Below are 144,179 nucleotides of genomic sequence, written 5' to 3'. Positions count from 1 at the left end.
TACCAGATGACAGACTGTAGGCATATGCATCTAAGGTAAATGGGTTTTAATGGTCTTCAAAAGTACTGTGCTTCAGCAGCAACAACAACAAGACAAATAACCTGGTTAAATATAAGCACAGGACTCAAATAGACATTTCTCCAAAGAAGATACACAGTGGCCAATAACTACAGGGAAGTGTGCTCAACATCACGAATCATTAGAGAAACGCAACTAAAACCCACATCGAGAGGTCATTTCCTAGTCTTTAGGGTAATGACGATCAGAAGAATAGAAAAGAACAAGTGGTGGCAAAGATGTGGAGAAATCAGAACCATTTACACTGCTGGTGGGATTGTAAATTACCCCGGCCACTGTGGAAAACAGTACGCAGGTTCCTCAGGTCGTTAAAAAGAGAAACACCACACGACCCAGCATCCCCCTTCCAGGTTTATACCCAAAAGAACGCAAAGCAGGAGCCCCAAGACACTGAACTCCCATGCGTTCACTGCGGCCGAAGTCACAATAGCCAAGAGGCGAAAGCAAGTTCAAGGTCCACTGACAGAGGAATAGATAAAGAAGACGCAGTCTGAACATACAACGGACTATTGTTCAGCTTAAACACGAAGAAGGAAGTTCTGACACATGGTACAACGTTGATAAACTTCAAGGATGGTCTGCGAAGTAAAATAAGCCCGTCACAAAAGGACAAATGCTGGTGATCCCATTCAGATGAGGAGTGTCAGGGAGTCAAACGTCACAGAAACCCAGAGCAGAAAGGTGATTGCCCAGGGCTGGGGAGGAGAGGGCAGCTTAGTGTTTGGTGGACGCTGGGTTTCAGTTTTGTAAGACGAAACTCTAGGATGTGTTGCAGAACAGCGGAGGTGTACTTAGCACCCTCAACGGCACACTTATAAAAGTTTGAGGTGGTAAATTTCACATCGTGTGTTTCAATCACAATTCAAAATAAAATGTAAAGCTTTTAAAGAGTGCATGTGCTTACTTCATCATGGGGCATAATCTCCCAGACCAGCAGAACCTTCGCAATGGCAGGTCGAAGGCCAGCGGTGGGACCAAGGGTCCTCTGACATCCTCCCCACAACCTGGAGATTTGCTGTCACTTTCTGTATGGCCAGGTGGCAGCCAGTTTCTCTCCTCTATTCGCACCTGCTTCTATCTCCCTCCCCTCAAAACCCCATCCCTAACCGTCTGCAACAACCAGAACCAAGCTCCTTGAGCCGATACAGAGAGCACCCAGCCCTGTGAGCCTCTCTGGAAGCAGGGCCACAGGCTGGAAGGACCAGCTCCCTTATCCAGAGAATTAAGTTGGAGAGAATGTAACTGTTGCAGTCATTGGTAGGGAATAAACAAAGGAAACGTGGCACTGCTTTCTCAGCAAGAGAACTAAGAAGGAAAGCAGAGGTATTTATTGAGTATCAATTACATACCTACGTTTTTTGGGTACTTCATACAAAAGTACACAGGTACTTCACACACCTGTGAAGAAACCTGGTGTTCAAAACCATCAAGAGTCTTTCCCGAGGCCTCCTTGCTGCCTCGCTGCTTCTTGGCCAGCCTCTCTGAATCCTGTATCTGGGCTTGTCCCACACCAAGGGCCTCAGGCTATTTGAACACTGTTAGCAATGTTTCCATTCTAACCAAATTGTTACAGATCTGGTATTCAGACCAGGGAGGGTGTCCTGGTGGTAACATTCTCCCACACACCATCATTACCATCAGATGTATGTATGACACAGTGTGTCCATCCAAGACCCCCCCCCTCCCCGGGGTTGTTTCCAAATTGGGGCCAATGTGAACAAAGCTGAGATAAGTATTTTTGTGCTCGCAGGCATACCCTACCTAGTATCAGATGGCAGTCTTCCATCTTCCCAGGGAGATATCTAGGGGTCAACTGTTGGTCATTAGGTTGGTACGTTTCACTTTGAGAAATGGGGGTACAACTTCCTGAACTGGCTGCACTGTTCTCGCCAGCCCAGCCGTGCAGGAGAGTGGACAGCTCTGGTGTTCTCTGTGGACACCCGGTGGTCTTTCTGGAGAGAGAGCCCCCCGGGGTGGAGGGGGGTGCATGTCCTCAACTTCTAGGACCCCGGGGTCTTCATACTGTAGTCTGGCTCTCATGTAGCCTTCACCAACCGGCCTGAACACTCTGTTTCTCAGTAACAGGGACTGAGACTGCTCCTTGGGACTGGCTGCTCTTTGGCCCTGGAAAGCCACTGTGACCTTCACTTCCTTGACCATATCACAGGCAGATCTCTCTGCCCCTCACCCCCCAGACTGTGTTCCACGGCAACACATCGACACACCAGCGTTTTCTGCCTCTGCAAAACGTTTAAAGCCTTCACCATACCTCCCAAGGCCTGGAGGCTCACACCTTCCTGGCTGCCTCCAGAAGCCCCTTTCAGGACACCGTCCTCCACCCAGAGCTCAGAGTGACTATAAATAGGCCACAGAGGCTCAGCTCTGCTACTCGGAATTATAAACAGTGCTCCCAGGGACATTATTTCCCTTCAGAAAACATCTGACTCCTAAAATTTTCTAGCTTTGGGGGAGGCAAAGAAAGAGAGGACTATTTTAGAAAGTATTTTTAACCTTCCAATTTTACACAGTCTTGGCCCTTCTGTGGCCCATATAGACATTTTCCCATAACTAATAACATACCATGAGCCCGAGGAGAAGGTTGGTTTGAAAAAATCACCAAGACTTAAAATGTATTTTCACTTACTAGCTCATAACCTATGTTTAACGAATAACAGAATCAGTAGAAATTAGTTCTTCGCTGGGACCCTGTGGGTATTTTGATTGGCTCTGGGTGCACAGCAGGAATAAAAGACAGGGCAGCATAGACGGTGACTCTCTCTCTGTCGGTTCAGAGACTGAAGATGGACAGAAGAGCAGCTCCTCGAGGGTCAGGAGCCTGGCACTTGTGTCTCAATGGATTCACAACGATCGGTTTTCAAAGGGAGAAGCCCGTGCAGTGTAGACACAGACACACACATGCCTGTGTAGATATTCACGGGACAGCACGGCTGTGACACCCTGCTGATTATGTGCACCTTTAACCAACTAGAGACAACATCTAATGCCAAAACGATAATGTGAAAAAGAACCAAACTCAAAATTCCTCTTTTGGCCGACCTTCTCTCTGCCCCGAACATTTGGTTGTATCTCCATGCCCGATCCGGTCCTTGTTCATACGTATAGATCATGTTTACCTCACCTTAATCGTTACTTAGAGAAAATACTCTGACAGGGCAAGCCTTCACTCAATACACCGTATAGGTGGTATGATGTGTTCCCACAATGTTAGCGCTTTGTTGGGATGATTGCTCAACGTTGCAAAGAGTGACTTTGCGCATTTCTCTTACACTCACTGCCATCACTGGACGTAGGTCGTAGTGTGAGGATTCATACTGAAATGAGTACCTTTTATTACATTTCACTCTCCCTCTAGATTATTTCTCGGGGTTCACATCCCTATATTTAGCCAGGGGATATCGAGATGGTTATTAGCTTTTAGAAACTAATGCCCATTCAGGGCTTGAGGACTTGAACCACCCTTGTGCTGGGTGAGAGAAACGTGGGGCCTCTCTGTCTCTCTCAGCAGCTCTTCTCTAACCCCTTCCCTCCTCTCCCCTGAGCTTTGGAGGCTGGCTTGTCTCCAGCCCCACAGCAGGCCTGGCACCTCACCCACACTTGCTCTTTGCATACCTCTAAGGTTCTCTGAGCAGAAGCTGGCCCCAGCAGGGGGGCTGCAGGGGGGCTTAGCAAATAGCCACTCACCAAACTTCACCTCCTAACTGGATCAGGTCACATGACTACGCTGCACACCTCAGAGCTCCACATTAATCACCTAGATGCTTCCTGTTGGCTCAGGACTGGCGCTCCCGGATGCAGGGACCCCAGCCTCACTGCCCTGCCAGGCCCCTCACCCTGGGGGCCTCCCCCGCCACCCACTGGGGACTCAGTCTCAGACTGCCACTGGCAGCTGCGTCCACTTCCCTAAAACTGCCGTCCAGTCTCCACAGCCACCAACCACTGCCCTTCTTTCTCAGCCCCCACATCTCACCAGACATGGTGCTGATTCTTTTTTGAGAGAACAGAAGTCGGGTAGCGAGGACAGCCCCCGCCTCGCACACTCCACACCTGCGCATCTTGCCTCCCGGGGCAGCAGCCGGACTGTCCAGACGAGCCGCCCCCCAGGGCCCCCATCCCTCGATTGTGCCCCCCGCCCGGCAGTCTCGACCCCTGCAGAAAGGCCTCCCGCTTCCGTGTCCACTGCTTTTGACTTCCCTTTGTCACCTTCAGAGCTGGCTCTTCCCTGCTTCCCCTGTGGGATCCCTCACCCTGCCCTCAACTCACCCTTGGGACAGCAGTTGGCAAGACTCTCAACGACTTCCACGCCAGTGACCTCCCCTCTGTCTTTGCTTTATTTGACACCCCGGTGGCAGCTGGTCACACCACTGGTGCTCTCATTTTGACTATTTTTCTCTCCTAGATTTCATTTCACCAAATCTTCCTGGCTTTTCCCTCCTTGGCTGACCACTCACACCGCGGTCCTGTGCTCAGTCCAGCACAGAGCCTTCCCCAGGACCTGCCTCTCTCTCTTCTTCTGGACTTTACTTCGGGTCAGTGCAAGTGTCTTCCTGGCCTTTGATTTGCAGACCCAGCTCTCCCCTCGAGATCCCCTTGCTAATGGGCACCCGGCACTTCCCAGAGAGGGCTGCTCTCCAAGTCCCATATTTAAGCAAATGTGCCCCTTCTTCCTGCTGCTTGGGTCCTTCCCCCTCCCTCACCCTTGCCTTCAGGGATCCATCCACTGGGAGTTGGGGTTTCCACTGCAGCCTCTGCCCGGTCGCCCTTCCACGACCGCCACTCCCCAACCATTCTGCCAAGAATCATGTAAAGTCCTGAAGCTCTGGACCTTGGCCCAAGTGACACTAAACCCAGGCCATATTTACAGCCCTTTGTCCCAAAGAGGACATGTGTTTGCTGTGCTTGGTCCCAGGCTTGCCCTTTAGAACTGGGGCTTGGGGGCCACATAGGCGAGTGAACTAAAACCACAGGGTGAAGCATTGTGGGATTTCTTCTCTTTCAGCCTGCTTCCCTCCACCAGAGACAGGTGTGCACTTCAGCAAGGCTGGTCTCCTTTCCAAGTGCTACAGTCGTCACCTTTCGAGGGCCTGAATTTACAAAAACTATTTCCACCTCCTGCCTCTATAATGAAATCCATACTTCCGGGCACCAAGATTTAACACTCCCCTTTAGCCAGTTGAGACTTACCTGTTCTTGCAGATCAGACTTCCAAGGCTCACAGTATTTCCATATGCTAAGCCATAAAAAAAATTAATACTTATTTTTGAGAGAGAGAGAGGAACAGAGAGAGAGAGGGAGACACAGAATCGGAAGCAGGCTCCAGGCTCCGAGCTGTCAGCACAGAGCCCGATGCGGAGCTCAAACTCACAAACCACGAGATCATGACCTGAGCCAAAGTCGGACGCTCAGCCGACTGAGCCCCCAGGCGCCCTGATCATCCACACATTTTCAAATGATTTGTTGGCTTTATTTGTTTCCAGCGTCTTTGTGAGTTCTGTGCGGGAGGGTCCCCGGTCCACATACCTGCCGCCTTATAGACAGTGAGCCTCCATCATGCATTCATTCCTCATTGTGGTTAAGGAATTTGTGTGATTGTCAACCAATTTAGTCAAACAGAATGTCACAAATGTACAAAACAAAAATAAAACAAACCCCAACGCAGGTAAGGACGGGCTTTGAGAAGCTTACTTCACAAAGAAGAGACTTTACAGCAAGAGGGAAGGTCCTCTGGACCGGAGACTTTGAACATCTCAGGTCAGGCACAGGAGGGCTCCTCCGCCCTGAGGAGGAAGGAACAGGCTGGGAATAGCTGGGCGGGCCACGGATGATCCTTTGGGGGGGGGGGGGGGGAGCGTTGGTCAGAGGGTATTGTGTCTCGAGGTCACCATTCCCCAGGGAAGTGGCCGGGGCGTTGTTCCTCTTCCCACACTCAAAGGAGGGCGGAAGGTCAGGGCCTGGGGGAAGGGAGAATCTCAGGCAAAGTCTGGTTCAACAAGCACTGGGTCTGCAGGTCAGCGGAGAGAAAGCAGTTCAGCCTAATGTTCATGGGACAAAGAACCAGGACCTGGGGGATGTGCGTTTGTCCTTGTCGTGGGTGAACAAGGGCTGAGCCTCCCGTGAGAATGTGGGGAAGGAGTCCGACCAGGCAGCTCTTCCTTGGGATACGAGGCAGGTGCCTTATCTTTGCTCTTTTCCGGGAGCTTGGGCTGCAGCAAAGGCAACATGGTCAGCAGCAGAGAAATAACTTGTCCAGGGTAGATTTCTTTCTGGGCCCAAAGTCTGACTTTTGTGGACTTCTCTGTGCTACGGTTTTGTTGGTTCTTATTTCAAATCCCTTGTCACCAACCACAGTAGAATTGGCCCATGACCCGTCCGTAACCCACCTGGCAGGCGTGTGACCTCTGCGTAGTCAGCTGTGCTCACTGAGGAGGTGGGTGGAGAGGGCATCTTCTTCAGTGGCTGCTTCTCAGGGTCTAAACTGAAAATGTATTTCATTTAGCAGAACACAGGCACCTTAGTGAAACCATCATAATCTCCTAGGAAGCAGAAGTTAGGGATTTTAATCACTTTGTTCCTAGAATTATGTGGTTTGTGCCTGCAGGCATATATCATGAACTCAATCTTTTCCAACTAAACTTGTAAAAGTCCCGTATCTAAGAAACCCTTCAAGTATTGTTGAAAACGAAGAACCTGGTCCATTGGGCACCACCTAAGTGCTGCAGCCGCAGGTCTGGCCCGGGCAGTGGGCGTTGCTAGTTTCGGAAGAGGGTCCAGGCAAGAGTTCCTTTTTCAGTCCATCATACAAAACCAGGGAGAGGCAAACAACTCCCGTGACATTTGCTGTTACTTCTACGGGGTGAAAGACAACTGCTTTTAAAGATTTAAAATAAAAGGTTATCTGTTAACACGTGCTCCAGGAAAGTTATTCTCTTGGTGTGTGGACTGATGTGCGGACTTCTAAGTTAACTTTGTTGTAGGACTTACGTAACACTAACCCGTCCACACTGTAATGCACTGACCTTGTTTCTAAGGGGTCACCAGTACAATTTCATGAGAAGGTCTCTTTTTCAGGATTTACAGTATAATTATAATCTCCTTGGTGGTGCTAAGAGAGAAATTGCAGCTAGTTTGGCAAAGGTAAGCCAGAACAAAGCAAGAAGCAGCGATACCATGGTTAAGTTTATATTTACTCTTTGGGAAAAAATTAATTTGTACTTGAATTCTTATACTAGTTCTTAACGTTACTAAGAAAATAAGACGTGATATAAAATGTTAGACCAAAAAAAGTCTCGTTGCACAACCTCAGCACCCTAACATACGAAATATTTCCACCTCCACGTTCCTTCCAGTTTCTGAAGATGCACACAGCTTACTCAGCTTCGGCCGCAGTGCACATGGGGTGTGGGTCCTCGACTTCACCTGAACAGTGTATCACAGGCACCCTTGCGTGCTGTTATTTTGCTGCTATAATCAAAATTCTAATGGCTGAGGAATATCTCAGTTTCTCAATACTGAAAGGTAAAATGTTAGTATGGCTGTGAACAAAATAACACTATCAGAATGGAAGAAATACAACCCTGAACTTTAGGTTTTGCAAAAGTTAAATGTTATTACATGTACAGCCAACATAGCTCTATTTTTCTAAGTTCACATACTCTAAAATTCATTAACGGGGCTCCTGGTGGCTCAGTCAATTGAGCGTCCGACTTCAGCTCAGGTCATGACCTCGCGGTCTGTGAGCTCGAGCCCGGCGTCGGGCTCTGTGCTAACAGCTCAGAGCCTGGAGCCTGTTTTGGATTCTGTGTCTCCCTCTCTCTCTGCCCCTCCCCCACTTGTGCTCTGTCTCTCTGTTTCTCAAAAATAACCAAACATTAGGGAAAAATTTAAAAAATAAATAAAAAATAAAATTCATTAACTATGTTAGAATAAAATCAGTTTATCTCATTGCTTTGCTGCATCCTTAATTTCATGTCTGCAGCATAAACTCCCTGTTGCCTGGGCCCTACCAGGTTAGTACGTTAAAACGGAGATGTTACACTCACTCCCCCCACCATTCTCAGGGTCCCCTGCATTCCTACCGTTTAAAGTTTATTTTCAACGTTATCCTTTCCCACATTCTTTGCTTTTTTGTTTAGATTACTTGCATGTAATTAGGAAAATCAGTTCAGATGGAGGCTGTGTTTGCATGGACAGGTACATTGCAGAGCAGCTGAGTCTGTAGAGGAAGGGATTCTTTCTCTGCATGTGCTTATTCTGGGAATAAAGCAATATCAGTTTAGAATAGTTAGGGAAGTAAAAATCCAAAACACCAAGTAAAATTGAGCCTTGCCAGCCTGTTGGTTGTCTTTGAGGGGCTCAAAGATGCTCCATATGTTAATGTCTTTTTCAGCCTTCATTAAGTTGGTTGTTGACTTTTTTGCAAGGATGTGAGCAAGCTGCCCAGTCGGTTCAGTTCAGTTGGGCTGGTTGCTGACCTGACTTGTGCACTGAGGAGAGAGTGGAGAATGGGCATAGCCTTGGCACCAGGAGCCCAGTCCTGGGAGAGAGACAGACATAAGGAAGCCCGCCATCTAGCAGGTTTGCGCTTTGGCTGTGGGAAACGCCTGCCCTCCAGGTGTCCAGGGCAGCAAGGAGAGGGTCTTTCATGGAAGCTAAGACCTAAGTGATTAAAAAAAGATGAGTTTCACTTTTATTTCATGGTATGGCATCACCAAGAGGTAGTTCCACCAAATATTGCCCCTAACGCCTTCTTGTCTATTTTTCTAGGCCTTGGTAAATTACAGGAAAGCAAGCAACTTCTGTTTTGCACCAGAGATACGGCTTCCAGTCATTTCCTCAGTAACCCTCACACCAACACACACTGGCAGGAATGCTCGTCTCCTCTATTCTCTGCCTCGAATGCTGTCTGGAATACAGTAGACGTTCAATAAGCACATGTCGACTGAACGATGGATGATCGAATCTGCATTTCACATAACAGATTCCTGTATTAAATTCTCGGAGGAAGGGATCTTAATACATAATGTAGGTGTAAAATCTTCACATGGGAACTACAAAACTTACCCAACACCCAGTTACTAACTGGCATTCACTACTGCTCATCAGCTGGTACGTTGAGCTTAGAGAACAGCGCGACACAGCTTCCGTCCCCGCAGGGAGCAACTGCTGTCTGGTGGGAGACGCGAGGCGGAAGCCGGCACGGAAAATGCAGTGCGCATTAGAGGTTAGCTAAGTTAGAGTGAGGCCCTCCAAGGACTGAGCTCGTGGCCTGTCCTCATTAAACGTGTGACGGGAGCCGCAGTTAGAATGCTGGCTGCACGGTTTCCTGAAATGCCAACTCTGTGTGACGTTCCAGGGGGTCCCCCTCCCATGTTCCGGGATGCTGGAAGGCAGAAAAGCTGAATACAACACTCTGTGTCCCCTGGTGACTGGAGTTGAACAACCTGCTGTGTTGAAGCATGTTGGGCAAAGGTGATCACCAGCGCAAGCTGGACATTTTCTGTGACAAGGGCAATAGTAATAATACTTCAGCGATGCTTTTGAGCATTTCCTGTGTGCCCAGCACTCAGTGGGATTTTTTTATGTTCGTTATCTCATCTTGTACCTACTTTGCGGATGAGAAACCGGACTCAAAGATGGCCAGTCGTCTAGATGAATCTTGGAGCTGGCAGGTGGCGGGGCCGGCATGCAACCCAGCACTCACGCTCCAGATGTGGGATTTGTCTGATGACAGTATGTCATGTTGACTTACAGTGTACATGCATAGACTCCAGTCACTTGAAACGCGGGCCCCGGAAGGGATCCGGTAACCCGGCCCCTGGCGGGATATGGCTGATAATCCCTGCTGAGAAGAGCAGGTCCCGGGTGTCCCCGCTGACCCTTCTCTGCGCCCCCGCGTGGCTCTGGACAGCACAGCGGCCTGTCCTGCAGCTCTGGCTGTGCACTGGCTGGTGGCGTGAGGTCAGGCGGTGTGTGAACACGGCTTCCTCACCACCAGGAGTCGCACAACAGCACTGCACTCGTTCAGCTGTAAGCGCTAAGGAAGGGAACGGTTTTAAAAGTGCCTGGTAAGCCACGGAGCCCAAAACACGCGTCATACTTTTGACTTATGTGAAAGTGTAGACATTTTTGCATGTTAAGGTAAAACATTGCATTTTTAGCTAATATAATCACAGGAGTTTTAAACTTTCGTTTGTTGTTTCACTTGGGTTATTTAATCCACTTTCTTCATGACACAAGTCCATTGACTTACTCTGTGACCAACAGGAAGTTTTGAGGCCTCCGACGAAGAGATCAGCCTATCAGCATGTACACTGGCCCCACAGAACTTACATGAGTGTGGGCCTTGACCAGCGAGGAATGCCAGCTTCTCATATGTGACTTCTCGTATGTGACTCCAGATGAAGTCTGGAGATTCGGACGGGCAGGATCCCCTGAGCAAGGAACAGTGTGTTCACAGCATGGCTTGGACCAGGTCAAGAAAAGAAAAAAATCACTCAAGACCGACTTCCTTTTCCTTCAAACTTATGTCAAAATCTAGGTAGATTTCCCAGAAATATTGTCTAATATTTGATGAGCCAACAGCCTAAGGGCTGCATATAACCTTCAGGTGGCCCTTGCGAAACCCAGAGAGAAGGGCCCCTTGCCTCCAGCAAAGTCTGCTGTCTCCACCTTCCATCCTTGGCTTGACGTGCCCGCAGAATGTATACCTGAAGAGAGGCAGCTTTGTTTTCACTGTTATGATAATAAAAACACAATTATGAAGTAATGTAAATGTGCATATAAAACATACAGAAAAGCCAAACACAACAGCGACCCAGCCAAGTACAGCATTTAGCCATGACCCCTAAGAATGACAGAGACTCAGGCCCGAAAGGCATATTCAAGCAGCTCTTAAACATGCAAACCTTTAAAAAAAACTGTAGGAAAAAAATTCTAATGCAATTTTGTGTTTTTTACTTTGAAATAGTTTTAGGCTTCTAGGAAATTTACAAAAATAATACATAGATATCCCGTATATCCACGTTCCTCTCATGTTAGTATGTTATGTGACCGTAGTACACTTATCTAAACTAGTAAGTGAATTACAGACTTTATATGGATTTCATATTTTTTGTGGTTGTCATCACTGTTCCAAGACCCAGGTGCGGGTCCCACATGGCCTCTAGTTGCCGCACCGCCCTGGTCTCTCCCTGTTAACCATCCCTCAGTGTCTCCACATCTTTCATGAGAAGAGGGTGCCTATGGACACTGTCCCTCAATATCTTCTCATTGAGGGTGTTAGCTAATGTACCATGTGCTGGGTTTCTCTACACTAAGGTTATATTGTCCCCCTTGTAATCAGGTGTGTGGACTGACTAACCCATGGTACACACATTCCTGCATTTAACTGTCCCTATGCATATTTAAAAGCCATGAATTCATATTGATGCCTCTGATTTTAATCCAAGACTTGGGTTTACTCTTGTCGTACCCTGGCCTGTACTTGTAACTTCTTTTTCTAAGGATGAGAATCATGACTCTCATATTCGCAGTGTATTTTCCTGCTTGTTCAGCCTCCGTATGCACATAAAGTCGTTTCTTAATAGCTATCCGACACCACCAAACAGCAAATTTACCAACTAGAATGTGGTACTCGTGTTGTATTCTATTTTAAAAATTTCTCTGTTACCTTTGCACCCTCCGGCCAACTCCTTCTCTTCCCAACCCTTCGGCTCACATACACCATTCTCTCGTAAGACAGTGAATGCACTGTGTGGCTTTCTGCTCATTTTATGTCGCGTTCATGTTCTTTGGTACTGTTTAAAGTGAGGTTTTATTTGCATGGTGGCTTTCCAAAGACCTCTGGGGAATGTGCTGCAAACCGCTCTGGAGAAGTGAGTGTTGGCACCTCTGCTGGCCCTCTGGGGTCTTGTGTGATGCGGAGGCAGTTCTGAAAATACTCGAGCAGGGGCTAGACTCGGGCACAGAGTCTGACTCCAGACCGTCCCAAGTTGGACCCGTCCCCCCTTTCCCTGGTTGCACCCCAGAAATACCTAAGTCACCACAGACACTTTGATCCATGTGGTCTGTCTCTTTGGTCATGTAAACACCCTCGTTCCCAGCTCCTGCAGAGACAGAAGGGACGGGCTTGCACAAGAGGAGAGAAGTGCACTTTGTGGGGGTGGATACACGCAGACTTTCAGCTCTGCAGGAACGCGTGGGGCTTATCAAGTCCTGTGTCAGCCCAAAGACCTCCCTTTGGCGGGCGGGACTTTCTGTTGTTCCCACCATTGTCCTAGCCTCAGGCAGCTGGGGTGCAACCTTCTCAGACTGTTTTCAGTGTGGCTCTGGACTCCAGGTTTTTCTGTGGGCTCCAGCGGTGCAGGTCGGAGGGGAGAGGAGGGGGGGGAGGCTCGGGCTGGGGGGGAGGGGTGGCAAGGGCATCACTACATGCAAACACAGAAATCCTCTGCTTTTACCAAGGTTCAGTGGTTTTCCTTGAATAAATTCTCCTCAGCTTGTCTTATGCTTTTGGTTAATTTTCGGAGTTCAGAAATGGTCGCTTGTGATCATCCTGTCAAGCGTCTTCATTGCTTTTTGGAGAGAAAATTATGCTGAGCGTCTTACTCTGCCCTTTTGCTAATCCCCACCCAACACAAAACCATCTTCTTTCCTTTGCCTAAAATAGATATTTCACTGACGACTGACTGTGACCTGAGGGTTTGGAAATTCCTAAACCACCATGTTTGCTTTTTTAAACTATCCCTTTGCTGCTGCAATTTATTCAATCTGGGGAGTGGGCTGTGGGGAGGGGAGAAAATTCTGGCTTATTTTTCCCCTGGTTGAATTAAATCATAATAGGTTTGGCCTTGTCCTCTAGTTTGGAAAGACATTCGAAGACTGAAATGTCACTTTAAATATTTGTGATCCCTGCCACATTTGCTTAATCTAAGAATATGATAATCAAGACGTTTATAGTGAAACCCAACATGCTAATGAAAATTTTGAGTAGACATAGGCCTAGGAAGGCCAATTGTTATTCTAATTTTCCGTAGTATTTATATTACAGGGTAGCATTGCACTTCTCAGATTGTGTTTATTTTATAAGCCTCCCAAATTTAACTTAAGTGAAATTAAATCAACAATGTTTTACTGACTGTATGTAGCATTGTTTTGTGGCCTAGAGAAGATCCATCAAACACTGAACCTGACTTCCAGATTGATCTATGCAATCTATACAATCCATTTTTTGTGGAATCTCTGTAAACACTCTGTCACACTAACAGCATCTTTCTCCTGTAATGCTAGCTTTAAGAATCAATGAATCACAGATATTTGCCGTATTTTCTTAAAAGTGGGTGTCTAGATCTCCTAAGTACTATTTCTCAAACATCAATCATTTCAGAAGAGAATTTAATTTTTTTGGTTTTGATGTTAAGTCATTCTCCAAATACCAACTCATGTGTTTGAAAAATCACGATTATTTTACCTCTTCTCGTTATTAAATTCTCATTAGTTTATAATCAAAATCAAGAAAGTATTTTAAAAAAATACTTCTATCTCTAAAAGCCTTCTAGAGCAATGGATTGTTCTCTTGCTGTATTCATCTATTTCACAAAGTCCAGAAAGAGAGCAGGAAAGACCTATTTTTCACTCACTACTGCCACCTGGTTTGAGAAAATATTTATGAAGTCCAAATTTGAAACATTTTATGTGACTTTCTATAAAGCTGATAATGTAGTCCTCTGCTCTTACCATAATTGGTAAACTCTTACGTTTACTCTCATTGTAAATATCCAGCCTACTTCCAGTGGCAAGGACATCTCTGTGTATCCAAAAGTTAGTGGATTTTTATAATTGTGAAACAGTATCTGTGATGAAAACTACTCACATCCAGAATTTGTCCTTCACATCATGATACATATCTCAGGGTGTGCGTGGAAATGAAACTTAAATAATACAGTTTTTTATTTGGTTTTATTCCTACTACCCAAAATTTAGTTACTGAAGTTTTGAAATATTTATATTTGTAAGCGCTCATGTCTATATTTTGTAGAGTCTGCACAACATAGATTTTTACAAAAAGACTACCTTTTGCCTTATCCTAACTAATACAATTTATGAAACAATGTGTTTGATGCAACATTTGTATATTTGTTCTATTTCAAATGAAAATACTGCCACCTTAACATTTGAACATGTCAGTCCAGACTTCCAAATTGAAGGTAACTGAATAAGTGAGGATTCCCCCTCTCCCTGGGAGATCACTGAAAAGCCACAAGGGCAATGCATTTTTAAAACCTGATGAAAACTCCATTTTCAACAAACAAGGGGGCAGGTGTAATCTTCAGTCTCCATATGAATTCTAGGGAATGTCAGACAGAACTGAGGTCAGACACAGCTCTGTGGGGAGAAGCCACAGTGAGGAGAGAGAACTTGGAGGCAGGTGTGGAGGAACCACCAGACCCACTTCTTGATGGTGAGGAGTGAAAGTTAGACAGGGGCCACTGGGGAGGCTTGCTGAGCACCGAACCCTTTACCAGCTCATTTCACATGGCAGAAATGATGGGTGTGCACAAGGGGTCAGAGACCAACCACATATGCAGAAAGCAGTGTCTTTCTGTGACAGAAGAAAAGAGCGAGTCTCTGCAGAGTACAAACCACGTAAGGAACAGCTCCTTTCACCTCACAGGAAACTCTCGAGAACACTGGCCTATGCCATCCCACTCATTCAGTGATTAGGAACATAGAAGAAAATGGAAAACCATAACAAAGAAGGAAGGAAGGGAGGGATGAAGGAAGGAAGGAAGGAAGGAAGGAAGGAAGGAGAGAAGGAAGGAAGGAAGGAAGGAAGGAGAGAAGGAAGGAAGGAAGGAAGGAGAGAAGGAAGGAAGGAGAGAAGGAAGGAAGGAAGGAAGGAGAGAAGGAAGGAAGGAAGGAGAGAAGGAAGGAAGAAAGGAAGGAAGGAAGGAAGCAGAGAAGGAAGGAAGGAGAGAAGGAAGGAAGAAGAGAAGGAAGGAAGGAGAGAAGGAAGGAAGAAGAGAAGGAAGGAAGAGAGGAAGGAAGGAAGGAAAGAAGGAAGGAGGGAGGGAGGGAGGAAGGAAGGAGGAAGGAAAGAAGGCAGGAAGGAGGAAGGAAGAGAGGAAGGAGGAAGGAAGAGAGGAAGGAAGGAAGGGGGGACGGAGGGAGGAAACTGCAAAACTAAGTAATATCCAAAATTGTTTCTGATAGGTTGGTATTGCAACTAAACATTTTATCAATCACAAAAATCAAGGAAATAATTGCTATAGTAAAAGATAGTCATGAAGCAGAAAAGTGAAATCTTAAGTAAGAGATGGTGAGATGCCAGAGAAGATGAAGCATGAATGGGTACAGAAATCAGAAAATAAGCAGAGGAAAAATAAGTTCGCCTCCAAAATGGTAACAAACCCAGAGGCAGCATCACGGTGAGGCACCTCAGGAAACTTAAAGATGAAAACAAATGAAAAACATTTTAAAAGACTCCATTTCCAACAGTAAGTCAAGCTTCAAACTCTTGGTGACCTCGTCAACCAGAAAATAGAGGAGAAGCAGGAGTGCTGTGGAGGCAATGGTGACGGGGCACAAAGGAGGAGTACAGGGTGAGGGATCCTCCTGGGTGGGCCATGCGGGCCACCCAGGCCCAAGTCAGACTCCAGTGTGAGCGGTGAACAGTGAGCAAAACACGGGAGACAGAGCCAGGCCTGTGGGGCAGGAGGCTTGCAGGAGACCCCGAATTACTCGGAACTCCGTGAAGTTCTGCATTCCCGGTAAGGATAAATGGGAAATTAGGTCTGTACACAGAAGAGAAAGGGCACTTTGGTCACACAGACAGGCGTGGGGTGTAGGCTTGTGGTACCTGTGTGGTCCAAACTCCTCAATGGGGCCGATTAGTGGGAAGTACTTCTGGGCCATGAAAGCCCCCAGGCCATTAGCAGAAACAAATTCTCTCTGGAGGTCTGCCACTTGAAGCCAAGACATAAATACAATTGCCAGGAATTTGATCCATTTCCTATTGAAAAAAAAAAAAACAAAACACAAAAGCAGCACAGACACAAGGCATTACAAATAAGAAACAGCAAGGAATTGAACAAAGCAAAGACCCAGACTTGCAAGGACTTCGGGCATAGGAGTCATCAGACATTAAGATATACAATAATCATGGTCACGCAAATAAAGCAGAAGCAAGGATGAGATAAGAAAGAAAGGAAGCACATTTGGAAATCAAGCCAGTAAAACTTCAATAAATAAAAACTGTGAGAGTTAAAATTTAAAACTTGATAGTGCATTAAGCAGCAGATTGGCCACAACTGAAGATGAATCGGAAACAGAAGGATATGACTGAATAAATTATTCAAACTACAGTCTGATGAGACCAAGGATGGAAAAATGAAGAAGTGTAAGAAGTATGGTCAAGCAAGGAGGTGGCGTTTACTGCGAGCTCAAGGGGAAGAGACAGGGAGACAGGGAATGCACGCAGGGAGTTTGCTCAGAAGATCTTCAGAGCTGTTGGAAAGGCAAGCCCTTGGGTCTAGGGAGCCCAGTGAGTTCCTACTGTGACACAAGGAAAAGAATCAACACAGAAAACAAACAAGCAAACAAAAAAGCCACAAGAATTTTGCCCCTTCCATTCTCGCTATGCACAAAAATGTTCGCAAATGGATCATCGACCTAAATGTAAAATCCAAAACTATAAAATGCTGCAAGAAAGCATCAGAGAAACTCTCTGAGGCTGAGGTTAGGCAAAGACTTCTCAGATTCACAAAAGAAAAATTGATGAAGTGGACATATCATAAAAATTAAAACATCTGCTCTCTGAAATACACTGTGAAGAGAACGAAAGCGTAAGCCACAGACTGGGAGAAAATAATTGAAAATGTTATACCTGATTTTATCCAAAACATAGAAAGATGTCGCAGAACTCAATAACAATAGGCAAGCCAAAATAAAAATGGGGGAAACTGAGTTGGAAAATTCACTGAAGCAGATAAATGAACGGCAGACAAACACATGCAAGATGGTCAGCTTGATGGGTCACTAGGGAAACAATGGGAGCGGAAGCAATGAAGTTAAAAGTACGTGGCACCAAACCGCAAGCCTCTGGGTGGTGGAAACTGTGACCTGCGAGGTGCGGGGGCCTCACCAGCTGCCCTGTGGCCACCTCTGTCCCTGCCCACCGACTCAAGAGAAATAATGGACATGCCCATGCAAAGCACCTGTACAAAAATGTCTATGGCACCGTTTGTTTGGTTCTGTTACAGCCAAAAACTAGGAAAGCATGTTTATGGCAAAAGGGTAAGAGTTTCGGGGCAACCGCACAGCAGGGCACACGCAGCGCTCGCAGTGAAACAGCAGGAGCTACTGGTGGGTGAATCTGGAAAGAAATTATGCTGACTCTAGAGGCCAGATCCAACAGAGCTCATACTAATGAGTCTGTTTATTAAAATTATAGAAAATGTGAAAGTTTTCCGTGGTGACAGAGAGCAGATGAGCGGTTGCCGGGGAAGAGGGTCAGAAAGGGCAGAAGAGAGACGACAAAACCCAGGAGAAAACTTGGGAGAAACTTGCATTTATGTGAACAGTGTGTCCAGGGGCCAGACGCCCTCCACGGGCTGTGCCTCGTGGCCTCACCGCTGCTCCACAGCCCTTGTCAGAAATTGATATACTGTAGTTGTAGTTTTACATTTGTTTATTGTATGTATGTTTTATATTTGTTTATTTTATATTTGTATTTATTTATTTATATTATAGTTTCCATTTTAAACATTATTTGAATATTTTTATGTTCATTTATTGTATATCTTTCCTGGGAAGAGTGAAGCTCCATGAAGAAATTTCTTTGTCCACTTTGTAGCCCCAGGGACCCAAAACAGTGCTTGACACGTGGTGGTTACTAAGTGCATGTGTGTTGATGATGGAGGGATGAATGCGTGAATGCCCCGTGACAGTAAGCTCTGCGCGTGCAGCCAGAGAGAATGCTCCAGGGTTTCTGATGCCATCAGTGACATGCCCGCCCTCTCTGGATTTCCTACCCCCACTTCTTGTCATTCAAGAAAAAGAAATTCTGATACATTGAATCCAATATTCCCATGTCTTCTGTTATTTGCTGTTACTTGCAGTGGTAAAATTATTTTCGTTTATTTTTAATTTTTTAGTGTTTATTTTTGAGAGAGAGAGAGAGAGAGAGAGCATTGAGCAGGGGAGGGGCAGAGAGAGGGAGACAGAGAATTCGAAGCAGGCTCCAGGCTCTGAGCTGTCAGCACAGAGCCCGACTCAGGGCTGGAACCCATGAACCTCGAGATCACGGCCTGAGCCGAAGTCGGACACTCAACCGACTGAGCCACCAGGCGCCCCGCAAAATTATTTAAGCACGCATTTTCACCACTTCAGAAGGCGTTTCTTTGCAAGAGTGTGCTGGGTGTGCAATGACACGAGCGTCACAGGGCAGGCCTGTGCGGTCAGAAAGAGCACGGAGGCAAAGAAAATCTGCCAAAGAAGGACTGAGACAGGAGAAAACTCTGGAAGAGGAGGCGGGAGGTGGGTTCTGAAGGCGGACAGCGCCTTTCCCCCAAAACCCGGTGTGGGGCGTGGCCTCTGAGGCTTGACTGAGCTGCGCGTCCTGTCTGCGCCTCACACGGCATAGACCCTAGACCGCCGGGCAGAACGACAGTGCTTGAACCTCCTTCCTCACCAACGCGAGTTCGGAACCTTCTCTCTCACGGACCCCTGTTCGGAACCCGCCCCTGCCCACCCTGCAGCAGCTCTTCCCAGCCGCAAATTTGGAGCCTTTTCCAAGACGCTGGGCCCTTGGTCCTGAGACAGGACCGAGGAGAGCCCCCCACCCTCCACCCCCCACCCTGCAACGCCTGCGCATCTGGCCTCCTGCTCCTGCCAGGGACGGGCCGTGGTGCTCCCCGAGCCTGGGAAGCGGCTCTGCTGGGACGGGGCTCAGCGGCAGGTGCAGGACAGGTGCCACCCCGCACAGGTAGGGGTGCGGGGAGAGGGGCTGCTGGCTCTGGAGGGGACAGGTGCCGCCCTCAGGGACAGCCAGGCCCGGGCCCTCCGTCCTCCACGCCAGGGGTCGGGGCCTGGCGGAGGGGAGGGATCGGGACTGGGCCTGCGGCCTGGGGCCTGCTCTGGGGGCTAGGACCCCGGGCGCCCGCAGCTTTTCCAAGGGGCGTCCGTCTGAGTGGTCAGGGAGGCCGGAAGGGCGGCCGGTGGCTGCGTCCTTACCAACCCGAGACCTCGCAGACCCGGCCCCGCAGGTCACACACTGGGGACACCCCGCCGCCCCTGCAGCTCCGGGGCTGGTGAGGTCGCGTCCCCATCACCATGCCCGCTAGTAGGGACCGGAGGCCCGGCCCCACACGTGGTCGTGGGCAGCTGGTCAGATTTCTGTGTTTAAATAACTCCTCTGTTAATATAATATCGACTTCCAGCCGACACAGGGCAACGAACGGTCCGGGTCAAAGCCCTCAGCGGTTCTTTTTCTGTCACACGTGCTTTCTTCAAGGAAAGTGGAATCGTACTGTCACTGCTTCGTACTCTGATTTTTAAAATTCAGTATTGTGATGTTTTCCAAATTGTCGCTTATTCTCCCTCATTTTCACAGGTGAGGACTGCTCGGCCGCTCCTGCTGGTGGGCACCTGCCCACCTGGGTGGCCCCGACGCACAGCCGACGCCTGGCAGGGGCGGGGCTCAGGCTGGGGGCCTGATTCTGCGGTGTTTGTTCGCAGGCACCTGCCCCCTCAGGGCCCCTCCTCAGCAAACCCACCCACCCACCAGCACACCAGCCCCCTCACCCTGCTAAGGGCTTTGGAGCCTGCGCTTGGAACCTTTCTCCTCGTCTGAGAAACGCCTTCACCCCACTGAGCCATCCCCTCTGGTCCAGAAACACCCTTGTCCTCTGACCTCTCCCTCTTGGTCTCCACTCCCTGTCCTGTAAGCTCTCCTCCAGGGCGTATCAAGTGCTCTCCTGGCCTATTTTCTTGTCGGTGCTCACAACCTACACAGCAGTTATCCCCCAAATCTACCCCTAGCCTCCAGTTTTCCCCACCTCATTGGAGGCTCCTGTCCTCACATCCCAGATGTAAAGAGGAGGGGTGGGGGGGTGTCCTGGCTCTGCCCCTGTCCCTCACCAGGCCTTCCCATCTGGAAGGGTCAGGCAGCAGCCAGGGCCAAGCCCAGAGGACATCCCACCTCCTCCCTCCTCCCACCTCCCTGTGGGCTGTTCGGCCCACAGCCAGTGGGGCAGGATCTCCTCCTCCGAGCCCCTGGGAAACCAGCTCTCTCCTCCTTCTACCTTTCCAGCCTCTCGGCCACACATCTGCCCTCTTGCACTTTTTTTTCCACGTAATAGCCAAAATACTCTACTTGAACATTACGTTGGGTCATTTTACACCTTGCTTAAAACCCTCCCAGGCTTTCCTCTGATGAGAAGGCAGGAGGGTGGGACCAGCCCACACCCTGTGGTCAGCGCTCTTTCTGTAACACGCTCCCATCCCGAGCCGCCCTGTGTGACGGTCACACGGGGCAGTCTGCTCCCCGTCCTCATCCTGCTCGGGGGCTTGGTGTCCGCTGGTGCTTCAGCTCAGGAGACCTTTCGTGTGCACCTCTCCAGTACCAACCTCTCTTCCCTCTCTGTTTCTCACTTGAGTATCTTCACCTCACAGAGACCTCTGGACCCCCTGAATAGCACTCTTGCCCCATCCCAGAACTCAGTTTTTTCTTTGTAGCATTTATTACTATCTAAAATGGTTGTAGTTGTCCATCTTTTATCTCCTAGGAACTATGCTTCCGCTATCCGCTGGGATAACTCCATTCACTCCAGTATCCCCAGGACTCGAGATACCAAGTTACAGAAGTGCTCAGAAAAGTTTTTCCGCAAACAAAGCGAGTCCTCCTTGGGATTTGTTTCCATTTGACTCGTTGATGAGGGAAACTGCCAAAGAGCGGAGAAAACCCGACCACCCTGTTCACCATGAGAGCCCTCTCCTCTTGCAGCTGTAACCAACCAGAGTCTCTGGGCAGGTGCAGCTGCGGACACAGGTCCGGGGAGGAGCCTGCAGGAGAGAGCCTGGGAGGACTCAGGCTTGCAGAATTGTATCCTGAGGAGGTGTTGTGACCAGAGAGGAAACAGCCCTGCCTGCATCTGTGGAAGCTGAGCCACCTCCTGCATACATATGGCAACACGCTTCGGAACAGAGTAAAATTGCTTCTTCCCTGTTTGATATACTTTCTCTGAACGATCAGTACAAGTGAATGGTTGAAAAAGTTGGTTAAGCCAGTGCGTTGGGAATTCTTCTGGTGGCAAAGAAATAGACTAGTAATTGCTAATATTCTTTGAACTAATATCCATGAGCTCTTAACTTGCTGGGCACTGTTCTAAGTGTTTTATGTGATCATCAGTGATGAGGAAACTGAGTAAAATCTTCAAAGTCACACAGTCTTGGAGCCTGGGTCCAGAACTTGCTTTCTCTTTCTTTTTTTGGGGGGGTGGGGTGGGGGGAGGGAGCATGAGCACAGGAGAGAAGGGCAGAGGGAGAGAGACAGAAAAAGAGAGAAAATCTTAAACAGGCTCTGCACTGAGTGGGGAGCCCAACACGGGCTTGATCCCACAACCGACTGAGCCACCCAGGTGCCCCTAAAGCTTACAGTCGTAACTACCAGTCCCTCTCTTGTTCTAGAAGAATCTCCACAGGACAGGCACCCACTGTATCATTTAGGAAGAAGACTGGACCACCCATCTTCACAGAAATGACCAAAATCGCCACTCTGTTTGCTGAGTGCATTTCTCCCCAACCCGTGTAGTGATCAGTTGGCTAATAGATGGTTTCACTGGTAACCTCCAGTTGAAAATTCTTTATGCGTGTGACTAAAAACCAGACACTCATCACCATTTTCATCTTCTCTGTGCTTGTGGGAAATAGTCTTTCAAAGTGTTTCAAACACTTTTTCCCTACCTCGGACCCAACATTGCATTGGTTGTAAAGCTGTACAGGTTGGACCTTAGAAGTGGTGACCCAGGGAGACGCCATGTGCATGGGTTTGGATGGACAGAGGCCCAGGAGGAAGGAGCAGCACTTCCAATTCTTTCCTCCTTCCGCTCTTGTTGGAGGTGTCCAGACTGTTCATGTTTGTCAGCTCTTTTAGCCCTCCCCAAGCCTGGCGAGGTGGCTATGATAACAATTTACTGAGACTCAGAAGTTCCATGATCCAACCCCACATGGAATTGGACATCCTTCCAAAATATATGCTTTTGTTTGTGTGCCCTTTAGGAGCTCTTGCTCATGAAAAAGATGAGAAAGATCCTGGCTCTCTCCCGGAAGCGATTATAGGCACCTCTGGGAGGCACCGGAGAACGTCAGTCTGTAACTTGTGCTTTTCCTGAACAGTTTAAATTACATGACATAAATATGGTGATGCTTGATCTTGAACACATGGGCTAATACTGCCCTATAAAAATGGAAATTATGTTTTTCTTCAACTATTAAAATTTTATTTATAAGTAGTTTAAATAATAAGATCAAATGGCTTGATTTCATTTTATTTTTTTAACTAACACTTTATTTTTAAGCAGTTTTAGGCTTACAGAAAAATTTAAGCTAATAGTTTCCAAATCCCCCTTCATCTCTCCCACCAGCTTTTCTTACTTTTTAAAAAAAATTTTTAATGTTTATTTTTGAGAGAGAGAGACACAGAGCATGAGAAGAGGAGGGGCAGAGAGAGAGGGAGACACAGAGTTGTCAGCACAGAGCCTGACGCAGGGTTCGATCCCACGAACTGTGAGATCATGATCTGAGCTGAAGTCAGATGCTTAACCGACTGAGCCACGCAGTCGCCCCCCAACTTTCCCTGCTTTTAAAACCTTGCATCAGTGTGGTACATTTGTTACTATCTCATTTTATTTTAAGGAATGGGCTGGATTTTCTTTGTAGCCTGTAAAATTTGTTTATTTTTATTTTTTGGGGGGGGGCAGGAAATGAGTTGTTATATCCAAGTAAGAGATATTGCAGACTGCATTACATTTTTATCATTACATTAGGGCAAATCTGATTGCAGGGGAGGTTCTGGAAGGTACGAGTTGCTTTTATTAAGGCACTACCTTCTGTTGGTAAGTGCAAGGTTTTTTTTTTTTTTCTGTTTTTTTTTTTTAAGTTTATTTATTTATTTTGAGAGAGAGAGCAAGCAGGGTAGGGTCAGAGTGAGAAGGGAAAGAGAGAATCCCAAGCAGCCTCTGCACTGTCAGGACAGAGCCTGATGCGGGGCTCAAACTCACGAACTAGGAGAGCATCAAGAGTCAGATGCTGAACCAATTGAGGCACCCAAGGGCTGCAAGTGCAAGACTTTTCATTATACAACGTGAGGATTATGTAACTTTAAAAAATCTGTGTATTGCCTTTGCATGGAAAACAGTGTGCACCCATAGTAGCTGAGTGAAATGTCCAGTGTTCCAGGGAAGAATAGGAAATTAATACTCATTGAATACACACAAAGTGCCAGTCACTTGGCCTCTTTGCTCACGAGCAACGCCATACAATCCTGAAAAACAGGTATTTTCAGGAGAGGCAGAATGAATTTCCAAACTGTCGTAGTGAGTAATTTGCCAAACCCTATATGTGGTGGGCTAACTCTCCAGAGTCCACTATCTGCCCAAGGAACCATGTCAAAGGAAGTAAGGGACCTGAACTAAGGCCAATATTCACACTTCAAACTCTTGGGAAGGGTAGCCATCTAGTAAATTCCATGACAGTCAGATATAAAACGTGCCCGGTTTTAGGCAGAGTGATCTGACTTTTGGGTGGAAAACACGTCACTGACTGGAGCTCTCGTGCAGAGCAGAGGGTAGAACATCTGGGTCCTCATTTGAACCTGCCTGCTGTCTCTCTCCCACCCGATCGCTTATGTGAGTCCGTCGCTTTGTTGGAGATGTTTTCAGGAAATCCTATGGCCTCATTTTAACTTTCCTAGAAGCAGTGAGGCAAACCACATTTAAACAAAATTAAGTCGGTTCTACACAAAGAATTGGCCTGTTGATACTGGAAACATTTAGGAGGTAGTCGCCAAGATGTATTACAATCTTTGTAAATGTCTGCAGTTCTGACGGACAGCATGCAGTGCTGCCTCTCAAATGTCCTAACCAGCTGAATGGGAACTTAGATTGTTTTAGTGATCAAATAAGTAGGAAATTGGGAATGCTGAAATGTAAGAGTGAGCATGTGGGAAACGTATGTTTTGTACCACAGATGGCAAAGGAAAATTCGCAAGGTGTCTCTAGGTTGTTGTGGGTTGTCTTCGAAGTTTTTTTTAGTAGGTTCCACACCCTGTGTGGGGCTCAAACTCACAACCCTGAGATCAAGACCTGAGCTGAGATCAAGAGTCAGTTGCTTAACCGACTGAGCTGCCCAGGCACCCCAAGTATTTTTAATACTAACGGAAGCCCTTGGTAAAGTTTCCAAATTGTGGGTAAAATCTAAAAAATGCTCATGAGAATTTTGGATGAGAAAAATGTGTATCTTTTTACAAAAGTTGACTTTTAGTGAAGTCTAAAATGTAAAACATGTTCAGAGTTGGAGGATTTTGATTTAATTCTATTGAATGTAGACTATAGAATCAGAAGAATGTGTTTTAGATTCTAGGTCTTTGTAAGAGCATGGAAACCTTGGCACACTCCCATTCTCTCTGCTTTCTCTCTGTTTTCTACTCAGTGAGAAACAGAAGCTCATTCAACAACAGAGTGCTGTGCTGGGCACTGGAAGCAGACAGCTAGACAAGACTCGGTCTCCCCGTCAGGGCTCTTTGCAGGAGCAGTGCAGGTGCTGTAACTAAGGTAGGTAGGTGACAAATTTAAATATCCACAGTGATGATCGAGGCCAGGATGTAAAATTAACAAGAGATTTGCAAGTTACATATGAGAGCACTTTGAAACGTCCCTAAAATAACCACATTAGCCTGGAACGAATGGAGAGGCATCCTCTGCCCTCACTTCGGGCAACTGAGCATCATAAGGGTACCAATTTTCCCCATGTCGATGTAAGAATTTAACACAACGCCACTAAAACAATATGTCACGTCTTTTTTTTTTTTTCTGAAGACAGTCAAATTGACGGTAAAGCTTGCATGTGGAAATAAACAATGAACAACAAAAACCAGCTGTGAAAACCTGCAAAGAAAGCGGTGAGAAGTATCGCCAGTCCCGTCACATTTAAACCCTCAATTCTTGTCATCCAGTTGGTGTGCTGCGGGACATGAGCACACAGACAGGTCTCTCCTGTGCTTTTGACGAATATTTGTTTCTGACCTTCAGAAGAGTGATTCTCTTTTTGCTGTGTCAAAATTACTATTAATTCTACTATTGTCTTCTTGGTTTATTTTTCAATTCCAAGTTTTCCATTTAGTTTTCTCCTGTAGTGTCAAAGTGCTGAAATTCTGCACCTTATCTTTTTTTGTTGTTGTTGTAGTTTCAAGTTTTTATTTAAACTCTAGTTAGTTAACATATAGTATAATATTGGGGCACCTAGGTGGCTCAGTCAGTTAAGACATATGAGGGCTGCAAATTGTAAGGAACTTTCATTTTACTTACATTTCTTTTGCCTTTGTTTTCCTCAGCAAAGAATACAGTAATCAAACTGAGAAATTCAATAGAGGAGTTTCATAGCAGACTAGATAAAGCAGAAGTAAGAATCAGCAAATTCGAGAGCAGGGCGACAGAATTTCCAATCAGAAGAAGAAAAAGAAAAAGAATGAAAAAGAGTGAAGACAGATTAAGGATCTATGGGACACCATCAACTAGGCCAATGGATGAATTAGAGGGTTCCAGGAAGAAGAGAGAAGAAAAGGGACAGAATGCTTATTCAAACAATGGCGGCTGAAAACTTCCCTCACCTGAAGAAAGAAACACGTACACAGAGTTCCAAAGGTGGCGCATCTAGAGTCCCACACTGAGACACTTTCTGATTAAATTGCCAGAAATTAAATGCAAGGACAGAATCTTAAAAGTAGTAAGAGAAAAGCAAACTGTTAGATAGAAGGAAAACCCCTGATTATCAGTGAATTTTCTACCGGAAATGTTGTAGGCCAGAAGGGCATTTTCAGAGTGGAATATTCAAGGTGCTGACAGGAAAAAAAAAATCTGCTAACCTAGAATATAGCATCTGGCAAAGTTGTCCTTCAGAACTGAAGGAGAGAGAAAGAGCTTTCCAGAAAGACAAAAGCTGAAGGAATTAATCAGCATTTAAACAGCCTAATAGGAAATATTAAAGGGAGTTCTTCATGGGGCGCCTGGGTGGCTCAGTCGGTTGAGCGGCCGACTTCGGCTCGGGTCATGATCTCGCGGTCCGTGAGTTCGAGCCCCGCATCGGGCTCTGTGCTGACCACTCAGAGCCTGGAGCCTGTTTCAGATTCTGTGTCTCCCTCTCTCTGACCCTCCCCTGTTCATGCTCTGTCTCTCCCTGTCTCAAAATTAAATAAAAGGTTAAAAAAAAATTTTAAGGGAGTTCCTCAACGTGAAATTAAAGGGCACTAATTAATAACAGGAAAACATATGAAAGAATACAACTCACTGGTAAAGGTAAATATATAGTTAAATTCAGAATATTCTAATATTGTAATAGTGGTGGGGAAAGTCACAGAACTCTAGTATAAGCATTAAAGGACAAAAGTATTAATAACTATAAATACAATAATTTTTCATGGATATGCGATGTAAAAAGATGTAAATTGTGACATCAAAAACAAAACGGGGGGGTTGTAAAAAAGCTTCTATATGCATTCAGAGTTAATTTGTTATCAGCTTGCAATGGATGGTTGTGACGCTAAGAAGTTGTGTGTGAGCCTTGAGGTAAACCACAAGCAGAACCTATAGTAAATGCACAAAGACAAAGAGAAAGGACCCAAACATACTACCCATGAAGAAAACCATCATCTTTTTTTTTATAAGTTTATTTATTTATTTTGAGAGACAGAGACAGCACCAGGGGGGTAGGTGCAGAGAGAGGGAGAGAGAGAATCCCAAGAAAGCTCCACACTATCAGTGGTAGAGCCCAATATGGGGCTTGAACTCAAGAAACGTAAGATCATGACCTGAGCCGAAACCAAGAGTCAGACACTCAACCGACTGAGCCACCCAGGAGCCCCAAAGAAAACCATCATCTTAAAGGGGAAGGCAAAAGAAGAGAAAGAAACAAAAGAACTACAAAACAGTCCCAAAATGATGAACAAAATGGTAATAGTACATCCATAACATTAAAACATTATTTCAAATGTGAATAGACTAAATTCATCAATCAAAAGACATAAGGTGACTGAACGGACTTAAAAAACGCACATAAGTGGGGTGCCTGGGTGGCTCAGTCAGTTGAACGTCCGACTTCAGCTCAGGTCATGATCTCACTGTCTGTGAATTCGAGCCCCACGTTGGGCTCTGTGCTGACAACTCGGAGCCTGGAGCCTGCTTCAGATTCGTGTCTCCCTCTCTCTCTGCCCCTCCCCTGTTCACACTCTATCTCTCTCTGTCTCTCAAAAATGAATAAATGTAGGGGCGCCTGGGTGGCTCAGTCGGTTAAGTGGCCAACTTCAGCTCAGGTCATGATCTCGCAGTCTGTGGGTTCAAGCCCTGAGTGTGGCTCTGTGCTGATAGCTCAGAGCCTGGAACCTGCTTCAGATTCTGTGTCTCCCTCTCTCTCTCTCTCTGCCCCTCCGCTGCTCAAGCTTTGCCTCTCTCACTCTCTCAAAAATAAACAAAAAAATTTTTAAAAAGGTTTTATATAAAGCAGACATTGACAGACTTAAAGGGAGAAATAGACAGCAATATAGTCCGGATGGGTGGTGGTGGTGGAGACTTCAATCCCCCACTTCCAACAGTGGGTGGATTATCTAGACAGAAAATCGGTGAGGAAACCCTGGACCCAGGCTACACGTCAGACCGGGTGGACCCACAGACACATGCAGAACATTCCATCCTACGGCAGCAGGATACACATTGTGCTCACGTGGGCATGCAACATTCTGCAGGACAGATCACACGTCAGGCCACGAAGCAAATCCTAATTTCAAAAGACTGAAATTATATCAAGCAATCTTTTCTGAATACAGTCACAAGAAATCACAAGAAAAAAAAAACTTGGAAAATTCAAAACTATGTGGAGATTAGACAATATGCACACATATAACCAGCAACAGCTATCATCATACTCAACAGTGAAAATCCAAACGCTTTTCCTCTAGGATGAGGAACAAACAAGGATCCTCACTCTTGCCACTTCTGTTCAACATAGTATAGGAAGTCCTAGAAGTGTAATTAGGAAAGAAAAAGAAATAAAGGGACATGAAGGGGAGTGAGAAATACAGGCTTCCAGTTATGGAATGAATAAAAAGGCAGCCACATTAGAAAGGGCAAACACAATTGTCACTGTTTACAGATGACATGTTATTATATATAGAAAACCTTAAGTGTCTATTAATGGCTGAAAGGATAAAGAAAATGTGAGACACACATATAGAACAAAATCCTGGAATTTGCGAAATTATGGATGGACCTTGAGGGCACTATACTAAGTGAAATAAATCAGTCAGAAAAAGACAAATACCGCATGATCTCACTTGCATGGAAATCTAAAAAAGCCAAACTCATAGAAACAGAGAGTAGAGAGGTGGCTACCAGGGGCTGGGAGATGGGGAAAATTAGGAGATATTGGTAAAGCATACAAACTCCCAGCTATGGGAGGAATAAGTTCCAGGGATCTAACGTACAGCATGTCGACCATGCTTGATAATACAGTATAATACAGTATAATCGGGATTTACTAAGAGAGTACAACTTCAGTGTTCTCACCAAACCAAACAAAGAAGGAAACAAAACAACAACAGAAAAACTTGTGAAATGACGGGTGTGTCAATTAACTCATTGGTAACCCTTCCCTAGTGTATATGTATGTATACGTATCATCACATTGTAGCCTTTAAATATTTTATAATTGTGTTTGTTAAGTATATATTAGTAAAGCCAAAAAGAAAACAAGTTAGGCAGCCAATCACACTGGTGGGTTTTATTTAACCTTCAGGCAAACGTCAGGGCCTCTAACTTTACACAGAGAAAGTAAAGAAACCAAAATCAAGTCATTAACTTATCATTTAAAAAACATTTATTTAGGAACAACTGGGCCATGTCACCATAAGTTGATTCTTCTTCCAGAAATGCACAAACATAACCTCGCACAGAAGAAAAGTTAATGTCATCTTTGTGGAATGCAGAATGGCTGAACTTCTTTGCAATAGGAGGTTTCTGCTTTCAATACACATATATGCAATTTTTGAAGAGATAAAGATCATTTTTCAGGATTCATATATCTAGTTCATATCTACAACTAGAAGGATTACTTAATACCCTCGTTAAGCTAATTTCTTCTTCTCTGCTCACTTTGCAAATAGAAATAACATGAACTGGTATTCATGCTCCGACCTTTAAGATTCTCAAATTATAATGGCAATTACCGTATACATAGCCGCTCATATGTTTATTGATGTTTGATAATTAACACAAAAGGGCTGTGACCTTGATGAATGGATGATATTAACTATTAAATAGTGTATTATAAAATTAGTACAAAGTATTTAAAGATATGTAAGTTAACCACTTATTGATAGAAAAAATTTTTTATATACTGGATAAAAGTTTATGGAATAAAGAGAAGTATTTTTAAAGTATATATTAAACATTGCTTAACTGGATAGTAAATCCTATCAGTGTGGAAATAAATGTTTTGTAATTCTCAAAGAAGAAAACAATATAAACTTTAATTCATGGTAACATAGTTGGCTGGAAAAATGCCAGTTTGACCTCGAAGCTTCCCTTCCCACCAATCAAAATGAGAATCTGTTTTTGATATAACCGTGATTCTGTCTCCAGCTTGAAAATTCAAATCCCCTGGCTGTTGTCCTTCAAAAGAATATAGTGCTGTCACTTCTATGGGTTGATTCAAATTGCCTAAAACAAACAAACAAACAAAATTATTTAAATTATTCACATTTTTAATGGGAAACCCTGAGAAGAGTGTGTATCTAAGATATAAGTTAACTTTTTTTTAGGACTTGATGTTCTGGCAGAATTCACAGCATGTGGTCTGTATGATTTCCTTCTTTGAAAAGAGCAAATGTTTGGTGATAACATTTCCTAAATCCACACAAGTCAAACTGTATGTTATTATATAGTTAACTATGTATTTAGCAAATATCTGTGGTTATAATTGTTTGCATTTTGAATAACCTGTAAGGTAATACTACGAGCCGACTGTGGAATAACATGGGTTTGAACTGCACAGGTGCACAGACATGTGGATTTTTTGATAAACAGCATGGCCCTGTAAATGTATTTTCCTTGCTTTCTTAATAACATTTTCTTTTATCTAGCTTAGTTTATTATAAGAATACAACATATGATACTTATAACATACAAAATATGTGTTAATCTACTACTTATGCTTTTGGCAAGGCTTCTGGCCAATGATAGGCTATTAATAGTTAAGTTTTGGGGAAGTCAAAAGTTTTATGTGGATTTTCAACTATATGGGCTTTGGTGCGCCTAACCCCCGACCCTCCATTTTTCAAAGGTCAACTGTATTTACATTTTCCCCCTTTTATTTATTTATTTTTTTATTTTATGGGGGGGGGGTGCTGCTGCAGATAGGGACAGAGGGAGAGGGAGAGGAAGAAAGAGAGAGAGAATCTCAAGCAGGGTTCAATCCCACAACCCTGGGATCATGACCTGAGGCAAAATCAAGAGTCAGATACTCAAGCAAAAGAGCCACCCAGATGCCCCACATTTCCCCCTTTTTAACAGAGCAACCATTATGGCTTCCTTGAACTGTAGCTGTTAGACATCTATGCTCATGATTTGACTGGAAAACCATACTCCAGGACAGAGCTAGAGAGTATAATACTAAGCGAAATAAGTCAGAGAAAGACAAATACCATATGATCTCACTCATATGTGGAATTTAAGAAACAAAACAAATGTGCAAAGAAAGAAAAAAGAGAGAGAGAGAGGGAGGGAGAACCAAGAAATAGACTCTTAACTATACAGAACAAACTGACAGTCACCAGAGCAGATGTGGGTAGAGGGATGGGGGAAAAAAGGGGTCGAGATTAGACTTATCATGATGAAAATAAAATAAAATAAAATGTTAAAAAGAAAAATCATGCCGTGTAGCCTTGGTTTTGAGGGTTCCAGCTGACATGCAAATTTTGCCGATTCAGCACATTTCCCCATAGGCTTCACGGCTGTTTTCATTTCTGTGCTTACTATATCCTTTTTCTCAAAACAGAGATAAACTCAAATCAGCACAGCAAGAAGTGTGTCTGCACACGCACAAGAGCTTCGACACAATGTGTAGAATCTTTTGTATTAGGAAAAAATACCTTGAGAATTGAGGAGTTAATATGAGGAAAAGACATTAAATATTAGAAACTGTAGAGCGTCATAAGAAATAAAAAGAAACATACTTTCTGTGTAGTCATCTCCTTGGAATTGTTATATTTCTATTTCACGTATTTTGTGCACTTATTAGGCAATTAGATGCTTGTTAAGTGCATCTTAGTGCGGATACACTGAAAACATACATAACCGAATTCTACAAACCAGTTCCTTATTTCAACCTATACTATTACAATAAAAAATAAACCCAATTTGGCCTGTCAGTAAGAAATAAAAGTAATCAGCACTTTAATTAAGCCACATTGACTGAAACACTGAATTTGTAGCTCACACAAGATGGGGCCACACTTCTTCCTGTAAAGCATGTGGCATGCGGTTCTTCGAGTTCTCCCAGAGAAATAACCCTAATAACAACTAATATAATTACATTACAGATATTACTGGCATTAGTTCTCTCTATAATACAGACATGTTCTGCATATTTGTAGGTTCTTACTGTATTAACTTTTCGTCTGTCCACTTTAAGGAAGAAGTTAAAAGTATGTCACAGAAGAGTAAAATGGTGATGTTTTACCTGCATATCCTCAAAGCCAGTGCGTGCGGCAGCCAACACACATTGGTCATTACCGCCTACGTGACAAGTGACAAGTGACTGAGAGGCTGCATGGATGTGGGACACACAGCAAGTCCTTGTGTCAGGCCTCTTCATCATTAGATTAGTGGAATGTAGGTTAATGTTGGAGAAAAAAATCATTCTGAAAATCAGTTTCTTATCAATAATTACGTTTATCACCTCCATACATAAAGCTCAACCTCTATTAAGCAAACAATGAACGAAAACCCTCAAGTAATTCCTCCTTTCTCCTTGTTAGACACATCTGATAATACAAAGAAGCAAGCAAAAAGAGTGCTAGGAAACGTCAGGAATGTTCTGGAAGTCATAGCCATCTTAGCAGTCATACAGGTGTGTGTTTGTGGCACGAGGTACAAAAAGTAGAAATGCATTAAAAGAGGATCACAGTGGTAACAGGCAACAGCCCTGAGTATATCATACGAGCGGCCTCCTGTTCACAGAGTCGGGCACTGTAACAGCACAAGACACGTGCCCCTCTAGGCCTCATCTCCAGCGAGGCAGCCACCGTCATCCCCACCTTGCAGAACATGAAACTGAGGTGGAAGGTGTTAGGCAACTTGTCCAGGGAGCTGAGATCTGAATCCCAGAAGTCTGTCCCCAGCTACTCATAAGCACCATTGACATCATACTCCAAGGTACTCAGCAGCCATGAAAGTATTAAATTGTTTTCAACAGACTGAACTTGGATTTATCAGGGCATTTTACTTTTGTTAGGCAAATTTTCAGGGAGAATTGGCATATTTTTCTGCATCACTGAGTTATCAGGACTCTCCAAATGATAAGAATGTTGGATGATGGTCCTGGGTAATCACTGATAACAGAACTGGTTTTTACCAGTCTTAGGAAAATATTTCACGATGAATGCTTAGAGGAAGAAAGATATTATGAACTAAATGAAAAGAGGACGGCGGACTTAGTTCAGTCCCTGCCCTCTCACTCAGGTGTTGTCCACTTTCCTCTGGACTGCAGTTTCCAAATGAACTAAAGACAAAGTGGTGGTGGAACAGGTGGAGAAGGGCAAGGCAGGTGGTTCTGAGATGCAGCGGAGAACAAGGCAGGGCTGTGGGGTTTGAGGAGGTTGGTACATTGAGATTGCTGGCACATCTAGAGAAGAATGTGCCCCGGATAGGCAGACACGGTGTGCCCTAGGAGAGTCGGCAGTTCAAGCAGTTGCTGGGAAATTCCTCCACATGCAAACAGAGGCTGGGCCAAGATGGCGGGCGGGGGGGAGGCAGGCGCTCCCTGGAGGTGACTGTCCACAGGCCATTCAATGCTGTAACCTGTTAGTTTTTTCTTCAATCAACATGACTTAAAGTTCTTCTTTACTGATATATTAGGGATAATTTCCATGAGGAAAATTTTAATGCCCACAAAATAATTTATTTTAAAAATAGGCGAGCCTTTTCTCTGAAAGGAGGTATGTCCTTCCAGGAAGGGAGAGCCCTCTGGGGACCTTGGAAACAGACCCCACCAATTGCTAAAATATCTGGAATTCACGGATGCATTTTCTTCTGAGTTATATGCCTTCAAGTTTTATATTCCCGTGTTTAAAAAATATGGAGGCTCTTTGAAACAATTAGTCATTTTCATCATAATTCAAGTTTAATTCAAATACAGCTTATTTTTCTCTCCCAAATCAGGACTACCCTTAACAGGAAACAGATTACAATCAGCTTGAGTGATTGGCAGCTGCCCTGAGGCTCCTAATTAGCAAGACTGGGTCTACAGGACTTCACTAGTTACTCCCAGTGGCTTTCTGATGGAAGTCTGCATAATGTAACCCATATGCAGCCAATAAATACATCTGGCCCCAGACATAATTCAGGAGAGGAATCTCAGCCTTTGGAAGGTCCATTTCAAGGCAGGCAGAAGTAGGAGAACACATCTTTGGTTTTGTGACACATTTAATGTAGTGAGGAATTGCATGGCTGATTTGACTCTCACACCCACATCGCCTCAGGCCAGGTGTGGGGTCTGTCACTTTGGGGACCATGGTCTCTGGAGAAGAGTCAGAGTCAGTGGTGAGTGAGGCAGATGAGGCCACTAGGTGAGGTCACCAGACATGCAGTTCTCAAAAGGTAATGTCTGGGCATTTGTGGTTGTCACGACTCGGGGGGGTGCTACTGGCATCCAGAGACTTAGTTCCGGGGCGCTCCTGGCCATCCACGCAGCACAGGGTGGCCGCTGCAATGGGTGGGCCCAGATTGTCACTGCAAACTACTGGGCGGATAGGAGGCAGGCAATGGATACTGACGTCGAAGGACACAGCCTGTTGCAGAGACTGTGGACCTTCCCGGTTGTCTCCGTGTCAGGCCCAAGCGGCATGTAGCCGGAGCCTCCAAAGGGTGCGAAACAGAAGTACGTGCAGCTTGGAAACTACTGCTATGCCCGGCAGCCCATGCAGAACTACAGCTTGTCGGTGGGCATGGGACAGGCTAAGAGGGGGCCTGGGTGTCCTGGTGAATGGGCTTGAACCTCAGCTCAGGCCTGTGCATTGTGACTTTTCTCTCCAGGAATGCTCTGCCAGGATGTGAGAAGGTCCTTGGCAAGAGTTTAACTGGTTTCACGGCTGTTTTTTAAACACACAATAATGTGAAGTAAGTTTTATTTTAAAAATAGACTTTAAGCCTTCCCTTTCATTTTTTTTTTTCTTCAAAAACTTTTATTTGGAGAAAGGACAAAATAAATTAATACTAACCTAGTGCCCACTGTTTGTACACCTTAACTCATCCTACCCTCAAATATAAAAGCAAAATCCCACCAACCAACCAACCACGGGCCGGTGATGAAAGTATTGAATTCAAGTCTGAGTCTCCTTCCAGAGCCCACTCAGGGTTTTGTTTCTTATAACTTGACACTTCCCTCCGTGCCTTTTGGGGGGTATTTCTAACATTCTCTAGGCACCTGGGCTATGGGCGTGAGCTCTAGAGAAATCTAGGAAAGGGCTGCAGTCCCCACTGTCACCTTACTAAGCACCCCTTGCTAAGTCTACAGCGTCTGTCATCCCTTGTCCCTCAGCGTCCCTGCTGGCCCCCCCTCCCCAAGCAACTCAGCTTGTCTGTTGACCTCAAATGTAAGAACCCCTTTAATTGCACGATACCTAAGTATGGGTCAATTCTAACAGTCTTTAAAAGTAAAAGACCACAATATAAAGTCTTAGATGTTTATGCTACTTGGGCATAAACATTTATATGTTGACCCCTTTTGCTTCTGAAGGATGTGTCCAAAGGTCACATTTAACACTCTCAGTAATCTCTACCATGGCTGTAAATCACATTTTCAAGAACAAAATACATTTTTTAAAACCTGTCAGGGTTTTTTCACTATGCCTGAGACCACAGCACAGCACTCTCCCAAAGTCAAGCCCAGGCCATCAGACTGGCTCTGAACACAGGCCTCTGCATCCACTCCCTGAAGGGAATTACCTGGGAAAGGATGGCCAGAACTGGGCTCCAAACAACTGAAACCAGGCTGGAAGAAAGAGGAAAGTCAGAAAATCTAATCTAGCAGGAAAAGGTTGACTTCTGTTCAAAGAACTCTGCTTAAGAGACATTTTTGAAATATCTTTATAATTTTTTGTTAAATGGGTACTTAGTTACCTTGCCAATCTGTTTCCACCACACAGATAATGCCCAGGTAGTTTGCTTACCCAGGAGTATATGGTTCTGTGATTCCAGTGATACAAGATGATGTGAAAAATAGGCTATTTTACAGCTGGTTAACCTCTGCCTTCACTGTGTGTCCCGTTCACGTTTCTAAATAATTGCTTACTTCTTTCAAAGAACAGTTTCTAAAGATCAAAGTGAGACAGGTTGAGGGACTATTTTTATCACAGCAAATCCTAATGAGTTTTATGAAGTAGCTCCCAATAATGGCAAAATATCTGAACACGAAAAATGTTAAAAATCCTTAAAAACATAAAAATATTCATGGGGCTAAAACCCAGAGCAAATGTGATGATGACGAAGCTGTAACTCACAACGAGCAAACTTTGTCTTTCTTTCCTGACAAGGTTCTACAAGATCCTGTAGTTCAGCCTCCGACCAGCCCGTGGGCCCTGGAGCCAGCTCCCTCCTGAGCCAGGTGCGTCACACCAGGTGACTGTCCTCCTGGGTTCCCCACCACGCTGCTAATCTCAGATGACAAGCAAGTAAGCGAGCAAAGCCACAGCATTGTTTAAATGAGGGACTTTTCAGAATAACGTGCATATCCTGTAAGTCAAAGAAGTGATGTACGCCTCCCTAGAGATTTTTATAACCTGCCAGATTAATTAGAAAGTTTGTGATTATAAGATCAATATGAGTAATTTTTAACATGTAGATATTTTATTTACCAACTCTCTCCTGATAGCTGGAAAGTTCAGGGTACAGCTTATATTTGTTTCCATTACCTGCAAAAAAAAAAAAATTAGAAAACTTATTCACATATATTAAAAAAGATAAATAACATAAAATATTAGCATATATAAAATAGCCAAGAATGCCTAATCTTGCCCTTGCAAAGCAAATACTTTAGTATATGTGCTGCTGAAGCGAGCACAACAAAGCAAATACTTTAAATTGCTCAGTGATAGAACTCTCATTATTTTATCACCCTTTAAATCAAGAGGAGCCTGAATAAACCCAGGAAATACACTGAGCATAGGCAGGGAGTAAATACGTGATATGCACATGATCACAAGCACTACAACTCACGACCTTGGACATGTATGTTCATGGAAAATGCACACACATCTGTTTTCCAGAGCAATCATAAAATACCTGAATTCAAAAAAGTTTGTAATCCCCAAACCAGTGATTTTAAACATTCTTGTTTGCTTGACTCCTCAAATAATTTTTAAGCAGCATGTATTCACTTGTATATTTTTAAATTAACACCTAAAATTGCTCAATATAAGCCTAAAAGTTCTAAAGGGCATGCTTTGTAGCATATTTCAATATCAATTATTTAAATTAAATAATTACATCTCTCCTTTTTGGGATAACAGAATATAAATATCACAGTAAAAATACACATCATTAATACTGTATCTGTACTCACCATCGTGAGTTTAAAAAACAAAGTTTTTTTAAAAATTTGAGACAGAGAGAGAGCAAGCATGAGTGGGGGAGGGGCAGAGAGAGAGGGAGAGAGAGAGTCCTAAGCAGGCTCTGTACTGTCAGCACAGAGCCCAATGTGGGGCTCGATCTCACAAAGCGTGAGATCATGACCTGAGCCAAAATTAAGAATTCGGTGAAAAAAGCACCAAGCTTTTGCAGATAGTCAGAAATTATGTAATGCTCATTTTAACCTTTTAGTCATATTTCCATTCCCTTTGTCCCACAGATTTTAACTTTTTTTTTTTTTTTTAACATTTATTTACTATTGAGAGGCAAGAGAGAGACAGAGCATGAGCATGGGAGGGGCAGAGAGAGAGGGAGACACAGAATCGGAAGCAGGCTCCATGCTGTCAGCACAGAGCCCGACGCAGGGCTTGAACTCAAACTGCGAGACCATGACCTGAGCTGAAGTCGGATGCTTAACCGACTGAGACACCCAGGCACCCTGTCCCAAAGATTTTATACTAATATATTAATATTATATTTTATGTAACAGTTTCTACAACAAAAAATTTGTACAGAAATTTATTTTTTAATTTTATTTTAAGTAAGCACAAGACTGTTAAATAATTTCTTACAGATCGAGTTATTATTGTTACTGGTACACAATTGACCAAAATCTTAAATATATTATAAATTTGTTAACTTACTAAACAGGAAAGTGAATTTTTATTTGAAACACAGCTCGATAGATGGATGAGACTTTAGCTCATTAAGCAGGATGACTATTTCTTATTTCTAGAATGACAGAGGTTCAACGTCAAGTTGTATTTTAATATTCCTTTTTAAATGTATAGGTGCTATGAAGGCTGGTTCTTATAAAAACTAGAGAGGGCTAGAAGGATACTTTTTACAGCAATGTAACAGAATTATTTGATGTTCCTTCTGAGAGAGAGGTCAAAAAAATCACATGGTTATCTGTAATTAAAACATAATTGGGGCGCCTGGGTGGCGCAGTCGGTTAAGCGTCCGACTTCAGCCAGGTCACGATCTCGCGGTCCGTGAGTTCGAGCCCCGCATCAGGCTCTGGGCTGATGGCTCGGAGCCTGGAGCCTGTTTCCGATTCTGTGTCTCCCTCTCTCTCTGCCCCTCCCCCGTTCATGCTCTGTCTCTCTCTGTCCCAAAAATAAATAAAAAACGTTGAAAAAAAAAATTAAAAAAAAAAAAAAAATAATAATAATAATAAAATATTTATAAGATAATAAGATACTTCTATAACTTTCTGTTTTGGTGATAGATAGCTACGTGATTCTTAAAATAAGCAATATATAGTGATAATACTAATTACTGTTGTTACATAAGCTAACACGACAATCCCATCGTCCCTCTTCAGTTTTGTGGAAAGCAGAGAAACAAGAACCACTGTCCAAACGACTCGACTTGCTACTCCTCAGTCACTCACTAACTACGTCAGTATCTATATTTCAGATTACATCACCATTCTTACATTTTGGAGACAATGTAGCACGGTATGATTTGGATGACTTAGGGGTTACTTTTCTTACTCAGGTGTGGAACAAAAACCCTCAGGAAGGCCAGGGGAGGATGGCCTGTGCGTCCCGTTGTGAACGGAAATGGCTTTCGGAAGGAACATGTCTCGAGCCGGACAGTGTATCTCTCACACTGTTGCTCTCATACCCTAGGCAGTGTCGGGTACCCTGAGGATACAAGTACAATATGTAGGCTGCGGCCTAAGAAGCTTATGACATAAGAATATAGAAATAAACATCGGCAGCACGGGGAAGAGGGTATAAATATTCCAAAAGAATCTAATTTTGAAAACTGACTAGAAATAAGAGATTTTGGGTAGTGATCAGATATAGGACAAAATACATGCAAATTAGGACTTTCTCAACATAAAAATAAGCACTCCAAAATAGAAATGGGAAAGTACATTCCATTCACCCAGCAAACCAAAATTATAAAGTACTTAGGAATAAATTTAACAAGAAAGGCACAGACACTATGAAATCTTAGGAATGACAGAAAAATGCCTCAGCAAAAGGAAAGCATAAAATGGAAAGATTATCATAAACATGCCAAATTAGTTAATTTATATGTTATTGTGATTAATATCCCAAGTCATAGAATTACTCTAAGTTCATAGCATTATTTTTTGGAATTGCACATTGCATACTGCAGACCCCCTTATCCACAGTTTTCCTGTTTCACAATTGCCTGCGGTTAACCACAGCCCAGAAGTGGCTCATCCTCCTTCTGATTTACTGTCAGAAGGTCAGAAGAAGCCTAATGCCACCTCACAACTGTGTCAATCACCTCACTGCGTCTCATGTGGGCATCTCATCACCTCCCATCATCACGAGAAGGGGGAGAAAAGTACAAGATATTTTAAGAGACAGAGAAACCACATTCATAGGACCTTTATTATAGCACGTCATTGTAATTTTTCTATTTTACTATTGCTAATCTCTTACTGTGCCTAATTTATAAAGTAAACTTGATCACAGGTATGTATGTATAGGAAAAAAACATAGTTTATATGAGGTTCAGTACTATCCATGGTTGCAGGCATCCACGGGGATCATGGAACTTAGCCCTCATGGATAAGGGGGGACTAAGTCTGCATGAAAAACAAGACCAACAGACAAATGATTCATGTAGAAAAAAAAACTGTAGCCCAAATGACAAAGTCCTCAATGTACAAAGTGCTTCTACAAATGGAAAAGGCAACAAATACTCCAATAGAAAAAAATCGACCAATGAAATGAAGAAAGTTTTCAGAAAAGATAAAAGACAAAACTCCAGCAATTATATCAAGAAATCCTTAAGTCACTAACTGACAGGGGCAACACAATCCAAATAAAAAGGAGATATAACCAACCCTAACACATGCAAATACTCTAACACTAACAGTGGTGAGGAACATATATGATGCAGAGAGCTACAAGTGGGAGAGTGCTTATGGTGGGCAGTATATGCATATGTGGTGGGCACTGTATACAGTGGGGAGAGTGCATGCTGGGAAGTGTATACAGTGGGGAGAGTGCATGCTGGGAAGTGTATACAGTGGGGAGAGTGCACGCTGGGAAGTGTATACAGTGGGGAGAGTGCACGCTGGGAAGTGTATACAGTGGGGAGAGTGCACGCTGGGAAGTGTATACAGTGGGGAGTGTGCATGCTGGGAAGTGTATACAGTGGGCAATGGCCGATGAGACTCTGTAGTAGTAAAAACTTAAAAAACAATCTACCTAATCTGTTGAAATTTAAAAAATATGTCCTTTGACTTACTATATCCATTCCTGGTAATTATCTCCAAAAATAAATAAAGAAATAAATGAAAGTACCAATATGTAGACACACAAATTTACAAAGATGTAAATTGTGGAGATGGTTGGCATGGGGAAAAAACTGAAATAATGTTAATACCTATCAGTAGGAGAGCAGCTGAATAAATATGTTTTTTGCCCCGTGGAATATTAAAAGGCCATTAAAAAGAATTAATTAGAGCTGCACCAGTTGATTCAGATGTTTCCATGAGGTGTTTTTCAGCAAAATAAATAAAACCCACAAGCAAGATAGAGTAGAACATGTATAATATGGCAGCATTTTTACGAGACAAAATATTCTTTCCATGTGTATATATGTTCTTATACATGTGCCTGTGAGTAGGACTATCAAAGAAAGATACATGTGGAGAGAAATGCAGATGTCTATACCGCATGTTGTCAACATAGATTTCCTGAAATGAGTATGGGAGAGGGCACCATGTGAGTTAGGAGGTGAAATGAAGGAAAGGCAGCAACTCATAAAAGAAAAAGAAAATAATGCATCAAAAACCATCTGTTATGCATTTATATAAAATTATATATGTGAAGATGTGTAATTAAGAATTAAGATTCTGTTTTTTAATAAAAAACTTATTTTTTATAGGTCAGATTTAATTTTATTTAAAAAAATATTTATTTGTTTTTGAGTGAGAGGCAGCATGAGCGGGGGAGGGGCAGAGAGAAGGAGAGAGAATCCCAAGCAGGCTCCAACGCTGTCAGTGCAGAGCCCGACGCAGGGCTTGAACTCACCAACTGTGAGATCACGACCTGAGCCACAACCAAGAGTCAGATGTTTAACTGACTGAGCCACCCAGGTAGGTGCCCTGAGATTTAATTTTTTTAATGTTTAGTTATTTATTTTTGAGAGAGAGAGAGAGAGAGAGCAAGAGAGAACAGGGGAGGGGCAGAGACAGAGGAGACAGACAGAATCCCAAGCGGGCTCCACGCTGTCAGTGCAGAGCCTGACGCAGGGCTTGCGCCCAAGAACTGCAAGATGGCGACCTGGGCAGAAATCAAGTCAGAGGCTTAGCTGACGGAGCCACCTAGGTGCCCTCATAAGGTTTTTACACATGCACCTTACAGACATGTATTTTCCTAGTGAGGAAACTTCAGAAACATCATGTGTTTTAAGACATAACTACAGAGGTCAAATTTTATGCAATCACTCAGCTTTGAAATAAAAATAGATTCCAGTGCCCACGTCCTGTTACTCACTGGAAATGTGAGTGTACGCAAACTAATCACCTGAACATGAATCAGAAATAGACCATCCCTCTTGAAAGAAGAATACGGCATCCCAGGAGACAGAGGAACAGCCAGGTCACACAGTAAGAGTGGGTAATAAAGGACAGGTTTGGTTCCTGAGTGTCTTCCAGGGAGGGGACGTGTAGGCAAGCTAACGGCACAGCCAGGAGCCAGCATGAGGGCGGAGACTGCGTGTGGGTCCGCAGGTGAAGGGGCGGTGGATACAGAGCCTGAAGGAGGGGCCATCCTCCTGCCCTCTAGAGCCTTTGACACTTGTACTCCTCCTCCCAGACCTTATCACATGCTTCCTTCCGGTGATGGCAGTTACTTCTCCTCATGTGACACCTCCTGTACCAGACTGAAAGTTCTTCACGGACAGGATGTAAGGTAGATTCATCTTTGTACTCACAAAAGCCGCTGCACAATGCTCTTGAATAATAGTGGATCATTATATGAAACATCACCTCCTTTACCATATTGCTAGGTACTGTTACCCTCTGTGCCCATAGAGCAGAATTCCAAGAGTGACTGTCATACAAACGATGAATGGAAAGAGGGATGGAGGCCAGAGCCTGGTGCTTTAAACATTTAGTCTAGTTTAAAACCAGCCTTATGAAATCCTGAGCTCCTAAGAATATATGGCTTAGATCAATATTCAGAATATAAATCTATGAGTATACAAGAAAAATGGCTTGTTTTGTTCCTATTTCAAATCAGCAGGATAGCAGTCTTTGGAAGAAATGACAAAATAAATGAGAAAATTTTTAAAGATAAATCTTTGTAAATTAGAGAAAGCCTCTTCTGAATGAGAAGAAGCTTTCACAAGTTACAGTCATGAGAATACCTTTGTATTTAGAGGAGTCTGAGCATTTATTTTTCTCTTCAACACATTTTAGTTCTATTTGATACTAAAGTTTAACAACTGTTAATTATAATCATATTTGAATTACGACAAAAATATTTACTTTGGGAGCCAGAGTTCAGCGGGACTTGTGCAGATGACTGCTGTGGTCTTGACAATGGTTTCGGAGGTAATTCTTTAGCCTGGGAGGGACAAAAAAATGCACATAATTTTAAAATACTTTATTATCATGGAGCATGTGAGGCTTTTCTCTTCTGGAGAATGTATGTGGCCTATTTTCCCCCATGCACTTATTAACGAAGCACCCTACGCGAGCACAGGTAGTGTGCTTCGGGCCACGCTCAGTTGAAACGGACGCCACATGCAGGGGTTGACAGTGGGTGCCCTTCTGTACCTCGCCTCATCCAGGCACCGCTGACAACCTACGCGGGCACAGCCACCTGGTGACTGGCTCGGCAGCCCCTGGGAGGCCGTGACAACGTAGGCTTGCTGTGGCGGCTTTCGTGCCCTGTGATGGGGATCAAGCGACTCCGAAGGGTGTCATGGAACTTGGTGCGCACGATCGATGCTCGGAGGCCTGAGACCTGTGTGTCAGCAGCTACCGTTAGCACGGCTACTGGTACAAAGTCCTCTCCTCAGAGATGCAAGTATGGAAAACAACCTATGTTTCTCCTCGAGGTTTGTACAGGTGACACATCACAGGTGTATGCCATTTTCACAAGGACTTTACGCAAATGACAGTATAAGGGAAGTGGAGTCGGTTATCAGGAACCTGACTTCAAGGGCAGAATATGCTATTTCCTGCGACTGCTAAGAGACACACAAAAAAACCACGCATTACAGCAGGCTTCCTCTGTTGCTTTGCTGCTTTTCTTGCGTTGATTCGCTGTCCTTCATTTTCATACTTTTCAGTAAAGGAATCGAGAATCTCATAGAGATCTTCCGCTTGAGCAGGCCGCGGCATGTCTCCAAATAAAATGTCATAAGCTCGGATGTCTTGACAATAAAACCTAATAAGGAATATCAGATTAAGAACATTTATAGACATAGAGCTTTCCTAGAGCTAAAAGTAGGACACATACCTGTGTGTAGGGATAAACTCACATCTAATACTTCATATATACTATTTTTCCAACACTAACTATAAGCTATAACCCGTTAAGCCCCTAAATTCACTCCCCCAAGATCATCTGTAGAGCCAATCACCATAAATAGTCTGATACACATACTCTTTCTCCAATAATATAAAAATCAAATCACATATACAAACACATCTATATAAACACATGTATGCAAATACATCTACGCTTCTGCAAATATACCTACAAGCATATACATTTTTACAGGCTTTTATTTTTTAAGTTTCTTACAAAAATGGGGCCAACAAATACGGCTTTGTAATTCCTTTAAAACTGTTTATTTGCATCAAAACTATATAAAGATTTGCCTTACATGCTTGGAAGCCCTGCAATTAATTAAGAAGTATGTTTGTTTAGTTTATCCAGATTTACGTGAACTTTAGTGAGAAAGTCTTCTGAAGGCCTGAAATCAGAAGTTTCTAAAAGAATCCTTCAAAAACGAGAAGTAGAAACATCTCTCTTGACTTTATAAGACACAGAGCTCTGCAAATCTTTATTTTTCCCCACTCCTCCTATTTTCCAGTTTCTGTGGCTTACACTGAATATTGTCACATGTGCTTATTAACTCTTTAAAAATTTTGTTTAATGTTTATTTCTTGAGAGACAGAGAGAGACAGAGTGCAAGTGGGGAAGGGACAGAGAGAGAGAGGGAGACACAGAATCCAAAGCAGACTCCAGGCTCTGAGCTGTCAGCACAGAGCCCAGCGCGGGGCTCGAACCCACGGACCATGAGATCATGACCTGAGCCAAAGTTGGCTGTTCAACTGAGCCAGCCAGGTGCCCCAGGGTGCTAACAAACTCTTGAGTGAACAGTAAATTTTGTGCAGATTTTCCCTGGAAAGCAGGCAGATGAGGTTGGGGGGCAGGGGTTCCTCTGCTGTAACCACACAGCACTGTCGGCTCCTGCCAAGCTCCCAGCTAGTGGGATCTCTGCCTGCCATGTTCTGAAGGAAGTTTCTCTTGTCAGTCAACCTTTTATCTTCCTCTGAGAAGCCAGACATGTTTTAGTGGTGATGTAGAGAAGCAGTTTGGGGAAAACTTAGCCAGATGCCAGTTTAAAGTACAAGTTCTTCTCTACCTGTCAAAATACTTCTAAATCCGTTTTTTAAAAATCAAAATTGATCTCCGTTTTATGGAAAAACAACAAAGGCAGAGAATCATAATAGACAGCCTCTCACAATGAGGAATATTTTGATTGACCTACAAGTTGTAACTTAGGTACTTTTACAGATGTTTGAAAAATATACTGAATATGATACAGCCAACTAATACAATATTATGTAGCCATTAACTTACACTTATGATTCTTGCAATGCTGGATGGAAAAAAGGATTTACAATTCTATCTATTATGATTACAATCATATGTGGCAAAACAAGGGAAGTTATGCTTAGGAAAACATTGTCGGGCAATAAAGCAAACTGAGCAGTGTTAATCTCAAAGGGGTAGAATGGGATTTTTTTCCTTCCTTACAATTTTTTGTGTGTATTTTCTAGATTTTGTCTAAGTACATATTGCTTTATATTGAATCTTTAAATAAAGAAATAGTTAGAGTCAAATGTTGCATATTCTTAAAATATGTTCTTAAAAAAAGAATATACGAAATTACTCTGTAAACTCCAAAGAACTATGTGAATCTATGACGTACTATTTTTCTCATCACACTTTCCTCAAATTAAAATTATTTGGCTTGCACTTACTTTCGATTAGTTTCTTTCCTTTCAATCAAACAACTGCCTTCTAGAGATACGCCAGCAAAGAGTCCTCTAGATTTGCAGTACGTGAAGACGGCAGCGGAGCTCCGTAGGGCAACATTTCCTTCCAAATTCCTGTGAAACACAAGGTTTTGCAGGAGAGAACCAGACTCGCAAGAGGATAGATCCTAAAGACAACTATCTGAACAGCCCTGCACTTCTCCCTCCAAAGAGTGACATCGTTCTAATCTCAGGCCACTTGTTTTCATTCATTACTTCCTATTGGTCTGAGCTAGATGTGTTTAGAGTGGTCTAGAGCAAGGACAGGGCAGGGGAAGGACTTGTTATTTAAAACCATTAAAAAATGATGTGGTAATACAGAGGACCGCCTTGTACCCAATTCATGGAAAGCTGATAATTACCAACCTTGTCTTCCTTTCTTAAAACAGCAACGTACATTTCAAGAGTCCTAAAGACTGTGGGTTCTTTTTACACTGACTATTTTCATGGAATTTAGAAACGTTTTCAGAGGATTGTACTGTGTTAGCTTTTGTAAACAGTCTGAGCTTTCAGAATTTCTAAATTGCTCAGTTGACCCCAGAATAGTTGTTTGTTAACCGAGAGGGAAAATGCAGCATATATACTGTAAACACGCCAGTGAGACACTTTCATTTTAAGTTTTCACTAGTTTGAAGACAAGTTTTGTTTTCTTTCTTGATCGATACTGTCTTTTATCAGTTAATTCAATTTGACCTGGCTCCTTCAAAGCTGAAAGGTACATTTTATGTTCAATTCCAGTAGATACGATGGCCTTCATTTCTGAAATATTTAGTTTCCTTTTGTGTGTTCTAGTTTTAAATTTTCTCATTTTATCACACTGCCTATGTTTTCTATTTCTTACTTCTAAAGAGCCTCAAACCCTCTGGGACATATGTAAATCATGAATCAGTTTCATTTCAATTCAAAGTTCCTCCTAATGCAAAACTGTATAGTTTTTAAGCCATTACTCTCCAACAGCTGTTCAGAAACTATGTTGTAGTACTCACCTTCCCAGGGGCCCAACTGCCACAGTAAAATTCCCTCCAAGTGTCAGGTTACCACCTTTTGCAAAAGCTTCTACTGCTCTGTCATAATTCAAAATTATTACCAAATCTGATACCTGAAAATAAAAAAAGCCCATTCATTTAAGAATAATTGTCTAAATATCATTTAAAATACATGTTGATTAGAACTCAAATATACACCATATAATGCAGCAAGAATTTCAATGTAGACAATGAAAGCATATGAAGGAAGGGTCATTGTTGTTTTGAGCTGAGGATTCACACAAGGGACATTTGCACAGGTCAGTGTGGCAGACACCCCTAACCATGTGCTGTGGGGCTCCATACAAACCTCCCCGGTCCACCCGACAAGCTGGTAATGCAGGTGACGACAAAGGTCTAGTAAGGTTAAGAGGACTGTCACAGTGATAGCCAGAACACATCAAACATAGGTAGAACAGAAAGATCGAAAGTCCTCTTTTAAACTAAACACATCAAGAAAGCCAAACAAAGACCACACAGCTAACAGTGAGGGCAGAAGGTCAAGGGTTCTCAATGACGTTTGCACCCTGAAATCCCTGGCAAGGCCACATGCCTACCACCAGTAAACTGCACGTCCGCTTTCTTTTTGGCCTCAGAATTCGAAATGCCAGAAGGAAACTAGTTAACCATTAGTTAGTGCCTCCTACAGAGTTAGTTCTCTAAGGGCAAAAATTAGAACGTGAGACAGCTCAAGACATGCCTACAAGGACGGCATTTGGTTTTCAAGTTTGCCGGAGCTGTATGCAAGCCCCATGAGAGCCCAGAAATACAGAGAGCCCTCAGGGGACACAGCCCTTGGGGGACACAGCCTTCCAGGGACAAAGCCCTCTGGGAGAACAGCCCCCTGGGGGACAGAGCCCTCTGGGGGACACAGCCCTCTGGGGACACAGCCCTGGGGGGACACAGCCCTGGGGGGGACACAGCCCTCCAGGAACATAGCTCTGGGGGTGGGGGGGGGACACAGCCCTCAGGGGACACAGCTCTCTGGGGACACAGCCCTCAGGGGACAAAGCCCTCTGGGACACAGCCCTCAGCCTCAACATTCAAACCGAGTGTTGACATTCTGCATGCCAAGACACCTTCCACCCCTTACACCACTGGGCCCTTCTCTGCACATTGACTTTAGTGGGCTCAGAAGTTGAGCCTAGCCTCTAACAGTAATTTTTCCTTAGCTTACACCTGGACACCGTCCTCATTATTAAAGTAAAAGAGCTCATCCAAACTCTCTCTGGAAAAGCTAAATCATTTCTCTCAAATCACACTATTGGGTGAAAGCAAGACTGATCAGAGTTGGCCCATGGTGAACTCTGGCCTTTGCTATAACACACAGTTGAGTGATCCATATATGGGTGTTTTCAGAGCTTTGGGCTTTGTTACGACTGTCCTGAAAAGAAAATACTAATAGTCTTTAAACCAAGTCTTTGCATTATCTTTCCTTAGACCATTGACTTTCAGATCGTTTTTGTTTTTAATGAATTGTGTGTGAATTATAAAACATTGGAAATTCTCTGTAGTTTACATACTTGAATCAGTACTATAATCTTAGTGTTAACTAATGTCTGAGCTAAGGAAGGCCACCAGATCCTGTCAGAAGATGACCTAGTCCCTAACTTCATATACCTTCAGAACCTTAACCTGGTCTGGATTCCAAAACAGAGCATAAATCTAAAGTTCCTGCAGATCACATTCATATTTCACATGCACTAAAGATGTTATCACCTACAGGAGGCAGCGTGGTGGGCTGAGAGATCACAGAGTGTCCTGGATGCAAGAGATCTGCTCTGGCTCCCCCTGCTGTGGTTGGTGCCGTTGGCTCCCTCAGCCCTGTACCAGAGGCACACCACCTGCTGCCCGCGGACAGAAAGAGTGGTGGCGCCCAGACGCCACCCTGCTCGCCTCGAGGCTTAGCAAGGCTGTTATGTGGTTTGCCTTCTGCTGTTGTCAGACCAGGTTGAGTTTACCTGGGATCATCCCTTGCTCCAACTCTACCCTTTCTCTGTCCTGCTTCCTTAGTCCCTTATGGTTTCAGCCCTGAGAACATTTGCTCAAGAAATCACATGTACCCCAAGCCCTGTCTCAGGCTCTACATCTAGTGAACCCAACCAAGGACAACCATACCCTAGCTGTGTGATCTTAGGCAAGATGCTTAATGTCTCCGTATATTGAATATACTCACGTGTGCCCTGCCTACCTGGCCTAAAATCCATGGGAAATTATGTAGACAGAAGTCACAGTCAGGAACAGACAGGGTACTACAAGTGATGAGACCCAGGGCTGACTTCTCACCTGATTATCCATGGAACCAAGAACACATAGTCCTTCTACCTATGGACAGAGGCTTGAACACCAGGACCGCTAAGAAACACTGCACCCAATGCCACAAACAGCCTGCTGAGTGGTTTCAGGGCCAGAACCCTCCATTTGAATGGCCCGTCTGTCACTGTCTGGCTACCTCCTGCTGGGGAACTCACATCACCCAGTTCTTTCATGTGCGAAATGAGAGCAGTGATAACCGTTCTCCATGGCTATGGGATGGAACTGATTCCATAAGAATATATGCAAAAGTTTTACAAAAATCTTAACTGCTATTGTTCGTCCATTCTAAAATGGAATGGCAGATAATTACATTATTCAACAAGTATTTACTAGCATAAATTGATTATGTGAGTGCTCTCTGTGTCCTTGAAAACTTAAGATAAAGAAATTGAGACTCACTCTGGGTTTCTACTTTGTGCTCAATACTTGGCCAATCTGAGGACTAGGCATGAAGAGAGAACATCTATGCCCTCAAGGTACTCACAATCTACATTAAGGTCCAGATAAGAAAACCAACAGGGTAACACCTGTGTGGAACATTCTGTCAAGTTGGGAACCTGCTGCTGGAAAGAAGAATGCCAGAAGAGGAACCTGAATCAGCCCTAGGTGGTTGGGGACTAATTTCTCTCCGTAACTGAGGGTGTCTATCTGGCTCGCCATTGGCCACAGGTCTGCTGCCTTTTTACTGGAAGCCAGGGCCGCTGCTGACAAGAACGGTCCTGCTTCACAAGAGCTGCTGTATCAAGGGAACCTCTGCTTCCTCGCTCACTCGAAGTGGGCCGGAGAGCTCTGTGAGAGCAGCAGCAGAAAACTCCCGCTCATGATAAAGTCTGAGAATGCTCTGTGGAGAAGCACAAGACTTCTTGCCAACGTTGAAAAGGAACTGACTGCTTGCACATTATGATTACCCTCTGGGACACATCTGTGGGCCTCAGGGAGGCAAAGTCAGGTTGTGTTTAAGAAGTATAAAGCCAGTCTTTCTAACCCCTAGGCAATTCCTCTAATCTCTACTTGAAATAGGCATTTTAAAAAGCTAATGATTTTCCTCCATGTATGTTAGTTAAATGAAAGTCCAGGGTTAATTTCTTCTATATGCCATGAGGGTAAGATCAAAAGTTTCTATAAATCACAAGCACAAGTAAGTATTGCAAAGGTAAAGAGGACATTCACAATAAAAATTATAATAGTTTATGCCACTCTAAATGCACTCACTTAATAAGCCAAGAGGGAAGGCTACTGTTGCCTCTATTTTACAAGTAAAAAATCGCAGATCCTGGGAGAAGAGGGCCGCTCAGTGCACAGGGCTGCAGGTGCTCCCGGGTCTGGTACAGTCTCTGCTCTTACAGCCCAACCACTACCCCACACTGCCTTTGGAAGATAATCGAGTATATCTCTATAAAATGTTGACTTTGAATCTTTCTATTTCACGTGCTAATGATAGGATTACACGTTACTACACTTGTTTTCAAGGCTGTTAACATGCCTAAAACTGGATATTCCAAGGAGCCATCACGGGGAGTCCCATTTTCACATTTTCAGTTTTTCATATGCTAAACTTCCTGCAGTCACCCTTACTTCATCTCTCATCAGCTTGGAAACAAATGCTGTTTGAGGCCCAGAGCACCACCCAGCTTCCAATGGAGGGAGAGGGGTGATGAGGTGGGGGGGGGAGGGGGGGCACTCACACCACCAGCTGAGCATCATCCATGCAGAGAGCACCGCCTGTCGACAAGGAGGTGCAGGCAGGGATGAAAATGTACTGCCCACACAGGGCGATGCTTTGTATGGCTTTGGTCTGGTTGAATATCCAACAAAAAGGCAGTTATGATAGGGAAAGCTAAAATATATATCTCTTTTTATAATACAGATTAATGGAACAGGGAGTAAAGAAGGTCACATAAAGGTGAAATAAGAGTGGTGGAAAGGCCCGTGTCTAATGAGGCCAAGGGAATTTAAAACTGTGGCCACAGAGAAAATGCATAAAAAGATGGCTTAGGACAAAACTGACCAGAACTTGAGAAGAAAGTGATTTGAGAATATTAGGAGATTCAATTTGCCCATGACTTAGCAATACCGCAATGGATGAAAGATTAGCATCATGCAGAAGGTAATCTCTAAGTAACAGACCTCTGCAAACAGGTGTGCTCAGGGCCTGCCTGAGAGGCCATGGTCATCAGGAACCAAGTCACAACATGAAACCATGCAAAGGCAGTCTTTACTCCAAGCATCTGAAGCAATCTGAAGATATAACACAACTGGATTTTGCCACCCATGAAGATACACTGTATTAAGCCAGGTAAGCCCAGGATCTAAGCTCTGGCTTGTTCGACAACCCGCTGCAGAGGTTAGCAGCTTTGCAATGAGCAAGTCACAAGTGGCCAAGTACAGTTCATCCGCTTTGAGACATTCCTGCTCCCCAGACATGCTAAAGATGGACCCAGCAAAATGCCACTCTCGATGAAAGATACCGGTAAACATTAGAATGTTATCAGCGGGGATTCATCCAGAAAGGGAAATACATGGAATAAAATATATTCCATCGATGGTGAAATGAGAACAGTAGATACTCTCTCAAGCTTCACGTAGGAAGTCGCAGTTGTGTTTTCACACACTTACCTCAATTCCTATTTCAAACCCTCCACCAAGCCCAGCTATGCCGATGGCTGACGGTGCAGACCACTCTAACAAACACAAAGAAGCAAACGTTACTCTAACATTAAAACTGCTTGCACACACATATGGGAAGGAAAATGCTAAAATGTGAACAAATAGCATTTCTTTTAAAATAATGAGACTTTGGTATTTTCCCCTGTGTTTTAAAATGTTCTTTAATAAGCCTGTATAACTTTAAGTTAAAAATATTTGAAAGGTATTAGACATTGAGTCCCACAGACTCACAAATTCATGCCCCCTGATCTTTCTCTACAAACGTGCATAACACCAAACTACTGAATCCTCACCTACTAAACATATCTAATTTTAACTATCAACATTTGTATAACGTTTTACAAAATAATTGAGCTGTAATTCTAGTTTTTAGTTAGAGTTCTATCATAGATATAACAGAGCGAAAGGATTCAAAAAAGTTTATCATAATCACTTCTAAGGGTAACACAATAATAAACCGTTTCTATTGTAAATCTCTGAGGGCAAAAACTGGTCTTTTTTTGCATAGTAGCACAAGAAATAGGCTATCTGTTCAAGATTATTAAGATTTTAACAAGATAAATTTCCTTACATTTTAAAACTTAGTACAGTAATTCCATTTGAATTAGGGAGAAAATTAATCTGATGGGGGGAGGGTGGGAGAGCCTAGATAAAGTCCTTTCTGCAGATGCTTATTAGTTTCCTAACCTGATTTGTGTTCTAGGTAACAGGATATTGCTTGAATATATTTAGAACTAATCTACCCAGGCTTAGGGGAGTTTGTATTACAGAAATTAGCGTCATATAACCCCAAAGTTGTTTTCCATTTCCTATGTTAGGAGCTGTCGCTGTTTGAAGACTGCCCATCTGGCCAGGATCTGGGGAATTTGCTGCTTCTCTTTTGTTTTTGTTTTGTTTTTTAATGTTATTTATTTTTGAGAGAGAGGGAGAGAGAGCATGAGAAGGGGAGGGGCAGAGAGAGGGAGACACAGAATCGGAAGCAGGCTCCAGGCTCCGAGCTGACAGCACAGAGCCTGACATGGGGCTCGAACTCAAGAGCTGTGAGATCATGACCTGAGCTGAAGTCAGACACTCAGCTGACTGAGCCACCCAGGTGCCCCAGGGAATCTGCTATTTCATTTGGGCAGCTTTTAAATTACGATCTGTGAGGGGCACCTGGGTGGCTCAGTCGGTTAAGCGTCCGACTTCGGCTCAGGTCATGATCTCGCGGTTCGTGAGTTCAAGCCCCGTGTCGGGCTCTGTGCTGACAGCTCAGAGCCTGGAGCCTGTTTCGGATTCTGTGTCTCCCTCTCTCTCTCTCTGACCCTCCCCCGTTCATTCTCTGTCTCAAAAATAAACGTTAAGAAAAAAATTTAAATTACCCTCTGTGGACTGAGCATCTGGACTCAGAAGTGAGAAATACAGGGGAAATAAGAACAGCAGAAAAGCCCAGTAGAAAAGTCCTCCTGAGATTCTGAGACCCCAGAGGTTGACAGATCTCCACCTTCACAGAGAGCTACCTGTCACCGCTGTGGGAACATCTCACAGACTTTGAGCCCACAGAAGGGAAGTGCCTTTGAATGTGCTTCTACTTGGGCTGGTTGTACTGCTGGGAAGTCTACCCGTGAAAACGTGGGTAGTGCTTGAGAAGAGAACTTGGTTGTTTCTGATTCTTAGCCAAGGGCTGAACAAAGAAGGATGAAGAAACCTACCACGCTCCTGTGAGTTGTGTTCAAAGCGAAAACAGTCAACTTACTTCCATCGGGAAGACGCGCCAGCACGACCCCACTGCCTCCTCTAGCAGTTACTAGAAATCCAGCCTTTATCACAGACAATATCGCAAGGCCCTTGGCTTTAGCAATTACATGGGCTGCAAAATTAAAGATAACGAGCAGGTGAGCATTTTTAATGGACTTTCCTGGATAGATGTTCAGGGGTTGAGCAGATTCAGTACACACAGCAGTCTCCTTGGCAGGACCCAGGGCTCTCAGTATGAGCCTTAGTGGGACATGTGAGCTGAAAAACACTCGGTTACGCAGCACGTGCACCTGGGCCTCCCTGCCCCACCTCCTTCCTTGTATGTTTCCAATGTTACACCTAACGTCACAAGTGCTCAACCATCCTGCAACCGCTGTGATAAATGAGATATACAGATGAGATTTTTCAGTGACATCTACCAGCAGGACAAATAATTTGGAGATTTCAATTAGTTGAGAACATAACTCATAATATAAAGATCCATACTGTACTAAGTACTAAGGAGAAACTGCTGCAAACTGTGGAACTTTGATCTGAAATCCATACAGTTAGTTCACCTTTTACTAATATGAAAATCTGGATTCAAACACAGAAAAACCAAGTGATTTTGCCACTTTAAAAGACTTTTAACTTTGTAAAATGATCTATTTGAGTATTCGAGTAACACATAACTACTAGTGTACTGAGAATATAACTCAATTTAGAAACCACTGCTTTATTCACATTTCAGGGAAGTTCATCACATAAAATGAGTTATTAATATATGTGCCTAGTAAACACTGTGCCTCCCTTTTCTGTGGATTTATTCACAAAACAGCATATCCTTCAAATAACAAGGGAAGCCTCAACATTTGAAATTACCCTTGGACCCCAATGTCCCTTTTTTTTTTTTTTTAACAGAGCAATATTTGTTTCAGGAGGAGAATTTAGTTATTCATCAGTTACATACAACACCCAGTGCTCATCCCAGGCATCCAGTGCCTCCTTTTTGTATTTCAAAACGTTATAAGTATATTGTAATGCGGTTGAAAGCTGTATTGTATATCACATAGGTTTATTTTTACAACCCCACTTTGGTAGAACATCTTTGTCCACACCTCGACTCCACTCTCGATGTGTGTATGGTCAGGATTGCCTCTATTTAGATAGAGCAAAAGCAGATGAACATATTTTAAGTATCAGGTTTGTTTTTATAGATTTTCTACCCAAATTCAGGAACACTAAAATACCAGTAATGCCTAACTGATTTGCCAAGTAGCTTTTCATGGATGGCAGAGATGCACTGAGTACAGATTCACCCTCTAAATGTCCTTGTACGGATCTCAGGCCCCTCACACCCGAGTGTGACCTCGTACCGCTAAGGTCTACAGTCTAGATGCTTTGTTTTAAATTGTTTTTTGTAGATTTTATCCTCCACTATATAATAGATCACCCTAGTGTTAATTTAAACATAATGCCCCCCCCCCCATCCTAGGGAAGGCTATAGGAAAGGAGAGGCTTGGCTCTCTGGCAGCCCCTGGGGCCCTCTCCTCCCCACCACACACAGCCTGCACACCTGAGAGTCAGCTCTTACCCAGGCTGCCACGTAAACTGGTTTTCACTTTCCCAGCTAAACTCACTGAAAGGGAGTCAGGTGGTCTTTGCAGGCAGAAGAAAGTCATGATGGAATTTCACTGCACAAAATCCATGAGAGGTAATCCATACTCAGATGTTTCTGTGTTAGGAAATCCAGTTTTTCCATAAATCGGGCTAGCGGGCCACATAGGCAGATGCTGATATATATCAAGAAATGTCTTCTATCTCCTGCTTCAGAATACTGCTACTGAAAATTCAGTTTTTCTGATTGAATTTTCTTCAAGTCCTAAAGTAGTCCTTCTCAAACCTGTGTGTACATATAGATCACTGGAGATCTTGTAAAAAATGCAGATTCTGACTCACTAGGTCTAAGTGGGACCTTGAGGTCCTGCGGTTCTAACGCGCCCCCAGGTGATGTCCAGCGGCACTTTGAGTAGCCAGGCTCCAAGAAGCACTGTTTTCCTATGATGGAAGTGGTGGCTGGGCCAAAATAACAATAATAATAATAATAATAATTATTATTATTATTATTATTATTATAACAAATTTAAAAGTTTTTAATATTTAAAATTCTGCTAAATAACTTTAAACATCTGACTTAAGAAGTTAAAGTAGTTAAAAAAAATCAAGTAGTCTTTGTCATCCTGGATCAGAGTCGTGGTGGTTAAGAGGGAAATTAGTCTGCAGCACTGCCCAAGGTAGTCGGCATGTGGACCTTCTTTGCCTCGTGGCAAAGACGAGTAGTCCACGAAACACCCTGTAGAGATAAGTGCTAGTGGCAATGGACAGGTAGTGGCTCCCAAAAGGTCATCTCTAGACTCAGGTCTTATGTGGTCAGCCTCGCATTAGAATCACATGGGAAGCATTGTTAAAAATGCGCATTCCTGCCACACCGCTCCCAGGGTCTGATTCAGCAGGTTTGCAGGAACTTTAAGCACTGTATTTTAATGAGCCAAGGAATATGATATGTAGCTGTGTTGGGAATTATTGATTAATGTCTTGTTAAACCCCTATAAAATGTAAATATCTTATCTAGAAAGAGAAAACCCAAAATTAAAATTTATTTAAGAGATTAGCTAGTGAGTTTGCAGGATAAACTTACAAGGCCTCAGAAACTGAGGACAAGAACAGGAGAGCTGGGGGAAAACCAAAGTGGACACCATGAAGGGGAGGCAGGAGAGGCCGCCTCCACAAAGGCAGAAGGCAAAGGGAGGTGTGGGGGTCCCCCAGAGAAGGAGGGAAACACTACTCTGTGGGCTTGCTGCTCTTAGGGGGTCCACTGCCTGGGGTCAGGATGTGCACCAAGTAACTTAAACAACAAAACAACTTTAGAAATGAATGGTATATATTTTATTTACCAGGAATGATCTTATCAGGTCCATTTCTGGAAGTTATTTCTGTGAATTCTCTTAGAATTTTAGCCGCCTTTTTTGCTTCCGATTTCAGATTGGAAGGTATGGGATTATTCACTGAAAGATTAAAAAAAGAGATTTTAATGAAAAAATCTAGCACATACAAGTTAGAAAATTATTATAATTTCATTTTTTCTCATGCACAATTGAGCATTAATAAATTGTATCCTTCCAGACAAATAAAATGAATTGGAAATCCTGAAATTATTGTCTCATCTCTATTTTCCTGATAAATTAAATTCATTCTGAGATTGGGAAACCCTAAACTCTCAAAATCCCAGAAATTATAAAATCATGGGATTCTAAAGGATCTTAAACAAAATATGGTCCAATCTCTCAATTATATACCTTCTCTGTGTAATTCTTAATTTACCCCAATGTTAATTTAAAAATATTAAAATTTAAAGAATTAACAAAAGATGTAATTTATAACTGCGCATAATAAAAAATATATAATTTATTGCAACTGTCCAAAATAAAAAATATGAACTTTACTGTATCTGGATACTTTTGTCAAAAATGTTGAACTGTCTGTATAGATTGTCCTTATTAGGAAAATCCTAAGAGACTCAGGAACTGAGTGGTTACTCCAATGTGTTTGTACAGCATTCTACCTGTCAGGCTTGCCTGGGTGTTCATAAACTCATGCAAGCAAGCATGTACTTGTTCCAACAAGTGTGCAGATAATCCTCCCAGACCTGAAGTATGTGGGGATAGACCATCTCTTTATCACAGGGAAAGGAATCAGAAGAGCCAAAGAAGCCAAGAGGCTTCAATGTAAAGTCTGCTATTCAGGCCATCGGATGAAATTTTCATTTCAGAGATTGTTTTCAGCTCTGAAAGTTCCATTTGGTTGTTTTTATTCTTTCCATTTCTGTTCTCATTATGTTTATGTTGTTCTTTAAATACTTGAGCATATTTTAAAAGGTACTTTTTTTATTCTTATCTGATAATTGCATCATCTCTGGCCTTTCCAGATCTGTTTTTGACAGATTTTTCTCTTGCTATGGGTTAGATTTTCCTGTTTTCTATTTCTGGTAAAATTTGATGGTTGCTAGATATTGTGAATATCACCACATTGAATGTCTGGATTTTGTTGTCTTCCTTAAACAGAGTTGATGCCCTTAGCAGTAGGCCATGCAGGGACTGACCTGCATATCAATCTTTCCAAGGCCTGCTTCTGTGTTTTGCTTCGGTGCGTGTACAGTCGTTTTGATGTGAGCCCTCCAAGTGTGGTGTGATTCTTTGGGCTCGCTCCCCAGTGTGCTCAGGGCTTAATGAGCAGACGGTGAGAACTGTTATCCCACAACCCTCACTGAACTGAAAACAGTTCACCTCACAGCTTCCTGGTAGCTGTTCTTGGCGCCATCTTGAAAGTTTTACACGTAAACGTAGGGTTTGGGACTCGCCAAGGGTTCATGGGTCCTCCAGCAGATCTCTCGGGCCCACTCCCCTCTGTGAGGCTGCCTTGCCAGTTCAGATGCATGGCTTCCCCAAACTCCGTTGTCTCCTCCATTCAGCAAGAGAAGAGAAAGTACAGGAAAAGGGGCAATCGCGGGGTTCCCCTCCTCTCTGGGACCTTGGGCACACTCGCCCATCACCCAATATGTGAAAGCAGACACTCGGCGTGTTTGCCTAATTTCTAGGGTTTACAGTCAGTGGCAGTGCCAGCACCACTCTCTCTGGCATGAAGCTCTTAGTGTACTTATTTTGTTCTTTTGTGATGAGTGATGTTACACATCTTTCCATTTCCATCAAGTCTTCTCCATAGTGTCCTGTTGGGGGGTATTTCTCTGTTTCTTATTCATTTATAAAGTAAAGGAATTAACCTTTTTCTGGAACATGAGTTACAAATATTGATTCGCTGTTTGGCACTTGTCTTTGGAATTTTCTTATGTTTTTCTACTTTTTGTCTTAATGAAATCAAATTCATCTTCTCTTTTAAGTTTTACAAGTATCTTTAATTAAATGAAATGCTCGATTTCATATGGAAAAATAAGCAAGAAAGTATAGGGAAAGTATTTAAAAGAAGAATAATGAGGGGACAAGCTCTGCCAAAGCCACAACATATCATAAAGCTTTGGGGCGCCTGGTGGCTCAGTCGGTTGGGCGTCCGACTTTGGCTCAGGTCATGATTTCACAGTTCGTGAGTTCAATCCCCACATCGGGCTCTATGCGGACAGCTCAGAGCCTGGAACCTGCTTCGGATTCTGTGTCTCCCTCTCTCTCTCTGTCCCTCCCCCACTCGCACTCTGCCTCTCTCTCTCAAAAATAAACAAACGTTAAAAATAAATTAAAAATAGGGGCGCCTGGGTGGCTCAGTCGGTTAAGCGTCCGACTTCAGCTCAGGTCACAATCTCGCGGTCTGTGAGTTCGAGCCCGGCGTCAGGCTCTGGGCTGATGGCTCAGAGCCTGGAGCCTGCTTCCGATTCTGTGTCTCCCTCTTTCTCTGCCCCTTCCCCGTTCATGCTCTGTCTCTCTCTGTCTCAAAAATAAATAAACGTTAAAAAAAAAATTAAAAAAATAAATTAATTAATTAAAAATAAAATAAAGTGTCAATAATTTACTTGATAGTAGATGCAAATATAGGCAGAAAAATCAATTTTACAAAATAGAAAATTCAGAAATTGACCCAAATATATAAAATACCTTGATGATAAAGATAACATATTAAATCAATGTAGAAAAGCTGTGTTACACAATAAATAGTGATCTTTTGCCGGGGCGGGGGGGAGGGGAAGCAATGAAAATTCATCCACAGCTTCATGCTACATGGGGATAAACTCCAAATTCATCAACAGTTTGAAATGCCAGAAATCAAACCAGATAAGAGAACCAGAAATTATGGGAGACTTACTTTTCAAATTCATAGTACAAAAGGCCCAACCAAGTATGACAAAAAACTTCTATATTTTTATATGATCAGAAATCATGGCATAAACACATTGTAAACATAATGGAAAAAGTATACATATGCAAATGTTGGGGGAAAAGCCACCCCTGCTGTTAATATCCCCCAATACTACTGTCTGCATTTCAGTGTATGCTTCAATTGATTCCTATTGCCAAATATGTAGATTATTTCCATTTTTAGCTTTCAGAGATACTACTGTTGGATGACAGTTATCTTAGGGTAGAGTCTTAGGGGTTGGGAATCGATGAATAAAAACAACCCATAATTTGTTAGCTTATATTACTTTATAAATTGCCTCTGAAAAATACCACCCAGGTTTAGATCACTGGGTATTACCATAAAAAACGTCCACTGTCATGGGGGACACTGGTAAAGGCAAAGGCCATACGTCAGAAAAACAGGGTGACAAATTTCATTTGAATTCATCTGAATGCCAGTGAATTTTTCTTTAGTTTGTTTACATGTCCTGTTTTGCACATTTTCTGTTCATATTCTTTGCCTGTTTTTCTGGCATCATATTCTTTAGTCTATAATTGTGCTCACGCCGCAAATCTGTATCTCTGCTTGCTTTTTAAAACAATTATTATTTTTCAGCATTTGTTTTTATTTATATGGGAACATGTCTCTGGGCTTTCTACTGTTATCATCTTTTTAACTACTATTGTGACTAAAGGCTTTAATTTAAAAAAAAGAACTATACAGGCACAGCTTATATTTTATACTAAATATTTGACCCATCTCAAAGTTATATTGGTATAGAATATGAAGAACCTAATATTTTTTAATTATTCATTCATTGATTTTATTTTTTAAATGTTTTTTTAATTTATTTTGAGACAGAGGGGGTGCAGAGAGAAAGGGAGAGAGAATCCCAAGCAGGCTTCATGCTGTCAGTGCAGAGACCAATGCAGGGCTCAATCTCACAAACCACAAGAGCATGACCTAAGCCACAGTCAGATGCTTAACCAACTGAGCCACCAAGGCACCCCAACATTTGGCCCTTTAAAGTACATGTTATGGAGGTGGTTCTATAAGCCATGACTTCAGGCGACACAATAATGACATACGATTGTTTTTTGATATTTATTCCACAGTGATCAAGAAAAGGGCATTTCCAACTTTCCAAATTTCCAGTACAGTATTGATGCAATTGATAGCTTTTAAAAGCCATGATTGGTGAGCATATACTGAGATAGGAGTGACTTCATTTCCATTTTGGTTGCTAAGAAGGTATGTGAGTCAGCAAACAGGAGTATAACTACGAAATTGACTAATACAACTTCCTCTGTTCATAAGGTACATGCATTGACTGTAATTTGCATTATAACTAGACAAAGTATTTGAGTTCCTAATTTCTGCTGGTATCTAAGATGAGGCCTCACAACCTTACTCTTCATGGATTGAATGAATTGCATACAGAGGGTTTGGCTTTATTGGTTTTGTGTCTGGACAGCTGGTTGCCCACACACATGTGTGCTTCCTGTGTTACAGGGAGCACTGTCCCCGAGAGGCAGGTGCCCAGAGAAGGTGACGTGTGTCACTTCTATGCCACGACAGCTGAGACGTATTGCTTTCTCCACCCTCTCTTTCCCATCACTGGCTGGCTGAAGAGGACTTTGATGGCACAGCCACAGGGGGGAAGGATGGGTCCCCTGGGTCCCCTGGGTCACCAGCTGGGTCACCGCCTGGGGAAAGCTGTCCGCCACCTGGAATATCCACACTAGACTATTACGTGCTGGGGAAGTGGCTCTTACTGTGTTAGGTAATTGAGATATGGAGGCTTTTTATTGCAGCTAATATTACCCAATTATTACATTTTAAAAATTAATTCTAAATTTTGAAGAAGAAAGATGGGGGAGAAGTATTTGTAATTTTCATTTTCTAACTTAGGACTAGATTTGACTTGTTTTATATACGTATATTCTAATCACTTAGGTAGTTCGGAGAGGTGGAAACATGGGTAAAAATGCTATCAAATACCATACTATATGTTAACATTCTTACTTCTTTGATTAAATAATATTTATAATACACTATTTGCAAGTCCTTCTAAAAAAAGCAAAGCAGTGTTTTGCTTTTTCATGAAATGTTAAAACCTTTAAAAAGATGCCTCTTCTCGGGGCACCTGAGTGGCTCAGTCGCTTAGGGCGTCCAACTCTTGACCAGCTCAGGTCATGCTCTCATGGTCCTGAGATCAACCCCCCAAGCTGGGCTTAGGATCTCTCTCTCATCCCCTATCCCCCACTCGAGAGCATGCACGTTCTTTCTCAAACAAAAAAGATCTATCTTCTCTATGCCGACAACACCCATCAGTGTACATCTTGGAACAATTCAAGGTGCTAGGGTCCTATCCTGTGCTTCCGTCACTTGCCTAGCTCTGCTGTCTTTCATAGCTATAACACCCCCGCCCTGCTCACCTAGAGCGGGTGCAGAGCCTGGGTCCAAGCAGGAGGTGGAATGCGCAGAGCTGGTTGAGAGGGAGGTCGGCTGTGAGAATTATCCATTCTGGATGGCACCCTAGGCTGAGACAGCCCTCACTAAGGACCAGTTTGGAAGAGGTGCGCACCTCTTTGGAGAGGATGTGGTGCCTGCAGGTGGCAGAGGGGCCATGTTCCCCCAGGCTGGGCCTGTTCGGGGGCTGCTGGGCCACCCTCTGGGGTACAAGCAGTCAGCAGCTGGTGGCACGGGCCAGCCGTGGAAGTCTGGCCGCCAGAAAGAGCTGAGGAGATCTGGTTTCTGAGTGGAGGGGCCAAGGGGGGAGTATCTGGCCGGGCCCAGGCTTCCTGGTCCTAGAGGGGTCCTCTCCTGGGCCTGTGGGAGGGCGGGTAGGATCCACCCGGGTCCTCTTGGCACATGGCTGACGCCTGCCTGTCCCTCCTGTCACATTCCACCTGCACCCTGTACTGAGGAAGCTCATCACTGTGCCCGCTTTAAAGGAGTAATACTTTAAGGAGCTCTGTTAAGGATCCCAGAGCCCACACTGAAGGACACCCTGGGAGGTAAGGGGCAGTAAATTGATGAGGGACCCCACAGGGGTCGGCAAGCCATGGCCCTGGGCCAAGTCCAGCCACCACCTGTTCACCTATGGCCTAGGAGTTAAGAACAGTGTTTACATTTTTAATATTGTGTGTGTGTGTGTGTGTGTGTGTGTGTGTGTGTGTGTGTGTGAGAGAGAGAGAGAGAGAGAGAGAGAGTGAGAAAGAGAGAGAGAGCACCCACGCATGTGTGAGCACAAGTTGGGTAAGGACAGAGAGAGCGGGAGAGAGAATCTTGAGCAGGTTCAAGGCCCAGTAAGGGGCCAGACACAGGGCTCCACCTCTCAACTGTGAGATCGTGACCTGAGCTGAAATCAGGAGTCGGACATTTAACCGACCAGGCCACCCAGGCACTGCCAGCGTTTACATTTTTAAAGTCTGAAAAAATTAAAACACAATAATAATATTATGTGTGAAAACACATTTTCAAAGATGTTACAGGTAAAATTGCATCATAGTCAGCATAACAGTTGAACATTTGTGATTTATTTTCATGATAAGTAACACTAACTTCGAATCTCAAGTAGCAAAATGTTCTCCCATAAAGAGAATCACATTTGTCTCATCACAAGATTTGTATTACAAAAAAAAAAAAAAAAAAAAAACAACTTCTCAATTATTCTATTTCTGTTTTAATCAATTAAAAAATTGTGGTAGTTTGTTTTCTCTCTTATATGAGTGTCTACATATGTCCTCAATTTTGTTTCTTGGCCCACAAAGCCTAATAACATGTGCTATCTGGCCCCTTAAGGAAAAACAGTGCCAACCTCTGACCTCTTGAAATACAACTCATTCTTCAAGACCAAGTTTAAAACGCTGCTTCTAAGTGAAACCATTCTGCATACCCCTTCGAATGACTAACCCGTCACCAGGCTGATCTTGTGGGCATGCCATTTGAGCAGGGTTACAGTGCTTGCTCTGGATCAGCAGGGTAGCCTCCTATCTCCTGCTGTCCTGGAGGGACTGTCCCTTCCTGAGGTGGCAGGCAGAGCCTCTCCACTGTGGCTCACACAAACCAGTCCATGAGCTGAAGAGCACAGGAACACACCTGCCCCCACATCTGGTTCGGTGGCCTCACAAGGACTCAGCAGCCACCAAGGCTGTTAGCGCTGCCTTGATCCCCTGACGCCAAGACCCTCTTGTCCCCCTGGCCCCATCCTTTTCCATTTACACTCAGATCTCAGGTCCTGTAACTGTAAGCACCACTTATCTCTGACAATCTCCAGGTTTTATCTACTCTTTAACCTTCCCCTAAATTCCAGACTCACGATATCAATTACTTTCTCCATCTTGGCATGAAGTGTCAAGTAAGCAGTTCAAATTATACAAAGCTGCCTGTGATGCCCTCCCTTCTCCTCACCTTCTCCCTGAGCCTTCTCTCCAGGCAGGCTTTATCTCTCCGGGAGCTCACACTCAAAACCTGGCCTAACTGTGACTTCTCTGTCACTCTCACAGCCACACCAATCCACTGGCACACCCTATCAGAATATAAACCTCAACATATGCTCAAGATCTGATTATATCTCACTCCTCCCTACAAGCAGCCTGGCCCAAAGAATATAAATTCTTGTGTCTATTCAAAGTCTCCTGGTTGCTTTCTCTGTTCCTAGTCTTGAGCCCCTATGGTAATTTCTGCAAAAAAAATGTTCCGTCTAATAGCTAAGATAGCAGTCCCCCACTGCTTACACCCCTCAAAGTTTTCCCATCATATTTAGTCTGCACCATGGCCCATATCACTGCTTTGTCTGTTAACCGTATATATCTGTCTGCAACCATATCTATTCTATTTATCTGTCAATCAATTATGTCTATCTGTCTGTATCTACCATCTGTTTGTCTGTCTGTCTGCCTACCTACCTACACACCCACCTATCTATCTGATCTTTCTTGTACATACCCTTCACTACAATGTGAGCCCCATGGGGTAAGCACATTGACTATTTTATTTTATTAACTGTAATATCTCCAGCACATGCCACAACGACATACAGCTAAGTGCCCAATAAATATGTGTTAAATGATAAAGTATTTGTGTGGCTTTTGGGAACTGAAGGTCAAATCCCTGTGAGGACTAGACACAGTTCACTTGCATACAAAATACAATGGGTTTAGAGGAAAATGTGCTAAGTAATAGCAAAATTTCCCTGCCTCTCAACCTCTGTGGCATTTCCCAGACCTTATGAGAGAGGGGGCCAGAGGGAAGCAAGGGACAGGCTGATGGTGTAGCACCCTAAAGCAGTCCTCTCCAGGTCCGTCCTCTCCAGGTCCTCTAAAGAACGGGGGGATGAGAAAAGAGAAGGAAACCCAAGGAGGGCTGACGCCACGAGACCAGTGGGCAGAGTGCCCCAGCTCCGTGCATGCGCAGGGCCGATATGGCTCCCGCACCAAGGTCCTGCTGACCCAGAAGGCGTGGGCGGGCAGTTCTGCTCCTAGGAGGAACCTGGGCAATGCTCCAGCAGACTGGACTGTCAGAGCCTTTCGAATGCAGCAAGGGCCAGCGTAGCAGCGTCTTCGGGATTAGTAGTAACTGAACACCAAAAGCTAAATGAGTGGGCAGTGGTAGCCCAGACCTGGGGCCACTCTAAAACGTGACTGCCACCAGAGAGAACGAAGATAGCCACGCCTGGTAGAAAATGAAGGCTCGTGATACATGTTCCCATTTCGGCGCTCGAGTTTGTGATTTGAGGCTTACGCCCACCCAACTGGTTTTCTTCCCGCTTCATGTTCTCACCTTTTCATTTTTCCACCACTAAACTACAATCCTTCCAGGGCAGAAGCAGCATATGTCACTGACCTCTGCACCCTACAGTGCCTTGTTCATATGTCTCGATTCTCCATACAACTTACTGAAATCGATCGGTAACCTATGGCAGAAATGTGTTCCTTCTGCTGCTGAACATCTATGTGTCTTATTTCAGAACCGTCACGGTTTGTCTGTTTCACTGATCCTGCACTGAGCAGGTGACCCAAGTCTGAAAGTCAGAACAAATCTCCTGCCACATCAGAGCTTCAAACCAAAGCTGATCTGCTATCTGCATCTCACCAAGTGCTCGTGCGTAGCTGCACAACTCCCCTCTCCCAGGCGCTTCCATGTGGACCTGCTACAACATTTTATCACCACAAGGGGAGAGCCTGAGAGCAAAGCCACACAGAAGGGCACTTGACCAGAGTTGCAGATAGAATCTGGGCTCTGCTGGCCCTGCTGGAGCCTAGGACTGGGCAACAGCTAAAGCCACAGCAGCTCTGGACTGTTCAGTCACTTGGACCAGTATGTTTTCCTTTTCTGCTAAGGCCAATTTGGATCAGATTTTCTGACACATGCAACTAAAACATAGTAAATAGTACATAAATCTTACCCCCAGAAGACTTTCTGCTGTGAACCCTATCAAGCAAGCAGAATTAAACCAGTCAAATAAGCAAATTCCACAGTTGAGAGCTGCTATTGCAAACATCCTGCTGTGGGCAAAGGTCGCAGCCTTTTTTGTAAACACGGGAAGGGGGCTATCAGACTTGGGAATTCAGATGCAGTGTGGTCTGTGAGCCCTCGTAGCCGTGAACCAGGGGTTGACAGGCCTGGTCTTGGTCAGGATGCCTTCGTGTTTGGCTGAACTATGGAAGACAATGGTTAATTTGTTTTAATAGCACAGATCCTATTAAATTGCTGATAAAATCATATTGCTTAGTCATAGTTAAATATAGTGAATTTCTCTGTCAGAGCCAACAAATAATAATAACAACTTAGATATAAATCTTAGTTCCTGTCCTCAGCATCAACTCATGGCTCACCCACTTTTCCTCTGCTGTGCCATAAGGTATAGAGAGAGCATGGTCTGGTCAGAATGTTGGCCTTATTATACCACTAAAGGTATAACGATACAGGTCATTCGTTGCTAAAGAAGCCTTTCGACTGGACATGCACAAAAGTCTTGTCTCCTGAATCCCAAGCCAAAGCAAACTCTCCATGAATATTTGAGTTTCCTCCTAAGAGTGACTGGCTGCCACACCTCAAGCTAAGAAATTTAGATTAAAATGTTCTTGGAAAAGTGATTAAGGGGCACCTGGGTGGCTTGTTGGTTAAACGTCTGACTCTTGATTTCAGCTCAGGTGACAACCTCACAGTTCATGGGTTCAAGCCCCGAGTCGGGCTCCACACTGACAGCACAGCGTCTGCTTAGGATCTTCTCTCTCCCTCTCTCTGTCTCTGTCTCTGTTTCTCTCTCTGCCCCTCCTGTGCACATGCTCTTTCTAAATAAATAAGCTTTAAAAAAAGTGATTAAAATATTTGAAAATGTCTATACTAAGATAATTTTTTTTTTAATTAAGAGTTTCTAAGATACTGGGGAGAAAATGTTTACTTTGGAAACTTCAAAAGCTTGAAACAAGCTTAAGCTGTGGAAATAATTTCCATATTGATCATGGGCCATAAACTAGGGGCTGGATCCCTGCAAAACAGAATCCTGAGACCCCTGCTTAGAGTAACTTAGAAACTGACCACTTTCAAGCATTTCCACCCCCACCCTGGACTCAGGACCAGGGTTTCCCAACTTTCCTTCATATCAGCCAGCGTCCACTAAAATATTTTCTCCAATGGACTCTGGACTATGAAAGAGGTACCTATAGGAAAAGTTTACAAGTTTAGAAATGGTTTTCCAAATGTCCATTAATTAGATATTAACCAAATTATTAAGCCTTATAACTAACATGAAATAAAGGTTAATTCACTGAATTGATAAAACCCCAACCAAAATCAAAGTAAGTAGAAAGCTGCAAAGGAAATATATAGAATAAATTGATTAAATCTTTGCAAAAAAAAAAAAAAAAAAACCTTCACGCAACCAAGTAATTTTTTAAAGGGCTTTGACATAATGACCTGAGCTTGGAAGCTTTGTTAGAACACTGTGGTCTTGAAAGCCACCGCCAGACAACTAAGGCCGGTCATTGTTTCTTCAACTGATTCTTATCTTTATGTGGCCTTGGTTTAATTTCTTCCTTTGACTCAAGGGACAAAACTTGTCAGTTCCAGAAATCAAAACCGGTCTCTCTGCTCACCTCAGCAGCCTTGCAGTCCAAACTTTAAACCAAATTGAGCATTTGAACCCCGAACATTAGTGTACCCTAAGCTTCCTTTCTCCTCCCCAACCACAGGCTGCAGATGGGAGACAAAGGGTAGGGAGCGGTGAGCACTTAACCTTCAGCTTTAGGAAACCCTTGATGTACACTCACTTTTATCTTTTCTCAAACTAAAAAGTGATCCTCATCCAGAGCAGGACTACACATGCCACTCTGGTCTGATCATTTGGTGAAAAAAAATGGACTCTTCCCAAAATAGAAAATTCAGCGTGCTTAGGTTTTAAGTTGCATACGACGATGTCAAACAAGGCAATATGCAGAAGGCCTTCTGTGACCAGCAGTCATTCCAGCAACACAGCCAGCCCCATTTCCCTTGGACCCATACCAGCTTTCCTTTTGAAGCCCCGCATCCTATTTCCAAAGAGTGAGAGCTCTCCTGAGAGTAAATGCTTCCTAAGTGGAATAAAAGCATCACATCATTCTTGATGAGGAAAGATTATTATTTTTTAATCTTACAAAAGATGAGGTTAGTATTTTCTCATTTTACAGAAACTTTTGTTTAATTAGAATGTCGGTAAGGGCGCCTGGGTGGCTAGGTCGGCTAAGCCTCCAGCTCTTGGTTTCTGCTCAAGTCATGATCTCATGGTTCATGAGTTTGAGCCCAGCATCAGGTGGTTCGGGTCCTGCTTGGGATTCTCTCTCTCCCTCTCTCTCTCTGCCCCTCCTCTACTGGTGCACATACACACACACTCTCTCTCAAAATAAATAAACTTAAAAAAATAAATAGGACGTTAGTAAACCAACAACCAATTCTCCTTAATTTAAACAAGATCAACAGGATGGAAGCTATAACTTATTTGATTATTCTAACCTTCAACATAGTAATTTGCAGACACCTCAGAAGTAAGGCACTCCACAGGTGTTCCAAGAGCAGGCCCACACAAGGAAGGAAAGGGCACCCGGAGACCTGTGATTTCTCCATTGTGCATGTAATACATATCTTCTAACTTATTATTAACTAGGCATCTCCCACATCTCAATAAAAACATTCCTGAGAACAAGAATGCAGGACGTGCATGTTCTGTAAGCAGAACAAAACCTGAAAACCTTCTCTCCTACCAGTAGAACTGTCTGGGCCCATCAGATTACTCCCTGGGGGCAAGGCGCCCAGGTCTGTGTCATTCTTTCCAACTCAGCCCTTCTGGCAGCAGTGACAACACTGAAACATTTGTTGAAGTGAAACACGTATGTTTCAGGCCAGCAGGTACATGTCATTTCCCTGTGGTCACCTACCCGTTCAGAGCACAGTCACACTTGTTTAAATAGGAAAGCCCACCGCGGCAGGGAGCCCCGCAGGCATCCGGTGCCCCCAGAGCTAGGGAGCTATCCACCCGACTCTCTGCTCAGAGATCCCCTTACCACAGGAGGTGCCCCAAACGGCTTGGCTTGGCTGATCGCAGGGAGGGCCAAGTGGTCACATGCAGGGCCTGGAACCTCACAGGGGACCCAGGGCGCCCTGCTGACTTCCTGCCCCCACCAGTCAAGCTCACCTCACACCCACAGCACCGCACGGCTCTAGAGAGTCACTTATTGAAACAAATTGGGACGAAAAAGAGTAATAAGTGCTTTTCAAACATTAGATAATTCCAAATAACATAAAATGAATTACAGTAGCTAAAATTAAAACTTAGCAAGAGCTTTTCTGTGTACGGAAACACCTGTGGACGAGTCTACAGAATTGGTTAATTTTTGACAGTTTGCGGAATGACCTGTTGATAATACGCAACAGCAAAATCCCCGGACGCCCTCCTTTCTCCCGCCCTCTTCCCCAACCTTTGACCCTCTGTAGCCAAACTTTCTAAAGGGTAGAGGTGGGGTGGTCCCGACTCTAGGTGCGGCTCGGCGGCGTCACCCACACCTGTACTCACTTGTGACCCCAGAGCCTGGTCCTCCGGCGCCCCTCGAGCGGCCGACACCTCCCCAGGAAGAGGAAGAGCGCCCTTGGCTCGGCCCCGCCTCCCGGGGCGGGGACCGCCTGGCCAGGTGCACACCTGACACAGGTAAGGGGCAGGTGAACACTCCACTTTTGCCAGGACGAAGCACCCGCCAGGACGAAGCACCCGCCACATACACCCCCGACGAAAGCACGGCGCGGTCACGGGATTTCTGACTTCACCGCGTCCCTCCCAGGGCGGCTTCTAAGGCGTCCAGTCTCTTACAGTTGGGCCCCCCCAGCCCACGGCCCTGTCGCCAGGCAGACGGTTGTGTGTGACCTGAGCACTGAGGGTCAGGGCGAGGCAGGTGTCTCGGGGGCCCGGGGAGTGCTCCCTGGTCCCGAGCGGACTCCGCTCAACCCCTGATCGCGGGCCTCGCGTTTGGGCCGCGCGGCCCAGGTCTGGGGGGGCCCAAGTCTGGGGGTGGGCAGGTCTGGGGGCAGGCCCAGGTCTGAGGGGAGGCCCAGGTCTAGGGGGGGCAGGTCTGGGGCGGTGGAGCCAGGTCTGGGGAGGGAGCCCAGGTTTGGGGGGTCGTTCACCTGAAGCCAAGGAGGGAGAGGCCTGACCCGCCCCGCGGGGACCCTTACACTCCGCAGACCCTCGGGCACCCGCTCAGGACCCCTCTAGCATCGGTCAGTCGTCCGCGCACCCTCACCATGCGCTCCGGGCGCCCTCCCCCACCCCGAGGTGATCCGTGCGCAGAGCCCGGGACCTCAATCAGCCCCCACTGGGACCCTCCCCCTTCCAGGTGACTCACGGCCCCGCCCCCCCCCACTCCGCCCCTCCGCTCAAAGCCCGTCCTCCTCCCTGAGGCCCCTCCTCCGCCTCCTGACCTCCCCCCCCGGACCCCGCCCCCACACCGCCCCCTCGCCGCGGAACCTCTTCCGTCCTCCAGTGACGCTCCGCCCTCCGCCTCCGTACTGCGCAGGCGCACGGCCCGGACCCTTGCCCAGGGAGGCAGTACTGCGCAGGCGCGGAGGGCGGGACGCTCGAGGTGCGCCTGCGTTGCGCAGGAGAAGTCCCTACGCGCTCAGTGGGCGCCTGGGTGTGAGCGCGGGAAGATGGCCGAGCCGGTGTCCAAGTCTGTGCTGTTCGTGTGTCTGGGTGAGCCGACGGGATCTAGCCCCATTCTGGCTTTCCCGAAGGGTCGGGGTGGGTCTCGTGCCGTTTGGGCTGCGTCGCTGGGCCAGGGACGGCGATCGGGAGGAGGGCGGGGAGGGTGGGATGGAGCGCCCCGGGGCTGTTTCTCCGCGCCGCGCACCTGCTGGGCCCGCTCTCCTAGCCGGGTCCCCTCCCGTGCCCAGCCCACTCTCCAAGCGAGGTCCTTTCTCTGCCATGACCCCTCTCACCTGCCCGGCCCACTCTGCAAGCCTGGGTCAGGGATGGCCTCATCTATAAGGTGACATTTGGGCAAAGACTTGGAAGAGGTGAGAACACAAGCCTTGGATCTTTGGAAAAGTGTCCTGGGCCCAGGAGAAAGTGGGTGGACAGTTTTGCGGTGAGAGTGCTGGTCCCGTTCATATTGGCAGGGAAACACTGGCCTGGAGACCCAGGAGCCTTTTCAGCCAGACCTTCCTCTGTACCTGAAGGCTCTTGAAGGTAATTTGAATGCCTCCATGAATACATAACTAGAACCATTCTGGATGCATAGGAAAGCGAATTCCTTACATAAAATGAGTGCTCGGGGGCAGGAGTCTGTGAACCCCTTATGTGAAGAGCCAGAAAGTAAATATTTGGTACTTTTCACAAGCAGACCTAGAAAATACATAAGCAATAACATTTGGCTGTGTTCCAGTATAACTTTATGGACACTGCAATTTGAATTCCATGTAATTTTCTCATGTCACAAGGTATTCTACTTTTGAGTTTTTTTAACTGTTTAAAAAGGTAAAAATTATTCTTGGCTCCGGGAGCCATACATAATAAAGGTGATGAGCAATGAATCCTAGTTTTTAGATGCTGTTTTAGGGCCTACACAGGACAGATCTGGTGAGGCCTGTGAGGACGTGGGCTTACTCTGAAGGACACAGGCCACTGGAGGATTAAGCCATTGAGCAGAGGGACACTTGGAAAGAAGTGTTCAGCTGCTGTGTTGAGATTACACTGGAGAGGGGTGAGGCCAGGGGTGCAGAGGGGCGTGTGCTGGACCAGAGAGGGCCTCACGGGTGGGGGCGGGGGAGGGGTCAAGTTCTGGGCAGACTTGAGGGCCTGATGAAGGCCTTTTCCCATGATGGCCTGTACTTAGAGCAATAAGAATGGTGTGTTTTTGAAATGTAAAAAATGTATTCCTTCAAAGCATTTAATTGTAAGGCTCTTTTCACACTGAAGTGTAGAGAGAACTGTCAGATGTTTTCACTGGTAAAGCTAATGGCAAGAAAGAACTGCAGCGCTTAGTTTGGAAAGATGGTTGAGTGTTTTATGCGGTAGAGATGGTGCCTTACTGTCGAAGGCACTGGTGTTTGTGCCACAGCCAGTGTGGTTGCAAATGATAACATTAGTGGTGCCAGATTACCTCTTTCAAACAATTAATTGACATTTATTGATACTTCATTTGTGCTGTACACTGTGGGGGGTGTGGCTCAAGGTAAGAGACACAGCCCCTACCCTTGGAGAATTTCATTTTTTTCTTTTGTGAGTCTCAGTCCTTGAAATAAAGGTGTGCAGTACAAGTATGAATTATCTGCCTAATTTGGGGAAAAAAAAAAAAAAACCAACAAAACTTGAGACTTCACAGATCTTTTTTCCAAAGAAATCTGAAGATGACATTTTAAGTTTTTAGAACTTTTCCATAGATGAAACCTGCATTACTGTGTTTTACTCATGAGCTCTGTTTTTAAATAATTGGTGATATCAACTTTTGAAATAAAGAGAGCAAGTTACAAGGAAGCAGGATTCTGCTGATTTTATAAGTAGTATGACTTCTAATTTTTGTAGTAGTAATTTTTTCCCATCTATACTTATTCATACCTTGCTGTAAATAGAACTCTCTGTGGAAAAAAAGTAATTTTGGGTGAATATGCCTTAACTTTAAGGCAGTAAATAACCCTAGGTTTTGTCCTGTGGGGAAACTAAGCTGTTTAATAATTATTTGTAAAGGGGTGAGACTAGTCTTAATTATGTCTTTAGATGTGAGATTGTAAGCATCTGTTCTAGAGTTTCAAAATAACGAGGGTTGTCTTAAATTGAATCGAGTGGTTGCTCTTTAGAAGTATTCCCAGGGTACATGGGGACAAGTAAAACAATTACACATCTATCAGAGCCTTACAATAATTAACGTAGTGGGGATGATACTTGTTTTAAAAACTATACAAAATTCAGAATGTGTAAAGGAAAAACTTCACAGTACAAACTAGCTTACAGAGGACATTGGGGATCAATTCCTGTCTTCCCCTTCATGGTTGAGTGGTTGACAGATTTTTTTCACTGCTGTGGAAACCACAATCTTTATGGGGAAAAATATTATAAGTACGTTACTAGATTGAAGACTAATGTGGAAACTGAAGAAGATTGTAGTAAAGTCAGTGTCGGTTTCATGTAATGGGGAATTAGTTGTGTTTCACAACACTCTACAAGATCCAATTCTACATGCTTAACACAAACCGCAAGATTCTAATATGCGTCAAGTGGTGTGTGTCTCGTTAACTCAGTTCCTGTCTAGTCCTAGTGTTTTCGTGCTGGCCTCTGTGGGCTGAGTGTCTTGCAGTTGTCTGCCTGACTGTGAGAAGAGCCTTTGTCCTCAGGCCCTGCGCAGCACTGGGCTCCTGTGTGGGACACGTGCAGAGTATGTTTGTTGGACATTCCTTCCCACTGGACCTGCTGGGCCCACCTCCCGGGCCCAGTTAAGGTCCTTGTAACCAGGCCCTCCAGCACACATTCACTGCTCTCTTATTCATACAACCCTTAACTTAAATGCCCAGAAAGGTCTTTCTCCTCCCTTCCAATCTTCCTTTTTTTTTTTTTTTTTTTTTTTTCCTGGTAAGAAATTTCTTACTATCTTGTTTATGCTTTTAGAATGTTTAATTTCCTGTGCTTCTGTGGTATACTGCTTGTCTGTCCACATTTGTTTTCTTGTTTTTGCTATAGCTAACTCTGAGTTTTCTGTAACACATTGCTTGGCACATGTAGAAGTATTTTGAGAGTAGATTTTATGTCTTTTATCTTTTCCCCCAGTGTAGTAAGGAATTAGGCCCTCCCTGGCCTTTGTCCCGGGTCCTGGGTGGTAACGTACAACCTCTTGGAATTCCCTACGGTAATAGTGTTTTGCTACTCCAGGAGGTCCCTGTGCAGTTTATACTGAGAGGGGGAGTCTGGTTGGGGGTGTGAGCACTTGTGGGGGGCGGCCAGAGAATGAGTTCAGCTTCAGGCCCATAGTTTCATCAGTCACGACTACTTAATGACACTCAGTGAGCCCTTGGCACTGGAGCTCTGGTGAGTAAGCCCTAGTGCCCTGGGTATTGTCCCACACGGATGACGAGAAAGTGACACGTGCCCGAGGACCAGAAAGCTTCACGTGTGAAACTCCTCCAGAATCTGCCCTCTGCTTTCTAACTCTGGCTGGTTCTGCCCTGAATCTTTTTGTTCTAAACCTATAATCCCAAGTCTAGCATTTTCCTGAGTTTTTCGTGTTCTCCTAGAGAATTATTGCACTTGTGGGGACCCTGAGTCTGTAGCTGGCTGCTCTGAAGCGAGGGTGGCCCTGGGGGTCCCTGAGCTTGCAGCCGATGTCGGAAGTTCCGAGCAGACTTGCTGGCCCGGAGGGCAGCGGCCTTGCTTCAGCCGGCCGGCTCCGTGGCCCTGGGGCAGGCCCTGCCACAGGCCGCGCAGTGAAGTCTTGTGCTGAACTGCCGTTATGGCTGAATCCATTTGTTTGTGTATCTTACGAAACAGGATCCCTCCTTATGTGCGATAGATATACTTGGATATCCGTACCTTTAACGCTACTGTATTTCATTTTAAAGTCGGCTCCTTGCAACCCACTTCATTGGTTTCACGACTCACCTCTGGGCTACTGATAGCAACCTGGAAAACGATGATTTGGGCGGTAGTTGTTTTTCTGACATCTTGGCTATTTGTACTTTGAGCACCTGGACAGATGGACAGTGACCGGCTGTTCCCCAGAGGTCCTGCCATTCGGCAGTCGCTCCTGGGGGCGGTGCCGTTGCTGGGTGTCGGGGTGAAGTGCTTGCGGGGATCCAGCATCTGCCCTCGCATCAGACCTGATGCCCACTTTCTGCGCTCCCTCTTTTCAAGGTAACATCTGCCGATCACCCATTGCAGAAGCAGTTTTCAGAAAGCTTGTAACTGAGCAAAATCTTTCAGATAACGTAAGTACCATTCTCTGTCTTAAAGAGGCCAACCCGAATGCCTTTGGGGCAGAAAATTGTGAAAAAAATTCTTTTTTTCTCCTGCAGTGGAGGATAGACAGTGCAGCGACATCCACATATGAAATAGGGAACCCTCCTGACTATCGAGGGCAGAACTGCATGAGGAAGCATGGTATTCCCATGACTCACGTTGCCCGGCAGGTACCGTATCGGAACTTGAAAGTGCACATGTGTGTTCTGTGTTGCAGTGGGTCATTGACAGCGGCGCTGTTTCTGACTGGAACGTGGGCCGGTCACCAGATCCAAGAGCTGTGAGCTGCCTCAGAAATCATGGCATTAGCACAGCCCATAAAGCACGACAGGTAGCAGAGCTCTCATTTAATTTCTATTACTGGTGTCCCGTGACTTGCGAAGTTGTGAGAGGCTTAACCACACTGGCGTGTGAATGAGCAGTTATTTGAGGCCCGTTTAAGTAGCCACAGTGTGTCCTTCTTGTTTCGCTGCTGACTCCACAGTTCTGAAAGATGTGCGTGATCTTGGAATTTACTTAGTAAAATACACGTATCATCACGCAATTGATACTGGAGAGAGCCCTCCCTAAGGGCTGGAGTTAGAATCTCCTTTTTATTTTCTGAGATCTTCCTGGTGACTAGTCTGGTTACATTCCAAGTTTGTTGCTAGAATAAAGTACTAGAACATATACAACAATGTATTTTCTACTGTGAAGTGTCTTAGAAATGTGGGGTGGTGCTGATCCCAGCGGTTGGACTCCTGGGTTCAGAGTCTGGAGTGCTGGGCAGTAAACCCTCCTGTGTCCGTTCAGACGGTGTGGAAGCCAGTAAAGGCTGTGGGTACATTTGAAATACGGCCAGTGTTACAGAGGAAGTGGAGTTTACGTGTTAACTTATTTGGGTAGCCCCCTGGAACTGGTAAGCGGCTAGCTGAGCTGCACAGTTCTGAACTCTTGCATAACCACAGGGGAGACTGTGAGGGTTCCATGCCACAGCATCAGTGAGCCGTCAGGGCTCAGGGCAGGCTCGTGGTGCTCCCTCGCTAGCAGGCTGCTGCAGGTGTGTGCTCTGGAACCTTCCACAACACAAGGACTAGTTGCTAAAGAGATCTGCTTCATTTCTGGTACAAAATGCTTCATACATTGTTACGTGGAGAAGCTACTTTATCACTATGATTATTTTATGGAGAATTCATTGGATTTTTAAAACATCTGACTAAATCTTCTAACTTCTTTTTGTGTCCAACCTAACAAAATGTACAGGCTGTGTCCACAGCCTTTAAAATGAGAAGCCACTGAATGTTTTGAAAATCACTTGTCAAACATATGTATTTAGAAGTATGGCTGGCAGTGTGAGAGCCATAATTTAGTCTTCGCGTTTGAAGGAGAACCTTGTATAAGACAGGACAAAGACTCTTTAATCATTGTTATACTAAATCACGTCTTTACCTAAAGCTTTTCAAATTGCTTTGCCATACAGCATTGTATTTTTAATTTTGATCATCTCAATTTTTGTCCTCTCCATTACCTTGTTAGGGAAGGGAGTCTTTGGTAAACCCATTTTGCAGATAAAGAACCTGAGTTCTGGAGAGAAAATACTTATCAAAGGTCACCCAGCTTCAAAGTGTCTGTAGAACAGGAATTTGATCATTGGCTTATTTGTTTGTTTTAATAAAAACATACAGAGGTGTGAGCCAGAAAATTCGCAAAAGTGCCGTAGAAACACTTCTGGTGCATTAGTGATGTCTCAGAAGCCAGGGGTATGCACGTTATTTTGGCTTAGATAAGTTTACTGTGGAATCCGTGAACTGCTCATTTCTGGCTTTTAGCTGACTGTGTATTTAACAGTTTACTATTTAAGTTGTTAACTTCCTTAAGGGCCTGACGTTTTCTTAAATGGAATTTTCATTGGACAGGAAACATTTTTTTTTAATGTTTTTCATTTATTTTTGAGACAGAGAGAGAGCATGACAGGGGAGGGGCAGAGAGAGAGAGGGAGACACAGAATCTGAAGCAGGCTCCCAGCCATCAGCACAGAGCCCTACCTGGGGCTCGAACTCGTCAACTGCGAGATCGTGACCTGAGCCGAAGTTGGATGCTCAACCGACTGAACCACCCAGGCGCCCCAGGAAAACATTTTTTGTACCACATGTCCTTCTAATCTCCAGGGTTGACAGAACCTGCTGATTTCGAAGTCCTTCATAATTATGGGCCGTCACACTTTCATGTTTTCTTTTTTTAAGACTGGATTATTTTTTGTATACGAGTATGTAATTTGGGGTACAAATGAAGAATTTAAATACACATGTCTTAAAAAACAAAGCTAGAAACTTTAAATTTTGAAAGGAGAATTGTAATTGCTGGTTTTAGGAATAATATTCACACATCATCTGTTGTTTGTTTGTTTGTTTTGCTTTTTTATTTTTCCCTGGTGCTTTTAAGAAAGTTTTCTCAAGGATTTTTTTTTTCTGGTTGGTAACACCGGTAAGATTTGCTTTGCAAATTAGCATCCCCTCAGGTCTTTGTTACCTTTTAGCATCTTGTGATTGTTTACAGGCTTTCTTTTAGCGGTTGTCACTATCTGTGTGAGAACTATTCTGTCACATTGCTTAAAATTTTAGTTTTCCCAATATTTTCCACCTGGGTTTAATAAATGTATTTAGGGTGCTTCGTTTGTTTTTGAGTGTGTGAACGCACATCTGGTTAGTCTGGTTTCTTAGACAAACGTTTGGTTTGTTAGACATTTTTCTCAGCAGAGCCCTGACCGCGCGTGGCCGTCCGTGGTCCTCGGGGCCTGGGCCGCTCCCCCCACTGCAGAGGTCACCGCTCAGATTCTTGCCACCTTTTATGCCTGTGGCCGTGGGACCTGTAGCGTGTGCCCTTTCTGTGGGCCTTGCTCTCTGGGAGGTTCTCCGGTCGTCCCCTGCTCTCGCTTCGGGGCCGTTCGCAGTCGTGCCGCGGTCGTGTCCGTCCCACCGCGGACGGGCGCTCGCGGCGTTTCTAGGTCGGCGATGCCACGGTGAGCACCTACAGGGTTCTGCTGGGGAAGGCCTGGGTGGGGGCACACCCAGCAGCACACACGTCCCGGTTGTGTAGCCTCCTGAGACGGGCCAGGCGGCGTGCCTTCCTTCTCTGCTCTCCTAGGTTGGTCAAATATTGATAGTGTTTCTGCTTTAATGGTTTGGCTGGATTCATCGAATCAGTTGTGTCTGTTTTTTGAAATTGCTCTATTTTCCTCTGCTGTCTTCAGGTTTTTCCTTATGGATTCTTTGTTTCCAGCACTTTTACCATGGTAAGCCAAAGTATGCTTCTTGAATTTGCCTCGTGGTGGTTTCTGTTAGTTTTGGAAAATTCTCGTGACTTTCTTTTTACATTTTCTTCTCGGCTTTCTCTTCAGAGATTCAGCTTACGTGTATTTTGAACATAAGTTTCTTAGGTCATCTTCTCCGTTTTCTACCCTTCTCACAGGCTGGTCGTGGCTCGGTGAGGTTTGTGCTGTGACGGACCGGTCCCCCTGTGAGGCCCGGGCTGTGAGGCCTGGACTGTGGTAGACTGGTCCCCCCTGTGAGGCCTGGGCTGTGAGGGACTGGTCCCCTCCTCTGTGGAACCTTCCAGGAGTACACCGAGGGCCCCTCTTTGGCAGCTGCCACCTCCCTGAGTAGCTGCAGCCTCCCCCTGGGGCTTCGTAGCTTTTTGCCATGAGTCGTTTAAGAATGTGGCAAATGGTTTGAGAAGAAAGCTTCTGAGCGTCAGGTTCGCTGCTCTCTGGGGTCTTTGTGTCGTCGGCCCTTCTGTCCAGTTTTTCTCTGCTCCCTGGTCCTTGGAGGTTCTCTTTTCCAGCAGTGGCCCTTTGCCCAGGCTTCTCCGCATCTAGAGTGTGCTCTCCACCTTGGCGGTACTGACGGCTGTGGTCTGGGATGTTCAGCAGCGTCCTTGGTCTCTGCCCACTAGATACTGGAGCACCCCTATCCTCTCCGTCATAACAATCAGGATGTCCACAGACATTGCCATCTGCCCCCCTCTTTGAGAATCCCTGCCCTCAAATTCTCAAAGTGTCCATGAGGTCAAAATGGTACATGCGTAGGGGCGCCTGGGTGGCTGAGGCGCTTAAGTGTCTGTCTCTTGATTTCTGTTCCGGTCACCATCTCACGGTTTGTGAGTTCGAGCCCCATATCGGGCTCCACATTGACAGTGCGGAGCCTGCTTCAGATTCTCTGTCCCCCTCTCTCTCTTCCCCTCCCCTACTCGTGCTCTGTCTCTCTCAAAATAAATAAGTAAACTTAAAAAAAAATGGACATGCTAAGGAGTCCATTCAAGGTGTCAGACTGACCAGTAGATTTGAACAAAGTAATAAAAATTTGCTGATATGTTTCCATGTTCTGTATTGCAAGTAACCTTTAAGAAACTATCACTACTGAGTTTTAGTATCACAGAGCATCCACAGTTATCTATAGTGGCCGTGAAAATACTCCCTTTATGTTGTGTGAGGCTGGGGTCACTGTGCACTCGCACTCAGCATGTTGCACATCAGGTAACAGACGCACAGAGGAGAACCTGTCTGTCCTCCAGGAAGCAGACATTACAGAGATTTGCAGAAATACAGAATAGGGCCACTCTTCACTATTTTCATTTTTTAATAGTGGTATTAAATATTTAATATTCAGTGGTAAATATTGCCACGCATAACCCATGGCGGGGACTCCTTTTGGGGTTCTGGCCTCTCAAAACCTCGTCACGGGAGCACACAAATGGCTTTTTTTTTTTTAATTTTTTTTTTAACGTTTATTTATTTTTGAGACAGAGAGAGACAGAGCATGAACAGGGGAGGGCAGAGAGAGAAGGAGACACAGAATCTGAAACAGGCTCCAGGCTCTGAGCTGTCAGCACAAAGCCCGACGCGGGGCTCGAACTCACGGACCGAGAGACCATGACCTGAGCCGAAGTCGGACGCTCAACCGATCAAGCCACCCAGGCGCCCCAAATGGCTTTTTATAAGATATTAATTATAGCTATTCTTATTCTTTCTCAAGTATTTTAATATCTAAACATGTATGCATTTTATAGGTAGATGTCAGTTCTAAGACTGTCTTATCTACACTTGCAATAATTCTAAAATTAAAAATAATGTTAATATTTGATCCTAAATTAAATTTCTCATAAAACTGTTTTGTGAAAATAGCGTGTAGTATTTGTTCTAATAGAACGTGAAATAACATAGTACCTTGGGAATGTTTACAACTTGTAGTCCTCAGCACTTGAGTGACACACTGTATCAGAAACTAATCAAGTGCATACTAACAGCCAAAAGTTACATTTTTAACAGAATAAGGAGCATATTTATTATTCGTTCGCTACACTGGCTGTTAAATAGCATCATTGCTCTGTTTAACCAGGGTTTTGATGTCTTCTTTTTGAGTTTCCTGGTACTCCTGTATTTTAGAGGATTTTTTTAGAGAGGAAGATTATTATTGAGAAATTACATTCTTAGAAATTATTCTCACCTTCATTTTGTGACCTGTTTATGTTCCTTTCTTTCTTATTGCATCATTATTTATAATAGTTAAAAATCTTAAAATAATTTTCCCATTTACATCGCAGTGGGCTTCCGTTGATAGAGTGTGATGTTGGAAAACTTGTAAGTTTTCAGGTATCAGTAAAAGTACCGAGTGGCATCCTTTCTTGTGTCTTGCTCAGATCATGGGTTCTCACGGGAGAGCCGAGTCCTACATACAGTTACTCACAGATTTCCTTCTTAGGGACTCTTCTCTGAACACGGTACTTAACGTATATCTTCCTCCCTCCCCCAGAACTCTCTGCCCGGCCTGGCCTGGTTTATATCTCCTCTGGCGTGTTACCTGCCCTGCACAGGGCCCCACAGGGACAGCCATCCATCTCTGTAGTTTGGTGTTTGTCACTGGGGCCTAGGATATTACGTTCCTGCACAAGGAAAAATAGAGTAAAACACTGAGGGGGGTTGGACGTAGGACATTTTAATATGCGAAGTGAATTATACTTTGTCACTAAGAAATCGCAGATGAAGTATAAACTTTGTTTACATATTATACTATGTTACTATTATTCCAGGGAACTTAATAGTATAAAATTTCTTTGCGATACAATATTACAAAATAGGTTAACTCTAACTTTAAAGTACCCTAAATTATTTAACTTAATTGGGTACCAAATTCAAACACAGCAAAATTTTTTTGTATTGCTTTGGATCCTCTAGACTTGATTGTTATAAACACTGTTTTTTGACTTCTTGTTTAATTTTAGGTTACCAAGGAAGACTTTGCCACGTTTGATTATATACTTTGTATGGATGAAAGCAATCTAAGGTAATCTCATGTTTTAAGGGTATTTTTGTTCAACTGTCGATTTAATAGAAGGTCAGATAATTTGTCTAAAGTGACTTTTTTAGTAAAGTTTTCATAGAAGTGATGGTCACAATATATACAATTACCTGTTTACAATAGTAAGAGACCAGAAGGTAACTGAGAATTGTCTCCCCGGAGTGTTTACCAAGAGACGCGCCCTCAGATAAGGGACAGCCTGGTCCGCATCAGGCATTGCTGGTTTTGCCAGAGGGTGGGGTAAAGCTAAAGCTGTCACCGCTGTAGTGATTCCTGGACCACGGGTGTTTCACTGTGTTTCTCCTCTTAACCTCCCCATACCTGCTGTCCCCCATCCTGCAGCAAGGAAGACTGAGGAAACTCAGCAACGAGGAAACTTTTCACTCTGTTTAAATTGTTGATTGCCTTAACTGATTGAAAAGCAGAAGCAGACAGGCTGGGGTATTAGGTAACAGTGGCCAACTGATGTGGTGCGTTGTGGGCCCTGCACATCGTCGTTCCGCGTCGAATCGGAGAGGCACCGAGAGGGTGGGTCCCGGGTTCACAGCTGGCGCAGGCCAAGCTGGGGGGGTTTGAGCTCAGCTTCGCTCAGCAGAGCCTGTTGTGGGTCTCACGTGAGCCGCAGTCTCCACGGTGCCCCATCTCCTTACGTGTCTGTTGAACCCCAGGGGACATGCATGCATTTGGGCAGCAAGGAATTCGGTGTTTCTTGAGATGTGTGCGCCTGGCACAGTGCCAGGTGCTGGGGAACGCTGAGGAGAAAACGTTCATGCCGCCTGCCCCCGGGACGCAGGGCCTAGTGTGGGCTGCGTGTGCTAACACAGAATTACACCTAACAAACAACATGATACAATGTGGTCATGCCCAAAATAAGTGAATACAATGCACATTAGAAATTTGAAGCCACTGCAGGTTAGATGAGCCAAGAGAGTATGAAGAACTCCCAGTTGTAAGCCCAGGGCACTGCGTCCCTCGTCACACAGCCAGCTTTACTGACTAGGTGTTAATAACGCTGAGAGCCAAGACTGCAGCCCGCCTGCTGCCGTCAGCACTCGCCAGCACAGGGGAGGGCTGCGACGTGGCCTCAGTGTGGCCTCGGGGACCTGCTGCCTTAAGTCCGTGCGAATTCACAGGTATTCCACATGTGGCGGACAGATAGGATTCACAGCCTTACTGTTGTCTCCATGAATCAGGAACATCACTGAGATACATGGTTTCTATTTTTGTTTTTCGGCGATTTGTTCTCATTTTTCTCACCTGACACAGTACTGACCGTATCAGCGGTGTCCGGCCGAAACTTCCTGCGGTCTGTCTCCTGGTACAGTCCCGGGGGTCGGTGGGCACCCAGTGCAGGGGCGGAGCTGGCGGAGCCCACGCTTCAGGCCAGCTCGCTCGCTTGCTGTAGGGGTCTGCCTCCCCCTCGCTAGCACGGGGTCTGACTCATCCTAGGTGCTCAGTGGGGGTTGCTGACTAAACGGAGGAACGATCAAGATGCAGCCTGGAAAGTCGCCGCTGTTCTTGCCGCGGTGGGAGCGGAGGAGGCGGTGGCAGGAGAGCTGTGTCTGCAGCTTGGGCAGAGGCTGGAGGGGTAAACGCAGGAGCAGGGGCTAGACAGGGAGACCCGGTGCATGTGTCGGGACACCTGAGGTGGGATCTGCGGCCCTTGGGCACTTGGTTCACGTGGCTCTTTGAGGTCCATTCTGCCACCCTTGTTTAGCCTCTGAAGTAGGAGCTTTTTGATTTAATCGTTCCAACATGTGTTTCACAGGGTATTGCCCGGCTCGCAGCGCATATCGTGCGTCAAAGTGTTCGTGAGAATGTGCTGCTGTTGCAAACCCTCTCGCCTGAGTCAGAAACCCTGGCATATGGAGGGTCACTCGGGTCGACCGAGGGTTTGGTTTCCTTTCTAAATCAGGTCACTCTTGCTGGGGTTTGATACGGACGTTTCATAAAACCCTAGCAGATGTCCCTGTTTAACTTGAAACCGTAGATCAGAAAACTAAGTTCATGTTTCAATTTTACAGAGACTTGAATAGAAAGAGTAATCACATTAAAAACTGCAAAGCTAAAATTGAACTCCTTGGGAGCTATGATCCACAGAAACAGCTTATTATTGAAGACCCCTATTATGTAAGTACACCTCTCCTTCCGTTGTGACGCTGCTGTGTGGCGGTGGCACACAGATGAGCCCCTGTGCACGCCCTGCCCTGCCCGGCCGTGTGCCGCACCAGATGAGACTCTCCTAAGGGCGTTTTGTCATGCGGCTTTCACTTCTTCTTCCCCCTGTGCTTCCAGGGGAACGAGTCCGACTTTGAGACCGTCTACCAGCAGTGTGTGAGGTGCTGCAGAGCTTTCCTGGAGAAGGCCTGCTGATGTCGCACCCGTGCCCCCGGCCCCCGGCGAGCCCCACAGGAGCCACAGTGAGGCCGCAGCTGCTTCTTCGGTTGACCCTGTTTCTTAAATGCTTGTAGATGGAAATCAGTTACTGTATTTGGCAAATAAATAGAAATGTTTCATCCAGTTTGTGGGGTACACGAAGCGTTCCTGACGATTTGAACTCCCACTTTGCCCCGGTTACAAAAATCGTGGGACATGACCCCCAGAGCACAGAGACCTCCAGCATCCCCTTCGGGCCGTGTGGGCACACGAGCTCCGCCTCTTCCTCCCTGAGTTTGTGGACCACCGACGGGGACGATGCCCTCCGCTGTCTCGTGACCCCTTCTCGCCAGGGCCCCCAACCAGCCCAGCGGGCCTTCCGTGGGAGCTCACCCCAGCTCACAGTGCACGCCGTTGACGTAGAAAGTGGGAAAGAGAGTTAGGTGTCCATCTCTAGAACCTTTAATGCTTGCTAGTTTTTGTCTGTCTGTCTGTCCGGTTTATTTCACAGGGAAGTCAGCTTCTTTCCATTTGAACCATTTTACCTCTGGAAATTTAATTCCATCCAGAAGGAAAGACACTGTGTGCTGGTTTTGCTTTTAAATGCTATGTGACCCAAATGTCAAATGTAGATGAGCTTAGGTGGGGAAAAAATTATTAAAAAGTTGGGAAAAGTTCTTTTATGTTGGAATGCTTAAATATTGATACATTAAGTATTCTTTCTTTGTTGTTTGATTTATAGACAAATACAGGTAACTTCTGTGCACTTTGAGGTAACTAATCTAAAATTCATATGGATTTGTGGCAGAAAAGATTGTTTTCAAAATAAACTGGGGAGATTATAAAAATACAACTAAGATAGAAGTCTGCCTGCTTTTTTATTGATAAGTGAAGAATTAGAAAACAGTGCTTTTATTGTCCCTTTCAGATGGTCTGTGATGCTATCTATGCGTGTTTATCTTCAGTGTTAGGAAGTAAAATGACAAAAATAAGTATATTGCTTCCACTTATGATAAAGTGTTTGTGAAAGAAATAGGAGGCCCCTGCAGCCATAAATGTCCTTGCCTGACCCCACCACCTGCGGAGTGAGACCGTCTGCTCCTTGGAGCCCTCCTGGGTGGCATGGCTAGATGGATGACAGCTTGCTCTACGGCCGGCCTCTACCCTGACTCGTAGCTGGTGGTCCGGAGTCCTGGGAGAAACACCACTCACCAATCGGTCTTCACCCAAAGTCTGAGTGGATCACTGCTCAGCAGTAGAATGAGTGTAGAGGAACAGGTGCCCCATCAGGGTGCCCTGAGGGGCCGGGGGCGGAGCGGGGGGCATTTAGTCCTGGAGTCTCCTCCCACCTGGAGGATGTGCAAGCCGCCTCTCCCACCACCCTGGCAGGACGTGTGTCCGCCTCCCTGTGGAGTCACCCGAAGAGAGTCCTACCTGAAAACTTCCTCAGACAAGTAGGAACCTCTCAAGGTTAAATGTATTGAGAAATTGGTGATGATACCCTAAAAAGTAAAGAATTGAGATGGAAAGATCAAGTAATTCACCACCATTAGAAAATAGGAATAAGAAAGAGCACTTCAGAGTTACACTCTGCCCTCATCAGTCAGTAGTTGCTGAATAATCTCAAAGTAATTTCATACTCTGTGCCTTCGTGATCATGAATGAATCCGTATAGTTTGTTTCTTTACCGTTTGAATACGTATCTTAAATATGAACCTCAGACACATCCCACAACTCACGTCTACTTTGTCCTTATGGCTGTATCCAGGCGAGAAGTCATGTGAACAGAGAAACTCCTGCTGATTTCAGTTGTGTTAAATTGGATGCAATCATTTGTTCAAAATAGATCACCTGTAAAAATCTAGAGCCACTCGGAAGTCTTACCTCTTAGTGTTTTCATGATTACCATGTCACGCGGGAAATGCATTCTTATTTAAATATTTATTAAATACTCATCACCATATCAGGCTCTATCTTAAGACGTGCCACGTTCCATAGTAGCATCTCCTTAAAAAAAAGTCAATTTAATTGTCCCTTCCAAGAATCCATAGCCTTCCCACTTCATGTATTCGTGGCTTTTGTATTCCATGACATTCTTGCCAGTGTTGCAATCTCTTCATAGGTCTGTAAATCATGAATTCCCACCAGTGAACTCGTCAGAGGTGAAGAGTCACTTTTAAGACTTCATTATAATAAACACTGTTTATTACTTGGTTCATCATTTACAGTATTTACATATTGCACAATATCTGGATACTATCTTACATTTATTGTACAAAGGACAAATGAAATGAGCCTGGTATGTTCACAGATTTACACTCCACTGTCTCCAAAACGTGACACGTTTTTTTGTGGGTTTTCATGCAATTCCAAATAATACTCTGGGAATTTAATTGTAAAAGTAATAAAAATATTAAATCATACCATATGCTGTATGAAAATATAGTTTCGGATTCTGTTTATGTTTCTAAAGAAATATTCTTTGAGATTTCACCTAATTAGGAAAAGGAAATTGCTTTTTCTGTCACTTTGTAGCCCTGCTCATCAAACGTGGATCCTTCCTTCTTTTTCTCCAGAATCACAAGTGGCCAGTATTAACGTCAGGTACGCTGATTTGCTGAATACGTATCTGCCAACAGTGTCGACATACACAACTCAAGTTAAAGGAATTATGGAAGAGTCTGTCTGCAAAAATAAATCTCTTGTTCACAAGGGGATGTGTTCGTGAAGGTAGTAGGTTCTGTCCCCTGTTGGTTCCCAAGGCACTTCTCATGGTTCATGGGCTGCCGTCCCTCTGCCCTCTGCTCACGGCTGAAAAACATTTGGTTTCATATATAACCATCCACATTTAGCGCTTCTAGAAGACCTAGATGTTGAATTATGTAACATAATGTGTTTATAAACACAAGGGATCAAGGGCTGCATGTATGTATATTTCGCTGTTCCAAAAAGCATAGTCCATTTATTGTGGAAAATAACCGGGTCCTACAGTTGTTACATGCTCACTGTGCTAAGGGGTGAAAACCTCCCTAAATACGACCAAACGCTTGTTAAAGTCTGAAGACAGTCCTTACTCCTGATGTGTGTGTTGTCAAGTCCTCGGTAACTGGGGCCACCACACCGATTGACAGTTGGTGGCAGTCCTGAGACATGGTCGATTGGCCTTCACGCTTCCATCTTCATGAGCATTTGCAAAACCGATAACCAAGAATAAACTCTTTATTCTAGCACTCCATGCAGTATACCCGAACCACTGGTGTATCATTCGTTAATTTAAAAAATAATGGTAAGCTTCAGGGTTACTGAAAGTAGGCTGCATTTTGTAGACTGAACTAGGTCCTTGTTGCTCAGAACTACATTTCTTTGGAAACACTCCAGAGCTCAGGGTTCTAGCTTCCCTGAGCTGCAGCACCAGGTGATGAAGTGTGTGTGGGAGGGTCTCGAGTGGGTCTCTGACTATGAGGGAGAGTGGCTGGGAGCCTGTGGTTTCCCTTTGGCTGGAGGGGATCAGTTAGTTAATGAGCTTCAGAAAGAAGGAGGCAAGGGGGTTTGTGCTCAGCTCACAAACGTGAAGAGTCCCTGTGCTCGGACCCCGTACACACTGGCTGCTTCCAGGCTCAGCCTTGGAGAAGACAAGGCTTCGGTCTGGAGCCGGACGAGGAACCCTGTTCTGCAGCCGTGTCCATCCCGTGCAGCTGCCAGGGCAGCAGAAGACAGGTGTTTGAGCCCCGCTTCCTCCACACCAGAGCAGCTGTGTTGACCAGGAGTGTGTGTCCTGCGAGTGCCCTCCTGTGTCTCACTGATGTCCTCACCCAACCCGCAGGGCCCTGCCTGTCTACGTTGTTGTGACCAACGTTGTTCTTGCAGTTTAAAACTTCTGGAATTTATCAGAAATTGATCTTTAAAAAATATTAGGAAATTATAGTTAGCAGAAATGTCTGTGTTTTTCCAACTTTACCCATTTCTTGACCAAAATGAACACAGTTACAGCCGTGACAAGTGTGACAGTGGGCGCAGTGGCCTTTGGGCATCACACCTGTGGGCACACACCATCCTCGTCTCCCTTGTCCCACCATCCAGCCAGACCCTGACTCGGTGGGTCAGGGTGGGGAAGTGCATCAACTATCAGCACCTTTCCCGAGACCACATCTCCTCCCCCCAGGACTCCCTCCCTTTTCGGTGTTGCCATGAGTATCCAAAGCCCTGACGTGCCCATCCCGGGACTGATGCAGGGGTCGAACCACGCTCGGTTCTAGTTCCACACCCACGTCATTCCCTAGGTCGCGACAGTCATTCTTGCTCTAGTAAGGACACCCTGCTGCCCCTCTAGGAGCAACCAACTGTGGGGGGGGCACAGTTAATGGGTGTAGAGACCGGGAGCATGTTTCTGATTAGACGGCCACAGGGCATTTGGTCTCCCTGCCCCTAAGCGAATGGAAGTTGTTTTCCAAGGACGTGCCTGGCTCATCTCTGCAAACACTGGTGGTCTCACTATGAAGCAAGGCCTAATACGAACAACAACATCCTCTTCCCGAGCATATCACCTGCAGAGACAGGAGAGTCCATCCACTGCTTTAAAAAGAAGCCTTTTCTGTGTGCCTTGTGGGCAGTGGAAGAAACCAGATAGGACTCAGACGGAAGTGAAGCTGAGGTCAAGTTAGGGCATGACGTTTCTCAGCTCTGGCATTCAAAACCATGCTTTTCCTTCTCCCCAAGTGCAAAGTGCCACACAAGTGTCAGTGAACCAGCACAAAACGTGGCCTCGTAATCCCCCGCTCAACCCCATGCTCCACCCAACCCCCATGTTGCTCCTCTCGTTACCGTGGGTGTTTGGCAGGGACAACGTGGTGCTGGGGACGGGGCTGACTGTGCCTGCCTGGCCAGTCCCGGCTCCCAGGTTTGGCTCAGCCACTCCGCACTGTCTGGACGTTAACTTACCACCACCGGCTTTTCCACAGCGAGCGTCAGGACTTCTCTCCCCTCACACGAGACAAATGAGGGTAACCCTGGACAAACACAGTATCCTACCCCCTTTTTATTAATGCTTCTGGACAGCAGATAAATTGTCTGGGAACAGCCATGTGAGGACCAGAAGCATGTCTGGTGCGGGTAGACTTGGCTTCTGAGATGCCCAGCACCCACAAGACACACGGTGAATGTAAGATTCTGCGACTGAAACCCACGATATTTGCATCAGGAAAATAAGCCCTTTCAGCCATCTGTGTGGCTGACCGCTGGTGCTACAGGTCGCACATCAGCCCTCAAGAGGCCAAGGTAAAAAATTTAGTTCATAAGCTCTTGATGTGCATTTATATTTTTACCGTTGGAGCCTATGAAAGAAACATATGAAGAGAATAGTTATTCTTGGCTATTCCTTATAAGCTGACTGGCATGATGATAGACTCCAACTCAAACATTTGCCAGATAATGTCTATAAAAGTTGCATGGATATGGTTAGTCATACACTCATTTATGAGTGTAAGTGAATGAGTGAAAGCCGAAAAGTGAACAGGCATGATTTTAGATGTGCCTCCTGTTTTATGCACTAACGTGCTGAAACTAGTCCACTAATGGGTTTTGTTTCCAGTTAACACTCTGCCAACTGAGCCCTCACGGGAAAAATTTGCAACAGCTGCCTGGGGTACTGTGTGCAGGTGGCCGGGGTACCTTACACTGATGGCCATTATTTGGAGATATTCTGAGTGTCACTGGACTCAAAGTAAGGCTACTTAGGCCAAAGGGGGGGTGTTTCTAAACACCCATGAATTTCTCACATCGCAAACCGGACTCCGGTCCTTGGTGTGTGTGCCAGTGACTCTGTGGTCGGCTTACCTTATCCCTCCAAGCACATAGGACTGACAGCCAGCCGGGTAAGAAGCCTGGCACATCTTTTATAGTCTGTAGTGAAAATAAATCACAGACCCTTGTCAGTTACGTCAGCAACCCTTAGAGCATTTTTTTTAACAAGAATATCAGCTGCTAAAGCCATTTCTTTAAATATTTTGAATTCCCTGGAAGTGATACGGAGACTGTCATGTGAAATCATGGGCTCTAAGTCATTGATTTCATCTTTTATGGTATTTCAGGGGCTTTAGCATCACAGGGCAGGAGATGAATGGAACGGGAAGCCGTGTGGGAGGCCAGATGCAGAGTCTTCTGCCCATTTTCTTCCTGCGGTGGCTCCCAAGCTCCTCAAAATGGCTTTGGTTTTGTGCAGCTTCCTTCCAGGGCATGTGCAGGCTGGGTCCCCACCTGGGTTCATCATACACAAAACCCTCTTACTTAAAGACAGTGGGTCAAAACTCAAGTAACAGAGCAGAAAGACCTGGGCTGGATAACAGAAGGAAGCAGTGAGCTAATTTCTGAGTACAGGCTGATTTTCCATAATATCTCACTTAATTTCCTATTAAATTATTCCATAGGTGCTACCTCAGAAGGACCAAGTGAGGTTTAGTGACCATGGCCGTAAAGGGCTTTCCTCAGCTTGAAGTTCTGTGGAAAAGCTACAGCAGTTTATAAATTCTCAAGAGTCTCAAAATCCTACTTAGAAATGGAGGAGTTCATACTCTTAACTGAAATTCTGATAAACAAGTAAATTGACAACAATGAATTTACACAACGTGTTGGACAAGCGGTTAACCTACCCCTAAAAATACGGCTCTTAAATATTTAGAGGACACGATAGTTTGTGCTCAAAGGGGGAAAAAAAGAAAGGTCTAACAGCTGGAGGCTGGGGCATCTGGGTTCCTGGCATTTTTTTCCTCTTCCCCCGCACACCAAGTCGTCTCCGATGCAGTGCTCCCAAATACAGCACACGTGCACGCAGTGTTGTGTGCGCTCAAGGTAAGGGCTCCCGTTTGCAGCACATCTAGAGGCCATGAGGTTGACCACCACCCCCGCCTCCCACCAACCCACATGTTCTCCAACCCTAAAATAATCTGGGGGTCCTATGAGGGTGCAGTCTGGAGAAACTTCATGTTCTGCTCTTCCAAAGAGCCCCCCCCCCTCCCCCGGGACCACACTTTGAGTAAGAAGGCTCTGGTTCCTTTCAGTCCTGACCTCCCAGGATTCGTTTCTCCAGCTCTGTGTGGGCAGAGAGAGGTGCAAGCCACATCGGCACAAGCAGCCGCTCGCCCAGTGCACGTGTCTGTGGGCTTCGTGCCTCCCGCCCCTGCCTCCCAGAGGAGCTGTGACGAACCCTGACGGCCACCTCGCAGAACGGATGAGTTGCTCTGAGCCAAAGGAGGCAGTGGGTGTGGACACACACTGTGTCCTCAGGTCAAGCGGTGGCGTCTCTGTGTCAGGGCGCAAGCAACTGAAGCAGGTCGTCTGCTTGTGCGTCCATAAATGAAAGAAAGATCAGGAGTGACCGCCCCAGAGGCCATCTGCAAATTTAGAACCTGTGACCCTGTGATTTTAAGATGGGATTTAATATAAAAATATACACACATTTAAACAATAAAAACGAGAAGGTTTTCTGGTCCCTGGAATACTAAACTACTCTCAAACAGAAGGTGATGCCGTTTCAGAGGAAAGAACTGGGAAAAGAACACGTGCCAGCTGCAAATGGCCTGGACGATGGGTGGGCTGAGACAGGGCTGGAAAGGTAAGTCAGAGCTGCGTGCCCGCGTGCTGCTTGCCTCGGCTGAGCCCGTGAGGCCCACGGCGTCACCCGCCGCCTCAACAGGGAGCCTCCCGCATCAGGTGATGCTCCTGGCCTTACTGGCCGCGTCACGCGTGCCTAGACGGGGACCTCCACACTGGCAGCTCTGTTGTTGGGGCAAACTTCGCTGCCTAAGCAGAAAAAAACTTCCACTGCCTGTAAAGTGGCTTATGTGTTTACATTTTGTCTTTTGAAGGCAGGGCAAGAAAGTCTGGTCGGACAGTCTCCGAAAGCAGCCAGTAAGACACCTGGTGTGTGCACACTTCCCTCCTGTGAGCCTTACATGAAATCAAGGTGCAGTCCCTGCAAACGAAGATGTCACTAGCTCCTAAGTCACTTGTCATCACTCTATGTTTTGTGAGGAGCACTAGCAGCCACTTTTGGAGAAATAGAATACAATTTTGTTACAGACGAATGATCAGAAAGCTACGGCTGAGCACTAGATTGAGGCGCGAACTCTGCATTTGTGGGTTAGCGAGAGGCCGGCCAGAAGAGCAGAAGTTTGAAACAGCGATGAAGTCCTTCCTTAGATAATGAGGTTATAATCCCTAACGGAAACAAGGAAGTCTCTGGTCAGGGTAGGGGGCCCCACACAGATTCTTCATGCCCCAGGGCACAGAACTACACCCTAGTCATCTGAGCAACTCGTTCTTAGAGCTCGTTTGTCATACTGAGTAGACACAAACACAGACATCATGCCAGAGTTCATATACAAAACAAGAATGTGAATGGAAGAGCTCAGCCGGTTCCAAGAGGTGATTAATTCCAGCGAATGTAAATAATTTTCCATTTGGCACTAGCTGCTACAGAACGCAGTTACCTTCTTCTATGGTCTGCTCGCCCTAACTCCACAGTTAAGAGGGGGAAATATATTCGCACACAGGAGATTTAGAAGGAGGGGACTGTATAGACAGAAGGACATGAGAATCGTATCTACATGTGCTGGTTTTCCCAAAGCCGTCCGGATGCTGTCACTTACATGCAGGGACGGTGCAGTCTCTGGTGTTGTGGTACAGTCTGTGAAAGTGTTTGCTGCACTTTGGACTGAAATAAAGAGGACCTGGAACATGGAAGGAGAAGCATGTCATGAGGCTCGCAGGGCGCCAGGGATGGGGCACAGGGGAGGGGTGAGGACACTTACCTGTGAGATGTTTTAGGAACTTGTCCTTCATTCTCAGATCTCGAGGGACGATTTCTGTTTGAAGGGAAAGGAGGTAATTATTGCATCGCTTGAGAGAAGCATTTTTGTCACGTGACCTAAGCGAAAGTTGAGGAAAGTTGCTGGAAAGTGCAGGTTACCCTGCACTAGATAAAGCTGATCGGAGCCCCCTTGATTGCTGTGTGAAGACTTGTAATCAGGGACATGTTTTTTCTCCAGATAAACTATTAACTGTTCACAAAGCTTCAATATTATTTGTCTGATCTCTGCCCTGATGGAAAAGACAGTGACCGCAAAGTTACAGGGTGAAGAAATGTGTGTGGGTGGCGGTTAGTTTCCCGCAGCAAATCGCTTTAGACATTCTCATTTTGGAGAGCTTGGGAATCAAATCCCATGAGCTCTCAAAGTTCTAAAACGAAAACCCAGTCCTTCAAACAGCAACCAAAAACAATGTCATGAAACTTCTCTTTTTCTAGGTATCTATTTAGGAAAAGGACTAAATGCTTTCAAAACCACCTGTTGCCAAGGCTGATGTACATGCATGGAAATAGCCATTTACTCGGTTTGTAAGATAAAAGGTAAAGTTCCGGGGGAAAGACAGCTGTCAGTTTTCACCCGGGGAACAGGCAGTGCCCCACTGACACTCTTTCTGATTCCAGGCTTGGTTTCTGCTTTTTCACTCGTCCGCTCTGGGTGGTAACTTTTGCTAGGAGGGCGTGTGGTTGCACTTTGTTTTCTCACAGATACTCCTGGTCCGGGGAAACGTTCCCTGCGGACCCTGCCCACTTGGTCTGAACGTCAGCCTCTATCAAACTGACCTTATCACACTTGACCTAATTGTGTCATGAAAGCATTAAAAGCTCGCAAGCTTTCTTTGGAAATTTCCCACGGGGCAGGCACTCTGGGAAGGCTGTGCCTCTGGCGGGGGTGCGGGGGGGCCGCTCCGCAGCACTTCTGCCTCAGTTGAAAGCGCTCTGCTGAAAGTATTTCCATTTGCGAAGTGACACATGACAGTTCTGTGCCAAGCTCCGACCTGGGCAACAGGTCCCGCGCCTGGAGCGGAGCAGGGCTGTCGGTCACCCAAGTCCCGTTTGCTTCTCTTTAGGAAAACACATTGTCTAGTTGTTTTCCCCCAAACAACAGAAATGGGTTTATCCTGTTAAAATACACGTTTTCTCCAGGACCGTATTTCCCAGCAAACACGACTCAGTGTCTCCGGAGACGCGGTGGACCCGCACACGTGCGGAAGGTCCCCACCCCCACCCGGGGCTCCCGGGACCCCCCCAGACCCCGCCCCGGATACCCCCGGGCCCCGCCCCGGACCCCCGGGCCCTCCGGGCCCCGCGCACACCCCGGGAGCGCACTCACCCACTCGCTGCTCCTCGGGGTCCAGCGCGGAGTCCGAGGCCTCCCTGCGGCCCGCGAGCTGCAGCCTCTTGGCCTCGCCCGCCTGGCCCTTCCGGAGCTCCTGCAGGATCTCCGCGATGAGCCGCAGCAGGGTCTGTCCGTCGGCCGCCTCCCGGGGCGCAGCGACCCCGGGCCCCGCCGCCCCCAGCACCAGCAGCAGCCCCAGGAGCAGGGGGCGTCCCGGCCAGCGCATCGTGCGCTCGCTCGCTCGGCCGCAGGGAGATCCGCGCGCTGCAGGGGCAGGGCGTGGGGGGCGGGGGCGGGAAAGAAAGTCGGCGGGGGTTTGGGGGGGCAGGCAGAGCCCGAGGCCGCGGCCCCCCCGGGACCCCGAGCGGATGGGAGCCCGCGGCGGCGGCTGGGACGCGGTGTCCCCGGGACCCGCGGAGGCCCCGGCGCGGAGATGCCGGGAGCTGAGACTCGGGGCGCCGCCCCCGCCCCGGGTCCTGCCCCCGCCGTCCCAACTTTCGGGAGAAATAGCACCTCCGCTCGCACTTGGCTGCGGGAAACATCGGCCAACTTTCTTAACCTCTGAGACCGTGGGGAGACCGAGGGGGGGGGCGGGGGGGGAGAGGATAGACCCGGGAGGGCTCGGCCCGCAGGGAGCAAGGGGGACCCCGGGAGGGCTCGGCCCACGAGGAGACGAAGGGACCCCGGGAAGGCCCGGCTCGCGGGGAGCGAGTGGGACCTCGGGAGGGTTCGGCCCACGGGAGACAGGGGGACCCCAGGAGGGCCTGGCCCGAGGGGATCGAGGGGGACCCCGGGAGGGTTCGGCCCACGGGAGACGGGGGGACCCCGGGAGGGCCCGGCCCACGGGAGACCGGAGGACCCCGGGAGGACCCCGGCCCGCGGGGAGTGAGGGGTGATCCTGGGAGGACTCGGCCCGCGGACTGGGGTCCTCCCGCTGGGGCAGCGCCGCGCCCTCCGGCGAGTGGGGGCCGCGCCCGAGTTCCCAGCGGCGCCTTTGTGTGGCGTCGCCCCCTCCTCCCGGCCGGACGTCCCCGAACCCCGACGAGGAGTCCCCGTCCAGGGACCCCCACTCCAGCCGCCCGCAGGGTCGGGTTCGGGAAACCCCCGGCCCACACCTGCCGGCGCCGCCCGGGAGTCCACCTGCGCGTCGGAGCACGGCCGGATTACCTGTCCCCGCGTCTGTCCCCGCGACTGTCCCGGCGTCTGTCCCCGCGCCTGTCCCCGCGTCTGTCCCCGCGCGTGTCCCCGCGCCCCGCTACTCCATGCCCCGCGCAGACCTGGCGGGCGGAGCGCACAGACGCGCGGGGCGCAGACGCGGTGGCTCGGCCGCCCCGGGAGCTGGACCCGCCGCCTCTTATCCCCGCGCCGACGTCAGGCGGGTCCCCGAGGGCTCCGCGCGGGTCTTTAATTAGAAGCTGCTCGAGTGTTCGAACCCCCGTGCGGATCTTCGTCAGATACCCCCCTCCCTCCCGCCCCCCCTCCTCCCTGCCGCCCCCTCCTGTCTCCCCACCCCGTCCGGGCCCCCCCCCCCAGGCCCCTCTCCGCCCCTCTCCCTCCACCCTGCACTCCCTCCCCGCCTCTCCCCTCTCCCCCGCCCCTCCCTCGCCCCTCCTCCGCCCCTCGGCCCCCCTCCCTCCCCAGTCTGTTCCCCTCCGTTCCTGTCACTTGTCACAGGATGAGAAGAAACGCCTTTACCAGGAACTCGGCTCTGTTTTTGTCTAAATGTGGATCTTGGGCTTAAAACACGAGCTGCCTGATCGCCTCACATTTAATAAGTCGATTAGCGTCTGCCCTCTTTGGGGGCTCCACTCTCGGGACCCCGCAGGCCTGCGCCGTCCCAGGCGGGGCAGCCCCGGGGGCAAGGAACCTCGGGGTGCACCTGGCGGGACGCGCGGGGCCCCCTCCCCGCCTCGCACCTGCCGGGACCCTCCCTCGGGGGACCGCGCCGCGCGCCCCCTCCCTCGCGCACGCCCGCAGGAGCCCCCGGGGCACCGTCCCCCCCACCCAGGCCAGGTCCTTCCGAAAGTTCGGGTTCTTTGGGGACAGGCAGGCGCTTTGGGGAGGCTTCAACAATGTAATATTTTTCTTGTAAAATGTATTATCAATCAATTGCGCGCTTTCCCATTTTATTGGCGCTTTCTGGGCAAGAGCTGGACGCCCTCCAAGTCGGCGATGCGACCGGGAAGGTGTTCTCTGCACGAACCCGAAGGCAGGGCGCGCAGGGATTAAGGGCCCCCACCACCCGTGGGGCCGCGCCCTGGGACGCTGCGCACAGATGCCGCGGGGCGGGGGGAGGGGGGGCGGAGGGGCACCGGGGGCGGACCCCTGGCCGGCCTGGGGGGTCGCGGGGCGGGCCCCCCAAAACTCTGCCTGCGTCCGGGTCTCCGGGCACGTCTCTCTGTCTCTGTGTCCATGTCTCTCCGTGTCTCTGCTCTCTCTGGCTCTCTGTCTGTCTCTGTCACTCTGTGTGTCTCTGTGTCACTATCTCCCTGTCTCTGTCTGTCTCCGTGTATCTCTGTCTCTGTCTCTGTCTCCCTTCACTAGCTCTGTTTCCTCCGGAACACAAGTGAGCCCCGGGTAAATAGAATAGACGCAGAAGATACTAAAATGTGATCATTTAAACCCCACCCCCACCCCCACCCCCCCCCCGCATCTCTTGGGGGGATGTGTTTATATTCTCTCTTTAAAAGGAAATAGGGTGTTGTTTTTTTGGCAAGCACTGTGACTAAAATGTGAACGTTTCTTTTAAGATATACGAGAGAGAGAGAGAGAGAGAGAGAGAGAGAGAGAGGGAGAGAGAGAGAGAGAGAGAGAGAGAGAGAGAGAACTCATACCAAACAGTTCTTAGGCAGATGAAATGGGATTTTGTTTCCCTGTTGCCTTTCCCTTGGAGTGGGGGTGACTCTTGCAGGAGCGCCGCCTAGTGACAAAAATTCCCTCTGTGGGCACTCAGCACTGGCCCGGGCTGCAGGAGCCCAGACCCGCCTAACAGCAGGAGCGCGTGAAGCCTCTGTTGTAAAATAATTTGGTGTAAAACTGCTTTTGGAAAAAAAAAAAAAAATGCTGTGGTAAAAAAACCAAGAAATTAGCTCAGTCACATATTATTTTAAATTTATACAGCTTCTTTCCTTCTAAATACTATTTTACAAAATCAGGTGAAATCAATGAAGAGAATTAAAAGGTACAAGTTCCTGTTATAAAATAAATAAGTCCTGGGGATGAAAGGGTACAGCACAGGAAATGCCGCCAATCATATCGTAATGATTTTATATTGTGATGGTGGCTACACTTATCAAGGTGAACATTTTCTAATGTATGTCATTGTTAAATCACTGTGTTGTGCACCTGAAACTAATATTATATGTCGACTACACTTCTAGAAATAAAAAATAATTTTAAAATTAATTTTTAAAATTAATATTTTTCTCAATAATTCCTGTTAGGATTATTTCCCCCTCCCCAACCGACCATCCAACCAAGGAGGCCTTGCTGGCAATTAATATTATCCTTTTTTCTTTGTGGTTTGCAATGGGACAAATGGATTTCCTGAATGACTCAATTCTACTGCCCAACCGTATGCACCAACACTTCAGCCCATCTCAGTAGATACTTACGTGCATAAACCACAGCAGGAGAACTGGTGCCTGGCTGGTGTTTAGTTTCATGAGATCTGGCAATTAAGAATCAGACAATCATGTTTTAATTCATTCATTTCTGCAAAGCTCTGTGCTGAAATGACTCCAGGAACCACTGATTTTGTATAAATCACTTCTACAGACTTTCTCAACTTAATAAAAAAGCGCACTGATTTATAAGGTCTACTGAACTGTTCAATTTTATTGGTATTGTCAGTAAGAACTCCTTGGAGTTCACTCACCAGAATTATGGGTATTATAGCCATTGTTAACACATTCCGATTGGCTAAATTAATTGTGCTGTTTAAGGCAAACTACATGTAAACTGATTTACACGAAAATGCTAAGCTGTGAGGTTCCTGGGTGGCTCAGTTGGTTGAGCTCAGGTTGTGATCTCCCGGTTCCTGAGTTTGAGCCCCACTTCGGGCTCTCTGAGGTCAGCACAGAACCTGCTTCAGATCCTCTGTACCCCACCTCTGCCCCTCCCTCACTTGTGCACATCCACTTTCTCTCTCAACAATAAAATAAAAACATCAAAATTACAAAAAAAAAAAAAGAAGAAAATATGAAGTTGTATTTGAAAAACGGCTTAGTCTCTCTACTTCTTTCCTGTAAAATGAAGTGGTTGGACTGGATGGTCTCTGAAGTCTGAAGCTGTAAAATTCTATGACCGTTACCAAAAATAGTCGGAAAACAAAAAATTCAGTGTTCCTACAAAGAGTTAAAGACAATTCACTGAAATATTCACTATGAGTTTTATCATTTGCTTCTGTGCAACAATAGGTGATATATTCATATTAAATAATTTAATTCCCTACTTCAGCAGGTGAACAACTTTCCATCATGAAGGAGCCAAAAGACAAGACAGCAACGCTGTATTCTAAGCATCATTGGCAAAGTAACTCTTGCTACGTTTGATTTAGTTTTGTTTCCTTTTTGACAAAAGTATGTTGTATCGTAGAAAGAAAACTAACAAGAGAGGGAAGAGTTGTGTTTAACCTACTTTTATTGTAGATCTATGTTGTGAGAGGGGCAAGTTACATTTTCAGTTTATAAACAGTAAAAAGCTCCAATGTTTCAACACAATGACTTTTCTCTCTTCCTGAAAAGGTATAAAATTTATTTGAGATGACTGTTAACTGCCTTCAAAACTGATAAAATAGATATATATTAACCACATGTTTTTAAATGAACTATTACGTGAATTGAACTATTATGTTGATCATTTAACAATCTAAGATCTTATTAGATAGAAAAACAATTATCTTTAATAAAGGCTAACGTTATGTGCTATAAAGAAATGTAACTTAATGCTTAACTGTCATGTGTTCTATTATTGCTGCTATAGAATACATTATTAGTGTGCTAGGAATGTGCTAGAAAGCATATGAAGCATTTCGGAAGACAAGATCTCTAACAGGACCTATCCTCCTGGTGCAAGTGTAACCAGTGTCATCTCTAGTCAGTTATGGTGTGTGCGTGCTCTCTAGCAATTTATTCTGGGTGAATGCAATTCAGCCCTCTACTAAATTCTTTCCCTCGTACCTAGAGGAAGCACACCCCCCCCCCTTTCATTTTCCGATGCACGTTTTTGCGTCTGCAAAGCCACACTGCAGTACAAGTCCACAAGAGATGAGCCAAAGGTCTTGTATGAAGGCTTGGGGTGCTCTATAACTTGACTGGCTTACTCTTGCTCAGTTTTCTTGTCCCATGGCCAAGAGGAAGAGACTATTAGCGGGGAGGCTTTAAGGGAGCACGGCCTTGACTGTTCCTGGAGCTGGTTTAGTCACGAAAGCCAGCTAGAGAAGAGGTGTTAAAGCTTAGTGACACTTACCTGCCATTTGAGGCTCCAATATCACACCTTCTGGTGGCAACGACAGGAGTGCATTTAAATGTCCACACCCTACACCAGCATGGGAAAACAGAGCATCCTATTTGGTAACAGCCCATCTCAAATTCATGACCAAATGGCCTCTGGGAGTATATGACCAAAATGGAGTCATATATGCCGAGGAACACACCAATGTACCCACATTCCATGTATTTTTTCTCTGTGCACCTAATATCCTGATCAAAAGTGACATATGTAATGACTGCTGTCATGTAGGCACTCTCAAAGTGCCATAAAAGTGCTGTATTCCAAAGGTATTCTCAAAGCAAGTCGTAGTTGTTTGGGGGTGAGAAAACTACTCTATCAACCAATTCATACATTTTACTGGCTTCATGAAATAAAACTTAATTTCCCTCAAGTTAGTGGTGGGGAGGGGTCTATTTGTGCTGTCGCTCAGGCTCTGCCCTTTCTAAGAGCCTGGAGGTCCCCATGGGTCCTCTGCAGCTGGCCTGGGGGGAAGGTTATTTAAATTAAATTAAATTAGATTAGATTAAATTAAATTAAATTAAAATTATTTAAGGCCTGGAGGCCAAGGCTGGGGATGGCCCGTGTCACCCAGACCTGTGCCCCTGGTCAGCATCCAGCCAAGTGCCCCTCAGCAAGCACGTTCTATCACAACAGGTAGGTTGGAATCGGTGTGAGTAAGAAAAATATGCTTTTCCACAGACCTGGCGATCAGAGTAGTGAGATCTCAGAGCACTGGTAAGGGTTCACACCAGTGAGTGTGGATTCTCACCAGTGTGAGGGCTCCCACCAGTGAAGGGGGTTACACCAGTGTGAGGGCTCCGAGCAGCATGTGAGGGCTCACACCAGTGGGGTGGGGGGGTTACTGCTGGAATGTGAGGCAGAACACAACCTGCTTCTGGGTGAAGTGATATATGTATGGCTGGTTAGGGATGTGAACTCGTAAGAACCTCTGACGATCACGGAAACATTTGACTGTTTTTGCCACTGTCGCCGTGCGATCCAGTAGGCAAAGTGGATTCAGGACACTCAGCAGCCCTCAGACACAGGTGAAGCTCTGTTTCTGACAGAACTCCGAGTTTCAATGGACGTCAAACAGAAGCAGCTCTATTCTCCGCCAAGGAGGGTGCTGAGAACCCTCGATTCGCTCACACATTCAGCTGCCGCTGGTTTGCATTCCTAGATGTGCAGCCTGTAGAGGGAGAATCCGTGTCTTCTAAGACTCCATGTCATCGGGGTGACAAACGTGTGGGTGCTGCTGCCTCTCGGTGAGCCCAGGGCGGAGGGCAGTGCGGATGGGAAGGGGACCGGCAGGCATACGTGGCACATTTCCAACACCCGGGTGTCAGAGAGGAGTGAAGACAGAGAGGTCTTCCTAAGTTCTTGGAACTTCTGCCATCACGTGGATCCCAAATCTTGGTAACTGGTGTGCTGTGGCCCCACTCAGCTCGCGTTCGGGTGTTCAGAAAAGACCCTGTTCTCCTCTGTATGAACAAACGACCTCAGTCAGATGGTACTTACAGTGCCTGTGATGGATCCTTTTCGAAGGCTTTAAGATCCAAAGGGTCAAAAGGCCAACAGGTTTCCCCCCTCATCCTTAGTGGACGCCTGGTTCATGAGTTGGGCGTAATGCGCTTTCACTGGCGTCCTGACTTTCTTGGTAAGTTTTCCTGAGAAGCCGAATGCTGTGATAATGACTCTTGCTGCTATGTATGCAACGCAATGTATTATACTGTTGTCATTTCACACGTCACTGTTAGTACCTGTTTATAAAAGCGCCCATTAAACAGAGTAGGGTAAGAAGGGCCTATTCTAATAGTGTTCTAGCAAAAATGTAAACACTATCTTGTACAACAGGATTTTGGCAGATGGCATTGGGTGATTATTTTCTCCCCACAGAGTGGGAACATTTGAGTTTGACAAGAGATCCCATCTTTAAAAAGGGCACTTTATTTTCGGGTCTTCAAATTGCTATGACTTTACTAAGATCAAAACCTTGCACATTTTAATAATTGATATTATATCTCATTTATATTATAAAATAAAAGCTGAATGTATATATAGCAGAAAGTAAATGTAATTGTCATTATTTAGAATCTTTGATATCTGACTTTCTTCAGATGGGGCCCTCACCAAATGTTATCAAATGTTATCAATAACCATAATGTTCCTGAAGATATAGCCGATCCAATGAAGATCTAGGTTGACACAGCCACTCCTGGGCTCGATTGCTGTCATTTGAAAGGCATTTCTAGTTGGAGTGTTAGCAGTACACAGTTTCAAGGGATCTGTTTTGCTAAAACTAGCAAATAGATGCTGAGGTAGTGGGCAGGTCTCAGACCTCATGACTGCTGTTACCGCTGTTTCGTTGTCAGCACACTGAAATCAGACTGATGGAATACAGTGGGTACAAAATAAGCCAATCCCAAAGCCTTGCCTGGGTCCCGCTGTTTTCTAGTATAATCTGCATGTACAAGAAGTAAAAGAGCTCTTTACAGTTTTGACTTTTATTTGAACCTTTACGTTAGCAGCTTTGTCAAAGAACAGTCCCACATGTAGGTTTTGGCGATTATAATTCCCTCCATCTTTTAAAATGCATTTAATTTTGAGAAACTGATATATGCTATGGTAATATCTACTCTGCAAAAGGCAAAAACATTTAGATGAAAAGTGAAAAATGGAGTCAATCACTCAGATGCTTCCAAATGTTTGGCATCTGCAGAAATTCCATCTGAATGTCTGGTTCAATTTTTTATAAAGTGTTTTTGTGGGGCTGACCCTGAGAATATGCTTGTAATTGCTAATGTATATTCCTGAGAATATGGGTGAAATTTAAGTTGACCTGAATCTTAACTATGCTGAGGATGTTTGTCATTTAAAGAATCTGTGGTTAATTTTTAAAGCAAATAAACACTTCATAAGGAAAATCACTGTTCATTTTTTTTGGTAAATTTAAATTTATGTCACTGTAGACATGGATTTTTAAAACACTTGTGGACGCTTTAGAATTATTTTGATAATGTCTTGACATTTCAATAGTAGTTATTTAAAAGCTAGTATTTAAGCTATAATAAGCTGTATAAGAACATTGTGATATTTGCAGATGAACAAGGATGTTGTGTTCACTGCTGTGGAATCCTGCATTTTCGAGCCTCCTCACCACAAGCAGACTCTAGCTAGACTTGACCAGGACAGTGAGGGTAAGGGGTTTGGGAAAAATATGGAAACGTCTACTGTACCTCCTTTCCGTTGCTCGAGAATCATGCACCCGTACCATCATCATCATCACCATCATTTTCTGTAACATCCTCTCTGGAGGAGAGACCCCGTCCACATTATGCACACGTTGTCTATGTATACGCTGTCCTTTGCAAAAACCGTTGACTTGTATCAGTCAGATCAAATCAACGAGACTCAAAGAGACCTAAGCCAACACACACATACCCTGATTCAGTTTACGTTCTGCGTGTGACTTAGAGGCCGTTCAGTTCTGGAGACCCCTCTCCTGCGGCTGCTGCTGACGCCAGTCGGGACCTTGCTTCCTCACAGTCCTGGACCAGCTTGGCATCCTCTGGGAACCCTCCCAACCCCACCCACCTAGAGAGTCTGAGTCTGTGTTTTAGTAACATCTCATTCACATGAAAGGTTAGAAGCACCAATTTACCTTGTTTTCAGGACATTAGACCACGTTAAACATTGTCTGTTGATTTCTAGGTGTGCAAAAGATCCTCACCAACTCTCCTCCCTTCTGTTCGAGGCAAACGTAGTGTTTCTTTGTCTTCTCTCCTCCGTTGGTGCCACTGGAAATTCCACGACACGTGCGCCTTGATCTTACATTCGGTACAGATCACACCCGACCTTCCACCCTGTCCCTCTCCTCCCCACTTCGGCGTCCAGGCCTCCACTTTTTACTTTCAAAGTTGGCAACTCATACGTTCTGATCGAACCACCAATGAGTCTATCGTGTCTGGCTCGAGCTGACCCAAAAGTTGACAGTGAACGATTTAGCAATGATTTTTGTAGTAAGTTATAGAAAACCCAAAAGCAGTGTGAAAGTACATATGTGAAACACATATACACACATGCATACACTTCCACACCTATGTTTACATACGATTACAGGCACACCCACTTCCACACCCACAGACGTTAGGTTAGCAGCTTCTGGCCTTAGTCAGTGGCTCGAGGGTGTCATTCCCTTGGGCATTTCATCATGGCCACAAGCTGGCTGCCTCAGACTGACGGTGTTTTCTTGTTTTCTCCCCGTTCTCAGGTAGAGAATCGTCTCAAGCGAGATCTGATATGGGGTACTGGTGAGTCTGTAGCATGTGGCCAGCTCCCTCTGTAGCCTGGGAGCTCACTGTGTGCTTTCGCGCTTCCTGCCCCTGCCCCCAGTGCGTATTGGATACGTTTCCAGGGCAGTTTTGCCCTTTAAGCTAAAAGGTTAGTGGCTTGGGGGAGCCCCACGGTCTTCAGGAGGACTTGGACTGAAAGCAACATGCAGGTGAGAATTTGGTAAAGGTTTTGGAGAGCAATGCTCATGAGGGCCAGTTGGTCAGTCACTAGGGGGCACTATGCTAGAGATGGCTGTTTACTTACTCTCTTATTTACCGTTAGAATAGGAGGGGAGGGGTACCTGGGTGGCTCAGACTTTGGCTCAGGTCATGATCTCAGGGTTCATGGGTTCGAGCCCTGCATCAGCTCTGTGCTGACAGCTCGGAGCCTGGAGCCTGCTTCGGATTCTGTGTCTCCCTCTCTCTCTGCCCCTCCTCCCACACGTGCACATGCTCTTTCTTTCTCTCAAAAACAAACAAATAAACATTTTTTTTAAAGTATTAAAAAAAAGAATAAGGAGGGGAGAGTTTGATGACATGATTATTTACCAAGTTATGGACAGGCTATAGGGAAATCACAGGGTGATTGCGGTACCCGGGGCCTTCTCCCACCCCTACACCCCAAAGGCTGAGGGTGACAACAATGAGAAGGGTATGAACTTAGGTGAGAGGCAGATCAGCCCGAGGGGACTTCAAGGGGAGGGAGCAGGGGGACAGTAACCTGCCCGAATTTTCCTCCTCCGTCTGATGTCTTACTGGGCTTCCCGATGGCTGGACGGCACCAGAGGCTGGAAGGAAGGGACCATAAGGGGATTATGTTCAGTCCACTGGAGCAGACATGGGGAAAGTATGCAGAGCCTATCAGAAGGCCAAAGAGAAGCTGTTTTCTACCCGCAGGACACATCTGCTGTGCATCTTCAGTAAATGACACTGAGACGTGAGGGAGGTGGGGCCTTGTGGATCAGCTACACACATGTTTCTTATGCTCCAAGCAAAGCCATGCTGATGCCATTAAGGCAAAAGTGAAACCTGGAATGTGTGAAGCAGAGAAGTAGCAGGACCTTGGTGGTGGTGTGGGCTTGCCGTCTGAGTGGTGGCACAGCCGTGGCCAGCCTGTGTACGCAAAAATACTTCCCCACCTCTCCACTGGCCTTCCTGGTCCCTTCATTCAAACTTGGCCTTACCAGAGATTGCTTTAATGCATCAGTGAACCAACCTGCCAGCCAATCAATTGGGGTGATTGGGGGCTGCTACTGTGGATGTGAATCTAGGTTATTCCGCACACAGATCACAGCTTACTCTTGTCTTTTTACGTCTTTCATCAAGAACTGAGGCACCTCCATTTTACAGAAACCAGGGTTTTTGTGCTTGACGTGTCTTTGTGTGAAAACCTCCATTTATCACTCGTGGTTTTGAGTTAACTGATCATCACAGGGCACTGCATGCAGCTGGTGCCCGTGTCTCGAGTGCCCCAAGGAACCACATGATTTCCAGGGAAGTCTGCATCTTCTGGTATTAGGGCCCCAATCCCCCTCGCTTAAGTTAGAACAACCCTGCTTTCGTTTTCAAATTGGGCTTCTGCCTGATTTTACATTTAGCAAAAAAATGTAGAAGTTTCACTGCTTAATAAAAGTTGAAAATTACTGATCTCTTCTCATGCTGTCCCCTTTGTAGGGTTTCTTTAGACAGGTTAAGTCTCTTAAGATCACACAGCTTATCAAGTAGCAGAATCAAGCCAAGATTCAGGCTTCTGATGTGTAGTCCAGAGCCTCTTCCACTAGGCTCCATAGTTTCTTATGCTAATTTTTAAAGGTAACCACATGAATAGACTTATTTTATAAAAAAACAAAAACAAAAACAAAAACAAGAGTTGGGTATCTGAGTGGTTAACAGCATTCCTGGGGAACCACCTGGGTAAAGACAGAGGAGGGGCTGTGCCACCCACAGGACCACTAAGGCAAAGGTGATAGCTGAAGCCACCCTGGTTGAGCCACTGCTGGGGCCTGAGCAGGGCCGTCTGAGACCCAGCGTCTGGGAAGTGAAGGAGGCTGGTCAGGAGCAAGGTCACCCAAGTCCCCAGGGCCTACTGGTGTCACTGACGTTCAGTGAAGTGAATGAATCTTTGGGCTGAGGTTGCCTGGGAAATCTCAGTGCCCATTGGTGGCCAACAAAATTAATCTGTCTTACACGTATTGACCATTTTATTTTAGTTTATTTCTTAATGTAATTGGCGAAAAATGCATTGGTCCTGTGTGGCCCAGTCTTACCCAGACAGAGTGATATGTGATCAGGTGAGAGTCTGTCCAGTGAACTGTCAAGATAAATTCACTCGCCAAGTGTACCAACCACAATGTTACCTGTTTTTATGCGGGTACACTGATCCTTAGATTCCCTCCGTTGCTATGGTAACCACTCTGTTAATTTATCCTCCCTTTAAATGGAGCTTTAATTAGCATTCAGTTTCAGTCTTTCTGCTGGCCAGGAGGCTTCAGTCTGGGCTTTTATCACCAGGCATTCCTCTGTTTAGCATTTTTCCTCCTGATTCTTTTTTTTTTTTCAAGATAAACATTTATTTTACAGTATGAATGGCTAACATCCACTAATATCCATCTAAAAGTACAGTATGATATAGTATCTGTTTTTGCTCTTCACTGTGAAAAAAACACAGTTTGTGTTTATATAGAATAAATCAGGAGCCCCTCCCTGTTCCACTTGGCCTCCGAAATAGTTTGGAGAGCCCCCGATTGTTTTGACACACTTCATATAAACTGAGAGGCAGACACAGCTCTCTTGCTCTCTGTCCCTGGCTCTCTCTGCTGCTGTCTCTAGTATAGATTCTTGAATCTTTATACATTTTTAAATAAAACACAGCTCCTTTATTTTGCCTACGGGTTTCTCCTGAAAATTTCTTGCTTATCCAGAGATCAGTATATTTCCTTGGCAGGCGGTCACTCAGAGTCTGATTGAAATCCATGTTGAATGAGACTGGCCATTTAATTGAAGAATATGTCTTCGAGGTACAAGATTTTCCTCTACTAGAGGCTAAAACATCTCTTTAAATAATTCCATAACAGTTTCAAAATAATAAAATGAAACGTGCATTAAATTAATTACTTTATACTAATAGTTGATTTGATATAATTCCATGGGTTTGACGAAGTGAATTGATTCCTTTGAAAAACACGATGATGTTCAAGGGTCTAGTAGGCTTTGCTTCACATCTCAATTTATTTCAGACAGTCAATAGTTACAGAAAGCAGTTTGGTCTCAACAGAAACGTCAGCCTTCTTCCCCCAAATGATGAGAGAAGAGAATGTTTTCCTTAAAGTGGATTAGAACCTGCCAGTGTTAGTCTTCAGACTTGACTTGCTAGGTACACATCAGCAGTATCCATATCAGTTCAACTATGGAAACCTTGAGCCTGTGATGTAACATCTCTATCTAGAGAACGGGTTGCATTACTGTATCTAAGTACCATGTATTTAAACTAGATCTCTGCCTTCCTGAGTCCACAGCACTGTGTGGCCACACTGACGGGGGTAGTCTCTGTGCTATGGCTTGTGTACTTTTTGTGTGTGTGTGTATTCCTTTTTAAAATTTATTTAAATTCTAGTTAGTTAACATATAGTGTAGTATTGGTTTCGGGAGTAGAATGTAGTGATCCATCACTTACATATAACACCCAGTGCTCATCCCAACAAGTGCCCTCCTAATGCCCGTCACCCATCCAGCCCATCCCCCAGCCTCCTCCCCTCCAGCAGCCCTCAGTTTGTTTTCTGTATTTAAGAGTCTCTTATGGGGGCGCCTGAGTGGCTTAATCGGTCAAGCTTCCAACTTCAGCTCAGGTCACTATCTTGCGGTTTGTGAGTTTGAGCCCTGCAATGGGCTCTGTGCTGACAGCTCAGGACCTGGAGCCTGCCTCGGATTCTGTGTCTCCCTCTCTTTCTCTGTCTCTGCTCTTCCCTTGCTTGTGCGCTCTCTCTCTCTCTCTCTCAGAAAAGAATAAACATTAAAAAAATAAATTAAAAAAAGAGCCTCTTATGGTCTACCTCTCTGTTTTTATCATATATTATTTTTCTTGAGAGAGGGAGAAATCAGGGAAGGGGCAGAGAGAGAGGGAGAGAGAGAATCCCAAGCAGGCTCCACACTCAGCACAGGGCCTGACGAGGGGCTTGATCTCATGACCATGAGATCATGACCTGAGTTGAAATCAACAGTCAGAGGCATAACCAACCAGAGGCCACCAGTCACCCCATGATACTTTTAATCCAATGCTCATAGTTATTAAAGACCTAATATTATTGCAAACATGAAAGTAAATATGCCTCTAAAAAGATATTTTAATTTTTTTTAAGTAGGCTTCACGCCCAGCACCAAGCCTAACCCAGGGCTTGAACTCATGACCCTGATATCACGCCCTGAGCTGAGATCAAGAGTCAGATGCTTAACCAACTGAGCCACCCAGACATCCCCTCTAAAAAGATATTTTTAAAAATTCTTTACGTTTTTATTAAAGTTCTAACCACCCCAAAGTGTTCAGCTTTAAATTCTTTTTAATGTTCACTTATTTTTGAGAGAGAGAGAGCGCACGAGCACGAGCAGGGGAGGGGCAGAGAGAGAGGGAGACACAGATTTCGAAGCAGGCTCCAGGCTCTGAGCTGTCACCACAGAGCCCCACACGGGGCTCGAACCCACAGACCGTGAGATCATGACCTGAACCCAAGTTGGATGCTTAACTGACTGAGCCACCCAGGCGCCCCCAAAGTGTTCAGCTTTATTTCCTTCAGTCCCACTGAAGGGATGGCCAGTCTTGCTGGGAAACAGATACCTCTTGCCATACCTCAGCAACAAATAGTTACTATAATTTACTGGGGTGATTTTTTTTCCTTAGATTTCCCAGTACACATGTAATATTATGGCCAGTGGCCGGCTGTTTGATGATACATTCTGGCTGTGAATATGGATGGAATCTACCGGAGAACCAGGTGCCTTGTAAGAAAGCAGCGATTGCGATAACCATTTTGAACACGTGTCAATAGCGTGAAGTGCCTCATGATCTCTGCAAAGTGAGGAAAACGTCACTGGGGTAATTTTAGATCCTGTGGCAGACATTCACTGCTTGCAGTTGTGAGGCATCTTACAACGCCTCCCTCTGTCTCCTGTGTGTCAGTGAGACCCCACATGACCCACCGGGGGTGGCACCCAGGCCCAGCCTCCCGGATGCCAAGTGGCTGCAGGCAGTGCAACCTTTTCAAGAGCCTCAAGACGGCTTGATGCGCAGCTTAGCGTCTGACCCTGGCTGTCTGGGAGATATTTCTACAATCTTACACCTTTCGAAGAGCTACTTTTCTGCTTCAACTAATTACATTCTATTCTCTTGTTTGTAAATAGGAACAAAGAATGGTATTTTTAAATGTGAAACAGTTAACCTGTATTTATTATCTTCTGTGCAAAACATTGGAGCTTATTTTGCAAAATGTGCCCTGTGAAACGTTAGTGTCAGATGAATTGGCAGAGGTTTAAAATGCAGATTTTCAGGCCTTCCCAGAACCGCTGAGTCAGGGTCTGGGTGCAGCCCAGAACTCTGTATTTTTCAAATAAGTGTGCCAGTTGCTTCCCATGTAAACTGAAAATGATATGAAAGGGGATAAGATAGCTTTCTTATCAACAGTGAATTCAATTATATGCACTCTTCCCTGCTGGACAGACAGAATGATCTACATATCTACATCTCTGTCTCTATCTATCTCGAGAGAACGAGAGAATATGAGAAGAGAGAATTATTTTTTTTAATTTTCTTTAATGTTTATTATTTTTGAGAGAGAGAGAGACAGAGAGACAGAGAGCAAGCAGGGGAGGAGCAGAGAGAGGAAGAGACACAGAATCTGAAGCAGGCTCCAGGCTCCGAGCTGTCAGCACAGAGCCCGACGCAGGGTTCAAACTCAATGACTGCAAGATCATGATCTGAGCTGAAGTCGGCCGCCCAACCGACTGAGCCACCCAGGCGCCCCAAGATAATTATTTTTATACCGATAATACAGTTTAGAGAAATGAACGGTGTGGCTTTGGTTTAAGACGGCCAGATGAACATGGGTATTTATCTTCTTTTCTTTTTGGTTTCCCCTGAAATGATAGTTGAGGAATACACTTAGGATAAACCTCCAACCGCAGAGAGCAGGCTGTTTGGTCAGATGCCCGGGAGACACTGGGGTGGGGCAGCAGCAAGGGGTGTGCCTGGGGAGGGCTGGCCACGTGGGTGCCCCGGGGCCCTAGCAAGACACCAGCTGGTCCCGAGCAGAGCAGCCCTGGGGGTGGAGGACACAGAAGCAGGAAGCTGGTCAGGGACAGACTGGAGGTCTGAGCGGACAGACCTGCCTCCAGCCTGTCCTTCTTCGTGTGAGGAAAGGCCCGGCCAATCTTGCTGCATGTTGGGGAGCTGGAACGGCACATGTGGGCGTCAGCTCCCGCCTGAAGGCCCCTCATCTCGGCACTAAGGTCCCTGCTTCCTCCGACGTCCCTGGACAGAGAGCCTCAGGCGAGCCGCCTCGTCCAGTGACCTGGGCCCCGTTAAGCCAGCCTGGCGCTGTGACTGATGCAGGAGGGTTACCTGGATCCAGAGAACGATTACAAGTGTAGCATTCCAGCCAGACAACGATGATGTACGTCGGGGCGTAAGGAGCAAGGTGAATGGTGCAGTCGAAGTCTGAAGGCACCTGGAAGGACTGAGCCCCGCTGCTGGGCCTGCCGGGGGCTGAGCCCCGCTGCTGGGCCTGCCGGGGGCTGAGCCCTTCTGCTGGGCCTGCCAGAGCTGAGCCCCACTGCTGGGCCTGCCGGGAACTGAGCCCCGCCGCTGGGCCTGCCGGGGGGCTGAGCCCCGCCGCTGGGCCTGCCGGGGGCTGAGCCCCGCCGCTGGGCCTGCCGGGGGCTGAGCCCTGCCGCGGGGCCTGCCAGGGGCTGAGCCCCGCTGCTGGGCCTGCCAGAGCTGAGCCCCACTGCTGGGCCTGCCGGGAACTGAGCCCCACTGCTGGGCCTGCCGGGGGCTGAGCCCCGCTGCTGGGCCTGCCGGGGGCTGAGCCCCGCTGCTGGGCCTGCCGGGGACTGAGCCCCGCTGCTGGGCCTGCCAGAGCTGAGCCCCACTGCTGGGCCTGCCGGGAACTGAGCCCCACTGCTGGGCCTGCCGGGGGCTGAGCCCTGCTGCTGGGCCTGCCAGGACTGAGCCCCACTGCCGGTTCCCCAGCCATGAACACTCACAGGTGTGTGCTACACACCAATGGCTGTGCTGAGCTAGAGACAGATGCTCCTTCATTCAGCAAACACTTATGTGGTGCCCTGTTCTGGAGACTGGCGTGCTAATGAGAAAGAACGATGATAAACAGGTAAATACAAAACGTGTCAGACGGTGAAATGCCGTGAGCACAGAAACGGAGAGGTGTGTGCAATTTGACATGGGGTCACAGGGTCTCCGCCACAGCTCGAGTCACGTGTGTGATGATTTTCTGTGCTTGCAGACATGAAGATCCGGTCCTGGAGCCTTAATGACACCTTCTTGCTGCCTTAAGGAGCCAGTAGCAGGACTGAAACTTCCTTCTGTGAGTCTTAACAAGAGATGTATCACTTGGGAGCGACGCGGTGAGTTTGTCCAGGAAGATGTCACAGGGACTGGAGGGTGACACAGTCCATGCTCTGGCTATGTCGCCCCCGGGGTCTGAAAGTGAGCTGGCGAGTGCTCGTAGGGGGTCAGTGCACGGGCGCCACAGGGCTCCTGCGTCCTCACTGCCAGCTCTGCCCCTTTTCTGACCCGGGGACAACACAGATCTTTTGTGCTTGTAGAACATCTGGAATTTAATTCACATGGAGAAGACACACATTTAGGCCACATTCAGTTTAGGGGCTTGTTGGACAGTCAGCTGCTGAGCCTCAGCTCCTCGTGGAGAATTTGACTGAAAGTAGCGTTTAGTGCAGTTCAAAACTGCCTGATGCCCCTCCACTTAAATGAGTCCAGAGAAAACAGAAAAAGCACAAAGTACAGCTTAGGCCCAGGGTCAGGAGGAGAAAGACAATGTGTTTTTGTTCCTCTGGGCGGGGCTGTGGGTGAGCCCCTCCCTCGTCTGTGACCAGGTCCCGGTGACCCCTCCCCCCTCTGTGACCAGGTCCCGGTGACCCCTCCCTCGTCTGTGACCAGGTCCCGGTGACCCCTCCCTCCTCTGTGACCAGGTCCCGGTGACCCCCTCCCTCGTCTGTGACCAGATCCCGGTGACCCCTCCCTCCTCTGGGACCAGGTCCCGGTGACCCCTCCCTCCTCTGGGACCAGGTCCCGGTGACCCCCTCCCTTGTCTGTGACCAGATCCCGGTGACCCCTCCCTCCTCTGGGACCAGGTCCCAGTGACCCCCTCCCTCGTCTGTGACCAGGTCTGGGTGAGCCAGCCCTCAGGCGGGGGCTGCAGCCAGGCTGGAACCTGCTTCTCCCTCAGAACCTCTTCTCGCCCTGAAGGGTGTCCAGAGGCGGGTTCGCTGCGTGGCCAGGGAAGTACGTACTCCCAGCTTTCCCACGAGTGTCCGTCCCTCACACTGAAAAACACTAGTCTGTCTGCAGCCTGGCAGCCCACCCGGGGGGAAGGGGGGTCCCGCTCTCCTCTTCCCACCACCCGGCCCCTTCCTTCCCCCGCAGAGGCCTCTCTGACGCCGAGCCTGCTGCTTCCCCAGGATGGCTACCCGAATCTCGCACAGATGTCACTTGGGTTTCCATTTACAGCTTTTATTCCTAAGTGCATTTGTGTAGCATTTACTTGAGTTTTCCCCTTGTGCTTTATGAAAAGGATGTTTTTGAATTTAGGGGAGGAGAAAGAAGGACAAATAACTATTTTTCGCACATAAAAGTGAGGTCATCCAATGTGAATCTCATTGTCAGTTTCTGCCCCAAGTAGCTCATGCGGACGCAGTCAACGCATGGCAGAAAATGGCCCCTTCCTGCTGTTCAATTTAGTGAGCAGGTACAAGGTATGCTTCCCTAGGCCAGTAATCTCTGAAGAGCAGAGTGACCCTTTGGGGTGTGCAGGGAGCAGGTCCAAAACATCAGAGCACCTCTTTGTACGTATTTCCGGCCCCTCAGGTTTCACCCCAGGTGCGCACGTGTGTTACAAAGGACGCCGTGTTCAATTCAGCTTGCACACGCAAGTGCCCACAGCTTGGGGTTGCCTGGTGAAGACCTCCGATGAGGCATGCACTCGGAAAAGCCTTCCAGTTTCTCTTTCTAGACTGTGCACGTCAAGAGCAAGAATGTGTCTGTTTTGTTTTCTGTAGGCTCCATGTTCGGCTGGATACTGGAGCGTAAGAGACACGCCATAACTATTTCCGGATGATCGGATCAATGTCTGCACCAACATAGACATTTTTAGACTTTTCATTCTTTTCAAATCAAAACCACTTGCATAGGTGATGTTGAAAGTGCTACCCCAATATAAGAAGCTGTTTAAATAGCATCATAATGGTTATCACAGAAAGGTTATCCAACTGGCCTAGTTAATCAAATTAGCAGTTAGTATGCCAAGAGGAGGGTTCTCTCTGTTTAGGACTACCAGAAAGTGCTTGCTCAAAAGATACTATATGCCCCGATTTTTGTATTTGTCACTGTACCCTGCACCGATACTGAATGAATCCTGAGGGTCTAAATGATGGCTTACGCTTTGCATATTATCTAGTAGACTTCAAACGGGCTTCTGACTCCTCACTGAACAGATATTCACACAGTGGGAGTGGTCGGTGTTCAAGGAGTATGTCCCTTCACCAGCCACCCTCATCTGAGAGCGTAGTAGGAAACTTAGATCCAGGTTGGCTGAGGAAACCCTGGACGTCCCTAAACCACCCGTCTCTGGTCTGAAACACCGAAAAGCGCAGTGAGCAATGAGCGTGTGGCGCTGTGCACATCATGTCAGTGGGAAGGAGCCTGGGTGTGAAGGGGGACGAGGTCCGCGTCTTCCGAGCCGGCCCGTCTCAGGTTCGGGTCACAGCCCCTGCAGAGGTCATCACACTCAAGCCCGGTGTGGGTCCCTGGGCCACTAATTAGCTTCTGACCCTGCTGAGCAGCTAACCCTCTTGGGCCTCTACTGTGGGATAAGAAAGCGAAATTAGAAGTCCTCTTAGGACCCATTCATCTCCATGCAAATTCAGCTGTGTCGTTGGATGACTCATCACTCACTCAAGTAAATGGCATTTTTCACTTTTTAACTAAATAACCTTCTGTTCTAGTCAGACCTGTCAACCCACACAAGACGGGAGGCTTTAGTGTAACTGACTTGCATACTGGGACTGACAAAACCAGAGTGGTGACCGTCAGCCCCTCGGTGGCCCGTCCGTGGGAAGCTCCTGCTGCCAGAAGGCCCTGGAGGGCCCTCTGGGCCTGAGATCTGGACTCTTGCCTGTCCCGTGGGGCCACCAAGGCCTGCGTGTGCAAGCAAGAGGGTGGGAATGGCCTGGGCAGGGGGGCGGCTGGGGCTGCAGAAGAGAGCCCTCCTCTCGGGTGCAGGCAGCTTCTAGAAGCACCTCTGCGTGGCCTCCATCACGTGGTTCAGGTTAGGAACTGCTGTGAAATGTCTAGTGAGTCAGAGCCCACAGCAAATTGCACCAGACTGGTGCCTGACCCCATCCACGTCAGGGCAAGGGGACACATCTCTGTCATTTTGACAAAACGTTTTCTCATCTTTGTAAAAAAGAAATTTCTTTTTGGCTTTTTATCCTCTAAGATTCAAGTTTCCTACTACCTTGCAACTTATCCGCTTGTTTTGGAAGAGATAAACCCTCACGTTGGAATCTAAGTCATGGCTGCAATAGTGATAATCCGAGGAGAAAAAGACTAAGGAACCTAATTTTTATATTGTTTTCAGAAAAGGACAACAAACAGATGCCTGTGGAATCTGCTGTCCGCCAGGAAGAGAGGCCTGTTTCAAGGAGCAGGTCTAACAAAATGTGAGCCCTCTCGGGCCTGAGGAAGACCCACCCGGTGGCAGGTGGTGTTGGGCACAGGCTGCCATGTAAATCAGAGAGGAGGCGTGTGGCCGATAGGAAGGGTCGGGTGGCCCTGCGTCTGGCACCCTCAGATGTCCTTGTTTAGCGAACGCTGATTAGACGAGCCGTGTGTCACGCGAGCCTCCTGCCCTCACCTGTGGAACGCGATCACGGGCACGACCCGGGGACGCGGCACAGCTAGAGCGGTTTCTCTCGTCGGCAACAAAATGCGAGGATACAGTCCTTAGCCACCAGATTCAAAATTCAAAAAGAAATTGGAGCTTTTCATCAAGAAAGATATTGTTAGCCTCCATTCATCTTGCTTGCTGGTTTTCTTTCCTCCTCTGGCACCAAATAAAGGCAAAATTGTACCATCAGTTCTGCCGGCAGGGCCACTGGCCACTTCCTTGGCATCTGGCCGAATTACTTACGCATCACTGCTGCTAGAATTTTTCATCTTCCCCACGGTGGCTTAGGAAGTGACAGAAAAAGCACTAGGATATAAACAGCCCGCACTGTGTTTGCAGGGAGGTTGGAGGAAGGCCAGCCTCGCCCTGGGCCCTGACACAGCATCGCTTGACTTGACCCAGCATAATCCAGGCTGTTCATGGACACATGCAATCAATACAGAGCGTGCTGGTTATGAGAGCCTGATTAAAGTCTGGGGCTTTGCTTTAGGTCGGACTTGGGCTGCTCTCCAGGGGCACTGAGCATCTCACCAAAGGCAGGCGAGGCTGCTCACTCCGTCTTGCACAAAAATTCTCCATGTCTCAGCGAAGGAGAAATCTCCGAGTAAGACAGTGTTTAAATTTTTAATAAGTAGAATCCAGGTGGGAAATCCAACCCCCACTGTTCCAGCCTGGACGCTGCACTGTGGGTGCTGCTGCTGCTAACCAGCTGGGAAGATGTGCAGCACGGCAGTGGGGCTGCTCTGGGGACGTAGGGCTGGCGCCGTGGGTGGGTGCTGGGGGTTCTTGCCGCACCATGCAGTATCGTGTGAATTCCATGCCACGAACAGTTTAAAAAAGTTTGATTCATTTTTTTCTAATAAAAGAAAGAAAAAGGAGTTTATACACTCTTGAGACTAGCATTCCCAAAGTTTTCTATAAACTTGGGTGACTCTCTTTTCCCGTTTGCAGAACATATAAAAGAGAGAAACAGAAGCAGAAAATGATTGTCTCAGTTTCCTGTTTCTCTGCTCAGAAGTCATTTGTCCTGTGCGCCTGGGGGCAATACATATCTGTTCCCAGGACAAGCAGGCATCTTTGGACTTCAGTCAGCAACGTGGACGACCACGCCCTCCCATCCTCCTTTGTTCATCCCGACTGTTTCTCCAGGTGGGGCTTCACATTGGGATGCGTGCTCTGGCCATCAAGAGCCATACTTAGTCTACCTGCGGGCCCAAAATGGATACCATCTTCCTGTTGATAGGTTCCAACTAAAGGATGCTGATCACTTGTTATGGGAGACTCACAGGACGCAGATGAGACCCAGCCACCGGAGACAGTTAAACACGTGGCTCCTTCAAAGCCACGTCATTCTGTTGAAGTGTAGTCAGAAGCCCCACACGTTGCTGAGAGAGGCCAGAGCAGGACCAAAAGCAGAGCAGGTCGTCTGGAAGACAAGCCTCTGAACCTCTTCCGCACGCTATGGAGACACCACAGGGAGAACCCTGAGGGCACACAGCAGCTCTGAGCCCCTGTAGATGCGATCCAACCTCACTGCACTTGTGCTTGGCTGGTGCTGGGCACAGGACCCCCGGAGAGGCAGATGAATTCACCCCACGGGCACAGTGGCTGGAGCCCACAGCCCTTTGTGCACCCGGAGCCACCTGTCGCCGAAGCTTTAAGTGAGGAATACCATAAATTGTATAATGTACACTTTCCGTAGAACATTTTCTTATATTCATATACAAATTTAAGCTGATAAAGTAAAAGACGTTTTATAGAAACTTCATTTAAGTTATACATGCAAATACTTGTATCATTTCCAAAGGAAATCGTGCTGTCATTCACGTGCAGATGTCAGACCTTCTGTTTGGCTGCAGTACGATGTGGTCTGTCCGTGATCATACAGACACGTGTCACAGACTCCTAGGTTCGCTGCTAACAGACAACATGGGCAGGTCTCTTGTCCTCTGCATTTGTGGGTTGGAAATGTGCACACACGTCCCAACCCCAGGTAGGTCGTGAGAAAAGGTTGGCTGGAATGTGTGGGGTCAGTCTCTCAATACTCATCTCTCAGGGGTTTATGTTCCCAGATCCAAGATGGCCATGAGCGTAACTGCACGTTCACCTAGGACAGAGGAGGGAGCAAGGCTGGGGCGGTGGGGTGCTGGCTTTCGGGTCAGCATCCCAGGGTGTCCTGGGCCATAGCCTGGCTGTGTGACCTTGAGCAAGTTTTAAGTTCCCAGTTTCCTCCTCTATAAAGTAGGAGCAACATCCCTATCACATAGGGTTATTGTGAGTGGTAGCCCATGAATGAAAAATGATGAACACGGTCTCTGATGTAAGGATGGTTAATGCTAATTTATCCTCTTTTTCAACATAACTCATAGGGTGGTGTTTCTCAGGAAGGCTGAAAATTGTTTCAAAAAACAAAAAATATATTAAGAATCTAAAATAGTATTAATTTTTACATATTAAGATAGATTTACTTTAGGGGCACCTGGGTGGCTGAGTCAGTTAAGCATCCGACTTTGGCTGAGGTCATGATCTCACGGTTTGTGGGTTCGAGCCCCACGTCAGGCTCTGTGCTGATAGCTCGGGGACTGGAGCCTGCTTCAGATTCTGTGTCTCCCCCTATCTCTGCCCCTCCCCTGGTCATGCTCTGCCTCTCAATAATAAATAAACGTTAATAAAATGGATTTATTTGGATCTAAAACAACAAGATTAGAACACATTCTGCCCCTTTAAAAAGGGGAAGTGCTTCTGTCACACCCGTGTCCCCTGCAGGAGAGGCCGGGCAACTGTGGGTGAGGCACCTGGCAGGTTTGCAGGGGAGAAGTAGCCTGTTTGAGAGCTGGCTGTTATCAGCACCATCTAAGAAGGCTGACAGGTCCAGACAGCACTGTGGCTGATCCAGAATACTCTGGGTCCTGACCCTCAGCATGGGAAAGAAGAGGAGCTTAGCATGTGATGTTTGATTTTCAGATCCCAAGAAGCAAAGAAGAAAGAGTAACATGTTGCTACTTTGGGATATTGGGGAAAACCGATGAGAATCCCAGTGTGGAGGGAATTACTGTAAGGTGCCTCTTTTGAAGGGGACTGGGAGCCCTAGGAAGCTGTGTCTCTAGCTGTGGGACATGAAGAGTGACGGCATTTGGCTCACGTCCCGTGGGCCAAGCCTGGGGAGTGCCAGCACCCATCGCTCGTACCTGCCCCTCACCAGGCACTTCCACTGGACCCCAGGGATGTGCTCAGAGGTCCTCTAATTGGATGCTTGTGGGTCTCCCTGTGCTTCATCGCTGGCCACCGTGGACCTTTGTTTTTTCAAATCACAGCACCAGGGGCCTCATAGGTTGGTTCCATGAGTTTCAGCCAGAATTCTCAGGTTCTAATGGTCAGCGCTTCATGGGAAGGACCTATGAGGCCGCTTGTCGATTGGGTGACAGTGACAGGGAAGCCATCTCATAGGTCTTTCAGTTATGAAGTTGCATGAGATGTTTGTCATGAAAGGGCGACCAGACCTCTATCTTACCATGGGGTGCCACACTCTGGCTCCTCCCACGCTCTTCCTGTGCCCAAGTCTGGGCAGAAGCAATTACATTTCAGAAGAGAAGCCTTTAGAGCCCTAAGGGAACCATAAAACCTCCAGTCTAGTCATTTAGAACCAGCGGTTTTGGGGTCCCAGGGATACTCAGAGTTTTTGGCGGGGGTAGGAGTTCATGGCGGTTCCACTGTTGACACAGTGTGCCACTTCTAGTCTGGAACCAGGACTGCGATGCCAGTATGAAGAAGCCATCTAACTTGAGAAATCTGTGGTGATTCATGTGAAGGATGAAGTATTTTTGTTTCTATCCTCTGCACTTCCCAGAGTCCACATTTGTCTAATATGCCAACTGTTATTCCCTAAATCTTAAAAAGAAATGGAGGAAGAAAAAGGTGTTCAGAAAAGGGTGAACCACATGAGTGAGGGAGTGGAAAATGGCATCGAGGAATGTGACAGTCCGGCTCAGAAGACAGTATGCCATTGGGAATCTCTTTTGCTTTAAATTAAGCTTTCGTTTTCTTTGTGCTGTTGGTTGTTGACTAACCATGAGTTCTCACACTCTTTATAAGCTTTGCAGCTCGGTCTTTTGCTCCTACTAGACTCTAACAATGGTTTTAACTGACCCTACTTGTCTAAGGGAAATTGTGACTACCTTCCGTCCTTATGTGCGTGTCTCTAGACTTTCCAGAGTCACATAAGTAACTAGCAACTTCAGAACAGACTCAATGAAGGCAAATATGAAAATCAATCTCTGGTTACTAATTCTGGCTTAGGTCCTAGAGTTCGGTGGTTGTGCCCAACAGCTATCACGAGTAGATGGATGGAGTGCAAGCTCTTCCCAGAGCCAAGCCACCTCTGTCTTGCAACATGCAACTCAATGTTTCCAGATGTTCTGAGTTTCACGGTTTGTGGATTCAGGGCCTAGAAGCCAGAAATCTTATTTTCCACACCCTTGGGATGCCTCCTGCTGAACCTGGAACTCAGAGTCTCTAATTGTGACAGGTCCAAGACAACAATTCTATGACTCAGGTGAGGAGTGATGATGGCATGTGTTGTCCATCTTGCCATGTCTACCCTGATGTTCTTTTCGAAGGTCCTGTGAACACAGTGTTGAACTGTTAAGTTTTGAACTCTCATGACTCAAAAGACAAACCATATCTGTTTATTTTTGTTCAATTTTGCAAGTTTTATATAGAGTTCCCATAAATAAAACTTTGTGTTTTGAGAATGTGAGGGCATGAAAACAGATACAGTTTAGCCAAAAGCAGTACCTAATATTCTAGTCTCCTGGGTTGTTTATTAGGGACCCTGAATTTTACACTAGAAAATAATTTAGCGTTCCAAAAGGTTACTAAATTGACTTTTTATTTCTTTTTTATTTACACATGAAGTATTAAAAATATTTATGTGCAAAATCTTCTTGTTCCATGCAGTAATAAGTAAGGGCATGGGGACTCCTACAGGTATTGGTAACATGACCACAGTTTGGTGCCCTCTGCACAGATGGCGGCAAAGTCGGGATTCATATTGTGACTCAGCTGTATGATGAAGTGAGCTTCAGGGTTACATCAATGATACATATTGATGATGGTGTGTCCACGAGATATATACAAAAACTTATTACATTTAAGATATTGGTGGATTGATGACCAACAATGTTTTTGACCAGTCTCACTCTTTCCCTGGCATACTTTTATTCTCTGCGAAAGCAACTTTAAGACACCCATATATAAATACACAGGTATTTCTATATATTTTGATTTTTAGCACTATTAATTTTTCACAGGGACATTATAACCTCTACTTATATACTGATTCAATAATAGCATTCAAAAATAAGCATAGGTGATATTTTTGTCTGCTTAGAGAAGGTACTATAACTGATGGATTATTGGAAATCTTTATTTTTGCAAAAAGGCGGAAAAGTCAACAATGGGTAAATATATGTAAAAATAGCCTCCTAATGATTAAAATGAAAGTTTAGGTGGGTGATTTGGGATGACATGAGAAAACATGTCATTGCTTGAAGGTGAGCAGAGATCTTAGAAGTTGAACACACTTAAATGAAATCATTCAGTGAATAAAATTTAGCAGAAGTTTTTTTTTTGTTTGTTTGTTTTGTTTTGTCAGAACTGGTCTTAACAGATTTTCTATAGATATATAACATGAGAGAAGTGCCATTCAGAGAGACAGTTGGACTAAGGTGGAGATGGGACAATGAGAGGAAGGTGTAGTTAGAGCAACCAACTAAGTAAACAGTGGTCAGTGAGATAATATATCAGTTAGTTTAGGCTGTGTAACAAAAATCCTCAAAACTTAGTAGTTGAAAAATAGCCATTTTGTTAAGTTCACAATTCTGTGGGTTAGCTGGGTGGTTCTTCTGATATGAGGTAGTTCAGCTGGTCTCTGATGGGCTGTCATTCATCTGTGGATGGATGAAAGGTCTGCTGGGGACCAAGGGCTAGCTGATGATAAGCTGAAGTTCTTTGGCTTTTTTTTTTTACGTAGTTTTTCATTTATCAGGATAGTTTAGCCTCATTAGCATGACAGATTTAGGGTTCTAAGATGTGAATCAAACCATATCAGTAGTTATGTTAAATGTAAATGGGCCAAATATTCCAATTCAAATGCAAAGATTGTCTAAATAGACCGAACAGAAAATAAGACGTACTATATAGGCTGCTTGAGAGAGATTTTAAATATATTAAAAAAAGATGGAAAGTAAAATTATGGAAAAAGATATACCATGCAACGAGTATAGGAAAACTGATGTGGCCACCTTAGTACCAGACAATGTAGACTTAAAGATAATGATTGTTACCAGAGATAAAGAGAAACATTTTACAATAATAAAATGGTCAGTTTTTCAGAAAGACATAATAATCATTATGTGACTATATTTAAATATAGGCCTTCAAAATGTATGAAAAGAAAACTGACAGAATGAAAGGGAGAAATAGACAAAATCTAAAGTTACCATTGGTGATTTTTAACACTTCTTTGTTTCTTTTTTTTTTTTTAATTTTTTATTGTTTATTTATTTTTGAGAGAGAGACAGACAGAACATGAGGAGGACAGGGGCAGAGAGAAGAGGAGACACAGAATCTGAAACAGGTTCCAGACTCCAAGCTGTCAGCACAGAGCCTGACGTGAGGTTTAACTCATGAATTGTGAGATCATGACCTGAGCCAAAGTTGAACACTTATGAGCCACCCAGATGCCCCTACACTTCTTTGTTAGTAATTGATAGAACAACTAGAAAAAAGTACAGTGGGGATATGGAAAATTGAACAATGCTATCAACTAACACAACTCAATTTACTTTTAATTTTTTTTAATGTTTATTTATTTTTGAGAGAGACAGAGACAGAGTGTGAACACGGGAGGGGCAGAGAGAGGGAGACACAGAATCCGAAACAGGCTTCAGACTCTGAGCTATCAGCCCAGAGCCCAACGCAGGGCTTGAACTCACAAGCCATGAGATCATGACCTGAGCCGAAGTTGGACGCTTGACCAACTGAGCCATCCAGGCGCCCCTCAATTTACTTTTGTAGAACATCCCACACAACAACTAGGAAGTAGTCGTACTGTTCAAGTGCAGCTGAAACATTCCCAATATAGACTATATGTGAGGTCATAAAATAAGTCTCAGTACCTTTTGAAAGCCTGAAACCTTATAGTTTCTGTTATCTGATCAAAAAAGAATCAAACGAAAAATCAACTACGAGAAAATTTAGAAAAGCCTGCAAATACTTAAAAATTAAACAACACACCTTAAATAACTCATTGGTGAGAGGTAAAACACTAAGAGAATTAGAAAACATTTTAACTTTATGAAAATAACTACAATAATAGCAGCATTTACAGGGGAATTTAATGATGCTTCTAATGATGATATTAGAAAAGGACAGTAATTTAAACTTTCCCTGCATTTCCACATAAGAAACTAGATAAAGAGAAGTAAACTAAAACCAAATAAATAGGATGAAAGAAATTAGTAAAGAACTGAAATAAGTAAAGAAGGACAAGCAATGAAGACAAAATACTGTAAGTTGGTTCTGTGTGAAGACTAGTAAATGGATAAATCTATAGTGAGACTAATCAAGAAAAAAATAACAGAAAATATCAAAAATGGAGGAGAGAATATCACTGCAAGTTTTACATAATTTAGACAGTTTATGAGGGAGTGTTATAAACAAACTTATTCCAATAAAATTGATAACTTAAGTGAAATGGACAGTCTTTGACAAACACCTTACCAAATTGACATAAAATAAATAGAAAACTTAAATAGCCGTATGTCTAATTTAAAATTTAGAACTTCTGTACTGAAGACTATTAAAAAACCTTACCAAAAAGATAACTTTGAGCCAAATGGTGAATTCTAGAATGATGGAAGAAATAGTAGAAACTAACTTAAACTCCACAACAATAAGATATGAATAAATACTTTCATATTTTTTCCACTGATTTTATTCACACAGCCCATACAGCCCTGATATCAAAACATGGTAAAGTAAAAGGATAATATAACATTGCCAAGTAGGATATATTCCAGAAATCCAAAGGTTGATTTAACACTTGAAAAATCCATCAATAGGATCTGGCCATCAACTGAGGAATGGATAAAGAAATTGTGGTTTATATACACAATGGAATACTACGTGGCAATGAGAAAGAATGAAATATGGCCTTCTGTAGCAACGTGGATGGAACTGGAGAGTGTTATGCTAAGTGAAATAAGTCATACAGAGAAAGACAGATACCATATGTTTTCACTCTTATGTGGATCCTGAGAAACTTAACAGAAGACCATGGGGGAGGGGAAGGAAAAAAAAAAAGGTTAGAGAGGGAGGGAGCCAAAACATAAGAGACTCTTAAAAACTGAGAACAAACTGAGGGTTGATGGGGGGCGGGAGGGAGGGGAGGGTGGATAATGGGCACTGAGGAGGGCACCTGTTGGGATGAGCACTGGGTGTTGTATGGAAACTGATTTGACAATAAATTTCATATTAAAAAAATAAAAAAGAAATAAAAGAAAATTAAAAAAAGAAAAAGAAAAATCCATCAATATAAACCAATATATTAGCAAAATAAAAAAGAAATATTATATGATTTCAATAAATGCAGAAAAATATTTGACAAAATTAAACACTTATTTGTGATAAAAATACAAATACAAACAACAAATAAATAAATACAAACAACAAAAAAATAAAAAGCAACTTCTTCACTCTGACAAAGAGCACATATGAAAAACCTACAACTCACTTAATGGTAAAATATTGAAGGCTATTTCTCTAAAATCAGGAAGAAAAAGACAAGGATGTTCTTTCTGACCACTTAAATTTAACCTTGCATCAGAGCAACTACCCAGCGCAATCAAAGAAAAAGAAATAAACAGGCATATAAATTGGAAAAGAAGAAATAAAACGGGCTCTATTTACACATGGCACAATTGTTTACGTAAAAAATTCTAAGGGATATACAAAATAACTACTAGAGATAATAAATGAATTTAGCAAGGCCATAAAATACAAAATAAATATAAAAATTAATTATATTTCTATATACTAGCATCAAGTAAGTGAAAAATGAAATGAAAATTTATAATAGAATTAAGAAATATAAAATATTCAGAAGCATATTTTATCAGAGTGGGAAAGAATTGTACAGTGAAATTAAAGATACTTAAGTAAATGGAGAGAAATACTATTATCATTAATTTAGAGACTCATTTTGTTAAGAGTTGAAATATCCACAAATTATTATTTAGATTCAACACACTCCAACTGAAATACCAACAGGCTGTTTTTATAAAAATTTACAAGTTAAGTCTAAAATTTATATGGAAATGCAAAGGACCTTGATTTGCCTAAATACTTTTGGTTAGGAAGAATAAAGAAAAGGAACCATCCTACCTAATTCCAAGACTTACTAAAAATCCACAGTAATAAAGACAGTGTGGTATAGACAACTGCATCAAGGCAACAGGTAGATAGCTCGGAAACAGACACCAAGTAGATGATAAATTGCTTTCAACAAATTTCTAAAGAAACTAAATGGAGAAAGGGTGTTTTCTGAATGATGTTGGAACAACAGGAGAAAAAAATGGAAATAACCCACCACTTCTATCCTCACCTCTCACTACACATATAGATAAATTATGATTCACATTCCAGATACAAGCCAAAACTATAAAGTTCTTAGAAGAGAGCATAGGCGAATATTCTGCAACCTTTCAGAAGGCAAAGATTTCTTAAAGAGAAAAAAAGAAACACTAACCCATAAAGAACAAATTGGAAAATCAATCTGCATCAAAATTTGAAAATCTTTCTTTAAAATATATTATTAAGAAAATACAAAGGTAAAGCATAGACTGGGAGAAGATATTCATAATACATATATCCAACAAAGGACTCATAAACAGAATATACAAACTGCTCACATGAATGAGTAAAAAATAGATAACTAAATAAAAATGATTCAATGACTTAGGCAGATGTTCTACTAAAGAAGATATACATGTGTGCAATAGAACCATACAAAGGTGCTTAACAGTGTTAGGTATCAGGGAATATAAATTAATATCTCAATGTGATACTGCAATTTGCTGAAGTTAAAAATTTAAACACACCAAATGTGGAAGTGGTTGGGGAGCAACGTGAACTTTCATATGTTGCCAAGGGAGCGAGAAATGGCTCAATCACTTTGGAAAACTTTTAGCAGGTTCTTATACGGTAAAAATATGCTTATACTATATGACTCAGTGGTACCACTGTAGTACTTACTGAAGACGTATGAAAAAAGTGTGTCCACAAAAAGACTTGCTCAAGAATGTCTATAGTAACTTCTCTCATAACCCCAAAGGTTGTAAGAAATCCAAATACCCACCAGTAGGAAAATAGATTGAAAACCTATGATGTAATCACACTATAGATACTGCTCAACGATGAAAAGGAATGAACCAGTGATTCCCACAGCAGCATAGATAAGTCCTAGAAACTGTGTTGGCTAGAGGACACATGCCCAGGACAGCCGAGTAGGAATGGGCAATCGTGTTGATAGAAACCAGAACCATGGTTGCCTGGGTAGGTCGGTATCCATCTCTGGTAGGAATTACACAGCTTTCTGGGTGATGGAAATGTTTTTATATCTCGACGTGTGTGGTAGGCTGAATGGCAGCCTCCAAAGATATCCAAGTCCCAATCCCTGGGCCTGTGGATGTCATTTTATATGGAAGGCTTTGCAGATGTGATCCTTCTGGATCGGTGTGCCCTACAAGAGGTGTGCAGAGGGAGGTGTGAAGACAAGGCAAGTGGATGAGATCCTGTAAGAAGGGGAGAAAGGCAGTGGGAGGCAGGGCTGTGAGCTGCGGGCGTGGACAGCCTCCAGAACCTGGGAAAGGCAAGGAAGCAGACTCTGCCCCAGGGCTTTTGGAGGGAGCCAGGCCCTGTCAACACCTTGACTCTGGCCCAGTGAAGCCCATTTTGGACTTCTGGCTGCCAGTCTGTGAGAGGATAAATGTGCACAGCAGAATCAGGAAGCAAACCCACTAGCACGGTGGCTTGGGCTGTATGCATTTATCAAAACACCAAAATCATGCTTAGTAAAACTGGGGGAACAAGACAATGGTCAGTGGTTGCCAGGGGTCGAGAGGCAGCAAGAGGGGTGAACAGGTGGAGCACAGAGCATCCTCAGGGCAGTAAGGTACCCTGCGTGGTGCCATAGTGTCCGATCACAGCGCTCTGTATTTGTCCACACCCACAGAATGAACACCACCAAGTCTGAACCATGATGGAAGCTATAGACTCTGGGTGATGTCGATGTGTCGGTGTCGTTTCACCCTTGGTCACAAATGTACCGTCTGGTGGGGGTGCTGACCGTGAGAGAGGCTGTGATGGGGGCACGGGGTGAATGAGAACTTAGGCCTCCTTCCTGTTTTGCTGTAACCCACACTGTTCTAAAGCATAACGTCCTTTAAAAATGTACCCTTATGATCCGTGAATTTGACTGTATGAAAATTTTACCTCAACCTAAAAAACCCTCAACGACAACAGAAAGAAAAATAAATCTATTCCACGCTTGGATACAAAAATACACACACACATGAAATGGGAGTTCATATTTGATATGCTCTTCTGGAAGAGATTCAGATATGATATTTTGTGGGATTCTTATTCTTTTAAGTAGGGAATCCTCACTAGAACCTGTCAAATCTCACTTCTTCTAAGTCAATGCAGCAGAGTCAGTTTCCAGACTTCTCCACTCTGCTAGTTCTGATCCTGCTCTCCATTACCTGGGGAACCCCTGCCCCCAGGACCCTGGGAGGACATGTCTGTTCTGCCTCATCCCTTTTCCCACAGAGCCACCCCACCGCCCCTCCTTCAGTCCACTGTGATCCACATCCACAGCCTCTTTCTTCAGCTGACTGAGAAGAAGCAGAGGGAGAATGAAAGCAGGCTCAAGGAAAGGAGACTGCACTCCTGGGGAAGAGACTTTTCCTCCAGAGAAAGGGACACTGGGAGAGGACTGGGCTGTGTGCCCAGGACCGGGAAGTGCAAAGGGGACCAGATGCTCACAAGGAAAGTCCAGAGGAAGATGCCTCTTCCTGCTGTTAAATAGAGAGTGAGCCATGTATCAGCGGTGAGGAAGCTTCAGGGAGCTGACTGGAGCAGCCCGAGTGTAGCCAGGGCTCCCCAGTGCAGGGGAGCACAGGGGTGTGCAGAGAAGGGCAGGGGCACACAGAGGAGGGCAGGGGTGCACAGAGGAGGTCAGGGGCGCACAGAGGAGGTCAGGGGCGCACAGAGGAGGGCAGGGGTGCACAGAGGAGGTCAGCAGTGCACAGAGAAGAGCAGGGGTGCACAGAGGAGGGCAGGGTGCACAGAGGAGGGCAGAGTTGCACAGAGAAGAGCAGGGGTGCACAGAGGAGAGGTGCACAGAGGAGGTCAGGGGTGCACAGAGGAGGGCAGGATGCACAGAGGAAGGCAGGGGTGCACAGAGGAGGGCAGGGTGCACAGAGAAGAGCCGGGGTGCACAGAGGTACTCAGCGGTACCCAGAGAGAGGGCCAAGATGCACAGAGAGAAGGTGGCAGGGGACCTGCTGATGGGCAGGCAGTTCACAGGGCAAGAAAGGAAGATGAGCCTACAACCCCCCAAGCTCTGTTAGGTATGTTTCACACTGGCACACTCACTGTGAGTGGAAATAAAGGGGTTGCCTGTGGCTGACTCAATGTGGAGACAGGACACCAAGGGGTCACAGCAAGGGCGAGACATCAGCCACAGGCAGAGGGTCCCGGGCTGGGTAGATGCTTGTGGGTGGGATCTGTCCTTGGAAACTGACCCTCAGGTGTGCCCTCCCTCTTCTCAGCCCACAGGCTTCTCTTCTTGTGGGGTGGCCCCTTTAGTTTTCATTCACAATTTGCCGTAAGTGTCCTCATCTACATCTCCAAATTTAATAAAGAAAAGGTTTAAAATAGTCTCTGAACAGTGAAAACCAGAAAGGACTATAAAAGGTTAAAAATAACTTTGAACATGTTTAAAAATATAATTGCTTTGGATACACAATCTGTGGCTCTCAGCTGGCTCTGCTAAATGCCAGCACTTTTGTACTTCAGAGCTGACATCCCTCCATTGACTCTGAACAAAGGGCAAGCACGTTTGGTGCCCATCCTGAGTCAAAATGATCACCCAACAACATAAAATGTTGCTGTCTGATCCACACTTGGAGTTCACCTCCAGACTGTGATTCTTAAACCCCTGTATCTTTGTGTTCTTTGTATATGTTGAGTTTTACGTAAAATTAAGCAGTTTCTTATTTTGTTTCCCTGAAGATCTCTCAGGCGTCTTCACTCCTGAGGAGGACAGAAGTGGGCATATGCATAGCTAGCCCTAGAGATGCCCAGAGAGAAACAACATTCCTAGAACTCAGAGCCCTTATTAGCAACTGGAACAAAAATCCGAGCTTGACCTCTGAGTTGAGATTGGGATTGGGTTGAGTCCACTGCAGGGATGGTGAGTGGCATGGAATGGGGTGTTCTATGTTTAATACTTGTCTCTTAACTATGAAAGAACTCAGTGGTTACCAGGCATATTAGCAGGAAAGGCAGGGAACAAATAGACAATAAGCAAAAGATACATGTCTAAAGACTGTAAGCAGAAGAAAACAGAAAATAATCAATACCATCTTGAGGGAGATTGGAGATAGTATCAGAGCCACTCAATGAGAACAAGATGTCATTACACAGAAACATTCAGAGAACAACAATGAACCCTTAGATTTTACATATATATACATATATATATATGTACATATGTATGTATATGTATATAACCAAAAGTTAACTCAGTAAAAGAGTTGGAAAGTATCATTGAGGAAATCTTTGGAAGCTACAGATAAAAGACAGAGATGGAGGGGCGCCTGGGTGGCTCAGTCGGTTAAGCGTCCGACTTCGGCTCAGGTCACGATCTCGCGGTCCGCGGGTTCGTGCCTCGCGTCGGGCTCTGGGCTGATGGCTCAGAGCCTGGAGCCTGCTTCCAATTCTGTGTTTCCCTCTCTCTCTGCCCCTCCCCCGTTCATGCTGTGTCTCTCTCTGTCTGAAAAATAAATAAACGTTAAAAAAAAAAAAAAGACAGAGATGGAAAAGATGACAGAAAAACTACAAAATTCAAATGAGTCCTGGAGGCTCATTGTATTACCAAATCAGAATTCCAGAATGAGCAGGCAGAGGAATTAGAGGGAAGAAAATAACTGAATTCGTTAAAAAAAAAAACAGATTTCCAAAACTTAAAGATAGTTTGAAATAAAAAAACTCAGGGCCCAGCACAAGGTATGAAAATCCAGCCAAATGAAAGCACAACACTGGGAAACTTCAGAATGGTGGTGAAGCTGAAGTCTCTAAGACAAAACACAAAAGGCCAGCAATAGAACCATTTATAGTTCACAAAACAACACTGGAATTGAAAGGCAACTCAAGTTTTCATGAGAAATTATTTCCAACTGAAGCTACCATACCAGTCAAACTACCAAAATGAAGGGCAGAATATAAGTATTTTCAGATATTATCAAATATGTTCAGACAAAGATACTTGCCATCTCATTGCCCTTCCTAAGAGGGGAGCAGGGATGCAGGAGAGAAGAAAAGGCATTCCCAGGATGATGTATGGTCCATCCCAGAAAAGCATTTGTGTGTCCAGTTTAGAAGATACCCAGCGTGGATAGTTCTGTCTCCAAGAAGTAACTGGGAGAAAATTCGATGTGCCTGAAAGCCTTGAGGGAAGATTTAGCATTGTATTACTCTAGTAAACCAAATAAAAAGCAAGGCAATTATTAACTCTAGAAACAACAAAATCTTTTTAAACAGTACCACAGTTTATTATGTCTTATGTCAGGTGAATCTGCAGTCACCAAAATGTGAATGCTAAATATTGATCTGGCCTGAACTGCAAGATACATCTTTGAGGAAGATGGGCAGTGCATGCTGATGTCTAGAGGGGGAAACAGGGTCAGTGCTGATGGTGCAGCAGTGGGAACGCGACAGAACTTGTCTAATCTGAAAGTTTCAAATTTACACATTCACGCATGTGATACAGAGATGTGAAATTAGTGTAGAACGGTGTGAGCGGAGAGGGAAAAAATGGCTGTTCTGTGCCTGAATAACCTCAATAAAAATAACGAGTAAAGATGAGATATAGATGCTCGTGATAGAGCTCCTAGAATATGTATGCCAGGGCTATTTCAACATGGACTTTCTGTTCTCGCTCTCAGGAACACCGGACAGTGTACTGCAGTACTATTCTTTGGGGGCCATTTAAACAGCAAAATCACCAACAAAAACAAAAAAATGCAAAGATTTGACATTATATGTGCTGTAAACAGTACACTGTCCCAAGACAGGAGCTGAAACAAAAAGGCAGAGGGCAGACTTGACCTCAGCTGTGAACATGGGCCTCAAGCAGCTCAGACTTCTTGCCTCTGTGCATATCTGCAAGTAGCCCTGAAGCAAGTGCTGAAGTATGGACTCAAGTTTACAAATAAATTCTGGTGAGTAGGTGAATTCATGAATGCTTTGTAATAAGCCTTAAAATTGGGAAGTGTAAGTCCTCCTCCCTTGTTTCTCTTTTTCAAGATTTTTTTGGCTATTTTGGGGTTCCCTATAATTTCATATGAATTTCAGAATCACCTTTTCCATTTTTGCAAAATAAGGTCATTAGAATTTGGAAAGGAACTGCTCAAATCTATGGATCACTTTTGCAAGTATTGCCATATTCATAATATTGAGTCTTGTAATCCATGAACATGGGATGTCTTTCCATTTTTGAAGGCTTGATTTTTTTTCAGCAATGTTTTGTAGTTTCAGTGTTCAAGTATTTTATTTCCTTGATTTAATTTCTTCCCACATATTTTATTCTTTTGGATACTATTGTAAATGATATTACTTTCTTAATTTTCTTTCAGATTATTTAATGCTGATGTATAAAAACACAATTGATTTTTGTTGTTGTTGATCTTGTACCCTGCAACTTTGCTGGATTTTTTTATTTGCTCTAATAGTTTATTTCTAATGTGGATTCTACAGGATTTTCTATATGTAAATCATGTCATCAGCAAACAGAGATAGATTTACTTCTTTCTTTCCAATTTGAATGCCTTTTATTCTTTTTCTTGACCAACTGCTCTGGTTAGGACTATGTGGCATAGCAGTGTGAAAGGGGGCATCCTTGTTTGTTCCTGATTTTAGAAAGTTTTGGTCTTTCACTAACAAGTATGATGCTAACTGTGTGTTTTTCAATTGCCCTTTATTACGTTAAAGATGTTCTGTTCTATTCCTAGTGTGCTGAGAATTTTGTAATGAGGAAAAGGTAATGAATTTCATCAAATGCTTTCTCTGTGTCTATTGAGATGATTATGTGGGTGTGTGTTGTTTTCTTCATTATATCAATATGATGTATGACATTGATTTTCTTATATTGAACTATCCTTGCGTTGCTGGGATAAATCCTACTTTGTATAACCCTCGTGTGATGTATAATCCTTTTAATGGCCTGTTGGGTTCATACTAAAAGGCAATGCTACTTTAAAAGTATTCACATATTGTTATGTAACTTAGTTTGAACCTTATTTTATGAGTCCAGGTCAAGACCCACAGCTGGAGTTACCTTAATTGTTGGCTAAAACTTTTGGTTACACCTTTGTTAGTTGGATATTTCAGAGAAGTAGAAATTAATCATATTACAGTTAGCATACAAAAAGTAGATTTCAGGGTGACGGGTGGCTTAGTTAGTTAAATATCCTATTCTTGATTTCAGCTCAGGTCATTATCTCACAGTTCATGGGACCAAGCCCCATGTTGGGCTCAGTGCTGGCAGTGTGGAGCCTGCTTGAGACTCTCTTTCTCCTCTCTCTCTGCCCCTCCCTCACTGCCTTTCTCTCTCTCTCTCTAATTCTATATCAAAATAAATAAATAAACTTTTTTAAAAAGTAGATTTCTGTTTGTAGGAGGTTTTTTTCTGTTCCATAATAGATCATTAACTATGCCTGATCAGCTAGTGTATGATCCTGCAATGGAATCAAAGCAAATTTATCCACATTTAATTTATTTTATTGCCAACTTTTCATATTTTATTATTTATTTATTTTACTTTTATTTAAATTTTATTTAAATGTTAGTTCACATAATGTGCAATATTGGTTTCAGTAGAATTCAGTGATTCATTATTCACATACAACATCCAGTGCTCATCACAACTAGCACCCTCCTTAGTGCCCATCAGCCCTCAAGCCCATTTCCCACCCACCTCTCTCCATCAGTTCACAGGTTGTTCTCTATCATCAGATTCTCTTGTGGTTTGTTTCCCTCTCTTATTTCCCCCCTTCCCATATGTTCATTTGTTTTGTTTCTTAAATTCCACGTATGAGTGAAATCATAGGGCATTTCTTTTTATCTGATTAACTTACTTGACTTAGCATAATATATTCTAGCTCCAACTAAGTCATTGCAAATGGCAAGATTTCATTCTTTTTGATGGCTGAGTAATATTCATATGTATATATATCTTATATATGATACCATATCTTCTTTATCCATTCATCAGTTGATGGACATTTGCACTCTCTCCGTAGTTTGGCTATTGTTGATAATGCTGCTATAAACATTGGGATACATGTACTGCTTTGAGTCTATATATTTCTATCCTTTGGGTAAATACCTAATAGTCCAATTGCTGGATTGTAAGGTAGTTCTATTTTTAGTTTCTTGAGAAACCTCCATCCTGTTCTTCAGAATGGGGGCACCAGTTTGCATTCCCACCAACAGTGAAAGAGGATTCCCTTTTCTCTACATCCTCACCAACACCTGTTGTTTCTTGTGTTGTTAATTTTAGCCATTCTGACAGGTGTGAGGTGGTATCTCATCATGGTTTTGATTTGTATTTCCCTGATGATGAATGATGTTGAGCATCTTTTCTTGTGTCTCTTAGCCATCTGGATGTCTTCTTTGGAAAGGTATCTATTCATGTCTTCTGCCCATTTCTTAACTGAGTTATTTGGTTTTGGGGGTGTTGAGTATAATAACTTCTTTATAGATTTTGGATACTATCACATTTATCCAAATTTAAAAAATAAGAATAGGGGCACCTGGGTCACTCGTTCTGTTGAGCGTCCAACTTCGGCTCAGCTCATGATCTTGCAGTTTGTGAGTTCGAGCTCCCCATCAGGCTCTGTGCTGACAGCTCAGAACCAGGAGCCTGCTTTGGATTCTGTGTCTCCTTCTCTCTCTTCCCCTCCCCTGTTCATGCTCTTTCTTTCTCCCTCTCAAAAATAAATGAACATTTAAAAAATTTAAAAAAAGAAGAGTAAAACATTTGTCATTGTTATCTAACCTCATATTTAGAACATAGGGATGTATGAAATCTGATTTCATACAACCTTAGTGTCTCTTTTTTTTCTTTTTACCAATAGGGACTGGCAATAAAATCAAATTTATAATCAATTTATAATCAACTTTGACATGTTTTTCTTTATCTATTTGCAAATAAATATTTCCAAAGGATTATTATGTTTTTATTTGGTATGTATCAAATGCATAACTCATTGACTCTTCACTGACTTGATTTTCTCTGTAATATTGCCTCAAGCTATTGAGTTATTTTCTCTTTGGTGTTAATTTTTAATTTTTATTTCAATTCCAGAAGTAATAATTTCCTAAAGTTACACCTTTGTCAATAATATATAGGGTTTTTACAAAAAAATGGTATAATTCTTGAAATAATTGTTATGTTTTTCCAAGATGTACTTTAAAAAATCATGATATATTGTATGTAGTTATATCTATTTTTTGAAATTCATGTCTTTCTTCTCTCCTCATATGCTTTTGAAGATATTAGAAGGTAAAATTCTTATTTCACATTTAAAAAATGAGCTCTTCTATTAAAACATAAAAATCCAGCATGCCTGGGTGACTCAGTTGGTCGAACATCTGACTCTTGATTTTGGCTTGGGTCATGATCCCAGGGTTGTAGATGCAGAACCCTAGGTCCTCTCTTCTCTCCCTCTGCCCCTCTCCCCTGCTCATGCGCTCTCTCTCTAAAAAAACAAACAAAATCCAAAGCTTTTATATTTCCTTTTATTTTAGATAACCATCAATAAAAATTGATTTATTATAGTATACAACTTTTGCTATTAGAATAATTTTAATACTGAAAATTAAATATATATTTATGTAAAGTCTCTTTTTAGACATATTTTTTAGAAAACAGTAAAAGTAACCCATACCCAAGAGGGCACTTAGGATGGACTAGACACCTTCAAACAGTATGTACTCTCGGGAATTCTGTAGCTTTTCCCCAAGAGTGTCACAGCCAGAAGAAGCATGTTTTGTCCAGGACACCCACTTTGGTCACCGGGATCCTGTGTGACACATGCATGATCTTCAAAAACTACTCAGTGCCTGGGAGACCTCTCTCCTCTCTGTCAGGTTGCTTCTTAGAAAGGGTTCTTGAGACTTCAAACCTCAAATGTCAGAAGTTGCACTGGCACCTGGAGGTGACTGGGTGTCAGACTCCCCACTCACCTTCTCTAAGGGTTCAGGCTCGATACCTTCATTACTCTGTCAGGTGTAAATTAGCAAAGTTGTGAAAACACACCACCTGTAAGTCTTTTGAAACAGACTTAAATTCCTTCATAAAAATATACTTTGCAAAATGGAACCTATATTTTTGGAAATAAGTATCCAGATTTCATTACTCATATCTCAGCAGGGAAGAATCTTTTTCCAAGTCTCGCTGAGGGAGAGAAATTACCTGATTAATCAGGAATATAATAATTCTTTAGGAAGAATAGATTTTATTTGAACTCTAACAGGACAGCAGATGATGCAGCAAAGAAAGAACACAACAGAGTCCACTGGCTGAAATTACCAGCTAGTTTTCATCACTCATCAGTTTCTAAAGAATTTAAATATAGGGGCGCCTGGGTGGCTCAGTCGGTTGAGCCTCCGACTTCGGCTCAGGTCACGATCTCGCGGTCTGTGAGTTCGAGCCCCCCGTCGGCCTCTGGGCTGATGGCTCAGAGCCTGGAGCCTGTTTCAGATTCTGTGTCTCCCTCTCTCTCTGACCCTCCCCCATTCATGCTCTGTCTCTCTCTGTCTCAAAAATAAATAAAGGTTAAAAAAAATTTTAAAAAAAAAGGAATTTAAATATATTAAAATACAGGAAGCACAAATTATAGTACGTAATTTAATCTTTGGTGATTCAGAAACAATTCAGCATCCTGCTTCAAGGTTAGCATTATGAATATCTGTGGATATTCTGTACTTGAGAAATTTGTCATCAGCGCTGACTGCATGATATAGCCTTTCACCTAAAACCCCACTATCAGTGTGTTTACTTAAAATCTAATCCTTCAGTGGTCACAAGATGCCAACTTCCAGTTATAATATAAGTAAATCATGGAGATGTACTAGACAGCAGAGTGACCACAGTTGATAAGACTATTTTAAAGTTGCTAAGAGAGCAGACCTTAAAAGTTCTCATCATGAGAAAAGATCTGTCACTGAGTGGTGATGGACGTTAGCTCGACTTGCTGTGGGGATCATTTTGCAATACACGCATCTATCAAATAATTAATTTGTACACCTGGAACTAATACAATGTTGTATGCCAATTATACCTAAAGACATAAATAATTTTAGAGATTCTTATGTCTTTCTATTGCACTTGATGCTTTAATTCATGGTCCTTATTGGAAAAACACTCATCATGTGGAGAATATTTGTATACGTCTTGAGTCTATTTTAGAGTTTTCCTTGTTAACAAATGACAGATTTTTCTATATAGGTCCTTCACATTTATGGCTGTGCATTCCTAGGTACTTTATGTTTTTTGTTGCCGTTACAAAAAGAATCTTTTTCATTATATTTGTTGATACCAAAAATCTGTGATTTCTCACATTTGTTTATGTCTGATCACCTTATTTCATTACTAATTTCCAATAGGCTCTCTTGGATTTTGCAGGTAAATAGTCACATGATCTACAAGTAGCAGTAACCTGTCTCTTGTTTTTCCATGTTTGCCTCTTTCTTCTTGTCTTTTTCTTTTTTCTTCTTCTTTTTTTCTTTCCTTTTTTTTTTTTTTTTTTTTGGTCTTATTTAATCAAGTAGAATGCCCAGAGCAATGAAATCAGAACAAGTGGTCAAAGTAGCAGACTCACAAAGACCAAGTTCAAACACAGTCCCACACTGCATGTGTGCGGGACTCTTACAAGTCACATCCCTGGAAAAGCGTCCACCTTGTTTCCACTAAATTGGGAAAATAAAGCCACCCTCACAGGTCAATGTGAGGATTAGGGTTATTCTTTGTTGTTACCTCAGCTCAGAGGCTAGAACATACTTTCCACTGTAGTTATTGTTTATACTAATTGTGATAATATTGGGCATCCTTGTTTATTCTTGATTTTAAGAATAAACACCCTTGCTTACTTATTTTTTAAGAATGAATTTCTTGTATTAGTCTGAATTAAGGTTTTTGATGATGGTTTGTAATTGATTTGTTTTAAACACAATTTTTGTATAAATAGAAGATTTTACCCCTATAAATAGATGATGGATCTTATTATAAGGCAGTTTTATGATCTATAAATATAATGTTTTTCTTTGACCAATGGGTGTAATAAATTTTGATAATGCATATGTTAGTATTAAACTATCCTTGCATTTTTGATATAAATACTACTTGGTCAAAATGTATCATTAAATTAAGATACCTAGTATCAAATTAGCAAATACATTATATATGGGGTTATATCTCTAAAATAGAAAATATTCTTCTTCCTAACTGTGTTTTTAGTATTGTGACTTTGCATTTTCTTTTACTTCTTGAATATTCTTATAAAATAATTATTTTATTGCTTATTTTAAAGAATTAACATTTGAATTGTATAACTTTGGTTAGTTTTCTGTTTTCTAATTCTTTGTCTTTGTTTCAGACAGCTATCCTTATTTTTTCCCATAATTTATTAAGTACATGATTGCTTTATTTCCACCTTTTCCACTTCTTTTTTTTTTTAACATTTTATTTATTTTTGATAAACAGAGAAAGACAGAGCACAAGTTGGGAAGGAGCAGAAAGAGGCGGAGACACAGAATCCAGAGTAGGCGCCAGGCTCCCAGCTATCAGCACAGAACCCAACGCGGGGCTCGAACTCACAAACCGTGAGATCATGACCTGAGCTGGAGTCGGACACTTAACCGACTGGGCCACCCAGGCGTCCCACTTTATTTCCACTTCTTAAAGTTAATAATAAAACATTATTGACCAACATCTTAGATGCTATTTATTGCCTGTGTAATTATACTACTGTCTATTTTTATTAAAATCAGCCTATGTTCCTCTAAATGTCACATTTAGTTTGACAATATTCTATTCTTAAAATCTGTGTTTAAAATTAGAAATCACTTTATGGTACATTGTATTGGTCTGCTGGGGCAGCTGTAACAAAATGCCCTAGATTTGGTGGTTTGCACACAGATGTGTGTTTCTCTATGTTCTGGAGGCTAGCCTTCTGAGGTCAAGGCAGGGGCGGGGCTAGCTTTGGGTGAGCTGAGTGGTCTTGGTGAGCGGACACTGCCTTGTTGCTGTGTCCTCATACGTCTTGCCTTGGCAAGTGCTTCCTTTGGCTCTTCCTGTTCCTGTAGAGACAGCAGCCCTCTGGGAGTAGGGCCATACCCTATGACCCCATTTAATTTTAATTAGCTCCTCCAAAGCATAAGAGACTCTTAAAAACTGAGAACAAACTGAGGGTTGATGGGGGGTGGGAGGGAGGGGAGGGGGGGTGATGGGTATTGAAGAGGACACCTTTTGGGATGAGCACTGGGTGTTGTATGGAAACCAATTTGACAATAAAATTCATATATTGAAAAAAAAAATCCCAATTATCTCCTGAAAGGCCCTCTTTAAATCCAGTAATGTTGGAGGTTAGGGCTTCAACTGACAGATTTGAGGAATACACAGTTCCATCCATCACATACATCACTGTATTTCACATTCTATATCTTGTGATTGAAAAATATTTTTGATATGAGTCTGTTTTTGTGAACAGATTTCTTTGGATACATGTATGTTTAATTGGCATCCATACTTACTGGTAGTCTTGTCATAATTTTTCCATTCTTGAACTCTTCACTTTGATTCATGTCATGCTGGATTGGAATTACTCTCCGGAGAGATTTTTCAGGACAGGTCCATGAGTGGGATTGTTTTGAACTCATCTATTTCTATTTATTAGATCAAATACAGCTTGATGATGAAGACGTCATGTAGTCCTAGTTCTCTTTCAGACATTGGTAGGCCCTATTCCATTATATTTTGACATCTAAGGTTTCAAAGTGATGAGGGAGCCTGTGGCAAACTGAGGGCAGAGTACAGGCCAACCCCCCCCTCCACCCCCCACCCCCACTCCCCCGGAATATCTGTGATATTCCTTAGACACTCCTGGCCACCCAAGAACAAAGAAACGGGTTTAAGTGCTTGCCATGGCGATGTGGGAAACTAAGGCAAATGAAAAATTAAATTCCCTTACTGCCTACAGCGCACCGACAAGTCCTTGAAACCGGCAGAGTGACCTCCCTCTAGTAGCTCAGCTGCCTCGAGGATGACACTTTGTTAGGGCCAAAAGGAATCTTAGCTTGACATTACCCCAACCTCAAGGACCCTGTAAGTCTACTATAACATAAAAATTCCTTTGGAAACTTCCTTTGTCTCAACTGCCCCAAGATATATGCTGGCAATTATACTCCATGCTTATGGCCCCTGATACATCTGAAGGGTCTCACGCCAGAGGTTTTACTAAACAGTAATAAATGGCATTTTCCTAACCTAGCCCCTCAAGGTCCTGGAAACCTTGCTTCTAAAATACCTTAGAGACTTACTCTATCCCTAATCCCTTCCCAACCTGAGGGTATATAATCAGTTACCTGTCACAACCCCAGTGCATCTCTTCCTGCCCAGGGGTCCTGTCCCCATGCTTTAATAAAATCACCTTTTTGCACCAAAGACCACTTCAAGAATTCTTTCTTGGCCATCAGCCCAGAACCCCACCATCAGCCCAGAACCCCACCATCAGCCCAGAACCCCACCATCAGCCCAGAACCCCCACCATCAGCCCAGAACCCCACCATCACCCCAGAACCCCCACCGCCAGCCCAGAACCCCACCATCACCCCAGAACCCCCACCATCACCCCAGAACCCCACCATCACCCCAGAACCCCCATCATCACCTCAGAACCCCACCATCACCCCAGAACCCCCACAATCACCCCAGAACCCCACCATCAGCCCAGAACCCCGCCATCACCCCAGAACCCCAACCATCACCCCAGAACCCCCACTGCCAGCCCAGAACCCCACCATCACCCCAGAACCCCCACCATCACCCCAGAACCCCCTCATCACCCCAGAACCCCACCATCACCCCAGAACCCCCATCACCACCCCAGAACCCCCACTGCCAGCCCAGAACCCCACCATCACCCCAGAACCCCCATCATCACCCCAGAGCCCCACCATCACCCCAGAACACCACCATCAAAGGGAAAATTATACTTTAGTTGCTGAGTAGGCAAATTCCCTCTCATCCTGTTACCAGTAAAATTTAGGTTCTTTCTTTATTCCTGTTGTCCACACACCTGTATCTGTTGTCACTCTCATTGGTAGTTTTTTGTCTGGAATGACCGCATATGCTGCTTTTCAGCTCAGAGAAGTTGTCTTATATAATTTGTTCCTACTGTGCTTCTATATTCCTGCAAGCTTTCTTTGTATCACTAGTGATCTTTATAAAGTTCCTCTCTTTTCTGTTCTCCAAAAATACCATTTCACTCCCATGATTTTCTTCTCAGTTTTCCCTTCACATCCCAGAGCGTGTTTATGAATGATTACTCAACTCTTGCTAGCAGTTTCCTGCATGCACTGTTACCAAGATTTTTCTCTGCCCCTTTACAAAGCTGTTCTGTGACAACTGTACCTCCCAGGGGTCAACTTCCTGTTGCCAACTCCTACCCTTGTGGCTTTAACAACCAATTTCCTGAAAATGCAAAGTTTTGCTTGAGACAGCTGTCCATGAAAATAGCCCAAGAAGTCCTGTGTGGGTGAGGAAGCCAGCAGCTGAGAGCCCTGTAAATATTGCAGAATGACAGGGAGAATTTCTGGATAATACTTCCTCTGCATTCCTAATGCAGGGGGAGATTTTGCAAGAGCTCCCAAGTTTCTTTCTCCTCTTGTGGAGGGACTCCTCAGTCTTGTGTAGCCAAGCCTGGGCACACTTCTGTACCCAGACTTCCTCTACCATATAGTAAGAAAAGTTTCTGCACAGGCCAGGCTTATGTGGGAAGTCTGTCTTGGCTTTGGGCGCGGTGCGTTTTCCGCTTCTTCTCTTTATGGCTTCATGGGGAGAAGGAGATGCATCAGGGGAGGCTGGAGAGGTGTAGCTGTGTTCGGATTGCCCCCTGAGATTTCCCACCCTGCTTCTGCTCACTATGTCTGTCCACATCCTTTTTAACTTGCTTAGGGCCAGGGCAACTTGGAGGAGGAAGATAACGAGATTCTGTCAAAATTCCTTTTATATTTAGCACAGCATGTTGATAGGAGATTACTTGCCAAATCTCAATTTATATGACTGAACTTAAACCCTTTAAATGTTTTAGTGCGTAGAGATTTTAGTGTGTAGGAACAGTGACATTTTTAATTTCCAAAGGATAAGAAAGACTTTTGCTACATTTCACTAAATTTTAGTCGTCTAAACAAAGTGCTTTAGTTGTTCCAATTTTAGAAGTCTAAAATGTGGGGTTTGTTTTATAATCCAGAGAGACCATGAGAATTTCCATAGGTTATGCAAATAATTGTAACTGTGTGACATTTGGCAAATATATCAACATCTCTGGACATTTAATTAAATCTCAGATACAGGGTGCTGCGATTGATTTATTCGTATGGGTGTGGCTCAGTTCCCTGGGAGACGGGTACTGAAGTATTTCACTAACAGTCTGTGACTGTGAATGGTCTTTTTACTGTTCCTGGGGGATATACTATGCTCACTTTTGTGAGCTCATGGGAGGGTGAGTGGGGGGCTTCTCTCCAATGTCATGTGTCCTGGGGTCATTCCATGTACCCTAAGGGTTCCCACCCATGGGTGATTTCTGCCATGACATTTTGGTGGTCACACCTGGGGGAGCGTGCTGGCATTTAGTGGGTGGAGGCCAGGGCTGCTAGTAAGATCCTACAATCCACAGGACAGCCCTCACACTGAAGGACCACCCAGTCCCAAATGTCACTAGTGTCAAGGCCGACAAACCGAGACCCGTGCTGTTGAACTGTGACGTGGCTCTTCCTGCCTTTGATGATGTTAGTTGTCTGTCATTTCACGGCACAACCGATGCCTTTGAATTTATCCTTGATGTAGCTACAAAGCTTCAATAGGCCTGAACACCATTTCATTTTTTAAAGTACATATATTTTTTGCCTACAAATGCTCCAAGTACATATAATGAAAGTGCTTTAGTTCCAAAAACGAATGCTGTATTTGTTCCAAAATCCAAAAACTGCACTTGAAAGAGATTTTAAATCCATATGGTCCACATGGAAGGGGGGGGGAATCTTTCATGAATATTTGTTGGCTTGGGACATTACCAATATCATATTTCAAATGACAATATTCCCAAGAATCTTGAAGAATAGTATAATTAGAAGTATAGAAATTTTGAGCTGGAATGAGTTTCAGGGGCCATCTAAAATTTGAGATGTTCAGCCAGACTGTCTCCACATGTGAGGTGTGACATCTGAGGCCCCAGGAGGTGAGCCCTGACCACCCCCACGTATGGGGCTGTGTCACCTGGGCAAGTGGGTCACCTTCATCTGCACTAAGCCAGTTCATCTACTCAGTGGTTGGTGAGAGAAACATTTAATGAAGCAGACTCATTTCTACCTCTTTCTAAAACAATCCACATTATCTTTTTATATCATATCTACAGTGTAAACATAAAAGACTCGATTGTTGAGAAGATACAATTTCGCATCAGATGTAGTAAAATTTGGAACGTGGCTTACCACTGTAAGGATGCACGGAAGTTACCTAAACCCTGTCCCTGATGTTTCTTTCACTAAGCATTCATTGCGAGTGCCACATTCACCAGGCACTGTGCTAGAACGAGCGATCCAAGATGAGAAGAAAGCACTGTCCTGGCCTGGTGGGGCTCACAATGTGATGCACGGCAACAGCATGGAATAAAACCCTGATAGGTGAACGATCGTGATGTCACAGAATAGACACCCACGTGTTAATATTTCAACGGGGTTTCATTATACTGACTTACTTCCCTGGTGTGTATTTCTGTGCATGTTATTAAATTCCTTCATTATTCTACATTATCCATTGTATCCCTGGGCCAGTGGCAAGCACTGGATACAGTGAGAAGATGTCAGAGTCTGGCGTTTGCTCCGACAGCATTTATAATCTCCGGATAGAGGAAGATGCTAAAGAAGAAGAAGGCAGGGGTCAGTCTATATTAGAGGCACTAATGGGGTGACCACTTGGCTGGGTGGTCAAGGAAGGAAGGCCTCTGCGGAAGCAGCACTGGAAGGACGAATACAGGTTATTCAGGGAAAGTGGGTCAGAGGGCTATTCCAGGCAGAAGGAGTAGAAGTATCTGCCGTTTTGCTGCTGGAAAATAGAAGTTATTCCTTCACTCTGTCATCAGTTGAACACACTGACTTAACCAGCATCCTGAAAAACTCACAATATTCCCATAGGATGGACCGATAAGTGTGGTTTAGTGATAAAAAGCAAAGGTTCGGGGCTGGCCTGGATTCCAACACCCTCTGTGATTTGTTGCTACCAGAGGGACCATGAATGTGATTGGCCTCCGTAGGCTCTTTGCATGAGTGACGCTGGAAGGCAGAACGTCCTTTTTTCTCACGTCCCTGGGCTCAGTGCCTCACCGATTTCAGTCTTTGCTCAAAGTCATCGTCTTCACAAGACTTTGTCCTTGTATTTAAAATTGCAGCCCTTCATTATCTCAGTAAACCCTATACCCTTTCTTTACTCTTTTCAGCATACCAATTACCTGTAATCCTACACATTTTTGTTTATTTATTTATTATATGTCCACTCCACTAGAATTAATCATTATGAAACCAGGGATTTTCATTTGCTTTTTTTTTTTCCACTTAGAAAAGTGCTTAGAAAAGTAGCTAGTATATTGGACATTGAATAGACATCTGTTAAAAGTATAAATCTCACAGGGCTCTTCAGAGCGTTACAGACAATGTGTGCAAAGGCTCTAGTACACTACGTGGCATGGATGGCGTAAGTGCTCGAAAAATGGCAAACAGTTTTGTATTTTAATATAAAAATTAGTACTTAAATTGAGAAATGTTCACAATGTTTCCTTCTAAGATCAATTTTCCTAAAATGAGGACATTCTGGACAATCTCTTCAACAAATCGTGTTGGGAAAACTAGAAACCCACATGCAAAAGAATGAAGTTGGATCCTTCCATCACATCATATACAAAAATTAACTCAAAATGGATCAAAGATCTACATGTAATAACTACAAAACTCTTCATGATACTGGATTTTCAATGATTTTTTTGGATATTACACCAAAGGCAGAGGCAGAGAAAGGAAAATAGGTAAACTGAACTTCATTAAAATTAAAATTTTTGTGCATCAAAGGACACTACCAACAGCTTGAAAAGACAACCCATACAATGGGGGGAAATGTTTGCAAATCATATACTTGATAAGAGATTAGTATCCAGAATACAAAAGGAATTCCTACAGCTCGACAACAATAATAAAACCAAACAAATCAATTAAAAAATGGGCAAAAGACTTCAGTAGATTCGAGTAGTTTATATAATATAAACAAATATAAAAATATCTGTTTATATTATACAGATAGCCAACAAACACATGAAAAGATTTACAACATCACTAACCATTAGGGAAACTCAAATCAAAGCCACAATGAGACACCCATTAGGATGGCTCTTACTGAATAAACACAAAATAACAACAATTGACAGGGATGTAAAGAAAATGGGATTCCTGTGTGTTGGTGGGAATGGAAAATGGAAAATAGTATGGAGTTTCTTCAAAAAATTAAATACAGAATTATCGTATGACCTATCCACCAAAAGAATTGAAAGCAGAGACTCGAGCAGATATTCTCACACCATATTCATAGTAGCATTATTCACAATAGCTAAAACGCAGAAACAATGCAAATGTTCATCAATGCATAAATGGATAAACACAATGTGATACATAAATACAGTGGGATAATTATCAGTCTTTAAACGGAGGGAAATTCTGACACCTGCTACAACATGGATTAACCTTGAGGACATGATGCTTAGTGAAATAAGCCAGTCACAGAAGGACAAATATCGCACGATTCCACTTACCTGAGGTACCTAGAGTGATCAAATTCACAGAGACAGAAAATAAAATGTTGATTGAAAAATAGAATAGGGGCTGGGAGGAGCAAGAATGGGGGTTTAGTGTCTAATGTGCACAGAGTTTCAATCTGAGAACATAAGAAAG

The 144,179-nt window shown here is 44.7% G+C and overlaps 3 protein-coding genes across 10 annotated transcripts; 1 reads left to right on the top strand and 2 right to left on the bottom strand.

Annotated features, from left to right (window-relative positions):
* Positions 1–29,221: 29,221 nt before the first annotated feature.
* SH3YL1 (SH3 and SYLF domain containing 1) lies at positions 29,222–70,194 on the bottom strand. 3 transcript variants are annotated; one of them, XM_042933796.1, is made up of 11 exons: positions 70,168–70,194; positions 69,223–69,345; positions 56,222–56,332; positions 53,287–53,400; positions 51,501–51,565; positions 46,530–46,642; positions 45,490–45,618; positions 43,492–43,660; positions 42,754–42,832; positions 36,491–36,547; positions 29,222–30,077 (listed from the first exon to the last, which is right to left on the bottom strand). In XM_042933796.1, coding segments are annotated over exons 2-11 (1,029 nt in total). In that variant the 5' UTR covers positions 69,224–69,345; positions 70,168–70,194; the 3' UTR covers positions 29,222–29,886. The 3 variants fall into 3 exon arrangements, with proteins under 3 accessions (XP_042789730.1, XP_042789731.1, XP_042789732.1); XM_042933797.1 differs by lacking the exon at positions 70,168–70,194 and adding an exon at positions 69,944–69,976; XM_042933798.1 differs by lacking the exons at positions 29,222–30,077; positions 70,168–70,194 and adding exons at positions 34,696–34,726; positions 35,583–35,628 and having other exon boundaries at positions 69,223–69,397.
* On the top strand, positions 69,885–84,204 carry ACP1 (acid phosphatase 1). Of its 6 annotated transcripts, none has more exons than XM_042933800.1 (8): positions 69,893–70,036; positions 70,217–70,392; positions 74,539–74,612; positions 74,861–74,974; positions 77,873–77,914; positions 80,899–80,960; positions 83,000–83,105; positions 83,271–84,204. In XM_042933800.1, exons 1-8 carry the CDS (start codon positions 69,945–69,947, stop codon positions 83,346–83,348), a joined length of 744 nt encoding a protein of 247 aa, XP_042789734.1. In that variant the 5' UTR covers positions 69,893–69,944; the 3' UTR covers positions 83,349–84,204. The 6 variants fall into 6 exon arrangements, with proteins under 6 accessions (XP_042789738.1, XP_042789734.1, XP_042789736.1 ...); XM_042933799.1 differs by lacking the exon at positions 74,861–74,974 and adding an exon at positions 74,700–74,813 and having other exon boundaries at positions 69,897–70,036; XM_042933802.1 differs by lacking the exon at positions 77,873–77,914 and having other exon boundaries at positions 69,895–70,036.
* Positions 84,205–85,944: 1,740 nt separating this feature from the next.
* Positions 85,945–94,751, bottom strand: ALKAL2 (ALK and LTK ligand 2). Its single transcript, XM_042933805.1, has 6 exons — positions 94,715–94,751; positions 93,542–93,811; positions 92,156–92,209; positions 91,994–92,074; positions 89,184–89,249; positions 85,945–86,162 (listed from the first exon to the last, which is right to left on the bottom strand). The coding sequence occupies exons 2-5, from the start codon at positions 93,771–93,773 to the stop codon at positions 89,185–89,187; spliced, it is 432 nt and encodes a 143-aa protein (XP_042789739.1). The 5' UTR covers positions 93,774–93,811; positions 94,715–94,751; the 3' UTR covers positions 85,945–86,162; position 89,184.
* Between the last annotated feature and the right edge of the window lie 49,428 nt (positions 94,752–144,179).

The sequence above is a fragment of the Panthera leo genome, chromosome A3 (genome assembly GCF_018350215.1).
Source record: "Panthera leo isolate Ple1 chromosome A3, P.leo_Ple1_pat1.1, whole genome shotgun sequence".
Classification (NCBI taxonomy): domain Eukaryota; kingdom Metazoa; phylum Chordata; class Mammalia; order Carnivora; family Felidae; genus Panthera; species Panthera leo.
The sequence above is the reverse complement of the archived record's forward strand: the minus strand, read 5'-3'. Positions and strand labels throughout refer to the sequence as shown.

Excerpts from the sequence above, each read along its gene's own strand:
- SH3YL1 (XM_042933796.1), bottom strand. Across the intron at positions 42,833-43,491 it reads AGCAACAGAGGAAGCCTGCT|GCTAAAGAATTACCTCCGAA; the intron begins GTAATGCGTGGT and ends TGTCCCTCCCAG. Across the intron at positions 30,078-36,490 it reads CAGCTATCAGGAGAGAGTTG|GCAATTTGAATCAACCCATA; the intron begins GTAAATAAAATA and ends TGTTTGTTTTAG.
- ALKAL2 (XM_042933805.1), bottom strand. The coding sequence starts at position 93,773 with ATGCGCTGGCCGGGACGCCCCCTGCTCCTGGGGCTGCTGCTGGTGCTG. Across the intron at positions 92,210-93,541 it reads CCCCGAGGAGCAGCGAGTGG|AAATCGTCCCTCGAGATCTG; the intron begins GTGAGTGCGCTC and ends CCCTTCAAACAG. Across the intron at positions 92,075-92,155 it reads GTTCCTAAAACATCTCACAG|GTCCTCTTTATTTCAGTCCA; the intron begins GTAAGTGTCCTC and ends TCCATGTTCCAG.
- ACP1 (XM_042933800.1), top strand. The coding sequence starts at position 69,945 with ATGCGCTCCGGGCGCCCTCCCCCACCCCGAGGTGATCCGTGCGCAGAG. Across the intron at positions 70,037-70,216 it reads TGGGACCCTCCCCCTTCCAG|GCGCACGGCCCGGACCCTTG; the intron begins GTGACTCACGGC and ends CGTACTGCGCAG. Across the intron at positions 80,961-82,999 it reads ATGGATGAAAGCAATCTAAG|AGACTTGAATAGAAAGAGTA; the intron begins GTAATCTCATGT and ends TCAATTTTACAG.